Source organism: Alosa alosa, chromosome 1, assembly GCF_017589495.1.
Source record: "Alosa alosa isolate M-15738 ecotype Scorff River chromosome 1, AALO_Geno_1.1, whole genome shotgun sequence".
In the NCBI taxonomy this organism is placed as follows: Eukaryota; Metazoa; Chordata; class Actinopteri; order Clupeiformes; family Clupeidae; genus Alosa; species Alosa alosa.
Window position 1 is genome coordinate 35,349,129 of NC_063189.1, and position 130,159 is coordinate 35,479,287.

Here is a 130,159-nt window from a genome sequence, read left to right on the forward strand (position 1 = left end):
ACAGAAATCAGCTTTGACCATAATAAAGTAGAAATAGTTTAGGTCCCTCCAGAGAACAAAATACCTTTTGCAAAGTGACCTTTAAGGTCAAATTAGGTTTCTTTTTGCTGCATAATAGCTTATACCTCTAAATCGTGTCATGTTTGGTATTAAATTAAATAAATTATGGAACTGCCATGTAGCTTAATACATACAGGAATACAATCATTCAATAGTAATTAATTTTAATATGAATTATAGCAAGTTTGATGTACCATAGTTCACTAACTTGCGGGTTAGCTAGCACGTTATCTTTAATTTCCCTTGAATCAGTCGCTGAATTTCAGACAGCAATGTTGTGAGGTACTTCCGTACTGGGTCTCTGCATTTATGGTCTCTGCATTTATCCCATCCGTGAATTAGTGAACACACAGTGAGATGAAGCACATAACGAGCACACATGAGGTGAAGTGCACACTAACCCGGAGATGTGAGTTGACTTACTACAGTGGCGCTCGGGAGCAGTGAAGGTGCCTTGCTCAAGGGCACTTCAACCGTGGTTGTGGGCATGGGAGAGCAGTACTCTTCAACCACTCCCCCCCACACACACACACACACACACACACACACATTTCTCCTACTCGAACCGGCAGCCCGAAGCCCTAATCAGTAGGCCACGGCTGCCCAAGTATACTTACATATACCAGTACGGGGAGCATGCCTATGTTCCCACAGCCCTACACTGTAACAAGATTCTGTGATTTTCACAGCATCACTGCTGTTTTTGAGAAAAATGTGTACTGTATTTGTGAATACAGTATGTTGCTGTAGTTTCGCTATGAATTATGGTCAAACTACAGTAATAAAAATGTGCTGCGAATCATAACACAGTAATAAATCTGACTCCTCCCTCACTTGTCAGCTTTTTGAACATTTTGAAAAAACATGGCGGAAAATCAGTTGGAGTTTTCTGTTTTCTTTTTGCACATAAATACAAAGTTAAGCTCCAGGATAGCAAGGTGACATTGATATTATGTTGATTTCCCATCCAAATCATCATTTTGAAAAGATATTGAAAAGTCATGGATTTATGGTTTACTGGGAAATTTTGGCGTGGTGATTGAAGCGTGCACCCGCGGCGGCGTTTGAACTGTCGGCTGGGAGATCATTTTTGAGCAACAGTTCAGTCAGTCAGACCAACGGTGTTCAGCACTCTGTCAAGTTCGCAGCTCCACCTTAATGGTAAGCAAGCATTTATTTATGTAACGTTAATGTTTCATTGTGAAATTGTACTACATTAAATTCGGGCATGTGTACAGTCTATGTACGTTGTACTGTCTAACTTACAAACTCATCCATGCTTGTTGGATCAACTCTTTGCTAAGTAAGTAACGTTAGGCTAGCTATCATAGTTGCTGTTGCTGTGAAGGTGGCATTAACGTTAATGTTTTATGTTACGTTAACGTTTTGGCAGTCTCATTTATATTAGGCCTACCTTAGTTCTCAGTAAGTTATAGTTTATTATATTCATATAATTTATATAAAACATTAAGCTAGTAGTACTAGGCCTAGTATGTTACTGTCACAATGTTAGGCTGAAGATGATGTGCTGCTGGTTAACGTTAACGTGGAGGTTTAGCTGCTACCAGCTAACTTATGTAACGTTCACTCATCGTAATCAGTACATATATCTAGGCTATGTGTTGCTGCAAGCAAACATCATCAATGAGCTCACCCAGCTGGCTAACGCTAGCAGCTAAATATACCTTCTTGAAACTGAGTTATGCTAACACCATCTTCAGCCTGGCATTTTGACAGTAAACTCAAAAAACATACAGTATATATATACATGATTATTCTAAAGTTTCACTTGTAAGTAGCCTTCAGTTTCAGTTGAAAATTGTTATCTAACACTGTTTATCTTTTTTTCTTCTATTTCTGCTAGTTGCTGCTTCACTCTGCTACTGGTGGTGGATCAGGCTGACTGCAACCGTTGGTCTAACGTTAGGATGCAGCACCGCGAGAATTTCTAAACGGAAAAAAGTGAATAAATGTACTTGCTTTTCAAACTGATAACAAGTTGTCAATGGTTATTTATGCAAGTTTGTGTAGCCTAAACCATACCTAGGCCTAGTCAAATTTATCCTGGCTGTAGATAAAGCAGGATATGAATTTCCCAAAATTACTGTATATAATATTACAGCACTGGTATTACTACTGTACTAAGTTACAGTATGATCCATAAGTACTGTGATTAAAAATACGGTAGACAATTCAATACTGTATACATTACAGCACTGGTAGTACTACTGTAGTTTGCATTTACAGTATCAGGCATAGGTACTGTGATTTCATATACAGTAGGTGTACTGTAGAGTGAAATACAGCAACTTGCTGGTTATTTGCTGCCAGCAAGTTGCTGTAAATTTTACGTTAAACTTTTTACAGTGTATGTCCCCTAACCCTAACCCACACCTCAGGCCTAACCCTAACCCTAGAAATGTGGGAACATAGGGCTGACCCCACCGATACAAGGAATTTGTGCTCTGCATTTTACCCATTCGGGGTAGTGTACAACACACCCACACAAACAGTGTACTGTACACCCATTCAAACACACACACACACACCCTAGTGAGCATACTAGGAGTATACATACCCGGAGCAGTGGGCAGCCCTTAATCCGGCACCCGGGGAGCAGGGCTCAAGGGCACCTCATCCGGATGTGGGTACCTCACATGGATGTGGGAGAGCGCTGTTAAGTCACTGCCCCCACTCACATTTTTCCTACCAGTCGGGGATCGAACTGGCCACCCTTTAGTCACAAGTCCGATTCCCTAACCAGTAAGCCATGGATGCCCAAAGTAATTGACATTAATGCTATGGCTGCAAAATTAGACAAATGTTATGATTTGTTGGCTGTTCATGCATTGTTTGGTTGTGACAGTGTGTCATATCCATATGGCAAAGGGAAAACCTTAGCAATCAATTTGATGCTCAAGAGGAATCTTGATTTGAAGAATTGTACATATGTACTGTAGAAGCTGATGAGCATGAAGGCAGGAATGGATTTCCTTTCTTGCCTCTACTATGGAAAGACTGTTGAAAGCCTCAGTAACTTGATACATGCTATTCACCAAGAAAAGAGACCCTACTAAAATAAAGAGTCTTCCTCCAACAAGAGAATATGCAGCGGAACACATCAAGCGTGCACGGCTGCAAGTCCTTCTGTGGAGAGCTGCTGACAAAAAAAACACCTCCAGTGTGAAAATAGAGGATGGAATTCCTGTGCCTGTTCATGGCAACACTGACATTGCACCAAAAACAGGTCTACAGCTTGTTGTGTGCCAGCATGCTCCAGGGCCTCTTGCAGCTGTCAGTCAGATGGACTACCATGCACCACCTACTGCCATTGCAAAGGTGGTGAACAGTGTGCAAATAAAAATTCGAAGATGGCTACACTTTCAGTGGAGGATACTGATGACAGCGAGGGAGAAATTTCTGATTGAATGAATGTTTTTTGGAGGAGACATTGGATGTTTGTGATGTGCACAAGGCCAGCCTGACAACATGTTCTGTATATAGTTGCTTTCAGAATCTGTGAGAAAGTTCTACTTTGTTCCTTATAACTTTGTCTATTTGATTAATTGTTGAGGGTTGATACAATTCATATGTCTCTTGTGGTTGTTGCTCAGCCTACCATTTCAGCGGTGTGACCTTACCAGGCGTTACAGTTATTATGTTCTCTGGAGGGACTTGAAATCATTTTATTGACATCATTGATTTCTGTTTGAGAAGAGCTTTCATTTGATACCATACATGATGGGTTTATACAGTAATGCATCTAGTTATTTTTTTATGGTCAAAAAAAGGAGGCGTGGCAAATTATGTCATTTGAAAAAAATGCTCAAGGGTGCCGGAGCGGCACCCGTCAGATTCTGAGTCTACACCCCCTAAACTATCAATTTATGCAAAAAAATTGCATTAGTACCTTATGTCACACCTATCCTGGGGTTCTACCTGACTATGGGGAAAAAACGTGATAATGATGGCCATGTATGGGGACAGGGGCAGTACTTGTTTAAGTTTGTTGTGCACACAAGAAAGTCTCTAGTGCCCCTATGTGAGAATGACAACATTTTTGGTGCACAAGAGAAATTATCGGGAGAAATTATGACAAAGATTTGGTGCACATGTCCCTTTGACTAGATAGTCTATGGCAGTTTGCCTTTAGCTAGCATCAGCAAATTAGCAGTCATTCAAACCACTTTGAAAGTTTTGAAAATCACTAGTAGGGAAATTCAGAGAGGATTACAAGCACATTGGAGTAGTCCATAATGGCCTTAGAGAAAACAATTAATATAAAAAGATTAATGGTCACATATGGATAAATAAAAATAGTATTCAAATGTATTGTGTGCCTACTATAAGAGGTTCCTTACTGTAGCCTACTCAACTGAAGTTTGTTCTCATATGATTTGGCAGCTGATTTCACAGCACTTTCTGGCTGAAAACCACAAGGGAAAACCACGTGAAAACCAGTCTTGTTCTCAGACATGTTTGTCACGCAACCTCTTGTTGTTTAGAGAAAGTAACATGACTATGCCATTATAGTGTCATACTAATTTACAATTTAGATGTGGGCTAATGATGCAATTACAGCGTATAATTACAGTTTTCATTACAGCATCTTCTCCATTTCTGTTCATCTTATGATAATGAATTCATGCATCTTTACAATAGGCCTTACCTCTTAATGATAGAAATTATTATTATTGGACTGCATCATAAAGGAGTATAACACTGGCACAAATTTAGGAAAACCAGATTGTAGCCAGACAAAGAAAAAAAAACCCAGACAACGGAAGAAGGAAGTGGTGAAAGAGCTTTTGCGCTTTTGAAGCAGAAGTGGTTCATTTTAAACAAATGAGCTTTACATACAGTACAGCAGCAAGGTGTGGTAGAACCTCCAAGGTAACATACCCAATATGCTTTTAACAGCCACACAGTTTCTTACTGTGGTGGTGTTGCATTACTTAAGCTATAGGATTTAAATGTTATGGTTATTGTTATGGTATAGCAGATGCTTTTGTCTAGTCTTGTCCAGTTCTGTAAGTGACTTACAGAATATGCACATTACAATAGTTACAATTTTAGTAATTAACAGTAAAAAGTTTTTAAAAAAAGTTGTTAACACATTTTGAGAAAATTATACCAAAAAAGATAAGTACATTGCAAATGCATTTTTGAGTCTTATATGTCTACATTTTACATTGTGTCAGTGCTCTCACAATACAGTATCTTTAAGATTGTCATTAATTTGTTTAGTGTTTCATTGTAAGTTAATGTTTATTCTGACACTCACATGCACACACCTACCCACACGACAGAGAAAGGGAAGGAGGTGGTTGAGGTTAAGCAGTATGCCTGCATGACTCATCCGTGTGCCATCTTGTGCATGTTTACGCGCACAAAGCGTGTGGGAAGATAATGAGACTAAATCAGTGATCGAAGAGATTCACATGCATTCCTGTAATTATCTAACAACCGGGTCTGTTTAGAACCACTGCTGTGTCAATCTGTGATTGTTGAAAACCCGGAGCAACTGCAGGTAAGTTAAGTTTATTAGAATTAAGTCATCGTGTATAATGTTGACATGTAAAATTCTGGAAACTGACTTGTATTTATTATATATTATATTGTACAAAGATATTCGTATCTCACCATTGCATATACTAAAGTTTGTGTTGTATTAGATGTGGATGGTATTTACTGTGAATTTGCCATGTCATCTGATTGATGTGATTAATGTCAGTTTATGTCAATTCAGTTACATGTTGTTGAGTGGTCAATTGACTGCCTTACATTTTTGTGCATTTGTGCCATGAATTTTCACACTTGTCTTTAATTGATTTAACTAATAAAAACTGTAAGTAGGCTAATTCATTCCAAATAATGACATTGAAAAACACTTTACCCATGGCCTCAATATCAGAGTTTTTATTATTTGTATCATTATTTTATTATTACTATTACTATTGTTATTATTATTATAAATGCTATAAGTTTCAGAGTATAAACAGTTTAATTCAAAACCCTGAAACAGAAAAACACATTGTTTGGGAAGACATTTAATTTATATGATTGTATTCATATTTGAAGAACTAATATTTATCAATATTTTTATTTTACTTAGTGTGCAGTGGTAAAGACAAGTCCATAATGACGGACAACTCAACGGACTGCTCAATGGACCGTGTCGAAGAGCTGATGCACTCTGTGCAGTTGGTCATATATGTGCCCACCTTTGTGTTTGGGATGGTCCTGAACACCCTTGCACTGGTAGTCTTCTGTGTTGTTCTTCGAAAATGGAATGAATCCACCATTTACATGACCAACTTGGCACTGATGGACCTGCTTCTGCTCCTCCTGTTGCCGTTCAAAATGCATGCCATAAATAACAAATGGGACGCCAATAGGAAGCTGTTCTGTTCCTTTTTGGAGAGCATGTATTTTGTGGGGATGTATGGGAGCATCTATACCATCACCTGCATTGCTCTGGATCGCTACGTTGCCATTCAGCACCCATTCCGTTCCAAGGAGTTTCGGTCACCAAGGGCTGCCATCATTATCTGTGTAGTCATCTGGTGTCTTGCGCTGGGGGCCACATCACCTGTCTACAGCTTCCATAACAACTCGGACGAACCCTTTCGCTGTTTCCATGGCTTTTCCGATGCAGGCTGGAAGCCTGCTCTCATAGGCTGTGTGGAAGTGTTTGGCTTTCTGCTCCCAGCAGCTGTGGTGGTGGTGTGCTCTATAAAGAGCATCCATACACTCAAGCAGTCACAAAGACAGAGCGTTAAGGGTCATTCCGGCGAGCGGATCATGTATAGCAGCCTGTGTGCCTTTCTGGTGCCCTTCACCCCATATCACCTGGGAGTCTTCCTGCAGTTTCTTGTGCGCCAAAGAATGATCACAGCCTGCCAGTCAAAGACAAACATTGCGCTGTTTGTGCAGGTTGCCATGTGCTTGGCCAATGTGACCTGCTGCCTGGACGCCCTCTGCTATTACTTCATTGTCAAGGAAGTTCGCTCTTCCAGGGACACCATCAGGCGATCTATAAGCCATAGGAGGACTATAAGCACATCAGAAGTGTAGTGTGATATTGTGAATTTACTATCAAAGCACCTTTTGTATTCTTTTTTCCTCTGTTTTAAAAGACCACATAGCTACATCAAGAGAGATAAGACTAAAAGGGGAAAAGAAAATCTGTGTCTGAAGAGGTTGACCAGTGATTATGGTGTAATTTAAACATATTTGTTGTATTCATCACATATTTAAATTAACACATCTTAATAGTTAAGTGTTTAAACTGTCACAAGAGGGTCATTATGACTAACATTAAGCATTATTCATTGTTATTTGTATTTCAATATGCAGTATTTCAGAAATGTACAAGACAAATGTCAAATGCATTACTAGTCAGCTTGTTCACATATTCATAAATTAGTTTATATTTTTTAAAGCTAGAATTCACCGTGGGTTTACCATTTCATTTATGTATCTATATAATTTTTACAACCCTCATAAATGTTCCTTTTTTGTCTGAAGAACTCTTATCTTTTCAGTTTTCTTAAACATCAAATCTCTTCTGCCATCTCAGACTGACATCTTCAGTAATGGTCGTCTTAAATAATAACAAAATAATAGGTTAACTTAAATAAATGGTCGTCTTAAATAAAACAAAATAATAGGTTAACTTTTTATTTTAAAATGTTAGTTGAAGAACTCCATTGTACACAGAAAAAACATTTGTGATTTGAGACAAAAGAATGACAAATGTGTGATTGTTTTGAAAAATTGACTAAATGGTGTGGTGTCTTTAAAAATATATAGTTTTATATAAAACTATAGTTTTGAGAACATTACTTTTAATTTATAAAAATGTGCTCAACAAATAGAAACAACAGGGAAGTTATGGTAGAAGGGCTTTCCCAGATAGCCTTATGCATGAGTTACATGTCTGTCAGTGAGTGTGTGCTACCCCATCAAGCTAAAAGGCACTGAAAACCACATGCACAGTTTTGAAGCGTGTTCGAAACCAGAGGTGTGCAGGTATCAAAACCTCTTCTTGCTTTTTGAGTTATATTTCTCATAGTTGAACTGGGTTGTTTCCTGACTCTCTGCTACTGCAGCTGGCAAGATCAGGTCTCTGTACGTTTCTGAATCAGAATCATATGTAAGCAATGGGCAACACATTTATGGTGCCATACAATTATCAGTGCCCCTGTAAAGCTAAGAAGAATTACAAAAAATAATGTTTGTTGAATTATCTGATCAAAGCATACTATGAAGTGCGCACATCCAAAAGTGTTTCAGCAGGTGCCAAATCAAAAAGGGCATACAAGTGAAAAAGTGAAAAAGACTTGCACACTGCCTTTGAACGACTCATTCAGATGCCTGAAGAAGATCGTAAGATCGAAACGTTGTGTCTTTTTTCTATTAAAAGTTGAGTCGTTCAAAGGCAGTGTGCAAGTCTTTTTCACTTTTTCTCTTCTGTTGAATTATCTGAGTCTCACTGAAAAAAACTAAGAAAGAAAACAAAATGACTCACAAAATGAATCAAAAAATATTTATTTTTAACGAAAACACTTGCCAACTCTGCATTTAATACAACCTTTATACATCATCTCTTTGCCAAGAGGACAACACGTCTAGGTTGAAGTATACAGTACAGTGCAGGGAATTTGAGACATTCCTCTAGGGCCCGTACTCACAAAGTATTTTATACACCACCAAGAATACTTGCACTAGTTAAATCACACTAAAAGTTTAAGAGTTTAACTGGAAAGCCAGCCTGAGCGAGCACCACACAAAATTTGACGTCGGGAAGTTCGACTCGAACCAGAGCTGTTCAGACCAATCAAATTGTCTGGGCGGGGTTTGTACGACGTGTGTGTGTGTGTGTGTGTGTGTGTTGCGTGGTTGTGTGTGTGCCTAATTTGACTCGGGACTTGAGGCACTAATGACTCAGACTTGGACTCGGACTCGAGCATTGACTGCATTTTGACTCATAATACCGATTCAGAAATATATCCCAGGACCAAATGGGGGTATGAATCTAATTCTTCTTGTTCTTCTCTACTGAAGTGAGCTCATGGGTGAAATGTAAATTGGGTTGAGAGTTCTGTGCAATGGCATAGCATCAGCTTGAAGATTGCTGTGAGGTGACTGTGAGTTTGTAGCTATGACTGGCGGGTCTTGTTTTCTTTGTTTAACATTTTTTTTTTCTTGTTAGACTCAACTTGGACTTGACTCGTAATCAGTAGGGACTTGACTCGGACTTGACACAGATTTTTTAAAAATGACTTGGACTTGACTCTGACTCGAACACTAGGGACTCGAGACTGGACTCTGACTCAATGTTCAGTGACTCGACTACAACACTGGTATGTGTGGGTACCAGTGTGCATATGTTTTTACAAGTTTGTATGCACTGCCATTGTGCTTGTGTCTGTGTGTGTCTGTGTGCTGTGTGTGTGTGTGTGTGTGTGTGTGTGTGTGTGTGTGTGTGTGTGTGTGTGTGTGTGTGTGTGTGTGTGTGTGTATTGTTCCACAGTGACTGACCGTCCTCACTCACGGTCAAAGAAGCTTGACGGAGTAAGGGACAGTGCTCCTCTGCGCTCCGGACAGAGCTCCCATAAGCCCACTCAGCAATCCACATCTAACATCTAGCTACAGCAGACGTAAGGAACAGGAAAGACTACAACACTGACACCATCCAGCTAATCACAGATCAGACACATTTACAGATATATATATAGCGGTACTGTACATTTGCAATAGGAACGATCATCTTAACAATCAAGTATACTTTATACAGATCTTTGTTGTAGATTACTGATATACTACTGATCACTAGCTGATTTAGATGTTTTGAGTAAAATATTGTATGGGTTGAATTCACTAGTATTCTATCAAATGTTTTAATCCTACATTTATATCAGTGTAGATGCTCCATACTGATTCAGCTGTCCCCTGTCTGAGCTTGCCATCTTATTTCTCCCCTGTTTGAGTAGACCAGTTGTTTTTCTGGCTCATTTTCAAATGATATATGCATTAACCAGATCATTTGAAGGTGTCAGAAAGTTAGGTTCTCAGTGCTCCCCCGACATGCTGGCTACATGGTTTGAGGACATCAGAGTCTGTAAACTTGAGGAAATGTAAAGACCAATCTATGGCAAAACAAATTTAATCCTTAATCAGTTGCACTGCAGTTAGTCCCACTAGACTATGGACAGAGCATCGGCACAGCAGCTGTGTGACTGCGCCCTCCTGTGGGAGAATGTATTTAACTTCACCCAGGGCAACGTGTACAGGGTTTTAATCTCTGATTGCCCATACTTCATTCATCCGTTTTCATTCACATAATCAATTAAACACCAATGTGCATGTCAACTTAACATGTAAACTTAAAGGAATAGTCTATTCTATTTTTGACCAATTGCTCTTCATAGTTCTGATCTATGTATCTATGTAGCTCTAATAATTGTGGTTGTATAGAGTAGGCTACTGGCTCAGACTTCTTCTTGTGCAGGTTGCCATGTGCCCTCCACTACTAGCCTACTTCACAGCCAAGGAAGTTCGCTTTTCCAAGGAAACCATCAGAGTGTCTAGTGACTAGCCTGAAAGCATGCATGCCTGTGAGTGTACGTAAAAACGTTCTCCCATGACATTACTTGATTTTGATGACTTGACATAGGTTTCCTCTATTCAGTATGACTGATGACTGATGCATTTGATTGGCTGTTGAGTTTAGACATCAACACCCAGGATTAAGGACTGCTTTATTGTGTGTTCCATTTGTGTATGCTGACGGCTTGTGACAACCTGTAACTTGTGAACTTCCTTGTCAGAACTTGCCGTGAACTGGGGGTCCTTTGATTTGCACGAGATCGCTTCCCGTGTAATTTCGGTTTAATAACTTCCGGTTCCGTAACTTACTCCTAAAACAAGCACGATGGACAAATGGATCTCATTCTGTTTCCATTGAAGAAATCAAAAATAGTCTAAAAGGAGGTGAGCTTATGGATGCAAAAAGGCTGACTAAAGGAAAAGAGAAAGTTGAAAGTTTGTCGATTTTGCTATACTTTAAGGTGGAAATGCCTACTAAAGTTCAAATGGGATATATGAGTTATCCAGTGAGGGAAAACATCCCACCCCCATTAAGATGCTTTAAATGTCAAAGGTTTGGACATGTAGCAGCACAATGCAGAGGTAAGATCAGATGTGCTAAATGTGGAGGGGAACATGAATATGGTAACTGTGGGGAAATAACTGAATTAAAATGCTGTAATTGTGGAGGCCAGCATAGTGCAGCTTATGGGGGATGTGAAAAGCAAAAAGAGGCAAGAGAAATTCAAAAACATAAGGTTACACATCAAGTATCATATGCAGAAGCACTTAAGAAAGTGAATGATAATGATAGAATCAATCAGAGGCCTGCCCATACACCAGAACAGAGCAGAAGAAGGGACTCTGCTGAAACTTCAGACAGAGGTAGAGAGAATAACAACTCAGCAGGAAACCATACACACTGCTATCTCAGAAATTAATGAATATAAGGCTAAAATATCAGAAGATACAATGTTGGTAAACAAGAACAATTTTGTTGCATTCATTTGTTCAATAGTCAATGTCACTATACAGCATGCTAAGAAAGGTGATAGAATAAAACCAGTAGTGGAAGCAGCTAATAATTAGGCTACTTGGGGATCATAACAAAGGCTGATAAAGTACTTGAAATGTTAAATATTAATCATGATGGAATACATACTAGTTAAATGGATTATGTTTTTTTCTATTCTTCAGTGGAATGCACGAAGTTTAATTGCAAATGGACAGGAATTCCAAAGTTATGTAAATGTTTTACCAATTAAACCTGATATTATATGCATCCAAGAAACATGGTTAAAGCCACAACTAGACTTTGTTTTAAAAGGATACAATAGTATAAGATATGATAGAGAGATAGATAGAGGAGGGGGGTGTTTTGCACATTTGTTAAAGAAGGAATATCATACAGCCCAATAAAGGTATCTGAAGGATACGAATGTATTGTAACTGAAATAGTTAAGAGGATAGAGGTAATTTGATAATTATCAACTATTATAATCCATGTAAAGAACTATCAAATGACTTAATAAAGTATAGAGTATTTATAAGGAAAAAGGTCATAGAAAAATATGGTGTGGGGATTTCAATGCCCATAATACATTATGGGGAAGCAAAACAACAGATGCAAATGGAGAAATTATAGAAGAAATGATCAATGATAGAATGCTGGTGTGTTTAAACAATGGCACTGGTACACGTATAAATATATATAAAAATGAGACATCATGTATAGACTTAACTTTAGTGGATAGGAAAATGGCTAATAGATGTGAATGGGAAGTGGATCAAAATACAAGTATTGTGTCAGACACCAAACAGGACGAGGACCACAAAAGCGTCACGTTCAAAAGTTTATTTAAGGGTTGGAGGTTATGGGGGTATCAGGAGTTCCGGGGGGGTACGGGAGTTCCAAGAGTCTGCGTGTGTGTGTTCCCCCAGTAGCCGAACAGCGATGGCAGGAGCTGGATGATCCGGGAAGTCCTGGGGAACACACACACACACACACACACACACACACACACACACACACACACACACACACAGCAATTGAAACGAAGCAGCAGTACAGTCAAGGACTAGGCGGTATTCGTAGAAGAGGGACGGAAGGCAGGTCAAGATTACCGGGGCTGGAGAACACAGAAGTAGTCGAGCGGGTCCGGGATCACAGGCAAAGAGTCAGAGGCGTTTTCCAAAACAGGCAGGTAACTGGTGCTGGTTGCAGACGATCTGACAAGTGTGGACTGAAAAGCAAGGCTTTAAATACAGGGCATGATGAGTGGTGAATGCAGTGCAGCTGGTAGGTAACGAGGGTGAGGCAGAGCAGAGCAGAGCAGGAACAGGTGGAGGTCATCAGACTTCAATCAGCGTGTGTTACCAGGCAGAGAGAGAGCTCATGACATATTGGTAGTGATCACTTTCCAATTCTATGCAAGATAGAAACAAATGTATATAACAAAATTATATAAACCACAAATGGTGCTTTCAGAAAGCCAACTGGGTTAAGTATGTGGAATGTTGTAATGATCAAATAAATAATTCATCTTTAGACCTGGAAGAGTCGATAGATAGAATGAATGATTCTGTAAGTAACATTATTTTAAGTGCAGCAAGTCAGATTACTCCAATTAGTAAAAGCTAAAACAAAAGAAGAAATTCACCATGGTGGAATGATGAATGTACAGATGCAGAAGGAGATCTAAATAAAGCATTTAAGAAACTACGTAACACTTTAACAATGGATAATCTTAGATTATCAAAGGAAAAAAGCTCTAACAAGGAAGGTAATTAAAGAAACCAAGAAAGAAGCATGGAGACAATTTTGTTCAACAATTGGAAGAGAAACAACTTTGGATAAGATGTGGATGATGGTGAAGAAAATGACAGGTAAGTATAAACCATCGCAAATGCCAGTGTTAAATGATGGAAGAAATAAAGCTATTTCAGGAGCTGATAAAGCAAATATGTTGGGGGAAAAGTTTGCTGACATTCATAAAGGAAATCACCTAGATGAAATGTTCAAAAAGAGAAAAGAGGAAATTTTGAAGGAAAATAAAAATATATTAAATGCTAAACAAGAGTCAAATCATATACTAGATGCAGAATTTACTATGTCAGAACTTAAAATGGCCTTAAATATTACTGGATACTCCTCACCAGGACCTGATAATTTATGTTACGCTATGTTTAGGAAACTACCTGATGGATTATTGGTTAAGGTATTAGAATTGTTCAATAACATGGAATAAGGGCAAATTACCAAAGATATGGAAAAAGGCAATATTCTTCCTTTCCCTAAGCCAGGAAAAGAGCCAAGCAATCCAGGGAACTACAAGCCTATAGCATTGACGTCACATTTAGGAAAGTTGATGGAGAAACTGATAGTGGCAAGATTAAATTATTTTCTGGAAAAGAAAAGTATTCTTAAAGATTATCAAACTGGATTTAGAAAGGGTAGATCTACGGCAGATGCTTTGGTGAAGCTGTGTAATGAAGTGGAGAAAACACTGATTATGAAGGAGGTAATGGTGGCCGTGTTTTTAGACATAGAAAAGGCATATGATACTATGTGGAGAGAAGGGCTATTGATCAAACTGGATAGAATGGGAATTGGAGGGAAGATGTATAATTTCATACTGGACTTCCTTTCCCAACGTACTTTTAGAGTCAAAGTAGGCTCAGAAAATTCAGATGAATTTACAGTGGAGAATGGAATTCCTCAAGGAAGTGTCCCAGTCCCATCTTATTTAATTTAATGATTAATGATATATTTATCAAACTAGGAAAAAGAAGTGATGGATTACTGTATGCAGATGATGAGGTAATATGGAAAAGAGGCAGAAATATTCCATATATAACAACAATTATGCAAAAGAAAATTCAAATATTAGAGCAATGGGGAGTGAATTGGGGATTCAAATTTTCTATTGAAAAATCAAATGTTATGTACTTTACAAGAAAGAAAATGGCTGAGGACCACCATTTATTTATGTATAATCAAATTTTGAAAAGAGTTGTGAAATTTAAATACTTAGGAGTTTGGATGGATGAAATTCACAGGATTCAGTTTAGAGCATTAAGAATGGCCTTAGGTGCTATTAAAACAACTCCAACAAGTGCTATTCTGGTAGAGACAGAGGAAGCTCCACTTACTTTAAGATACACTAAGCTGGCCTTAACATATAGGGTACGACTGATGGGGGATAGTAATAATCCAGCAGCATCAGTACTGAATGATTGTTGGGAGTATCAAACGAAGGCTAAAGGGTTTGGATGGAACATAAATAAATTAGCAGAGCAGTATGACATTAAAGATTTAGAATATAGTCCTGCACTAGCTCTGAGTGAAATCCCTGGATGCTACCAATTCCAGAAGTTAATACAGAAATACTGAAAGAAAAGAGGGAATACCCTGATGATCAGAGTTTTGCAAATTATAGTGAAAGATATCTATCCTCTTCATTTTATGGTTTTATAACAATTTTCACTGATGGATCAAAAGACCAAAATGGTCATTGTGGAATAGGAATTTACATTCCTGAATTTAAAAAAGGACTGAAGTACAGATTGAATAATTACCTCTCAGTATACACAATAGAAATAACTGGCATAATAACAGCTCTAAGGTGGATAGAGGAGATAAAATCATCAACATCTCTAATATGCTCTGATTCAATGGCTGTACTGCAGAGCTTTGAAAGTGGTGATTCAGTCAGAGAAGACCTATTGATGGAAGTTAGAAATATATTGTTAAATATTAGAAGCCTAGGATTAATGGTTCAGTTTTGTTGGGTTCCAGCACATATTGGAATTAGAGGAAATGAAAAAGCAGATGGATTAGCCAAAAAGGCACTAAAAATAAAGAAATAGAAATGAATGTGCCAATAGGGAAAGGAGAAGCAAAAACTAAAATTAAATCTGAAATAATGAAGAGATGGTAACAGGAATGGGACACTGAACCTAAGGCTAGACACTATTACAACAATCAGAAAAACATTGGAGGAAAAAGAATGAATATGCAAAATAGAAAAGAAGAAATAGTGTACACAAGATTAAGAATGGGACACACAGGACTAAATGCAACACTAAAACTGATTGGAAAAGGTGATGGATTATGCATAGAGTGCCAAACACTGGAAGATGTGGGGCATGTTTTGTTTATATGTGGAAGATACAGAGAACAGAGACAAACATGGCAAGAATTGGATGAGAACATAGAGGATATTCTTGGGGAACAAAGAATGCTAGTAGATAGAATTAGAGCCTTATTTGTTTTCCTGAAAAACGCTGAGTTAATGAAAAGAATTTAATTTTTGGTTTTGTTTTGATTGGTTGTTTATTTGTTGGTTTCTGTTTTGTTATTATTTATTATCTCTAGATTTATTTTTACACCTTTCTGATTGAATGGCCAAAACATCCAATAGCATCACTCTACACACTCCTGTACAGTAGGTGGCGGTATACATCAATTAAACGATGTAATCTGCCATTAAAGGAAAGAAGAAGAAGAATAAATGGATCTCATGAGTATACACCAATCCGCCGCGAACTTTATGGGCGCTGCCATCTTGCCTGCCGCCATTACTGCGTGCCTGCGGAGTGTGACGATGTGACACTTGCTCAGTGCCTTCTAATGGCTTTTCAATGAAAGCATCCTGTCAGAGAATATCAAATAGGAGATCCTGCTCATGAAAAAATGTCAGGTGAAAGGGAACATTGGGTAGATGATGTCAGGCAGTGGCCAAAACTTACCAATGAAGGTAATTTATTGACAACATAATGTATTAAGACGTGTATTAATTATTGACAACAATAAGCCGAATGCTATCATTAGTAGCTGTGTTGCTAATATGTTCACAAGCTTCAGAAGTTGCAAATAACTATTAGCCACGACCACTTGTAGCAGTAAAATACATGTTCTTACAGGTATTCAGGATTATTTTATTAATCGTATGTATTTCATCCACTTTTAACGCACATCTTGGTCCTCCACTCCACAAGGAACTCTGTGTAATCCATAAGCCTGTAAACATGGGCACTCAATGTGCAACAAAGGTTTGTGAATTTCACAAACGGTTTAATTCTAGGTCTGTATCCTACTGTTGTTAAAACAGCCAACCACACAACACGCTTTTCCCGGCATCACTGGACAGCATACGTACTAAATAAAAATTAAGAAAAAGAAGAAGATTTCGCATCTACAGCTAACGTCTGCTACAGCCGCCTACAGGACCAACACATTACTTCGCTACTTCCTTAGCAGCAAGGCAACGCAGTAATGGCGGCGCTGCTTTACTTCCGTGTTTCGCCGGATTTGTGTATTTACAGAGCCCGTCATTCTCTGACAAATAAAAAAATTATATCCCGAGAAAAGTAGATTTTGAGGGGTACAGCTCCATAGACCTCCATTCATTCTGGACTCGCCCGCGAGCGCCCCTAGATGCAGTACCACACCGGAAGAGTTCCGAGAGTGAAGGTTCTCCCAGAGAATGTCTAATAAGGGGAGAACTGCCACTCTCGGAAAACTTCCGGTTTCTGAACTGGTTGCAGTTCCTTCTGTGGTTCCACATGAGGGTGCTCGTCCACGAGTGCAAAATGCATGGAGGTCTATGGAGATGTATAACCTGACCCTAGCCAGATGAATGTCGTTCCGCTTAGCTCCGCCCAGCTTCACTCACATCCATCTGGGACCTCTTCCATTGAGAGTGATTTCTCCAACCAACTTTATGGGCGGGAGTTTCATAGATGTGACACAGCGTAGAAGCGACTGTGAGTCTGTTATAAGCGTCACGGGTTGGCTTCGATGTGAGTGGTTGAAGTAGCACGTCAATAGATGACGGACAAGTGGCTTATTCAATCATATGCAAGCATTTTTTGATTAGGCCCAGCCTTCTGAAGCAACACTTCAATGGATCGGTTCCAGATGGATGAGTGGAGCTAGGCGGAGCGAAATTCATCTGGCTATTGCCAGGTTAGGAGATGTACCCCTCAAAATCCACTTTTCTCGGGATATAATTTTTATCATTTTTACAAGTAATTTGAGTATTGTATTCGAAAGGGGAGGCAAAGAAAATACACTTGTGTCAATGACGTCATTCATTAGCACAGGGCTAGTGTGTTATGTGCAACAACGACCCAACCTGTAAGAAATCAAAAGGACATAAGTACTCGTTCATTCAACTTTTGACCTATAACCCATGTTGAAGTTATACAAACTACAATCAAATCTGAGATTTGTCAACGACAATCAGGTGAAAGAGACAAATTTAGCCGTCTAGCTCCATTGACTCCCATTCATTCTGCACTCATGGCGATCGCCCCCAGTGGAACTCTGGTGGAACTGCATCCAAAATTCGGTACAATGGGACTTAATACGGAGTGGCAAGGCTCTCCGTAGACGGGCTCTGTATACAGTCATTATTTTGAGTTTGTGTCAGCTAAACATGACAACATTAAGGTAGCCTACATTGTACATTCTGTGCTGACAAAGTGTCGCAAAGTTTTGGGAGTCTCCCACATATGTTACTGTTTGTAACAGTGACTTTAGCATTGCTCACGGCGGGTTAAATGATTGCAAAACACTTGTTGAGGTGAGTTTAACAAGTGTAATTTCATTTGCATATTACTCAGGCCTATACTAGATGGCTTGTTGCCAAGGCTACATACATGAAAAGGCCAAACTACCAAAATCTACATATTTTACTATCACAATTTCTATCAATAGGCCTTCCTTATTTGGTGTAGCCTAGGCTACTGACTAGACATCAAACAAACATCTGAATTTCAGTATCTAAGTAGGTTAGGCTGGGATGTCTGCTATAGGCCTACATTGTTGACATTACTGTTAAAATGCATTTCCAGTACAGAGTTTAGGCTATTGGCAAAACCGGTTATCATTTTTATGTTGAGGCGGTGGGGGTGTTGTCGACAGAAAGTAACTAATAAAGTAACTTGTAATCTAACTTAGTTACTTTTAAAATCAAGTAATCAGTAAAGTAACTAAGTTACTTTTTAAAGGAGTAATCAGTAATCAGATTACTTTTTCAAGGTCACTGTGTCAACACTGCTAATATGCTGAGAAAATAAATTCAAAAGTGCTTCGGGAAAAAGTTTTTTTTCACATACAAGGCATTTCAGGCCACAGATATAAACTAGGGGGACACAATGAAAATAAATTAACACTCCCCTCAATGTCAACACTATTTCTTTGCATTGATGTGCGACTTTAGAGTTGAGAAACTCCGGTGATATGCAAATTCCTTGCTGCAGACATTGTAGAGGACTTTATTTTAATCAACACTTTATTTTTATCATAACACCATCAGGCCGTTTTTCTAAAAGTAAATGTTCCAATCAATGATCTAGGCAGCACATTTTCTTCCCTCTCCTTCATTTTACAGTCTAATGGTTACAAACTAGAACGGCTCGGGGTCAAAGGTCATACGGAATCGATTAATCTGCGCTATTTTTTTAATCAGTTATTTTTTCTCAAATTAATTAATCGAAATTAATCAGTTATTTTGACAGCCCTATTTTTAACTTTTAATGTTCTAAGGGGATGATGAAACAGAAAAGAATGCTTTCAACTTGTCTATAGGGTGACATTAAATTGGCGGCGCAAACAAAAAAATTGGGTTACAACCCATGTTGACCCTTTTAGCGCCGTCAGTTGACTTTTCTATTCATTTTTTCCAACTTCAGACATGTCTGGGGGGATCGTAAAAGAGAAAAGTTGTATCTAACACTTACATTGGTCACAATGTGGCAATACTTCAGAAAAAGGAAAAAAGGAAAAAAGAAAAAAAGGTTTACATTTTACGCTGCCCTTTCAAAAGGGTAAAGAAATTAGTATTTGTATGGACAAATTGCTACTTAGGGTTCCAAGTTGTAGTTGCGTTGACATGCCTCTTGATTGTGTAAGAGATAATACCTCTATTTCCTCCAAGGGCAGCAAAACATTAAGCAGAAGAGAACAGAGAAGCATGGAGAACACGTCTGATCACACTTGCAGTACTTCTCACTTTAGGTATCCACTCTTCACAGCAATATACAGTCTGGTGTTGCTTGTGGGTCTGCCACTGAATGCTTTCTCCCTGTGGAAACTTGTGCGTCGAATAGGGCTTAAGTCAGTGCCAGTTATTTACATGGCGAACTTGGCACTGTCTGATCTGCTCTTCACACTCTCTCTGCCATTGCGAATCCTCTACTTCTCCACGGGTGTGTGGAAGTTGAGCAACATCAGCTGCATGATTCCTGGGACCCTGTTCTCAGTCAACCTCTATTCCAGTTCTTTGTTCATCACCTTGATCAGTGTGGATCGTATGCTGGCTGTGGTGTACCCACTACGCTCGCGCTCCGTGCACACTCACTTTGTCTCCTGGGTGGCGAGCGTGGCAGTGTGGATAGGCATCGCCGGTCTGTCTGTTCCAGTGGCCTTAAACCATGGGGTCAACAACGATACAGACTGCAGGGTCAGCCGCTGCTTTGAGCACTTCTCTCCTGCTGAGTGGGGAAAAGGTTTTTACATCCTTTGCATTATTTCTACGTTGGGGATTTTTATCCCTTTCGGAATTATCTTCGGTTGCACCATTGCCATCATCCAAAAGCTGCGAGACAGAGCTCAGTCCACCTCAAAGGGCATATCGGAGACCAATCTGGACAGGAGCAAGATGGTGAGGCTGTTCCTGACAAATTTGCTCATCTATGCTGTATGCTTCATCCCATTCCATGTTGCCTTTATTCTCTATGGGTTGTACAAGCTGAAGAAGTTGGAATACAACTATTTTGATGTCCAGACTGTAACCATGTGCTTGGCCAGCACCAACAGCTGCTTGGACCCACTAATCTATTACTTCAGCTCCATTAACATTCAGAGAAACAAGGAAACAAGATCGCTGAGAACAGTCCTACCAGAGCACTGAGTTGACCTGACCTGAAGAGACTTTGATGATGTAAGATAAGTATTATGTTCTAATGACAAACCAATTTACCAGATCTCAATGCATCCATGTGTGGTACACATGATGCCACAGTACACATACAGCACAATGTTCTTTTTGCTTTTGTCTTATCATTGCATTGATGTGCGACTTTAGAGTTGACTTGTTAGTTCAACTGGGAACTAACTATCTACAGTAGTTCCTCAGAGAAACACTTCAGCCACACCCATGTAAGTACAGCAGAATTAAAACAGAAAAGCATAATTTTGTACATACAAGTCCGCAAACCTTGCTTATTGTGTATTACTCCATTACAAAATTGTAGCCTTCATTCCACCTGTGTTTTTCTAATGCATTTCATTAAACATTTTTCACTGAATTTCAGTTATGGTGTGATGTGTGAACTTTTTAATGCATGAAAAAGGAACATGCCATAAATATCAAGCATCAGACATCCTCAATTAAAACACTGACCAAAAGTGAAACATCCCTTTAAGCAGTTTATTTCTAAGTAGTAGGAATTTTACAAGCAGATGGAACAGAAGATAGAGGAAGAACAGAGACAAGGTCACTAATAAAAATCGGATGATACATTCCCTTTAGTCTGTAACACAATCAGCCCTAACTACAGTGTCTGATCATGAAGAGAATACTAGCTTTGCCAGAGAAACATTCTGCCATGCAATTCAGATGAAACAGAGTGGAAAATTAATATGACTGCTATGCAACAGCAGACATCAATTGTAGATTGATTAAAAAGAGGTATACTTGACATGAAAAAAGCTACCACAGCCTGTACATAGGGTTTCCGCTCTACAACATGTCTGATGAAAGCACAGATGAATATATAATGATCATGTACTGCACATTATCTACAGTATTCAAAATAATTTACTGACAAGTTTGAAGAAATGCTTGACTGGAACGCGCATTAGCACATATAAAAAAAAAAAGAGTGGGAGAAATTTTTACTTAACAAGCTACCATTATGCAACACTGATCTTGATACATGAAATATGTAGATATGTATTAAAGATATGAAAATTGAGATATATTGCTTCTATACACTGCAAAATAATACAGAACTTGACACTAGGCAAACAAGTAAATTCTAAAATATGAGGTATGTTTTGGCTTCATGACAATATCTTCATATTTTGGATTTCCTAATAATCAGAAGTTTACATGTGCCTCCAGAAAATCTAAACCTGTTGGAACAGACAACATAATACAAAACAAACAAACCTTAAAACAAAGTCAGTGCATAGTACACGCGGCATATTCATACCAGGCATCCCAATACCGTATAGACATTGCACATCAAGAGGGTAAAAGAATGAAAGAAAAAGGAAAAAATAAAATTACAACACACATAAAAATCAGACAGTCTTCCCTAAATGTTAAGGAATATTGGATAAATCCACTAACCAACTTGGGACATATTACAGTGGGTTCAAAGGATTTTGCAGATCACAATTATAGGTAAACAATGTTATGTTTACAAAAAAAAAAAAAAAAGGTCATGAAAATCACAATCTAAGATTACATTACATTCTTACTCAAGACAGAATAAAAAAAAAAAAACACAAATACATTACACAACATTTAGTGTACCATGCAGGTTAAAGTGCAATCAAGCTGAATGGAGAGAAGATCCAGTGGACAGTGTGGGACTTCACTGGCTGTGATGCGGGTGTGGGAGAGGACAGAGGAGCGAATTTACGCTCGGTCGCAGATGACTGTCTCCACCACAAATGTGTTTGCAAAATGGCGAATATTGTGACAGTTTCTGGTCTCACGTCGGTCAATGCCTGTACAAGATAGAGATCAGCTGTTGTCACTTCTCTTGCAACATACAACATTTCTACACATTATACACTACTCACAAAAAGTTAGGGATATCTGGCTTTTGGGTGAAATTTAATGTTTCAGTACAGAAAGTACTGTACTGTTTAATGTTTCAGTACGAAAGCAGAATATCCCTGACTTTTTGTGAGTAGTGTACTTCATTGACACTGCTGGGCAGGTGAGGAGTTCCTGTTTTCTTTCTTATTTTACTTCATTTTAATATCTACACATCGGTTGACTAACATTTTTTTTTTCTTTCTACGCCTGAAAATGATAAGCACGCTTATCTACCCCATGTCTGCCAGTTCTAACTTTACTTTGTGGTTTGTTTATATGGGCTTCATTTCCTGTTTCTCATGCCTCGTGCCTCATAAGTAGTAGAAAAACTTCTAAACCTGAGACATCAACTGCTGTGAAAAAGCAGTGAGAAGAGTTATACTGACAGCAGATCTATGCCGCCCTGCACTCTGCTGCAAGCAAACGGCTGCCCCCTCACACACACACACAAGCGCACAAACCAACGCACACAAGTAGACGTAGCAGTTCCGGCTGTGCCCACACATCACGTTAATAAGGAAGTCCGCAGTGTACACTCAGTGAGTCACCCACTCACACACTCGCCAGTCACTAACGTATTCGCTGGGAGAATCGCCATGCCAGGACTGTTGCGTGAGCAGGCTGCTGGTTGGCGGCCAGGCTGTCTGTACCTACGCATGCCTCGGGGGCGGGATTCCTCATTAGATCATCATCAGTGAGAGGATTAACCATTTCCTGTGTCCATCACCCGTCCCTACACTGATGCCATCCTCTCAAGGGCAGAAATCTTTTTTTTCCCAGAAATCTTTTGAAATCACATCACCCACAAAAAAAAGAGGAGAACACAAAGCTGACATGACACGACAGAAGTGAGAGAGGGAGGTGAGTACTCACGCCTCCGAGTGCTGCGCCTCCTCAGTCTGTAGGTTTCTTTGCCGTAGCAGAGTCTGTGGATGAACGGCCCCAGCTGCCGCAGGCTGCGCACACGGCCAGTCACCATCATCTCCTCTTGGACTATGTAGGTCTGGGGCAGGTATGTACCCTTCTGTGAAACACAGAACAAGGGTGTCAGCACCTGGGAAGCTTGATCCAGTAACTCAACCCTGTCCAACTCAGTCGTATCTCATGTCATGGCCCAAGGTGAAGTACAGTTAACAAACATTTTATCCAAACTAACTTGACGCAGTCATGGCATGCATTTTTAAGAAAGTAAAGTGACAAATGGCCTAAATGTTGTTGGTTCTTTGTTCTACAAGGCATTCACATAGAGGGCATCGGTGTGAGGAAGTGCAACAAAAGCCATATAGAAATCCCCTTACCTTGACATTTACAAGTAGCTCCCACAGATTTCTTGGAGGCATGACAATAGTGGTGTTTAACTCAATGACGTAGCACTTGTCCAATGCAATGTCATAATAAGCAGTCAGACCCTACAATTATTGAAATGGAGAACACGATAAACAATTTTGCAACACAGAAGGACCACAACTACAAAACCCAGCTAAGCTGTAGCAACAAAACTTAAACCAGCTTACAAAATAAAAAAGTAAGGTGTTTTAACTATCAAATGTATTGGGGGTGACAAAAATACATACTTTCTAACTTTCTTGAAAATTTAATTTGTATTACAAACTTAACATAACTTACCCTGGGTGAATCCAGACAAACCTGTAAGCAAATTTGAATTTGCTTTGCGAACAGGTATGTCTGGGTTCACCCATGCTAAACATCATTCCTTAGTTTGCAGGAATCATCATACCCGATGAAAGTCATGGATGATATCAGCGGGGTCACTTCCACCAAAGTCAGGCATGGGGACACTGATTTGCTCATAGTTGTCTTGTAGGTAGATGCCAACGTTCTCTTCCAGCTCCTGACGGCCATGTATTGGAGCATGCACACCCGTGTCCTCATACAGCATATGGCAGTTGAAGAGCACATCTTCTGGCATCTGAGAGAACGTCTTTGGAAAAAAGGAGGCATACAGCATACAATTAAAATTAGACACCTTAAGGACTCACGTCTCATCATCATAATCATCATAAGTCAAAAACTGAGGCTCACCTGAGAAATAAAGTAGTAGCGGTAAACATAAATTGATGCCAGCACCAGTCCAGACATGAAGACCACAAGGCCAAAGGTAAGACAACACAGACCATTTACTGGGGACTTCTTGGATTGAAGGGGAAGCACCAACTCTTCCTGTTAATATAATAATAAAAAAAACACATTATTATTAATCAATTATAACAGCTTTCTCCATTATGATGACCACCTCTTTCAAGTTGGTCTATCATGGTCGCTTCCGGTTCTCGGCTAGTAATTGCCACTATCCTACACAGCCGACAAACTTGGGCACCGTCCCTCCGGGTTGGATTGAATGTGTGACGCCAGCATCTCAAGACGTCAGCATGAGCGTGAGCAATAGCTGCCCACCACAGTCTCTCGCTAAATCTGTCACCGGCACTCATCCTACGCGGGTTACACCGAGGATAAAAACGGCGAATAAAACAGATTTCCTATAGCGCCACTAGATTTGACTGGATGATATTTTTAGTAGCCTACTGTAGTGCATTCACACTCCATATTTGTACTGAGGCATCAATCGCGTCAGCATTCCATGGCAAATGGCAGGATGCATTGTGAATCCATGAACAAATAAATATATTTGTTTAACGGAAATAATTATTTTAACTCTCTGAGACCCACGTAGGCTAATCCTGCCAAGTACCCCCAATGTGCAGTAATGGCTATCGATCACCATTTATTCATAAAAGGCTACAAAATATCACCTTCACGGTCATAATTAAAACAACATGTGTGACATGAAATTACCTAACGAGTGTGGGGGTACTTTTGCCCATGTACAATCGCCTCTGGTTAACACAAGGATTTCTGTCCAAAACCCTAGTGTTAATAGGCCTAGGCTACATCTTTCACGTTGTCGGTATTACTAGCAGAATACATAAAAGAAATTCAGCAGTGTTCCTGGCATAGACAGTAAGGGGTTCCTGCACGCTGCAAGTGCAGTTAAAGACGAAAAAAAATATAATATAATATAATATAATATAAATATATAAATATATATATATATATATATATATATATATATATATATATATATATATATATATATATATATCTCAACATTAGTGTGGCATTGTAAGCCCCCGCCCCAAACCGATCTGCAGTGACATTGCAAACCAATCTGACACAATTAAATTCCACAGCAAAAAGCCACACTAACATTTGACACTTAGTAGGCGAACCACACGTTACATCTGACAAATGCATGTTACACTACTTTCCGTTGCAACAAAGATACTGTGGGCGCGTGTGTAAAATAACCTTGGAGAATGATAGATAGATACCCTGCTACCTGCGATAATTAACTGTTTTGAAAGGACGCATTGCTGGCTAATCTTTTTTTTTTTTTTTTTTTTTTTTTAAAGGTTCAGCTGATGGTTATAAAACGTCAAGAATGTATTCACTTTACCTGAACATTTTATTACAATGTAGACATAACACAAACGAAACGCCTTTTATCTGGCAACGCTCACATGCTAACTAAATGCTTTCACAACAAAGGGATGAGTACCAGCATTAGCAAGGCAAAGGAAACGGGTTACTTACATGTGGATAAGGCATATGAACCTCTTCCTTATCTGCATCGCTCTCCTTGTCAGGCTTCTGTGCCGTCACAGGTTGAAAAGCTATCTTCACCATAATTACTCTTCAATACTTCGATTCTCTGAATAACCTCAAATGTGATGCTGAGGAGAGCACCTTCACCAACTAAAATGAATGCGATGAAGCTGGTGAGCTCAGACGATTTAAAAAGAGTGCGTAAACTTCCGGGAGAATATCAAAACAAAAGTCACCTCGAATAGCAAGTCCTCTGTGACGTCAAAGTTCTTCTTTTTTTTTTTTTTTGCTCCTTGCTTATTACTCTTGCTTTCTCACGTTAGACCAATGCAATTTATGCCATATTCGCCAACTGAAATATAACTAACTAAAGATAACTAACAGAAGTTTATCACTAAATTGTAGCCTACCCAGAGGTTTAACACGTAGGCTACAAAGTATAAACTGTCTGCTGTCTTCAAGCATTTATCTGAAAAATAAGTAGGCTAGACTATCACCACATTTGAGACAGATGAGAAATATCGTTTGTTAATAAGTAAGGCAGGCTGATCATTCTCATTAGTTTCACGAGCTGAAAAGTTAATTATTACAGAACCTTTAATTTGAAAATGGACAGATATGGTAGTAACATCCGAGTCTTATTTTGGTGCTATCGACTGGCGCGTTCGGATGGCGTCCAGATGGCGTTATCTACGCCATCCGGAAATGATAGGTCTATTAATGGATCTGGGCTATTCTTTATGTTATGAAATAGGCTACACCTTGTTGTACGCACAAAGATAGACAGATAGGGAGGGGGGGCTCAATTGAATTTTATATGGCTACATATTAATATTTGTCATTAATATAGCATGGCTACATTATAATTATGGTTACTTTATATGCACAATCCATAGCCTTGAAATTCATTGAGTGGCAGAATAGAATCGTAGGCTTTTCCTCCAGGATTGTCATGACAATAATATGCCTATATGCTATATGCCTATTCATGCTTTGTTGATTAAAATAACCAAGTTACATTTACCTTGAATTATCTAGCATGAGTTTACGCGCTCAATTCAGGTGCACCACAGTCTTCTTGAAAATAAGCTCTCTTCATTGCCAGCATTCACTACGGTTTCAGTAGTCTAGGTGTTTATTCACCTATTTATTGGAAGTCTATATCTACTCCAGATGTTTTTCTCGGTCTGACCATAAACACGGCAATAATTAACCATTTTCCTTCCTCCAATGTATGGCGACGTCCAGATCTGATGACACGCCGTGCAAAACCCCCTATGTACATGGATAGATAGATAGATAGATACTTTATTGATCCCTAAGGGGAAATTCAAGGTCTCAGTAGCATACAGACATCACACACAACATGCACTTACAGCATAAAAAGTAATATATGTGTGTTTTCAAACAGCATCAGAGGCACATGTCCGCCATATCCATTCATTTATTTCACTAACGTAAAACACATACAACACCGGATGTACGTGAAAGTAATTGTGGTGAATAATTACTTAATATTAACTTAGACTGGCAAACTTCAGGAACACTCAGGAATCAGGTTTATTCTGTTACAAGCAGAGAGGGCCTCTGCTGGATCAACCTCTCTCTCTCTCTTCTTCAGTACTCCATCTAGTTATAATTCTACTTCTTCTTACAATGCAAGTTAATCACTTTTGTATGGGTTAAACAAAGGAAGAATTTGGCGGCAAAACAATCCCACTTGGTTGGTTCTCCAGATGGCATCAGACACACCTACTCACACCTACTTCACACCTATCTGACGAACATGAGGAGAGATATCTTATATATCGGAAATATAACTTATAGAATGTTCCAAACATTCTCACAATCAAATCATTACAATCCTTGTACTGAGACTATTACAATGATACCAAACATGAATATATTTACATTTCATGACGCATGGATACATTATAGCAAGGTAACATCCTTTGTCTTGTGGATCTGATAGCCCTTGGAACCAGTACCTTAGCATTTCATTGGGGGAGGGGAGGGTGTCTTTTGTTTAATGCCAAGAGGGGCCACATGGCTAACTAAACCCTAAAATAATTGCCATCATACGTCATTCGACAGTCCGAAAGCCGGCTGTCGGGAAACTGTCAGACATAACATGCCCCCCCCCCTTTCCCCAGGGAAAGACCCAAACCACATCCCTGAGAAGTAGTTACCAACATTTAAAACTCCCACTGGAACAAGCAGGAATAGAAACACTGTAAAGAAAACACCAGACTAAAACGGCTGCAACGGTGCAACCTGCAAACACTGTAAAACATGAAAGCATCACTCTTAAAAGCATTACTCTACATAGCCCGGTCTGACCCTGGCAGGGTTGTCAGGGCCGGTGGGACCTGCATTAGAGTTCTGTCTGTCCTCCAGGTCCGCTGCGGTAGGTGGCGGCACCCTCCGGAGGCCACCTACCGCCTCGTATCGTCGGACAGGCGGAAAGTAGCAGGGCCCAGCTGCTCAGTCACTTGCATGGGTTCGGACCAGAATGACCTGAGCTTATGGCCCCGGATGGGTCTCCGGACCCTGACCCAGTCCAGGGTGGTGAACGGTCAAAGCGCTGCTTCATTCTGTGCTGCTGTGCTGTGACTGTCGCGCAGTTGGCTGGATGATTGCCGCTGCACACCCTGTTGTGCGCTTGATGGAGGGCAAGCAGGGGCTCGAAGGCGATTCAACGGCAATGACAGCTCCCGTCCCAGCATGAGGCGCGCTGGAGAACTCTCTGTAGTGGAATGTTGAGTAGCTCGATAGTGCAGGAGGGTTCGCCGGAGTGCTGCTAAGAATTGGAAGCCTTCTGCCAGGTGAGCTCTGATACAATTTTTCAGTGTCTGGTTCAGGCGTTTCACCCCCCCATTCGTCTGTGGGTTGTAGAAGGCAGTGCAATGAGAAAGCGTTGGTGATGCGGGACGCCATGGAGCTCACCACAAATGTCCATCTGGCTACTGCAGTGGCTGGAGGGGTGGGGCCGGTGGAGGGCCCATCTTGCCACTCACCAGGCCGCCAAACAGTCCTTGACCATGGCTTCGATGTCCCCGTCTATTCCTGGCCACCAGACCACCTCTCAGCACCGCTGCTTCACCCTGACGACGCCCAGGTGGCCTTCATGAGCCATGGCCAGTGCCGGAGCCCTTAAGGCAAGGGGTACAACTGTGCGGTGGCCCCGGGCCACACAGTGATCGTTCCAGCAGATCGATTTTTTTTTTTTCAAACGGCGACCAAATTGTGAATTTCCAGAGCACACTTGGCAATCGACTCCTACGGACTTTCCCCTAAAGCTGGCAGCAAAGAGAGCAACATTTCCGGAAAGGTACTGGCTTGATGAAATTCATTCTGGACTCTCTATCCAACCACATAAAGACCTCGGGATACTTCGGTTTGGCTTTAGGGACCCTCTACTCACTACCACGTAAGTGCAATGTTGTTTGGAACTGTAGAAGAGGTACAAAAATAGAGTTTTGTAGCGGCGAAATAATATGCCCTTCTCACTTCCACGCTAACGAGCTTTGACTAAAAACGGTAACATCAAACTTGCTCAAAACCCATCCGAATGACATGATTTGGATGTCAACTCAACGTATGTACTCCCAATCATCCGTAAATCGATCTAAAGTGCATTTTACTTCTGCTCTGCTGAATTGAGGGCCAGGGCCTCTCTCTCCCCTCCACTGAGTACTTCTGCTGAATTAAGGGCCCGTCTGCTCTATGCTGTCACGGAGCTGAGACAGCACAGCCCCAACTGCAAAGTTTGAGGCATCGCAGGTGAGAAGAATTGGGCTGGACGGGACAAAGTGGGCGAGCACAGGTGGTGAGATAAGTTGAGACTTCAGCTGTGTGATGGCGTCCGCACAGGCCGGGGTCCATGTCCATGGGGCGTCCTTCTTGAGGAGTAGACGGAGCGGAGCAGTAGTGGCAGAATACTGGGGTAGGAAGCGCAGATAATAAGCCGTCATGCCCAGAAAGGATGCGAGGTGGGCAGGACTGAATGGCATGGGCAGCCATTGGATGGCCTCCACATTGGAGTGTAGAGGGCAAAGTCCTTCTGGGGTCAGGTGAAACCCCACAAACTCCACCTCAGATGCAGAGAAGATGCATTTCTCCCCATTCAGTGTGAGGTTATGAGAGGCCAGAGTGTCCAGTACCTGTGTCAGGCGTTGGTCGTGGATAGCAGGTGTTGGTCCATGCACCACTATGTCGTCGAGAAAAATGACCACTCCAGGGATACCAGCAAAGATAGTAGACATTATCTTTTGAAAACAGCTAGGGGCGGAGCAAAGGCCAAAAGGCATCCTGGTATAGCGGAAGACACCTGCATGCGTGACAAATGCAGTGAGGTTACGACGATCTGGGTGCAGGGGAACCTGCAGGTACTGTAGCCCTGGCGGAGATCAAGCTTGGAAAATGTCTTGGAGCCATAAAACTGTGAGGTCAGTTCTTCTGCAGTGGGCAGCAGGTATTTATCTGGTACCACAGCCTTGTTCACCGCCCTCAGGTCCACACACACTCGCAAGCCACCTGTTTTATTTTTGGCAATCACCAGATTCGAGATCCATGGTGAGGCGTCGACTGGTTCGATGATGCCTGCTTCCAACAACTTTGTCAGCTCTTGCCAGGGGAATGCGCCAAAGGGGCTGTATGACCGGGTGCGTGTTCGTGTGCAGGAGAGGTTGTTGCGTGAAGGCTGAGAGGCAGCCCAGGCCTGAAAAGAGCTGCGGCCATCGCTGTTCCCATGCTGAGCTGACCTGCAGGATCGGCGCCCCGCCGCTGTCCAGGAATGTGAAACCCAGGCTGGTGATGAGGTCCAGCCCCATGAGGTTAGCACTGTGCTGTGCCACCTGGAAGGTGAAGGTCGGGACGCATTTGCTCCCATGACGCACTGCACAGTTCAGGGAGCCAACTAGGGAGATCTTTGCACTTTCCACGGCTTATTGGACGTGTTTTAATGCAGGAAAACACCTTTTGGTCCATTTTCACTGGAATTACACTTTAACCTGTTCAATGTATTAGGCCTATCAGTAATTTCATTGATAATGTTTAAAATGATTTGCCAGTTTTATGCAAGTGTCTGATTTGTCGGATTTAGTGAGGATGTTATTTTCTTCATTATACTCCAGTGCCAATAACTCTGGCAGGGATTTTCAAATGATTGTGACCCAGGAGAGACCATTCTGGTCAAGGAAACAACAGGAGGACCAATGGTGAATAAATGATAGTGACTCCAACATTGAAGTTTTTAATGCATGGCCAGGCTCAAATCATATCTAGAAGATATATATAGGAACTCACTGGTCACCATAAAATGCACCTTTGCACTTAATGAACACCATTAACCTGCGGTGTCTCCCAAGGATCAATCCTGAGGCCTCTGTTACTTAACCTCTATATGTTTCCACTTGGTGAAATAGACCAATCATACAGACAAATCAGATCTCCTATCAAAGTCATGCCGATGACACCCAAATCTACTATTGCCCTTTTTCCCAATGACCACAGTCCTCTTGGGTCTTTCTGCCAAAACACTGACTGGACAAAAAGAGGACAGATTAAAGATTACATAACGTCACAAAATTACTTTTTTTTTTAAATTATATACACCTTACTTTAATGCCCAACTTCCTGGCATTCAATAATATACAAAAAAAGGAATTAGAGCAGAGGAGAGGTGTGTGTTGCTTTTTTACCACGCACAGTTTCGGCTTTACCAGCTATAACCATCTGATACGTGATTAAGAGCCCTCTTGAACAGGTTGAACAGTTATAACCACTCATTGCTGCATGTGGGCAATAATTTAACAGTAATAATGTTTATGTTAACCATGTGGGACTGTGCAAAGGGTCGCCATTATCAGTAAGACTGTATGGGTCTGTTCAAAACGGGCAACACTGCTGCCTTTTAAAATATCTAACTGGGGAGTGAGGCAGCAAGTGCGGTTCGAAACCGAAAAAACAAATTTTAAGATATCTTAGATTTCCCGAATAACGGTCATTTTTGGAGGCAGCATCGATGCACACATCATGCTCCCTCCTACCCATAATCCTTTGCGGCAACGTCTGTGAAAAGTAAACAAAGATGGCGGATGACATCGGTAATGGCTGCTGAAATATGATTTGTGTGGCATTATTTTGCTTAGATTTGTAGATTTGAGATGAGAAATAAACAATTTACTATCTGATTATACCATTGTTGTAACCATTAACGTCTGGTCTGATATATCACTAGCTTACGTAAGCTAATTGAGTTTAACGTCCGGCTTTTGCTAACGTCATACCGTAGTGTTAACCAAAGATTCTAGAGTGCTACGCTCATTTTTATGCATTTGAGATGCATAAAAGATGCATTTAATCTAAAGTCATATCTAGTGAGACAGCTCTCTATGTAGGGAGGGAGGGAGGTAGCAGGCAGCCGTCTTCGGTTTCGAACAGACCCTATGTGTGTATGTGTGTAGCCATCGGTCAACATGTTTTATGGAACTGCGGGACGGAGCTCAGAACCGATTTCTCAATGGGGACAATAAAATACATAAAATAAAATACACATTTAAAATCAAATCAACTACGTGTTCTAGAACTCACAAAGGTTATATTATCACCTAGTTATCCAAGCCCAACCAAGATGAAGAAAATAAAACATGCATTACAACATTGAAGGAAATGAAGGTGGCCACAAAGCACAATCATAAAGACATAATGACCCAATCTCCCCCCAGCTGCTGGTCCATGTTTGCGCTGAATGTGGTTCTTGAGGCTGACGTTGTGGTTGAAGCACTGCCCACAGTCCTGGCACTTGAAGGGTCTCTCCCCTGTGTGGAGGCGCATGTGGGACTTGAGATGGCCTGGTTGGTTGAAGGAACAGTTGCATAGCTTACAGCTGTAGGGCTTCACTCCCGTATGGACCAACTCATGTCTCTTGAGGTGATGGGGATCGGGGAAGCCCTTGTCACACACTTTGCAGAAAAACCTGCCATGTTCCCAGTGGGTCTTCCTGTGAGCGTTTCGACTGGAGCGATCTGCAAACCGTTTGGGGCACTCGGAGCAGCGGTACTTCAGGCTCTCCCCCTTGTAGGTCTCCTCGTGCTCCCGCTTGTCTTTTTGGAACCTGAACTTCTCGTAGCAGTATTGGCAGGAAAGCCCAAGGTCCTTAGTGTGCAGGTGACCGTGTCTACAGAGGCCTGCCTCATTGATGCAGCGCTTTCTACAAGTCAGACACGAGAGCAGCTTGACTTTGTGATCACAGACGTGCGCAGTCTGGCCATCGTGCCTGATAAGGAATTTGCCACAGTCGGGACAAAACTCACGTTTACCACCATGTAACTGTTCCATATGGATCTGTAGGCTGTACGGATCATTGAAGTAGACGGCATATTTTGGAGGATTCCGTCTCTCCTCATTGGCTGCACTAGTTTCCTGGTGGCAGCTTTTAGAGAACTCTACTTCAGATGTAGTGTTACGTTCCTGATCTCTTATGCTGGTGTCTTCTGGGCTTTCATTTCTGGTGCCTCCATGGTCACTGCTGCCCACAGAACCCTGTTCTCTAATGCTAGAGACTCCGTGGCTGTTGTTGCTGCTACTGCGGCTTAACTCAGCACCATCTTTGCTGGTTTTATGCAGCTCATCAAAGTTTATGACCCCTTGATTGCTAATGCTATTTGAATCTTCAAGACGATCATTGGAAGCAGTTTGTTTGTTACTGCTGTTGGCGTCTGGGCTGCATGCGTGTTCAGCTGCTTGGCTAACATCACAAGAGCTCTCTTGGTCTGCAGCAGTAGGGGCCTCTGGGCTGATGGTGTGTTGGGTTTGTTGGCCGTCTGTGCAGTCCAGCTCCTGGTCACCGACCTTGTAGCCACACTTAACACAGCAGTAGAGCTGCAGGTGTTTCTGCTTGAAACAGCGGGCACTTGCCTCCTCTCCACAGTCACAGCACCACGCAACCTGGAGAATATGCTCCTCCCCTTCATCAACACCTTCAGACTCCTCGCTGCTCGTCTCCATGAACTCTTCAGAACTTAGACCCCACTCTTCATCACGGTCCTTCCTTTTCCTCTTTGGCCTCTGTTTCTCCTCCTCATCATCATCATTATCCTCTTCCTCCTCCACCACCTCCACCTCCTCCACGTCTTCGGGTGATGGTTCTGACTCTTGAGGTGCCTATATGAAACAGTGTTATTATTTTTAATTAATTTGATTCAGAACTAAATGTGGATGTCCCAGCACCAAAATGGCTATACCATTATGAATATACCAATAGATTTACAAAAGTAAAATTGATTTACCATTAACAAAATTTCCAACATGAACGTCCCGTTTTTTAAAAAGCTTTGAGCCATAGCCAAGTTTTAATAGCATCATAGTCAAACACACAATAAAAACCCTGAGCCAGGCCAGGCCCTTACTTCATGAGAGGCTGTTGGGTCAGGGGGCTGGTGGTCTGGAGGATGGCTCGCCCAGTTCCTGGTGTTGCTACAGCTCCAGCACTGCTGCACCACATGGAAGACGAGTCCCTTGCGTTGAGTAGTGACACTGCAGGCATCACTGTAGCACCCTAAGCACTTCTGGAACAGCTCTAGCAGGCAAGCAACCTTTACAACGACATCCTCCATTAGGCCATTCCTTTAACAACACAACGGAGACACAACACAAATGAAATTGTGTAAGCAAAGAAAAATTCCACAAAGTCTTGGTCCTGCAAACTAAAAATACTCGTGGTTTCAAATACATGCAAGTCATAAGAAGAATAGCAGACGTAATGAGTCCTACACATAACGTAGTAAATTAATGCTGCAGAATAATACATTATTTTCCATCTTCCATAATTAAGTGTGCACTAATACACTGCGGTCTCAATGGCTTATCCCTGTGTTCAAATTATTTTATTGAAATGTGACATTATTTGAATGCATGTAAAGCTTACAATAAGATAAATGCATTTACCTGTCTAGCACGGTGGAGGACTTGCTCTGGGGCTCTGTAGGGTATAATAATCTAGCTTTAGTACAAATGGCTACCGGACCATTATGTGCAAATCTGATATATTTCCAATGGTGGGATTTCATATGTGAACCACACAAAAAACAACAACCACTCTGTGTGCTTTTCATTGAACTACAGCAGCAGGTCACCCTGATCTTCAGCAATAACACTCAAACATTGTTCAATTTATTCTACATGGATTTACCTCACAAATCTAAGCTCTCATCTTTGCCCTATAGCACAGAAAACAAAAATCTAATTTTATGTATGAGTCATTGATGTCGCACATTTAACCCCAAATCAGAAAAAATTGGCACACCCTAGCATATGCCTGTTTTAAACAGAATTTTTTAAACAGAATTTTGGGTCATGAAACGGAATATGCTCCCAGAAGGAAGAGTGTTGTAGGCCTGCACATGCTCAATTCGCATAGAATTAGGATAAAATGAACCAATTTCCTCTCACACACTTTCCTAATCATGGCGAAACAACGTGCACACTTTGGAAAGACGAGGAGACAAACTTATGTCTTGCAATCATGCAAATCTCATGGAGTTCATTGACGGGAAAAAATGTCGTAATAGTGATGTTTTTAAAAAGATTTGTGAAAAACGAGGCTGGCTATCGACGTACACCTGAACAAGTGAAATACAGGTAGAAGACCCTGAAGACGTTGTATTACAGTACGTGGGAGATTTACGTCATGACGTTGGGCGCCTATTTGTAGGCTGTGCCGCTGACTTATTCGGAGTAATGTTGATTGTTATGTAAAAAGGAATATTCTCAAAATGACATTCTATGTATATGTTTTGAGCAACATATACAGTCATCCAGACAATATTTTTTTCCAGGGAAGACCTTGAATATTTCAGGAAAAAACTATGGGCAAATTAATTCTGCATATATTTAAACAGTATTTCTCCATAGAGGAAGAGTCCATGTGCTAAGACCGGTCAAATTAGGTGCATCATGGAATGAAAGACATGACTAAGAACACCCAATACTGTTGAGCAACTGAAATCGTATATTGGGCAGTAATGGGACAACATTTTATTCTCAACACTCTAGCAACTGGTCACCTCAGTTCAACTTAAAAAAAAAAAAAAAAAAAAATGTTGCATCAAATTCAAAATGAACATATCCATGAAAAAGTCCAGATTTTCATTTTCAACATTTGATATGTTGTCTATGTCCTTTTTGCTGCTAAATATGGGTGTACGGTATGGGTTTAAACTTATTGGGTTTGATATTATCACATTCTGTTTTTATTTGCATTTTACACAACGCCCCAACTTTTTCTGATTTGGAGTTGTATTATGGATACATTCTTTACCCCACCTCTTAATTTCTTTGCGTGTTTTCCAGTGTTTTTAGCGCATTTCTTTTTTCTCTTTGGCCTCCGTTTCACCTCCTCCATATCATTCTTCCTTTTCTTCTTTGGCTTCTGTTTCTCCTCCTTGCCTTCAGATGAGGGCTCTGACGCTTGAGGTGTCTATATGAAACAGTGTTTTAAATCAATTTAATTAATTTGCCTTGTGTAGGATGATTCAGAATAAAATGTGGATGTACCTGGATGTACTAAAATGGGCACAGGTACATCCACAGGGCCCTAGTTTGAGAAGGGAATCTCCCGATCCATCACGGTCACTTCCACAGGAAATACACGAGGCTTTGGTTCTCAGTTACTGATGGTTTTTAGTTTATTCTTTAATAAGCCTTAAAGCTACATTGTGTAAGAATTTCTCCTGTCTAGCGGTGAAATTGTAGATAATAACCAATTGAATATTACTTTCAAGCCCCTCCCATTTAAGTGTGATTTAACGCCTATGGTAGCCATTTCATGCTTTTCACCAAGCCGAGAAATCTAGACGCACCCTAGCGGCAGCAAATGTAATTTGCAGCCAGGGTAGTCTAGCAACTCTCTGTTGGCTTGTGAGCTGGAAAATGAAACTTCTATCAGGCCAATCACATCGTGTATAGAGTCGGCGACGGACATGTGAATTCCCTGCTACTTGAAAACAAAGAAGATGGATGCTGCTGCTAGCGAACAGCGGTCTTTGAATTATGTCGAGTTAAGCTTTTTTTTAATTGGCAAAGTTTGATCAACTAGCCAACTAGCTCTGCTGGTGGGAAAATGCATGGGACTCATGAGTTGTAGCGCTATCCTATTACGTGCAAAGGAAATTTGAACTGTTTATCCCGTCCCTTGGATTGAGCACTGCCAATGGTAAGTTCCCAGACCCTACATCTTGATGTGCGTCTGGCTCGTCAGGCTATGTTTCACCTAGACTCTAGTTAGGCTACTGAAAATTTTATTTTACCTATGAGGCGTCCGCAGCGCACCTTCTAAAAAATAGCCAACAAGTCACCTGCAGATCACACTCTCCATTGTGAAGTTTTTCATAGATATTTTATTGTAGACCAGAACCATTTAAAGAATGTATGTATCCATACATCTCTAACATTAACTTAATATTGGTGATACCTTACAAGCTGGGTTAAATTGTAGCCTTTGGCTCCGAATCCTTTTCCCATTCAATCTCTATACAACAACGGAAGCGGAGCGCATACACGCGCTGAAAATCTTGTGCCATGCAATAGGACTCGTACATTTCATAATGGGGGCAGCCATGGCCTACTGGTTAGCGCTTCGGACTTGTAACCGGAGGGTTGCCGGTTTGAACCCCGACCAGTAGGCACTTTGAGCAAGGCACCTAACCCCTCACTGCTCCCCGAGTGCCGCTGTTGTTGCAGGCAGCTCATTGCGCCGGGATTAATGTGTGCTTCACCTCACTGTGTGCGGAGTGTGTTTCACTAATTCACGGATTGGGATAAATGCAGAGACCAAATTTCCCTCACGGGATCAAAAGAGTATATATACTTATACTTACAGTGTTTCCCATACATTGACTTATTTGTGGCGGCCCACCACAATATCAACACTGACCACCACACAATGATTTTCCAGGTTGTGCTAATTTGTTAAAAACTGTTGCATTCAAGTTAATTCTGCAAACCTACCACCACAAATATAATTCAATTCTGTGGGATCAATTCTTCACTGACTTATATACTTATACTATAATGTACAGAGAGTCTGGCCACTTTCCATTGCCAAGCATTAACTTCTTTGAAGGCGAGTGCTCTGTCAGTTTAAAACTATTGAATCTGCCCAGAGCCACTCTGGATCTGCCATAACCAATCGCTAACGTTTGGTTGTGACGTATTCTGGCTCAAACTAGCGCACAACCTCGACGTCATCGTTTTCAGCCACTCCCTCTGTTCGCTGATTGGACCTGCAGATTTTTGCAGGAGAAAATTGAGTGGAAGTACGTAGGAGGGCGGAGCCAGGTTAATAGGACTGCATTACCTGGAGAAAAATAACAAAACCATTTTTGTCAGATCATTGAGAGGTTTCAGATGTGCAATAACTATAAAAAGGCGTAGTGGCAGCTGTTTTGCTAGGATGTGGAATATTCCGCTGGTTGGTGCACACGCAAGTGTTGCGATTGAATGTCTGTCCATTCACACGGATTTCACTGGAGTAGATCTTGCACACAACTTCGGTAGCCTATGTCTCTTAGCTTTCCACTTTCATCAGGCAATATGTAGCCTATAATATGCTGTGTAACTGTAGGGCTATGTAATTTTATGTAGACATAATTAGTGTTGACATGAAATTGTAAAGACGAGTTGTTTGATGATATGAAAATGGCTGTTCCATGTGAAGTTTGTCATACTCAGGAAATGCTGTAATTTGTTAACACAGGTACTATCTGCCGTGTTCAGGCTTTGTATAAAAATATTGTTTCTATCTTTGGATGAAAACCATATCATATGAAGTAATATAGAAAACTGGATTATATTGAAGGCCAATTCCATGGAAAATTACGTTTTTTGTAACATCCATAACGGCAATAAAATGTGATGGTATGGTATGATGTGAATGATTACATGAAATTTGAGCATTTGCTATTTTTGGCTGAAGAATGTACATGAGAAAAAAATGCACAAAAAATGAATGTTATCATTCACATCATACAAATGCCAAGGCATTTCATTGGCGTTATAGATGTGACAAAAAGTCTATTTTCCGTGGAATTGCCCTGAACTATACAGTATATCTTAATGCATTCCGTCAAATCAAATATCCTATATGGCTTTAATAGAAAAAATGATTTGACGCATCGTGATGCATCTTGATTAGGGTGGCAACGCCAACCTCACGATTCGGTTTGTATCACGAGTTTTGACCCACGGTTCGATACAAACCTCGATTTTTCTTTTTTTGGAGGGGGGCTAAACATTTTATTAAATAACATTTCAATAGCCTAGGACACCAGATGAATACAATATAATATATAATATAATATATCTGTATTATTTTATATGCTGAGAGAATACTGAATGTCTGATATTTATGACAGCACACATTATGCAGATTAGCCTATAGCCTAGGCCTACTATTTCTATTACAACTCTACCTCTTTAATTCAGCTGTCTGGTTGAAGCCTGGAAATATTGTAAACAAAGTAGCATAGTTGGCTAGCTTGTCATAGTCTAGTGATTGGACTGTTCCGTTTCCCCGTGTGTGTTTAAGTTTCAAGGTAATACTTGTGCTCCTTGGGACAGGCCCTTTTGGGAAACATTGGTATTGAGATTATGGGAAATTTGCATCCAAAAGCTGAATGTAATTCAGTCGCACACTCTCAAATTTTGGTGGCAAAATGCGACCATTTGGTAGCAGTCTGGAGCCTTGCCTCTTGTCGCTGATCGACTTAGGACCGTGGTGGCCGGTGGAAATGTTAATGTATTGTCAATTGCAAGACTAGTAGCTCAGTGAAATGAGAATGAACAGAAGTTTTTGTGCAGGCGGGTTCTTTCCAAACTGAACTAAATGTAATGCATGCTTAGCTGACCTACCTGAGTAGTAAGACCATTACATAATGCAGAACATCTGGTCTGCAGCAGCACATTCAAAATGCTGCAGCACATCAGCCAAAGATGACACATACTAGCCTACCCTGTAAGTTACCCTTCAGTGAATTCCTAGATCAGCCAGAATTAATAGGACACTGAATCGGCACCTTGCCACCTTAATTCAATGATCCAGATCTACGTCCCCTCTCCACTGCGGTCCACAGTTTTATAGACAAGCAACTCCATTACCCTTAAAAAAGTTTGTATTTGCACAGCCACACACAAGCAGTGAGTGCCCAAACGGAAGATAATATTAGGCTTACCTCCACTCTGTCTGCAGCAGGTCTCTTCGCTCTTGGAACGGCATCTTTCTTTAGACGCAGGCGCTTTTGAGATGTGTCTTTGAAGTCATCTTCTTCAAAATGCTCGCTGCAAACGCGGTAATCTTTATCGCGAAGTATTGGTATGGGGGTTTGCGCATCAAGTTGAAGTACAAATAGCCACAACTTCAGTACGTTATGGTCAAAAAAAGGAAGACGGTGAAAGCTTAGGCACTTGTATTTCCTCATTCTATTGCCACAATTCGGAAAGACACAGACACGAACCATTCTTCCTTTTTCCAGTAGAGCTACACATAGACCTACTGCCGTTACACCAAGCGTGTTATTTCCTATGGTTATTTCCCTGACAACAGCTCCAATCTTCCTTCTGAAGTAGACGCTTTCCTCTCATATGTTTCCTCTTCCTGCAACATTCACGTGATTTCTAAACGAGACGAGATTTCTACGGAGCATCCAAAAGGACATTGTGGGAGTTTATTCATGGGTTTCTAATCTGCGCGCAACGTTTATTTAAATCTGACAGATTACCTGTACAGCTCATGAAAAAAAATAATCTGAAAGTATTACAATAAAGAGGTTATAATACAGAAATGTTGAAAATAGATTCAATAATCGTGTGGTATAATAATTGTGGGGTGTATCAGGGACGAGCAAGAGGAGGAGTACAGGAGCCTGGTGGAGGACTTTGTGCAATGGTGCAAACTCAACCACCTTCAACTCAACACTCCAAAGACCAAGGAGATGGTGGTGGTGGTACTTGATGCTTAATACCTTATACTTAATATTTGACCAATGGCTGTAACCCTATTACCTCAACCTATTCTTGCACTGATATAGTTTTTTTTAAATATATATTACCTTGTCTACATTATTCTCTTATATGTCCATATTTATTTTATGCTGGTCTCTAGATGTTATTCTTGCACTGTTGCACTTACTTATTTGCACCATCATCATGACACTCACTCTCATAGAGCAACTTACAATGCACACTGAATTACAGGCTCAGTCCCTGCCCTGTCATGCTTAATCATCCTTAAGCACACTATGTTGATTTTTGATTTAGTTTATATAGTATATTTAGTATTTAGTATCATGTTTATCTTCTACTGTCTCTATTGTACAGTAGAGTTTTTTTTATATGTATATTACTCTTTCTGCTGTAAGTGCATGTTGTGTGTGATGTCTGTATGCAACTGAGACCTTGAATTTCCCCTTGGGGATCAATAAAGTATCTATCTATCTATCTAATTTGAAATAGTTCATGTTTGCATTAATTAAGGGGAGTTATATGAGCAGCCCCTCCTCCAGGGCCCTGACGAACTCATGTGTGCAGGGTAAAATATGTAAGGGATACTGTATAGAACGCCGGTCATTATCGGAAAATAAGCCCCCTTCAGGACAAAACAAGGTCCTGTTCGCCCTGTCGGTGTGTTGGGTCCTCCTCACATGGAAGATCTAACGTTCCGTTTCAGTGACCAAAGTAGAACTGTTGAGAGAAACTAGAGGAGCGTTCAAATTCGCCAGAGACAGGAAAGAAAGTGCGCATTTAGGGCTTGTCAGTTATGGTAGTTTATAAGCCAGGAGTCTCCTATGAGGCCCCCGCAGCGCACCATCCAAAAGCCAACAATTTGTCTGCAGATCACACTCTAAAAGCATCCTCCATTGTGAAGTTTTTAATATTTAATTGTAGACCAGAACCATTTTAAGAATGTATGTAGCCATACATCTGTAACATTAACTTGATATTGCTGACACCTTACAAATATTGGCTGGGTTAAATGATAGCCTTTGGCTCCAAATCCCTAAACAAGAACGGAAGCGGAGCGCATACACTGCTCGCACGCAGTAAAATAAAGTAAAAGGGAAAAAAGCTTGCTCGTCTTGTTTGCCTCTGCACTCAATTGGATAGACCTAACCAATCAGAGCAATGAAATAGCTTACCTGTAGGAAGAACACATAAACTGTCCTTGGAGAGAAGATAGAGATGTTGACGGAGTACAAATATCTCGGTCTTATCATTGACCATAAATTATCCTAGGATCAGTGTGCTGGTCAACAACGCTTATTTTGTTTTACAAGTATTCTCTCCTAATGTATTGTATGCTGGTATGGACATTCAAAAATCACTCATAGGAACAAATTGGGGAAGATTGTTAAAATCTGTGGAAAATGCAATGGTAAGCAACATACCTGTACCAACTATATCTCACCAGATTGGCACAGAAAGCAGACAAGGTTTGCATGGATACAACCCATCCACTTTCAGTGGAGTTCAAGCCACTCCCTTCTGGTCATAGATATAGGCTACCCTAATGTCAGAACCAACCAAGCAAAAAACTCATTCATTCCCATGGCAATAACCCAATTTCATAAGATGTGGGGACTGGATGAATTTATGTGAAGTACTGTGCAGTAGTTTTATTTGTTTATGACATTAGGCCTTTTAGGGAAGTGCAATATGCTCCTTTTTACTGTATTCTATTTATTAACCAAATAACTTTCAGTGTCCCGCCGGCAGGACGGTTACCCCCCTCCCCCACCATTCTAAATCAATTGTATGCACCATATTGCTATGTAGCATAGTAATGTTATACACCATTTCAAAGCTTTGGCTCTTGGGAATCCAAAAATGACAACTTTATTCATGTACAATCTGTATAGTGCTTTACATTCTCAGATTAATTTTATTATGTCTCAATTAAATTTGATCCAAAATGCCCCCCTCCCCCTCCTCCGCTTTTGGTGATACCCTGACTTCTGGCTGCAGTGTAGCTGCAGCACAATAAGTAGATGCCTCATATTGGGTACTGAAATATTCACAAGAATCCATAGAAATTGAATCTTCATGTTGTATTATCCAATATTAGTTGTACAGATGTATAGTCTATCTTATACACACTCATTGAACCAACAAAGTAAATGCAAAAATAGAGACTTTTTTGTAATTATTCCATATTTTGTGTAGTCAGTCTATATCAGAACACCTGTCATACAATCTAAATAGTCCACAAGAAACCTCAAAGTGTTACCTTTCATTTGAGACCAGGATTATGCTTCTACACTAAGGGGTTCATGTGCAGTAAGCATTTGATTGTCAGTATGCATTTTGGATAACAAAAAGTCCTATGGGGAGTATCCATAGGCATTTTACAAAACGCATGGGCATACCTTGGCAAATAATAGTCTAAAGCACTCATATTTTCATTCTATATTGATCAACTTTTTGCACACAGCTTCACAAGACCTGGTGCTAGGGGCTCAGTTGTGTTTCTAAGGGATATCAAGTGACCTAGAGGGCTGAAATGTGGTCAGTTCAGAGATGCTTGTAATCCGGCAGAAAGAAAAAACTATATTCTAGCCTCTGTAGCTCTTTGTCAGTACATCACAGTTGTCTTGACTGCTTCCTACAAAAGCTACAGGTTCTCAGCTTTCTATAGAGGTTCAGCACTTGATGGTTGACCCCAAAAGAGGTGGGAACAATGCCCTTGTAAATAGGCACAGTGCAATTTCAGGCAAAAACTTGACATTTTTACTGATAACTATGTAGTTTTAATGTGTGTATGTTATGTGTTAGATAAATAGTGCTGTAGATGTCTGGTTCAATGTTTGTGTTGTTGACTATGTGACAATATGCCTGTACTGTACAACAAATTGCCTCTCGGGGACATTAATGTTTGCTAAATCTAAGTAAGCAACATTGTTTTCTTGTCTTTTAAAAAAGTTACTGTGCTGTCAATATCTTGTACACCACCCGATAGCGAAATCTAAGACAACGAAATACGTAGCAGGGTAAGCTATTTGGAAAAACAGATATTTCCTTTCCTTCATTTTAAAAAATAATTCTGTTCACACCGATGCTACAAACCTGTTATAAAATTTTTTTTATGCATGCCTAATTTAGGTGTATCGTAAAGTACAATCACAATAAAGGCATTCAATTCAATGTCTTGAGGTAATTTGGTCAGGGAGCATAATCAATTGATAAGAGTAATCTAAAAACTAAACAAAAAAAATTGTGCAAAAGTTATTTTTGAAAACAAGCCTTGTGGCATGTGTGGGACATTATTTTGTACACGGCACAGTTGGTTTGATGTGAGTAGGTCAATCGGTCAGGGTGCATTATAGATTTTTTTTTAAAAAAAATGCTAGAAAATCATTAAAAAAAGAAAAGTTGTTTGAACGTCAGCAGCTGAATCTTGAATATGTGTGCCTGTTTACGGTTTCCGATGGCCATAACTGGCAGCAGAGTGAGGTAGGGAGTCTTAATGTCTTTGACGGCCCAAAGCTTCATTCTAGATATACAGTGTTGGAAGTAATGCATTAAAAAAGTAATGTAATTACAGTAATGCATTGCTTTTTGCGGTAATGCAGTAATGTAAGGCATTACCAATACAATTTCAGTAATATTTTACTCGGTACAATTCTCAGTAACTGAAGTTACTTTGCTTTTTAATCCAAAATTGAGAAATGCTCAATTGGCACCAGAGAAGATTATCCAAGAATTAAAAAAGTCATCTATGCTGGTCCTGGAATTTGATTGCCTTGTTTAGATGACTGTAGCAAGGGAATTTGAGTTATCTCTGCCTTTTATGCAACAGATCTAACATGGTTAGGCTATACTTCTCATTTCAAGCAGTGAGAATAACTAAAATGTTGCTTTTACAGACAAAGATCGTAGCCATTATTCTCAAACTATTTGCATTAAGTCTACACCACTGTAAGTGAAAGGAAAGGCAACCAGCAATGATGAGAACCATTTAAAGTCAAGTTTACTATATTAAGTTGTGAGTGACCTTTGGCCTTTGGGGCCTACATTGTCCCATGATCCATAACTGCAACCATTATATTGTTCTTTTGTTAGCCTTAAGCCTACTCAGTCATTATGCCATACCACTATCGCTAATTGATTTGTTAGTTTTAAAAAATTTGCCAGTTTTATGCAAGTAATCGATTTATCAGATTCAATGATAATGTTATTCATTTTCTTTTTTTATAACTCTGTTATAAATATATAGTCTAGTGCAAATAAATCTATGGCAGGAATTTTCAACTGATTGTGACCCAGGAACCACCATTATGACCAAGAAACTGAAGACCAATGCTGAATAAAATATAGTGACTTCAACATTGACCAGTGGCCACTGACCACCAAGAATGCCTCCGAGCCGCGGACCACTGGTATAAAAGCCCTGCTCTATGGTATGACGTGGTCACCAGTTTCTTTAGGGGCACTTCAAGGCACTAAATCCTAATCTAGATTTAGACTAAGACCAACTTAAATCTAGATTCTAGAAGATACTCTGGTTGCCATTGGAAACTGCACCTCTGGACCAACACCAAAACTCGGTGTAACCCAATGATCAATCCTGGGGGCTCTGTTTTTTTATCCTAAATATGCTCCCAATTGGTCAAATCATATAGAAAAAATCAGATCTAATATCATAGTTATTTCAATGAAACAGTAACAATGTTTTTATTATCCATCTGGAATTTTGCAATGGGTCAACATCATCACAGAGTGATATGAGTGTATATGTGTGGCCATCGATGATGTTTAACTGTGGGAGTGCATAGATGTATTGGTGAGATGTTGCCGTCTTTATGTATGTTTTGAAGAACTGCAGGACAGAGCTCAGAACTAGTTTTCCAACAGAGACAAATACATAAAATCAAAATCCCCTTATTTTATCAAATCATATAGTGCTGTTTTAGAACTCACAAATGTTCTATTATCACCTAGTTATCCAAACCAACCAAGATGGGGAAAAAACATTACAACCTTACTGAAATGACAAAGAACACAAAGGGCAATCATGAAGACATAATGACCAAATTCTGACCATTTTATTTTTACCTATAGAATCCTGTAGCACCTATTCTTTTTGGTCATCAGACCCAGTTCCTATGGTCTATTTGTCCCCAATCTCCTCCCTCCCCCACCTCAGCTGCTGGTCCATGTTTGCGCTGGATGTGGTTCTTGAGGCTGATGTTGTGGTTGAAGCACTGCCCACAGTCCTGGCACTTGAAAGGTCTCTCCCCTGTGTGGAGGCGCATGTGGGACTTGAGATGGCCTGGTTGGTTGAAGGAACAGTTGCATAGCTTACAGCTGTAGGGCTTCACTCCCGTATGGACCAACTCATGTCTCTTGAGGTGATGGGGATCGGGGAAGCCCTTGTCACACACTTTGCAGAAGAACCTGCCATGTTTCCAGTGGGTCTTCCTGTGAGCGTTTCGACTGGAGCGATCTGCAAACCGTTTGGGGCACTCGGAGCAGCGGTACTTCAGGCTCTCCCCCTTGTGGGTCTCCTCGTGCTCCCGCTTGTCTTTCTGGAACCTGAACTTCTTGTAGCAGCATTGACAGGGAAGCACATAGTCTTCAGTGTGCACACGACTGTGTTTACGGAGGCCTACCTCATTGACGCAACGCTTGCCACAAGTCAGACACGAGAATAGCTTCACTTTGTAATCACAGACATGCGAAGTCCGGCCGTCGTGCCTGTCGATGAACTTTCCACAGTCTGGACAGAGCTCACGTTTATGACCATGAGAGTATTCCACATGGGTCTGCAGGCTGTACAGATCACTGAAGTAGACGGCATATTTTGGAGGGTGTCGTCTCTCCTCATTTGCTGCACTAGTTTCCTGGTGGCAGCGGTTAGACGACTTGACTTGAGACGCAGTGTTACCGCCCTGATTTCTACTGCTGGTGTCTTCTGGGCTTTCATTTCTGGTGCCTCCGTGGTCGCTGCTGCTCACAGAACCCTGTTTTGTATCGCTACAGACTCTGTGGCAGCTGCTGCTGCTGTTTAACCCTTGGTTGCCATTTCTGGTTTTATGCAGCTCATCACAGTTTATGACCCCTTGATTGCTAATGCTATTTGAATCTTCAAGACGATCACTGGAAGCAGTTTGTTTGTTACTGCTGTTGGCGTCTGGGCTGCATGCGCGTTCAGCTGCTTGGCTAACATCACAAGAGCTCTCTTGGTCTGCAGCAGTAGGGGCCTCTGGGCTGATGGTGTGTTGGCTGTCTGTGCAGTCCAGCTCCTGGTCACCGACCTTGTAGCCACACTTAACACAGCAGTAGAGCTGCAGGTGTTTCTGCTTGAAGCAGCGGGCACTGGCCTCCTCTCCACAGTCACAGCACCACGCAACCTGGAGAATATGCTCCTCCCCTTCATCAACACCTTCAGAATCCTCGCTGCTCGTCTCCATGAACTCTTCTGAACTCGGATCCCACTCTTCATCACTGTCCTTCCTTTTCCTCTTTGACTTCCGTTTCTCCTTCTCATCTTCCTCCTCTTCATCCTCCTCCTCCACATCTTCCTCTTCATCCTCCTCCTCCTCCACGTCTTCGGGTAAGGGCTCTGACTCTTGAGGTGTCTATATGAAACAGTTCATTTTAATTAGTAATTTGATTCAGAATAACATGCGGATGCACCATTACCATAGTAAACGGCTATGCTATCATGGATATACCAGAGTGAAACTGATTTACCATGACCAATGAGAGGTGAAGGGTCTATCCCATGATCAGTCCCTTATTCAGACAATATGGTAACTTATCCCACTGCTTGGTTGAATTTCCCATTGTCCTAAGTAATTTAGAACAACCAATAAACGTATGTTATTTGCACACCTATGAAGTAGATCCAATAGATACATTTTTTTGGCCGTATCACACTTGTATATTAATTCGCCGAACTCGTTGTGAAGTTTAAATGACCCATCACGTTGCATCGGAGCTGTAAAATACAGACGTTCAGAACATAGCAACTTTGTAGCATATGACAAAGGTGGCTTTTAGCTAGATCGATGGCAGCAGGCTAAGTAAAATAGCGATGTTTCAAAGCTAAAGTTAATCAGAATCCTGGGATATGCCTGCTTGACAACAGCACAGATAGAACTAACGACTGGCCTTGGCCGTAGCAACCATCCATTTAAAACTAACTACTAGTTCTAGCGATTAAAACATTTAAAATTACAACTGGAAATGAACACAATGCAAGTAGCAACAGTGGAATAAGTGGGATAATGGACTCCACGGTGGTCTGTTAACAGAAATTAATGCACTTACGAGGTTTAAACGGCCCTCCGCTGTGCATCGGGCCATATTGCAACCTTGACCGTGTTGTCCAATATCCCTTACTTATCTCCTGCACGACTGAAAGTTGCATGTCAGTGTTTCCCATACGTTGACTAATCTCCGGCGGGCGGCCACACAATTAAATAATGTTTTATGTTGTACTATTTAAATTAGATTGCTATTAAATCCGGTTAAAGCTGCAGTTGGCAAGACTTTTTTGATCATATTCACTGAAACCGACACTATGCTCTGACAGAACAGCATAAATCAGCAGTTTAAAAAAAACAACAAAAAAAAACACCTTCTTCTACCTCCACCAAGAGTCTGTCATTTGTTTTGGAATAATCCACAGCTCCCGGTTCTTCTGGTCCAATCAGAGCAGGGCTGTGTGAGATCTGACTGTCAATCACAGTCTGGTGCAGTCTGGTGCGCACTGACAAGCACAAACTCCATGAGAGGGTGCTCAATGGTAGTGGGGCATGAGAGTTGTAAACATTCAACATTTTGGCTAAGTCCCCTCAATCGGTCAGACTGCAGCTTTAAGAGGTAATGGAGCCAGTCATACAGTGTTGTGTTCCTCCATCAAAATGACTGAAGCTCCACAGAATGCTACGCCAACTATAAAGTATGGTAACTTAATAGCCGTAGACCCTCCCATAGGTGGTATACTTTTGGAACATTCACCTATGCCCTTGATTTATTCCTCAACAAAGCTGAGTCATAGCCAAACATACAAAAACATGAGCCAGGTGTAGTGTTAATTTTGTCACCTGTTTTTTATTTTATTTAATCTTGTGCTAAATGTCCTTGTTAGTTTTAAGTCATATTTAGTCATTCACATATCAACATGTTAGTCAAGTTTTAGTCAATTAAAAGTCTCATAATTTTAGTCTAGTTTTAGTTAAGAAAGAACAAGGCATCTTAGTTAAATTTGATCAATCTCAAATACTGGTTAAATGTCATAATTACCTGACAAAACACACTTGTTGAATGATTTCATTGCAACTTAGCTAAAAGAGTCATGTTGCTGATTTTGGAGACCCATTCCCAAGTGATGATTATTCAGGAACGGCTTATTGTACAGAGGTATGCATTATATCCTCGTATTCATTAAGGTCTGCTGATCATTTTGAAATATGGTTTGTCATGTGTTGAGTAAAGCAGTGTTTTTCAACCTTTGTTGTGCCACGGCACACTTTTGACACTTAAAATGTCCCACAGCACACTAACATCCTGTGTGAAGAAAAAATAAACATACCATAGCCTAAAATTTCAAATAATACACAGATATGGCCTTATTATGGCTTGACCTGCTCACTAAAACAAGCGCCCTCTTTCATTTGTAGGTGACTATATCTAACTTAATTGTTGAACTGGATATGTGATTATTCTGTGAATTCTGGGTATGGGGCCCCCGTTGTACAACAAATAGTGCAATCATACAATCAATGAGAGCATGTGGTTATAAATTCTTTGATACCACAGTTGCTTTTCTGGACCAGTGAGTGACATTTGGGTAATTTTCTGCAGCACACCTGATGATGTCTCACGGCACACTAGTGTGCCCCGGCACAGTGGTTGAAAAACACTGGTGTAAAGAGTTTGTGAGATATTTCACTGAGAGTAATGGGTGTGCAGAGCCATGTGCGGAATATAACATTTCATTAAAGTTCAACGTTAGGCTAATTGTCTTATGAACCATTTATCACACCGTTTATCCACTAATATTGTTGGAAAGCTTAGGTTCTGCTCCTTCATGCGATGCGTGTATGACATCTGTATGACTCATACTGTGACGTGGACAGTGTGTGAATTTGGCCACTGGTCTCACTTATGGCAGTTTTGTTATCAAAGACCCATCTTTAGCAACATTTCGTCTTAGTCGTGGAAGAAAAGGTTGTTGACAAACATATTTGGTCTCGTCTCATCTAACGAAATGAACATTAGCCAGACCCTTACTTCTTGAGAGACTGTTGGGTCAGGTGGCTGGTGGTCTGGAGGATGGCTCGCCCAGTTCCTGGTCTTGCCACAGCTCCAGCACTGCTGCACCACGTGGAACTCAAGTCCCTTGCGTTCTGTAGTGATACTGCAGGCATCACTGTAGCACCCTAAGCACTTCTGGAACAGCTCTAGCAGGCAAACAATCTTCACAACGACATCCTCCATTAGGCCGTTCCTTCAACAACACAACAAAGACAAGTGAAGCAGTGAGTAGGTAAATAAAAGTTCGAACAAAATCTTGCCCTGCACACCATCAAATATTTTCCATTTCAAATACATGGATGTCACAGGAAGAGTCGCTGACATAATGGTGCATCTTGAATTGTACACATAACATAGTAAATTAATCTGCTGTAGAGTAATATATTTTACAATCATAATAATATATTACAATCATTTTAAATCCAGAATTTATTTCCACAGAAACACTGGGGTCTCATTAGCTTATCCCTGTGGTGGATTTTCTAAAATTGAAATCAATCATTTATTTTAATGTAGCATTATGTCAATGCACGTAAAGCTTATAAGAAGAAATGCATTTACCTGCCTTGTACAGTGGTGGACTCTCTCTGGGTATCTGTAGGGTATAATAATCTAACTTTAATATAAATGCCAAGTAGACCATTTATATATGCACGTCTAATCTTTATTCAATGGTAGGATTTTATAAACATATTGCTTTCAGCAATAATACTCAAACATCATATCTTCTATATTCTACATGGGTTTAACATGTACCATCAAGCTCTCATAGTGCACCGTAAATCAGAAGGATAAAGCGGAAGACAGTAGTCGAGATTTACATGAAAATGAAGACTATCAGAGAGGTGAGGAAGCAAGAGTGCGTCAAAACCGATTGCCAATGCCAACTGAGGACCAGTGTCTATTGTAAAGAGCTCTACTTTGTCAGCAGCTGTAACCGTATGAAAATTTACCATGACGAAATTTACCATGACTAATATAACGACCAAAATGATCATGCTTATCTTATCTATCATCGCAGTAGTCCTGCATGTACAACAGCAACCGAATAGCATAGTACCTTGTCAAAAAAGTGCTGTGCCTCCTTTAAGAGCAAAAGGCTCCCTTTTTTAATCTGTGCATGTTAGTGCAGAGGGAGAGAGGCCCTGGGCAAAGGACAATTTGGAGGCGTAGTAGTGGCACGAGAGCAGTGTCTTAATTGTAGCGTCAGAAAGTAAAGCACTGCGGCATATGCTGTGGGGCGGCTCACTGGTAGATTTTGTACGGGATCAAAATATCAATAATTAAAAAAAACAAAAACACAAAATCCGACGAGGCCCCCTAGTGGCCGAGGCAATTACCTGACTTTGCCCAATGACTAGCACTGCCTATGCCTCAACTCTCAACCTGACTGCAACCAATACACGGCATCGACCTAGAGTTCATTGTGCACGCTACAATACTCTGTAGTTCAAATGGTGTATTAAACTGTGAGGATTTATTTAAATAACAAAATTATTTTATGTGTTTCTAACTATATTTTTTTGTAGGGGAGAGCAATTTTAGCATATTTAGGCAAACATGTCTAAATAGTTGGGAGTTCCTTTTAAGCATGTTGGTCTAGAAACCTTTAGAAAATGTTCTTTAATTTAGACTGCAAATCATTTCGCAACCCCTCCCGTATCTTTGGTGATCCCCAGTTTAAGAACGACTGCCATAGCACACAAATCAAGTCACATTTTAAGCAGCTCACCACACTTTCACCAATATTTTTTTCACCACCTTCTGCTCGGTCATAAGGCTACGTAGTTAGGTAGGCTATGGACTATTTATGTTGGCAGGCACATATTAGGGACCATTTCTACACCCCCCCTCAGGCCTGGAATTTCATAATTTTAGGGTAAAGGCGACTTGGCCTTCAGTTAGGCATATTTGGCAGGGGGCACGAAGGCCACACTCAGGGAACCGAGGCCAAAGTTAACAATAGCCTACAGTAGGCCTACATAAAAATGATCAAAGTTGAATTTAGCCTATTCACAGCAGTAGACCTAGCCTGGGTGCCATTCCGAACGTAGTCCCGCCCACAACATTTGAGGTCGGGAAGTTCGGTCTGGCATTGCTACATTGTGGAACAAGTATGCTTGCCCTAGATCAGGCGGACCAATCAAATCGGGCTTTACGATGATGGGACAGGTGAGCAACAGCGCCTGGTCTATCACGTCATCTGAGCATGCTTAGATTAGGCTTATGTTTGAAACAAAAACGCTGTGTCTAGAAGGATACACGGCTTTTAAGACCCCATATGGAAAATACATATTATTATGACCGCCGCGCAGCGAAGTCAGATTTTTTTTCTTTTTTCTTTCTTTTCGCATGCCCAAATTTCCGTCAAGGATTTCCGGGACACTGAAAGACCGGGGTACACAAAACTTGGTGGGCATGTAACTCCACATGGATAGCATGGAACCGTCGTTTTTCGTTTTGATCTGTAGCCCCCCCGATGGACTGGACCCCCCGAAAGGAGGGTAGGGCAGACACAGTTCTCTGAATATCTTGAGAACTGTAGGGCCTAGGATGACCATTTTTTTCCGTATGTTTGCCTCCAGGGGTCATGTTAACCCATTTCATGTGCACAAACAGATACACACATTCACAGTAATCATACGTATGACATATACTCACACAGTAGACATATGTACGCTTGTATGCACAGGCACATACGCAGGCACACACACAAGCGCACACACACACACACACAACATAAACATGTACATGCACACAATTCAAGAATTTCTCAGTATTATGAACAGGCAAGATGGAGGTGGGGTTGTATAAAATGAATTTTACATGTGAAATCTATGAACTAATCATGTTTTGGTACTTGTTGTCTAGCAGATACCAGTGAGAATTGAGTGTGGATAATGCAATTTAGTGAGACAGTTAGAATCATATAGGCCTTTCAGCGATTTATTTTTTGTGGAAAAAATGCTGGACTGAAGCGGGTTGTCATATTTTGTACCGCTCTGCGGTACATCTAGTTTAATGAGGTTTTATCACTGAAAACTATTATTTCTGAAAACTTTGGCCAAAGTTGAGATGTGGGAAAACTCGTGGTTTCATTTTCATCAAGGGAAAACAGCACTGTTGCATTGCGACATGTTCCCTCGTTTACAAAGGCTATCAGTTTTTTCCTAATAGCCTACCCTACCACGTATCTCTTAGATTTCGCTAATGAGTGTTGTAGGCTAGGTAGTTACTGATGGCACTAACTTTTACAAAAGACCAAACAATTTTAAGGCATTTGTGGAGAAGGATGGTTCGTGTGTTTTCTTCCTACACCTCACGGTAAGCTATTTCGTTGCTCTGGTTGGTTAGGTCTAGCCGATTGAGTGCATAGGCATTCCCCCCCGTATCGGCTGTATGTAACATTTTGTATTTGGCCTGTTATGAAATCATGTACCGGTATTAAACAATTTAAGCACATTGTAAACTTAAAGCCCAAAGTTGGAGACATGTAGAAATGTGCTGCAAAACCGGATTACTCTGGAACAGCCAATTGTACAGGGGAATGATTTACAACTTTGTGTTTGGTAAGGTCAGCTGTTTATTCTGACATATGGTTTGTCATGTGTTGAGTGAAGAGTTCCTGAGATATTCCACTGAGATGAATGGGTGGCTGACATAGTTTAAAAGCTGAGAAAAAGGCTCTTTCATGTGATGATCGCACGCAAAGCCTTGCCAAACACTAGATCACATGTATCCCGTCATAACATTAACGCTATGGGCCAGGGTAGTGTTCAGGGTAGGATAGAATTCCTCCTTGCATTAATGTGAAAGAATACGATAAATTAATGTTAACGTTAACACATTATCAAGGAAAATATTACTTCACTCCAAAAAGGAAGATTTTTCAGCTGTAACACATTGCTCAGTCAATACAAGTTGGTGTCTTACCACATCGTTGTAGCGTGGGCCCTGAAGGGAGAACATGTCGTAAATCTGTCGTAGGCTCTTCAGCAGTGGAGGTTTCCTGAGGGGAAGCATTCCGTCCTTCTGGTAGGTTCTGTCGGACATCACTCACCTCACCCTAATTGATAAACGACACAACATAAATGAAAAATATATGTACTGATATATGTATACACAACACAAACACAAAGGCATTAGCCTAGCCATGCCCACCTAGAATCTCCTTTCAGAGAGATAATAGTCTGGCACACGCCAATAAACGTTTCCCTCAGACACCAGGGCTGATGGGCCATGGTAAATGGTAGTAGCAACTTCTGCAAACATAATGAAATTATATTTGAAGAATATGTAAATTTATATACAGCAAAGGTCAGCCTACATATGTTGTTTCCTGACTACCAATGTGGCTTATTAGAAGTTTATAAAGGTTAAATGAAGTTACAGTAGATGTTAGAAATCCCTAATGTTCACGCAATGTCTATGTAACTGCCAAAGTTTGTCTGTCATTTATGATATTTGTTTAGTTGTGTTATTATTTGTAATGTTGTTACTGTGCATGTTATTTTGGTTTATTTTCTTTTTGATTTGTCTCATGTTATTGTTAATAATATCAATTAGTGACGTTGTGTTGCACACAGACATCTGTATGTGTGGCACAGCTCACCTAGAGAGCCAACCGAAAGGTAACCTGTGAGACTTGTGGTCACTCTGACATACCCGCGAAGTTTAAGGTATTTTGAAGTTACAAGGACATTTTAAGGCTTTTTTGTATGACCTCATTCCCTCATGGTTGTGTGCAGCCAGCGAGGTATGTTTGCGCTTTTATGTCGTATGTATGTGATTCAGATGATGTTTGTATGCGTGCTATGAGTAAATGTTTATTTTGTTCTTTTACTGTTATTTAAAGAGTTTGATGGTGAAAAAAGAAAACAAATAAACCATCAGTAACTGAGAACCAAGGCCTTGTGTATTTCCTGAGGGAGTGATGGTCTATGCCCATTACTTTGCTAGAGTTGGATTCATTTCCTAAAGTGTTAATCATGAGAAGCCAGATTCTCTTCATGAAACGAAGCACACTGGTGAGTGGCATTACCAGGCTATGAAAGCAATACATTTTTAATGCAATTTATTACCAGAACAAACGGCACAATGAGTTTCAGTGAGCTGGTATCCCCAACTAATAGGAGCCTCAGTGTTCCCCAATGGATTGGATTCGATTTGTGGCGGTAGTTGACTTGGACAGCGGTGGGAGGGGGTGCTTTAAGATTGCCTTGGTAGTAGGGATGGGTCCACGATCTATCGATCCACGATCGATAGTTGCTCATTAAGAATTTCATCAATCACGTTAATTTGTTGTCGTTTAAACTAATGCAGGTTGCGTTACATAGTGTGTCTTGAAGCAATTAAATGAATCACTGTGTGGCAGCAATTACACCTGGGGACAATATTTGACGCTATAGGCTACTCAATTACCTGCGAGTTTCCGCTTTGATTTATGAAGAGTTCACGGTGAAGTGTGGCGTGGGACCATTTTATCGTTTAAAAAACGATAACGTTAGTTCAATGCAAACACTGATGTAATTATTGCCTACCACTATCAGCAATAGAAGACACCGTTTTTATTTAACTCAATGAAATAAGAGCTCTTAATATTTTATATTGTTGGTTGGTTAATACCTTGTTGTCAATGAAAAGTCGTTGTCCTACACCATGGGTCTCCAACACGTCTCTCTCAAGCTCAGTCACTTGCCGTCCCCTACTGAGCTTGCAGGCTGAAGCAGTAGGCCTAAGCTACTACTACATTTAAACACAATTGTTGCCGCGACTGGAGGCATTTCAGCCTACGAATTTAATAAAGTAAATCGTGCAATTCAAACTCAATTTAGGCTACGCTACGCAATAAGGTTTCCATTACAGCACAGCACACGTTTTGAATGAATTAAAGTGGCTGTCTTGTCTCGGAAAAAAACAGCGGGTGAAAATGTTGACTCGTTCAACTACATGAAATGTAATAGTGAGCCAACAAATACCTCCCAGATTTCAGTGCTCATCAGTCCCAACATTGAGCAATATAATCAAATAGTGTTGTCACGATAACAAAATTATGACTTCGATACGATACCAGCCATAAATATCACGATGCTCGATACTGAAACGATACTACGGTGAAATCCTAAGATATCTGGAAAAGAAAGGACTCATACCTCCTCCAAGTGTATTGGGTCATTTGTGTTGAATTCAGTGCACTTTTGCAGTGTGCAGGTCAATTCTGGGTTCTAAAATTCTAAACTTCCTACATAATAATTATTTTTTTTATAGTCAGTAAAAGAGTAGGCCTACTTTGTGTGAAGTCCTTTATTGTTTGTTATAGTTCATTTACATTGTGTTTTGGCAATAAAGTAGCTTTAAATCACCAAAATAGGCTAGATCAAGGTCAGTGTTGAAATTACTGCATGCAAATCACTGAATGCTATGCAGAGGGGCCTAATCTCTAGGCCATCTGATGTACAGTATAGGCTACCCTAGGCCTTCCCGTGTTCATGGGATTTCTTTGACAGTTGCAAAGGGAAAAATGTGAGGATAGTCTTCTTTGCGCCCAGTCGTCAGATAGGCCTACACCATTACCTGTTGCAATCTGTGTGCATTCCTACATTACATCTATTTCTTTGATAACATGATTTGCTACCACGTAACAATAAGCCGCTATTGTTATCAGGACTCACTTTGGTGGTAATATGCTGTGGGCTTTAATTAGCGCATTTCGGGTAGTCTATCCAACATCTGGGCAATAATTATTGAACAAATTGCAGTCTACATGCCATGACAAATATTACCAGTAGTACTGACCGAACATGAAATAGATTGTTTACAAGTTATGGTAATGATATTCTGACGTGAACATTGCGCTTTCATCACGTTAGCACCCTATGATTAGGCTACAGCTCGTTATGTCTCGTCAAAATTCATTGATGAAGGAAGGTTCGCCTTATCCCAAAATACCATACTCGTTTCACTTAGGCTAGACTAAAGCAGAAGAGAAGAACTTGGCACTAACCATGTAGTCGTGTTTTCTATAGCATATTCGTTAACCTGTCGTTCTTTGAACTCTTTAAAAATACTGGGATATGTCTGCGAGGTGTTTAGCCATGCGTAGCCTAGGCTAATGCTTCTATATGACTTTGAAACATATTTTACAAACGGGCCTCTGTGTACCTGATGGCTTGCCTTCACTATTCCCGATGTATCCCATATAGCTCCAGATTTCACTTCACCTTTTGTTTTATCCACAAGGCAGAGTACTGTCGGCAAAGAACTATGTTGACGTTAGCTGCGCACTCACTCAGAGATGCCTGCTTGACACGCCCACTTGCCTAGATGCGTGCAAGGAGCAATGAGAGCAGCAGTTCACAGAGACGCAGAACGTTATTATTTTACTAAAGTATCGATTCTAAAAACTTCGGAAATCGTATCCTTTTTTTGCGTGAAGGCATCGTGATGCCTTTTTAGTATTGATACACCGTGCAACACTATAATCAAACTGTCCAAAAGTAAATTAAATCCCAAACCAAACGGAAAATCTTCTGCTTTTGATAGCGGTATGCGCTCCAAACGAAACGCATTGTTAAATAGCTTTGTTAAATAGCCCAATTAATTGTTATAGGCTAATCTTACCCTCTTTCTCGACTCCGTGCCTTGGATAGTTTTGTTACATTTTGACAAAACCTGTCAGATCTAAGCATTATTACGTTTATGATTCTTTTTTATAATTTATTATTTTGGAACAAACCAAAATAATAATAATAATAGGGTCTGTTTAATCTGAACGCCGGCTCGCATTCCGCTGCTTTAGAGCAGCGCAGCGCTTAATATCTTCAATTTAAGCCTAACATAACGTCCAGTTTAACTTCCACAAGTTATTCTTCTTGTGATAAAGATCTCAAGGAAAAACACACTGTATTTTCATTCCATTTTTAAATTGATAAAAAGTTAAATACATAATGAATTTTAATATAGGCCTAGACAATATTAATGATTAATCGATAGTCGATCGTTAATTCTCCCGACGATCGACTAAGAAAATTTAATCGAATGCCCATCCCTACTTGGTAGTGTATAGGTCTAATTGAGTCACTTTAAGACGTTCGTGTAACAGTTGTAACAGTTAAAAGGCTGCTGATCAATTCATAACATTTTCTACGTAGTTAAAATAAAGTTTGTACTTCTCCTTGGGACAAGCACTTTTGAGTCTTGGAAAACACTCAGTGTCAGAGTAAAATGAGCCCTGCATGAGTAACGCAATTGACAAGCAACTCTAAGTAAGCATGCTAAACTCGACAACAGTATTCTAACATTAGCTTTGAGTGCTTGATTGCATAACTTAACTTAGTACATTGAGGAGACTAAACTATGTTGTGATAAGACATTAGCAGAGTTAACTTAATGCAGCAGTTTTGAACAAATTTGCACAACATGGTCACGATGCCAAGCGGATTTAATAGATAATAGTCTTCTATGCAATGCTTCTATGTGGCAACAACAATCCTTCAACAACCGTGAATGTTTTGTTAAATGCACATGCAGAGGAGGGGCAGCGGGCTCGTTACGAGAGAGAGAGCGGGGCGGGGCAGGGAAAGGCTGCGTGCGTGGTTGTTTGCTTCTTGTTACCGTAAAGTAACACTCGTACGTCTGGGAGAAAGCGTTCAGTTCCAGATGGCTCTGGCTGTTCACCTCTGGGTTTTCAGGTTTTTCCATTTCTGTGTCCTCTCCAAACTTTGGGAGATTGATAACCCACAGCCACTGTTTGGACCGCTCCAAATCTTTAATCAGTAAATGATGGAAACTTACTGCTCGTCCTTTCCTTGTTGTGAGTGTACATCACGGTACCCGGTACCAGTGTATAGAACAAATCAACATCTGGATGTCTCAAAATTTTCTTCAGCTGAACAAAGAAATACTGAAGTAATCATATTTGGTAAAAAGGAGGAAAGGGTTGCCACTCTCTTGACACAAAAGGGTTGAAGGCAAGGATACTGTTAAAAATCTTGATGTATTAATTGACAGTGACCTAAATTTCAACAGCCACATGAAAGCAATAACTAAATCAGCTTTTTACCACCTCAAAAATATTGCCAAACTTAGAGGGCTGATGCCAAAACATGACAGAAAAAAACTCATTCATGCATTTATCTCCAGTAATGGACTGTTCAGAGGCCTTCCTAAAAAGACTATTACAGCTTCAGGTGATACAAAATGCAGCAGCTAGGATTCTAACAAAAACTAAAAGAACTGACCACATTACTCCAATTCTTAAGTCCCAGCACTGGCTCCCAGGAAGTCACAGAATTGACTTTAAAGCACTATAGCTTGTTTATAAATCAATAAAGGGAGCAGGACCTAAATAACTATCAGACATGCTTCAGCAGTACACACCTTTTCGGCCTCTCATCACCCAGGTGAAAAACCTGTTAGTAAAACTAGAGACTTTCTAATGAGGAGACACAGCACTCAAAATCCTCCATAGAAATGCATGGGCTTGGTTTGTAACGCCAATCATGTGCTGTGTTGTGAAGACATCGTACCAATCATGTGTTGTGATCTCGCAGCTGGAGCAAGATTGGTGTCGTGAAGCCTTGCGCACGCGTATTTCTGCCGAAATGGATGCCCGATGAGTGCCCAAAAAGCGTTGCAATATGGTCGCCGAGTGGAGGGACTTGCCTAAAAGGACTTTGGTAAAACCTACTGTTAGAACTAAACATGGTGAAGCAGTATTTAGCTGCTATGCGGCTCAGCTATGGAACCAACTTTCGGGTGACATCAAAAAGGCCCCAACTGTAGCCCGTTTTAAATCTAGACTTAAAGGACAAGTTCGGTATTTTACACTTAAAGCTCTGTTTTCAGATCGTTTCTGATTAAATATGGCCTGGTGGGTCATCTACTTCCACCTGCACATGAACGGTTAGACCAGAGAGGGTTAAAGCGGCGCTAGTAATCAAGGATCTTTGGTTAGACCGAGAGGCCGTTTACACGACACAGCCGGGTGGATTCTCTCTTACCGCTTTCACACCTTTAACGACTCCGGCAAGAAAAAACTTTGCGTGTACACACAGAGGTGTGACCGGCTAAATGTGCTGTAGTGCATATGTCAGACCAGTCGATGGCGCCGCTGTGCAGAAGCTTCACAATAATTTTGTGTGAATCGCGTAGAAGAAAACATTGTTGAAACAGTTTGTTAAGCCAGAGAATGTCTAATAAGTGCTCTGGTTAAGCAGTCGCATGAAATAAGGAGACTACAGAATATTCGGTTTTCAATTCAACTGTTAAACTAATAAAGTTCATTTTCAAGGTATGTGACTGCTATGTGAAATTTCAAATTCTTAGCCTACGCATCGCATTAGGTCTGAGCACCACTGGAGAAAACACTAACATGCAGTAAGCTAATGTTTAACTAAGTTAAGCTAACGTGTGCTTCTAACTTAGCCACTAAAGGCTGATAGGGGAAAGAAAAACATTTTAATATGATAAATAAATGGTTTGGTTTGTTTTGACAAGCAACATGTCAGGTCGAGTGCCGTGGCTGAGTTGAGAGGTGGGGCTATGTCGTCAAAGTTGCCGGCTTAACCGTCTACACGGGCGAAAAGTTAGCCGGCGGTTTCAAAAGTTCCCACTTCGGAAGCCGGTTTCAAAAGCTATCGGTTTCAGTCTCCTAAACTGCCGGCGTCGTGTACATGCAAGTCGTAACCGTTAAAGGGACACCAGGCAAGCCTGATGCTTTTTCTCTACGAAACTCCCCCTCGCTCGGTCTGAAGCTCTTTTCCTTTTCTTTGTGTCTTCCATCAAGGGTTTTCGCTGCTTCTTCGCCGGCTCTGCCATTATACACACGTTTGCAACAATCTCTAGTGTTTCGTTAGCCTGCCTCTGTGCTGTAAACTGATCATGCTTCGGGTCGGGTAGGATACACCCGAACTTGCAAGTGGGATATTCTTTCTACAGGCAGTAGGGGCGGCCGAGAGAGCCTTCATTCGCCCCGTAATGAGTCATTTAACATATAGCCTACAGATTTACGAAGATGATTAATTAACACGAAAACGTTGCCTGGTGTCCCTTTAACAAAACCTCACCGGTTTCACAAAAACCGGCGTTGTGTGCACGGCCCCTGAGAATTCTCGTCGCTACCTCAAAATTCTACTAGCCTGGCTAGCGCCACCACTTCTCAATGAGACGTGGTCTGGGAACCAAACGTTCATTTTCTCATATTTGAAAAAAAAAAAAACCCAGCTCCGTTTATTGGGTGCCACGGATGTCTATCAAATGCGTCTGTGCATAGCTCATCATCGTCTTGCTTTCCCCCCTGTTCTGTGATTGGTTCCCCATCTCAGGCGAAAATTTGCTCCATGGTCTCCAGGCTGCCTTAGCAGCGTGAATCAAATAGCGCGCAAGGCAGCATGGGAACACCCAGGCTAAAATTCTACTGGAGCTCCAAGCAGATTTATGCGGGCAGCCTTAAGACTGTTTATAGCTCTTCGAGTCACGGTAAAATGTAATTTTTGGTACATAGCTAATTTAGATACACTTATGGTGTGGGTGCTTGCGTTTATTTAGGAACCCGCTGTCTTGGTTTGTATAGAAATGAATAGTAAGTGATGCATACACGTAAGACGACGGAAACACGGGGCGATCCGATACGTTACAAAATGGCAAGCTTACCCCAAGTTCTTCCAACTCTGTCGTCCCAGGACTTAATGTGGGAACCGCTGTATTTCTCAGGCGAAAGAGCTTTTTGGGTGACTTCTTTCGACCTTCAGCGAAGTCCTCATTAGTAAAATGCAGACCGCAGACACGGTGATCAGCTTTCTGCAGATCCTCAACAGGTGTGCTCACATCCAACCCCAGAAATTCCAGCCACAACTTTAGCCTTTCTGGATCGTTGAAAGGAAGTCTGTGGCAACTTGTTTGGCCACGAATTTTCCCGCAATTTGGAACTGCACAAAATCGCCCCATTATAAGCTGTCTGTTGCAAAAGCCTTACAAAACGCTTTCAATTAAGTCAGCGATCTTCTGCTTCTTTGTATTCAATGAAATGCCCTCTCCAGATCTTGCAGTTGCCTTTCCACGGTCTGCACGAGCTGAAACCCGCCCTCATGACGTCAGTTTAAAGACGTGATAGGGCCGTTTGGGATTTTGACGATTTTGACATGTTTCTCATGCTGCTTCCTTGTGTTGGAATATACGAAAAATTAACAGAAATGGAAGGGATACCTTTTTATATGTGATTTCTGCAACAATGGTAGGCTAGCATATTGAAAACGTTTGGATATTCTGTTATTTTATGCTGTTGGTTAAATAGATACACACATATAAGGAAACACTTAGATACACATAGGGAAAACACTTGATATTGAATTTATGCGCTACACATACGCATGATGCACACAGCAGTTTTGCAATCAATCCAAAGTGGCCCCACTCTGTTCATTGACATTCATTTGCTACTCTACCTACCTACTCTAACTACCTGGAAAGATCTAACACTTCAAACTGAGGAATTGTTAGCAAACACAATGTTCAGTGCTGCACGCGATTGATAAATGGTAACATGGTTCACACAAGTTACAGTCTAATAACCAAATAAATCCATACCTCAGAAAGTTGTGTCGCTTTCGGGATGGCACTTTTCTTCAGACGCATTCGTTGTCGAGGGTTAGAGCCTCTAATAATGAAGTCGTCTGGATCAAAATGTGCACTACATACCCGGTAATCCTTCTGTTTTAGTATATGGATAGGGGTCTCTACATCGACTTGCAAAACAACAAGCCACTGCTTCCAAGTTGACTCGTGTAGAGGTAGCCTGTGAAAACTTTCCGGAACATAGGTTCTCATCTCCTTGCCGCAACCTGGAAAAGCACAAGCGCGAACCATTATATCTTCTCTTCCTTTTCTCTTATACTTCGTAATGCCATCTGAAGCAGGGGGTCAGGATTTGAAGGGTTAGCTTCATTTGGCCGCCGACATTTTTGAAAACATGGTAGACGGGCTCTGGCGTTACATGGTTGCAACTTCCGGGCACCGGCAATTGGCGAGTTCGACTTGCGGCAGATCTGACTTGATGTGATGCATGCTGGGTTGAACACAATGCATACTGGGATGGACGCAATGCTTGCTGGTTAGAAATTCTGTCCGACTTCTGTCAGCCGGGGAGGGACTTACCACCGTAACACCATGTCACATGGCCTTAAAATATCGCCGGAGTCTTCGCCTGCAGACAGATCTTGCAGTTGCCTTCCACGAGCTGAAACACGCCCTCATGACGTCAGTTCAAAGACGTGATAGGGCCATTTGGGAGGAATGTCCTCATGACGATTATGACGGGAGGCTCATGCTGCTTCCTTTTGTTGGAATATGCGAAAATAAACAGAAATCGAAGGGATACCTTCTTATACGTGATTTCTGCAACAATGGTAGGCTAGCCTACTGAAAACGTTTGGATATTCTGTTATTTTCTGCTGTTGGCTAAAGAGATACACACATATAGGGGAAACACTTGATATTGAATTTATGTGCTACAATGCAGGCCTGTTAACTGTATGACAACAGTGGTTTATTTAAACTACATCATAAGAATTTATTTCGTCAGTCATCGTGCTCATTTTAATGAGTAGGAATGAAAGTTCTGCTGTGTTTATTGCAAACAAAATTCCGCGATATCTCCCGCGAGTCACGTCAGGCAGACTGTTGCCTGCCTGTCCGGGATGAGCTGCCCTCTGTTGTAGCCAAGGGGGCAGGCGAATTCCCGGAAGTAGAAGAATCGACGTAGGCTGGAGGGACCACCTCTCTGCTAACTCCCATAGAAGTCCATTCATTCTAGGATTTTTTTTAAATACCATAACTTCATATAACATATATCCTGTGCCGATATTGTAGCTTCTGTGTAATCTACATAAACACTACAAAGGCAAAACAGACTCCATTACCTCGTCTGTAACGTTGGTTACCCGTAAGAAGAATAGTTAGCTTGTTCGGTTGGAGGGAAGCTAGCTTTGACGTAATCTCTCTTTCGCGCCGTAGGGAGATAACCATATTGTTTGGATAAGAAGCTCAGTCCACCTTACTGTCTATGACGGTAACTCATAAGCAAAACCCATAGATATATCTATGAGCAAAACCTAGCATACACGACCGTATGTTAAGGTAAAGCATTACACAGAGGCAACCTAATAATAAAAAAGTAAACCTATTTTTTTTTTAAAAACGGCACTAATCATTTCAGAGGTTTTCGATGGATTGACCGTAGGTCGGAAAAGTGGAAAGAAGATTAGCTTCAAGGCTATAACTTTTTGTTTTGTTTTTAGCATGACTGTTTTTGAAGATGATCATGTATGGTAGCTTCAACATTAACACGACTTGGTGAGAATGATATTAATAATAATACATAAATAAATGTTTAACTTTGATGACTTTGAAGGCGAAGGAAGTGTGAGAAGAATTTCTGTGTATCTATCATATGAGTTACAAGATTCAGTTCGATGGCTAACGCCAATGGGTTAAGTGTGAGTCTGCGCAGTACTGGGGGGACCAACTGAAAAATCGTTCTATTTGACTCAGTGCCCTCCCATTGAAAACGACGGAGTCTGTTCGTCCATTTCTTTTACTGTCTATGGTTGTAGCTCCTCCCGGCTAGCCTCTGAAGATCACGTTTACGTAGAAAGCCAGACCAAGTCAGACTCAGCCGAAGTCGAACACGCCTACTGATGACCATAGAGTGGTGAAGTCCCGCCCCTTCTACTTCCGGGCCATGGGACCTATCTTTCAAAAAATTATGAACGGGAGTTAATGGAGAGATAACTATTATTTTTTGGTCCAGTTTGAATTGTGCCACAAATTTCACATATGATGTGTGTGAATTTAAAAGATAATTTTCACGTCAAGAAAGTACTGTTGTTCGATAGACTTCAAAAGTTATGTTGGTTTTGTGCGAATCCACTCAGTGGACTACATCTCTCGTCTCGAACGATGTACGTCACCAACGTAATGAAACGATAAGAGCTGTTTTGCTATTTAACGGTGTCATCTTGCTGCCTGCTATGTCACTTAACAGTATGTAATGTACAGTCTATGGACGAATACAACTTACCTGATGTGTTTAATCCTCTGACTCATGGTATTTTCTTCGGCAAGGAAAGCCCAATTACGACCTGTTGCTGGTATGCTTGTACGATCTAGTGTGGCTGTGAATGAGCTAACGCCACTAAGCGCTGACTGATGGGTTTGTAGTCGTTGAATTCACGATCTTTCACAATGTTGTAATTCAATAGTTACGAAACAAACTGCAAATGTCTTTACATGAAAAATTATCTTTAAAATTGACAAACATCATATGGGTAATTCAAGGCACAAGTCAACCGGGACCAGAAAATAATTTACTTTTCGCCATAGACTGCCGTTCAAATTTTTTTGATAGATAGGTCCCATGGAGGCAAACGGAAGGGGCGGGACTTCACCACTGAATTATAATATACATAGACGCCGCATCGACCGCTACTCCAGAGAATGCTCTGGCTACTCCCTACCAGGCTACCTACTAGCGCTGACGAGACGTGGGGCCGCCATCTTGGATCGGTCATCCACTCCACTCAGTGTAATCTCTTTGGCTGGTGCAATGAGCTGTCAGCGCATTAAATTAATCATACCTCACTGAATACCGAACAGATTTTCACACGTTTTTTTTTTGCTGCAAAGGTCATGCATGTAGCTATGATACAGGCCACATTGTTCGAAAATACAAAATACAACCAATAGTACGGTAATGTTAAATCTTACTTGTGAAAAGTAAATCCCCCGTAGCCTAGAAATCTAGACGCACCCTAGCGGCGGCAAATTAATTTGCTCAGCCTGTACGTCTAGTACCAAATCATAGGGATTTCTATTGGCTGACGCCGTGGACGTCATCCAGTCACAGCGCTCTATTTTGTTAGAGTCTTAAGGCGGGCTTAACAGGATAACGACAGTCCTGCGACAGTGAACAACAAGGAAGGTGGCTATGGCGAACGAAGAGCGGTTGTTTGAATCGGCGTTAGCGTCAACTTTGGAGGAGTTGGACTAGTGCTATTCTTTGAAAGTTGAGCAACACAATGCACTTAAGTCATTCCTTTCAAGAAGGATGTATTTGCCGTTTTGCCGACCCGGATAATGGATATGGTCGTAGCGCTGGCCTATTGCATGCCTAGGCAGTTTGAAAGACAATTCTCTGCCCGCCCCTTGGATTAAGCGAGGTGAATGGTTCGATTCCAGACTATACATTTCAATGATATAGGATGGCCCGCCAGGCTAAATCCCCCGTGTATGGTCCGCCGATTTGAGCAGGAACATGCTGCACAGTGCTGTCATCTTGTGTTTTCTGCTGCAACGCAACGAGGAGTATGACCGGTCCAAGATGGCGGCCGCATTTCTTGTTTTCAGCAGCCGGCGTCTATGTATATTATGTCTATGCTGATGACAGCTCATGCACGAGTTTAGTGTTGGGGTGGGCACGAGCGTCCTCACGCGTCCATGTTGGTTTGCATTTCTGGATGACGACAAATAAAACAACTACTACTTGGATTAAGCTACTGATGCTTGACCTAATAACTACATGGTTTAGGCTGTATTATACCGGACTTTATGGTAAATAAAAGAAAAATGTAAATGTTGTCATATTAGGCTATTGTGTGGGTTGACAAGGTAACTGACTATACATTTTAGTAGATGCATAGCAATGACCTATATCCAATTATTAGCCTACTCATTGCGTTGTGTATGAAAACTATTTTTAAACGCACAGGCTGTAGGCCTATATATATAGTCCATGACGCAACGTCTGGATCATGTAGCCTAACCTATGTCTCCCTAAGTGATTTAAAACGAAACAAATGTGACTTATTTAGTTTGCTTTCTTGCAACATTGACATCGGCTATGCATTGGATTTAAGTGGCCAGGCTGCAAGTCGAGGCAAAAGCCAAATATCCAACAACAGTTGCAGACCCTTTGCCTGCTCGAACCACAATACCCAAGGGATGTGCGCTTATCAGTAAGTTTATCTTGCGTTGGCTTCATTTCGTCTGCCTGCAAATGTACTAGGTTTAACAAGCTGCTAATTCACACTGGGTGCAGCAAAAATCCCAGCATTTCTTGTTCTCCAAGATTATCGTCCATTTCTTGCCATCTTTGTCTGCTTATAGCTACATGTAAATAAAACATGATCCACATCTTTCTGTGTTTGGCATTCTGTGCATAAACCATTACTACTTCTTACCAGTTTAAGTGTCGCATTCAAACCTGTACACTATTCTTTCCTATTATTTTGCATATTCATTCTTGTTCCTTCAATATTTAATAGTGCATAGCCTTAGGTTCAGCTTCCCATTATTGTTGCCATCTGTTTATATCAAATTTAAAAGTTTAGCTTTCGCTTCTCCTTTCCCTATTGGAACATTAATTTCTATTTATTAATTTTTAGTGCCTTTTTTGTCTAATCCATCTGCCTTTTTGTTACCCCTAATTCCAATATGTGCTGGAACCCAACAGAACTGAACCATTAATCCTAGGATTCTAATACCTTATATATTTCTAACTTCCATCAGTAGATCTCCTCTGACTGAATCACCACTTTCAAAGCTCTGCAGTACAGCCATTACATCTGAGTATATTAGAGATTGTAATGGTTTTATCTCTTAGTGATATTATTATGCCAGTCATTTCGATTGTATATACTAAGAGGAGATTATTTGATCTATATCTCAGGTCTTTTTTAAATTCAGGAATGTTGATTCCTACACCACAATGACCATTTCGATTTAGGGGCCTGAGTTGGACTACATAATGTGAACACAGGTTACACATACACAACAGGCTACTGAAATAAGCCTAAATGTCACACAACACACATTGTTGCTTCTGGCTCTTCGTTGCGTAGGGTTTCTTCTAGGGCTGCACAATTTGATGATGGAGAAAAATATATCATTTCGATTTTCTTGACAGACATTGTGACAGCGATTTCATTTCCGATATAGTTTTTTGAAGTCAAGTTTAATTCAATATTAAAGTTGTCATTTTAAATTGGGCCACTTCCGATTGGTGATCATGTCATGTGCACAAGAAGAACAGCACTTCTGATTGGTGAGTATGCCTAGTGCATGAGAAGAACAGCACTTCTATTGGGTTTGACTGTTTGTCAAACATTGATTGAGCGTGACATGAATATATAAATTATATATTGTGTAGCCATAGTTTGTAAATTAACCCCAAGGTCTACATCTTACATTTGGGAAGGTTTCTCCAGTTGAGTGGTTTATTGATGCTTTTACACATTAATGTAAAATTCTAAAGTGATTAGTATTTTCTATTCCTTAGATTTATGGCCAACTTCCTGGCAAACAATGAGATATACAAAAAAAGGAATTCATTACGATCATTAAGACATAATGACTAAATTTTGACCATTTGCGTTTCCCTGTTGAATCCTGTAGCACCTATTCTTTTTGGTCATCAGACCCAGTTCCTTTGGTCCGGTCCAGTCATCCCCCCACACACCTAATCCCCCTCAGCTACTGGTCCATGTTTGCGCTGGATGTGGTTCTTGAGGCTGACGTTGTGGTTGAAGCACTGCCCACAGTCCTGGCACTTGAAGGGTCTCTCCCCTGTGTGGAGGCGCATGTGGGACTTGAGATGGCCTGGTTGGTTGAAGGAACAGTTGCATAGCTTACAGCTGTAGGGCTTCACTCCCGTATGGACCAACTCATGTCTCTTGAGGTGATGGGGATCGGGGAAGCCCTTGTTACAAACATTACAGAAAAACCTACCATGTTTCCAGTGGGTCTTCCTGTGAGCGTTTCGACTGGAGCGATTTGCAAACCGTTTGGGGCACTCGGAGCAGCGGTACTTCAAGCTCTCCCCCTTGTGGGTCTCCTCGTGCTCCTGCTTGTCTTTCTGGAACCTGAACTTCTTGTAGCAGCATTGACAGGGAAGCACATAGTCTTCGGTGTGCATATAACTGTGTCTACGGAGGCCTACCTCATTGACGCAGCGCTTGCCACAAGTCAGACACGAGAACAGCCTCACTTTGTGATCACAGACGTGCGAAGTTCGGCCGTCGTGCCTGTCGATAAACTTTCCACAGTCTGGACAGAGCTCACGTTTAGAGCCATGAGAGTATTCCACATGGGTCTGCAGGCTGTACAGATCACTGAAGTAGACGGCATATTTTGGAGGGTGTCGTCTCTCCTCATTTGCTGCACTAGTTTCCTGGTGGCAGCTGTTAGACGACTCGACTTCAGACGCAGTGTTACCGCCCTGATTTCTACTGCTGGTGTCTTCTGGGCTTTCATTTCTGGTACCTCTGTGGTCGCTGCTGCTCACAGAACCCTGTTTTGGATCGCTACAGACTCTGTGGCTGCTGCTGCTGATTAACCCTTTGCTAATTGACCCTTGGTTGCCATTTCTGGTTTTATGCAGCTCATCACAGTTTATGACCCCTTGATTGCTAATGCTATTTGAATCTTCAAGACGATCACTGGAAGCAGTTTGGTTGTTACTGCTGTTGGCGTCTGGGCTGCATGCGTGGTCAGCTGCTTGGCTAATATCACAAGAGCTCTCTTGGTCTGCAGCAGTAGGGGCCTCTGGGCTGATGGTGTGTTGGGTTTGTTGGTCGTCTGTGCAGTCCAGCTCCTGGTCACCGACCTTGTAGCCACACTTAACACAGCAGTAGAGCTGCAGGTGTTTCTGCTTGAAGCAGCGGGCACTGGCCTCCTCTCCACAGTCACAGCACCACGCAACCTGGAGAATATGCTCCTCCCCTTCATCAACACCTTCAGAATCCTCGCTGCTCGTCTCCATGAACTCTTCAGAACTTGGATCCCACTCTTCATCACTGTCCTTCCTTTTCCTCTTTGACTTCCGTTTCTCCTTCTCATCTTCCTCCTCTTCATCCTCCTCCTCCACATCTTCCTCTTCATCCTCCTCCTCCTCCACGTCTTCGGGTAAGGGCTCTGACTCTTGAGGTGTCTATATGAAACAGTGTTTACAGTTAATTTTAATTAGTAATTTGATTCAGAATAAAATGCGGATGCACCATTACCATAGTAAATGGCTATGCTATCATGGATATACCAGAGTGAAACTGATTTACCATGACTAATGAGAGGTGAAGGGTCTGTCCCATGATCAGTCCCTTATTCAGACAATACAGTAACTTATCCCACTGCTTGGTTGAATTTCCCCATTGTCCTACGTAATTTAGAACGACCATTAAACGTATGTTATTTGCACACCTATGAAGTATGTTTTTTTTTTGTCTGTATCACACTTGTATATTATTTCGCGGAACTCGTTTAAGTGAAGTTTAAATGAACGGTCACGTTGCATCGGAGCTGTAAAATACAGACGTTCAGAACATAGCAACATTGTAGCATATGATGAAGCTTTGAGCTAGATCGATGGCAGCAGGCTAAGTTTCAAAGCTAAAGTTAATCAGAATCCTGGGATATGCCCGCTTGACAACGGGAGAGATAGAACTAAGGACTGGCCTTGGCTGTAGCAACTATCCATTTAGAACTAGTAACGACAGTTTGTCCTGCAAGTTAAGAAATTAGATGAAATGTGTCGGGAAAAAGTAGTGCTACAAACAAGACAGTTCTAGCGATTAAAACATTTAAATTATAACCGGAAATGAACACAACGCAAGTAGCAACAGTGGAATAAGAGGGATAATGGACTCCACGGTGGTCTGTTAACAGAAATTAATGCACTTACGAGGTTTAAACGACCCAACACTACGCATCGGGCCGTATTACAACCTCAACCGTGCATTAATTTCTGTTAACAGACCACCGTGTCGTCAATTATCCCTTACTTATCTCCTTCACGACTGAAAGTTGCATGTCAGTGTTTCCCATACGTTGACTAATCTGTACTGTTAATTTTATCACCTGTTTTTTTTATCTTATTTAATCTTGTGCCAAATGTCAGTTTTCAGTCATATTTAGTCATTCACATATCAACATGTTAGTCAAGTTTTAGTCAATTAAAAGTCTCATCATTTTAGTCTAGTTTTACTGAAAAAAGACCAAGGTATCTTAGTTAAATTTTATTCATCTCAAATACTGGTTGAATGTCATAATTACCTGACAAAACACACTTGTTGAATTATTTCAATGCAACTTAGCTAAAAGTGTCATGTTGCTGATTTTAGAGACACATTCCCAAGTGATGATAATTCAGGAACGGCTTATTGTAGATGTATGCATTATATCCTCGTATTCATTAAGGTCTGCTGATAATTTTGAAATATGGCTTGCCATGTGTTGAGTAAAGCGCTTGTGAGATATTTCACTGAGAGTAATGGGTGTGCAGAGCCATGTGCAGAATATAAATATTAAATTTCATTAAAGTTCAACATTAGCCTACTATAATTGTCTTAAGAACCATTTATCACACCGTTTACCCACTAATATCGTTGGAAAGCTTAGGTTCTGCTCTTTCACGCAATGCGTGTCTGACATCTGTATGACACATACTGTGACGCGAACGGTGTGTGAATTTGGCCACTGGTCTCACTTATGGCAGTTTTGTTATCAAAGACCCATCTTTAGCAACATTTCGTCTTAGTCGTGGAAGAAAAGGTTGTTGACAAACATATTTGGTCTCGTCTCATTACGAAATGAACATTAGCCAGACCCTTACTTCTTGAGAGACTGTTGGGTCAGGTGGCTGGTGGTCTGGAGGATGGCTCGCCCAGTTCCTGGTCTTGCCACAGCTCCAGCACTGCTGCACCACATGGAAGGCAAGTCCCTTGCGTTCTGTAGTGATACTGCAGGCATCACTGCAGCACCCTAAGCACTTCTCAAACAGCTCTATCAGGCAAGCAAGCTTCACAACAACATCCGCAATTAGGCTGTTCCTTCAACAACACAACAAACACAAGTGAAGCAGTGAGTAGGCAAATAAAAGTTTGACAAAAGCTTGCCCTGCACACTATCAAATATTTTCCATATTTGGATGTCACAGGAAGAGTCGCCGACATAATGGTGCATCTTGAATTGTACACATAACATAGTAAATTAATCTGTTGTAGAGTAATATATTTTACAATCATAATGATATATTACAATCATTTAAATCCAGAATCTATTTCCACAGAAACACTGTGGTCTCATTAGCTTATCCCTGTGGTGGATTTTTTAAAATAGAAATCAATCATTTATTTTAATGTAGCATTATGTCAATGCACGTAAAGCTTAATAAGAAGAATAAGAAATGCATTTACCTGCCTTGTACAGTGGTGGACTCTCTCTGGGTATCTGTAGGGTATAATAATCTAACTTTAATACAAATGCCAACTAGACCATTTATATATGCACGTCTGATCTTTATTCAATGGTAGGATTTTATAAACATATTGCTTTCAGCAATAATGCTCAAACATCATATCTTCTATATCCTAAATGGGTTTAACATGTACCATCAAGCTCTCATAGTGCACCGTAAATCAGAAGGATAAAGCGGAAGACAGTACTTGAGATTTACATGAAAATGAAGACCATCAGAGAGGTGAGGAAGCAAGAGTGCGTCAAAACCGATTGCCAATGTCAACCGAGAACCAGTGTCTATTATAAAGAGCTCTACTTTGTCAGCAGCTGTAACCGTATGAAAATTTACCATGACGAATATAACGACCAAAATGATCATGCTTATCTTATCTATTATCGCAGTAGTCCTGCATGTACAACAGCAACCGAATAGCATAGTGCCTTGTCAAAAAAGTGCTGTGCCTCTTTTAAGAGCAAAAGGCTCCCTTTTTTAATCGGTGCATGTTAGTGCAGAGGGAGAGAGGCCCTGGGCAAAGGACAATTTGGAGGCGTAGTAGTGGCACGAGAGCAGTGTCTTAATTGTAGCGTCAGAAAGTAAAGCACTGCGGCATATGCTGTGGGGCGGCTCACTGGTAGATTTTGTAGGTAACTTCAAATAAGCGCAATTTACCCGGGTGCTAAATTCCATCCCTGGTATGCATGCATGTGTTTGTGTATGTACGGGATCAAAATAACAATAATTAAAAAATTTAAAAAAAAACACAAAATACAAAATCCGACGAGGCCCCCTAGTGGCCGAGGCCCTAGGCAATTGCCTGACTGCCCAATGACTAGCACTGCCTATGCCTCTAAACCTGACTGCAACCAATACACGGCATCGACCCAGAGTTCATTGCGGACGCTACAATACTCTGTAGTTCAAATGGTGTATTAAATTATGAGGATTTATTGAAATAACAAAATTATTTTATGTGTTTCTAACTTTTTTTTTTGTAGGGGAGGGCGATTGTAGCATGTCTAAATAGTTGGGAGTTCCTTTTAAGCATGTTGGTCTAGAAACCTTTAGAAAATGTTCTTTAATTTAGACTGCAAATCATTTCGCAACCCCTCCCGTATAGGCTCTTTGGTGATCCCCAGTTTAAGAACGACTGCCATAGCACACAAAACAAGTCACATTTTTTGCAGCTCACTGCACTTTCACCAACATTTTTTTCACCACTACCTTCTGCTCTGTCATAAGGCTACGTAGTTAGGTAGGCTATGGACTATTTATGTTGGCAGGCACATATTAGGGAACATTTCTACACCCCACCTCAGGCCTGGAATTTTATAATTTTAGGGTAAAGGCGACTTGGCCTTCAGTTAGGCATATTTGGCAGGGGGCACGAAGGCCACACTCAGGGAACCGAGGCCAAAGTTAACAATAGCCTACAGTAGGCCTACATAAAAATGATCAAAGTTGAATTTAGCCTATTCACAGCAGTAGACCTGTATAACAGAAACATGAAATATTAGCCTACACAGAACTGTAAATCATCTGATTGTAATATTTACATATGTCTAGGCTGTATGTAACATTTATTTTGTATTTAGCCTGTTATAAAATCATGTACCGGTATTAAACAATTTAAGCACATTGTAAACTTAAAAGCCCAAAGTTGGAGACATGCATGTAGAAATGTGCTGTAATTTCAAAACCGGATTACTCTGGAACAGCCAATTGTACAGGGGAATGATTTACACCTTTGTGTTTGGTAAGGTCAGTTGTTTATTCTGACATATGGTTTGTCATGTGTTGAGTGAAGAGTTCCTGAGATATTCCACCGAGATGAATGGGTTGGGAAATGGGCACAGAACTGTATGCACAATAATATGATTAAATTAAAGTAACTTTTCTTGTGAACCGTTTATCACTGCAACTAGCGGCTGACAGTTTAAAAGCTGAGAAAAAGCTCTTTCATGTGATGGGATACATGTGATATAGTGTTAGGCAAGGCTTTGCGAGCTATCTCGTCATAACATTAACGCTATGGGCCAGGGTAGTGTTTATAGAATTCCTCCTTGCATTAATGTGAGAGAATCCGATAAATTAACGCTAACGTTAACACATTATCAAGGAAAACATTACTTCACTCCAACAACATAAGGGAATGGATCCATGACAGCTGACAGTAGGCTATTGCTTTCCAAAGCTGCATATTATCTAAATTTCTTGCCTCGTCTTCTGGCTGCTGAATGTTTTAAATTAACTAGATGTACCGCATAGCGGTACAAAATATGACCACCGCTCAGTCCTGTACATCCGTTCCGCGAACATAAATCACACTAATCAATTTGTATCCATCTTCTACTCCATCCCCCACTCTTGAAACTTTTGTGTATGCTTGTTTGGCATGCCTGTGTATGTGTGTGCGGGCCACACAGCAAGTAGCCTACTGGCGCTGCGAAGGTGAATAGATTTGTAGTAGAGGCCTGCACTCCCGTGGTAGACCCGCGGGTCCCGACGCAAAAGACTGCGGCGTGGGACAACTTTTGAAAGCTCTTTGCGGGAGCGGGATGAGAGAGGTGCGTTTGCGGGTGTGGGACAAACCGATGATTCACTGCTCTCCCGCAAATTAAATGTGTGTGTAAAATTAAATATAGAAATGATTAAAGTAGTGTTCATAACTATAGTTCAGCTGGATGTTCTGTTAGGCGGCATTAAAAAACGGGGTTTAAGCATAACTGACGGATAGCAGGCCTATAGCCTATATTGTCGTTTACGTGGGTTCAGTTTGTTCCTGCTGCTCATTGTCAAAACTCAAAAATCGAAAGCATGACAGAGGAAGAGGGCACCAGACTAGGCCTATACTTCAGTTGGTAGCCTACATTCAGAACCAAGAAACTGACATCTGGAGTCTTTTTCAGGTGTGTGTGCTCCTTTCGTGAGACAGAAAGAAAAACTGAAAAGGCTATCCCTCCTGCATGCGGGCTTTAGCGGGCGGGAGCGGGACATCATGTTACAGATGCGGGCGGGAGCAGGACTAAAAATTACACATTAATGCGGGAGCGGGACAGAATATTGCGGGAGCGGACGGGACCTCTAATTTGTAGCACTAGCCAAAAAATTCGTAGCATTGTTATAAAACCTTTAAAATCTCTAAACAATCACAAGTAGGGCAGTTCATCACAGTTCATCCATTGCAACTGGACTGATGAAAGGTCATGTACACCTGTAGGCTACATTGTATTTGGGGAAAGCAGAAGGTATCAGTTTTACATTTATTTATTTATTTATTTATTTTACAAAAAACAAAACAATCCCTGTCATTTCCATGCAGTTTTCAACAGCTATCAAGAAGAGAGGTCATGCCATGGATTTTTGTGAATGTTTCTTCTTCTACATTTGCAAGATTTTAGTCATCGTTAGTTCATATGATATTCAACTCCATTGTCAATGCACAAATTAAATACCAATAGTCTAAAACGAAATGCAGTTTTACATCTAACCAGTGGTACAAACAACTGACATGTCCAAAAGAGCCTTCATGAAATGAGTCACTAGACTGTTCATTCATTATTGTTCGTGGGAAAAATACTGATTTCCACATTGCAACTACTGAATCCATGGTCAGGGACCACCAGCAATGTCCTAGGACCACTGGTTGAAAACATCTGGCTTACAGTATCAAGCAGACTTAAGCTGCCACCTCTTGGCAAAAAGTTGTAATACATTTCACCCAGCTGAAAGTGCGAATGAAGTGGCCACTTCCACTGTACAGTAGCCTATATGTAGCTGAAGGTCTGTGGCTAAAGCAGCCACAATTGTTTGGATACTTTACACACACACATGCTTTTCAATCGCATAGACTACAACTAGCAAGCTGGAATCAAAGCACACCGATTCACCTCACACCCTAAACACGGACTTCAAACAAACAAACAAGCGTCTCAGTCTCACGCATAGCCATAGGCAAAACTGTATCAGACCGGTGTAACGTTGGTATTAAATCACCCATCGCTAAGAATGATTTTTGTAGCGCGTGCAACATATATGTGTAGGTAAAGCCCTGCCCTGGATACATCTTTCAACGTGCGCTCTAAAACATTTGGTTTATGTAGTTTATCACGGGTGCGTTAATAAATCTACATTGCGGCGAGTTGACACAAATTATTCACTTTGACGAATTTATGTAGTTTCAGTCCTAGTTACTTTACTTTTAACCATGCTCTTCCTTACTTGAATCACCTTTGAAAATAGAGGATTGAAGTAGGGCTGGGATAAACGATTATTTTTTAAACGATTAATCTAGCGATTATTTTGTCAGTCCGATTCGATTATCTTTCCATTAATTCACTAATAGCAACTTATACATGTTTATTTACATATCTGAATGAAAAAACATGAATTCTTTAACATTGCAATATGTTTATTGCTCTTAAGATTCCAAAATAAAAGACTATACAAGTGCAAAGCAATGCATTCTTAGTCAGAGGTAGCATTCAATAAAGTTCAGTAGTGTATGTCTAATTGAGTGCCTGTCATTTTAAGACGTTCGCGTGGGAATCCTTGCTATTAACATTAACACAGTTAAAAGGCTGCTGATGTGTGGATGCAATTCATAACGTAGTTAGAAAAGTTGTAGAATACCAAGTCACTCATCTTCTTTGTAGTTAAAATGCCTTTATTTTAATGGGCACAACATAATTAATACACTTCGACGCGTTTCGGCATGAAGCCTTCATCAGGAAGTGAGCAGTCTCTTGTGTGGCATACTGAAATAAAAGACATCAATTCCATGAGTGTTCTCAGGTGTGTGGGTGGGACCAATTAGCTAATGGCAAACCCCTCATTTAACAAAGGTAAACCCACAGAAAAACAAACAGGTATGATGGTGGTCAGCAGGGGGCGTCATTCCACAGTCGCTACAGCAGTGGTCTCCAACACGGTGCCCACGGGACGCCTATGAGGGGCCCCCAGCGCACCTTCTAAAAATAGCCAACAGGTCGCCTGCAGATCACGCTCTAAAAACACGCTCCATTGTGAAGTTTTCAATAGATATTTAAGTCTAGACCAGAACCATTTTAAGAATGTATGTAGCCATACATCTGTAACATTACATTGATATTGGTGATCCTTACAAATTGTAGCTGCGTTAAATTTTAGCCTTTGGCTCCAAATCCATTTCCCATTCAATCTTTAAACAACAACGGAAGCGGTGCGCATACACGCTGCTCTCACGCATAGACAGTAAAGGGGGGAAAAACTTGCTCGTCTGGTGTAGCCAATGGAAGCATATCTTTGCAAAAGTTCTGTGGCCATTCTATGTTCGTCAAATACGGTTCTTGCATGATTGTTCAAGGACTGAAAAACAATTGCTTTAGCTCACAGGCCTTTTCTCCTCCTCCGTGAGGCTACCGTCGTGATAATAGCGCTTGAAAATTTTGTGGCATGCATGACTGAGCAGGACCGTGCATTACCTTTTTTGTCAGATCATGGAGAGATTTCAGGTGTGCAATAACTTTAAAAGGAGTTTTCGTATGTTAGGGTGGTGTGGGCCATTACTATTGAAATGTTAAAACCGAATGAATTGTCCACTGAAATCAGAACTTAAACAACCCCTGAATTCATAATGGTGGGTGGGTATAATGGGTACAAATTGTAACCCAAATTATGAATTGCACACTGAGACTCTATCTTGTAACCTTTGTTTGGTTCTGCCGATGTAAAAAACATTACAGAGGGGACATTCCAGTTTATAAATCACAAATGTTGTTTTACAATTAATAAAATGCTGTATCTCATGTGTTCTTTGACTATGTATATATTCAAATGTTTTACCTTGAACTACAGTAGGGCAGTGATTACAATGACCACATTTGAAGCTACCTTGTGGTTTCTTTGACAGCCAAGTGTTTTTAGAGGGTGGTGGTAGATAGCTGTGGACAAGTTTGTCATTTAAGGTAGGAGCTCTTTTAAAACTGAAAACAGGAGGCTCTTGAAAAACATTTCTCAGAGAAGCATCACATTGTAATAAATTCCATGTTTTCCTGATTATGTTTTTAAATGGAATTAAATGTAAAATAGATTTATTCAAAGAGGTTACAAAAAGAAAACCATCTAGAGTGCTAAGCACAGAGCTGAGAACCTAGACCGACAATCCCTGTTAAGAAGTGGGAAGTCCAGACAAAGTTCTGGGAGAATTTTCTTTTCCACAAGGTTTAGCACTGAAGCAAATCACATTAAAAACATAATAAACATAATTTAGCAATTTACCCCACTGTGTTCTATGCAGTGCTTCTATGTGGCAACAACAATCCTTTAACAATCGTGAATATTTTGTTAAATGCACATGCAGAGGGAGCAGCAGGCTCTGCTACATTTAGAGAGAGCGGGCGGGCAGGAAAGGATGTGAGTAAAAAAGTGCAGCTCAATGAAATTATTTTATCTTATCTTTAACTTAAATAGTAGGCCTACAACATAGAACATCAATGTGTGGTGGCCAGTTTTGATTTCGTGGTGCCCAGCCACAGATTAGTCAACGTATGGAAAACACTGAAGGTGTAAAACTAAAAATATTTAGCAGCACACGTTATGCTTGACGAATCGACGCTCATATTTTGCGTCGACATCCCAGCCCTAGATTGAAGTAGCCTAGTGGGTGTTTGGGAATGAACGTTAACTGAGAGGCTTTTTGAAACTTTGAGCAGAAATGTCTCAGCCCGGTGTTGACGATGCATCATAGCCAGGTTATCGTTCAGGTATATTTTCCATTAGACATCCATCACGTTAGCGAACGCGTTGTGGCTAACTCACTTAGCTCCTGTTAGTAGCCTAGCTACTAAGCTATGGTCAGAAGAGAGATGACAGTCGAAAGATACAATTAGTGTTGTTATCAATTTGCTTGGTAGCCTATAACCGCATTTATGGTTTTCTACAAATACATCAATAATCAAATTGGCCTCCATCACTAGGGATGTCCCGATCCAGCTTTTTGCACTTCCGATCCGATACTGTAGCTTTTAGCATCGGCCGATACCGATACCGGCCGATCCAAGCATGTATTAAAGATTAAAGATATTTACTTATTTTGTTGTTATACTCATGTTGAAAAGGGTTTTACTCTTTAACAACTAGCCAACTTAATTAGGTTAGTTTGAATAATCCACAGTGGTTGGTAATAAGAAGCTGACCTGTTTATTCTTAACAGGGTTAAATAAACACAAAATAGTAAATAGTCAATTAACCACACAAACTGAGTTGGCATCAGTGCTCTGCTCAAGAGTGTAAACCAAGGCTTAAAAAAGCCATCAGTGTAAACAATATAAAATTATATATAAAAGCAACACACACAAAACCTGAGTAGAAAATAGACAAATTAGCACACACACACTGAATTGGCTATAACAACCCAAATAACTGTCACGCCTTCTACAGTATTGCCATCTCCTCCACACTTTACTGCTCCATCTCCATACTCCCTTCAATTTCTACTGTTTGCCCTGGCTGTAGTCTGAGCATGATGGGGAGATTCTTCTTCTATTTACAAAGGTGATCATTTCAACATACTCAGGTGTCAGCCTGCTCCTGTGCTCATCAATGGTAAGTGAGACTGCGCTAAAAAGCCTCTCACTGTTGCGTTTTAAAAGCGAAACTGATGCCACAACTGGTCTGGGTTTGCTGAAGTAACCTAAGCTACAGGCTGCATTTATTACAGAAAATCAAGCAACATAGCACGTAGGCCTATCTACACTATTTAGAGACAGGAGCTTTAGTTTACTGCAACAACAGCTGTCACTAATTCACATCGTCGTAGGCTGCGCCAATGCACAGACTAAATGGTAAAAAAAGTTATGATAGCCTACTGGAAGCTTCTACCCTTTTGGATGTGTAGAGTTGTAGGCCTAGGTGCACTTAGTTGTTAGCGATTGACCAGGTTGCTTTTTGAAATGAAATGCGCTTGTTAGGCTAGCCGATTGTAAAAATAGGGAAATTAAAGTGCGTGCTGTGCCTATGCATTACACAAACAATCTTAAATTGCGGAGATAACATTCGTTAGACAGGCAAAGCTGTCAGCAGCAACATGCATAAGAGCCTTAGTAAGAGGGTCTCGCGGACACTCGCGGTCGCGGTTAACATTAGGCTATATTAATTCAACTGTGACATGAAATGTTTGCTCTAACTTTAAATTCTTAGTGGGACATGCACAGACAAGTGGGATGCTGGACAGGTCGCTAGGTGTGCTGAAAAACGCGGACCGAATTTGGCGGGAAAAGCTGAAAAAAACTGGAATGGATTACCTACATCGGTGCGCTGGAAAACACGGACCGGAGTTTTGAAAACAAACTGGATCAGGAGTCCGGATCGGGATTTTCCCGTGCAGTCCGATCCCCCATTTTTTGCTAATATCGGCAGCCGATCCGATCCAAATATCGGATCGGGACATCCCTATCCATCACTCAACCAATGCTAACGGTATCATTATTTTTACCTATGTCCTAAGCTGGTAACTTGTATAAGATTAACGTAGCCTACCTGCAATTAAAACCAAGCATGTCCAATAAACATTCTCAGATTAATTTCGGCTTCAAGAAGAAATGGGAATTACATTTCATGTGGAAATCCTCCTACCCTTATTAGACGTTCTCTGCGGTAACCCACTTTAGATTTAACTTCCAACAAAATTACGTCTCACTGCAACGATACGCCATCTGGTGGATAAACGACTATGTAACGCCAATACAGGAAATGCAGCCAAATGATGATGAATATTTGGTTTTCCTTTAATCCTACTGAATTTGTAATTATGTGTCTGCCATTCTTATTGCCGATACCGATAGTGTGTGTGTGCCTGTGTATATGTGTGCACCACCATCTACAGGCCAATGAGTGTACAGTCACCAAATGTATACATAACTTAATTTTTTTAGACCCCCCCATGGATGAAATTCTACGAAACTTGGCATACCCCTAGAGAATGTCAGGTTAATCATACACATAAAATTTGGTGCAGTTATGAACATTTTAACGGAAGAGAGGGGAGATTAAAGCAGAATGATATTGCATTTAAATTTTTTTACAGGGGGGGTGCAAAATCACAAATGAGTGATTATGGCCTAGGTTGATGTGGGCCCTTGAGACCCCTTGAGCATTACTGCTGTGAATGCTAAGATTATTTAGACAGGCCATTGTCTACAAATTAAAATAGCTGCATCAGTCAGACATTAAGCAGAATATGGAAAAAAAGGGGGAAGTCATGCAAAGCACCAAAACTAGTGGCCTGTGAACATCCGAATTTTAAATTTCGTGGTCAACGCAAGGGACAACGACGGCCATGGCCGCCATAAAATTCCAGCCCTGCCCCACCTCTTGATTTCTCCCTGGGTTTTCCGGTGTTTTTTGCAGGGAGTGAAAGGAAGTCCATAACCTCGCCAAGGGAGTCGTCTGAGAAAACAGAGGCAAACTGTGTGTCATAACTAAGGAAGATTTTTCAGCTGTAACACATTGCTTGGTGTCTTACCACATTGTTGTAGCGTGGGCTCTGAAGGGAGAACATGTCTTAAATCTGTCGTAGGCTCTTCAGCAGTAGAGGTTTCCTGAGGGGAAGCATTCTGTGCTTCTGGTAGGTTCTGTCGGACATCACTCACCTTACCCTAATTGATAAACGACACAACATAAATGAAAAATGTATGTACTGATGTATGTATGTAAAACACAAAGGCATTAGCCTGGCCATGCCTACCTAGAATCTCCTTTCTGAGAGATAAGTCTGGCACACGACAATATACTAACGTTTCCCTCCGACACCAGGGCTGATGGGCCATAAATGGTAGTAGCAACTTCTGCAAACATAATGAAATTACATTTGAAGAATATGTAAATTTATATACTGCAAAGGTCTGCCTACATATGTCGTTTCCTGACTACCAATGTGGCTTATTATCAGTTTATAAAGCTTAGGCGAAGTTATATGTTAGAAATCCCTTATGAATGTGATTGAAATCATTGGTCTAGCCAAACCAAAGTTCACGCAATGTCTATGCAACTGCCAAAGTTTGTTTGTCATTGATGATATTTGTTTAGTTGTGTTATTATTTGTAATGTTGTTATTGTGCATGTTATTTTGGTTTATTTTCTTTTTGATTTGTCTCAGGTTATTGTTAATTAGTGACATTGTGTTGCACACAGACATCTCACCTGGAGAGCCAACCGAAAGGTAACTTGTGAGACTTGCGGTCACACCGGCATACCTTAAACTTTGTGGGTATCTTGAAGTTACAAGGACATTTAGTATATACTCTTTTGATCCGAGAATTTGGTCTCTGCATTTATCCCAATCCTTGAATTAGTGAAACACACACAGCACACAGTGAGGTGAAGCACACACTAATCCCGGCGCAGTGAGCTGCCTGCATCAACAGCGGCGCTCGGGGAGCAGTGAGGGGTTAGGTACCTTGCTCAAGGGCACTTCAGCCGTGCCTACTGGTCGGGGTTCGAACCGGCAACCCTCCGGTTACAGGTCCGATGTGCTAATCAGTAGGCCACGTTGAAGGCTTTTTCGTATGACCTCATTCCCTCATGGTTATGTGCAGCCAGCGAGGTATGTTTGCGCTTTTTATGTCGTATGTGATTCAGAAGATGTTTGTATGCATGCTATGAGTGAATGTTTATTGTGTTCTTTTACTGTTATTCAAAGAGTTTGATGGTGGATAATAAAGAAAACAAATAAACCATCAGTAACTGAGAACCAAGGCCTTGTGTATTTCCTGAGGGAGTGATAGTCTATGCCCATTACTTTGCTAGAGTTGGAGACATTTCCTAAATTCTTAATCATGAGAAGCCAGATTCTCTTAACGAGAAGAAGCACAGTGGTGAGTGGCATTACCAGGCTATGAAGGCAATACATTTAGAATGCAATTTATTACCAGAACAAACGCCACAATGAGTTTCACAGTGTGTGTGGGTACTGGAGTAGGAGCCTCCTATTAGTTGGGGAGACCAGCTACCATTTGTAACAATGGAACATTTACATTCTTTGAAATGGGAGGTATGACTGCCTTGCTTTTCTCATTGAGGTTGCAAAGAAATACCAGTGGAAACATTTGCAGATCTACAATAAGCCTACTTTATTTACGTTCACATTTTTGAGAGAGAGAGAGAGAGAGAGAATGTGAGTGTGCGTGTGTGTGTGTATGTGAGAGAGTGAGTGAGTAGGTGTGGTTGTTGGCTTCTTGTTACCGACAAGCAACACTCGCACGTCTAGGAGAATGGGTTTAGTTTAGTGCTGCCACTAACGACTAATTTTCTAACGACTAATCTTTCGACTAATTTTTCGATTAGTCGACTAATCTAAACGACTATATATATATATATATTTTTTTTAAATCAAGTGTTTGTTATTTCGTTGTGTCCATTTTATTTTGAACTCAACTGAAGGGGAAACATAAAATATAGATAACTCTACTTTTGTTAGAAGCTTATTAAGTGAACTGTTCAAAAACATTATGTGTTAAAAAAATTTTTTTTAAAAAAATCACCCATTTAAAATGCTACCATCAGATCTAATTTCAGACCTTTGATATACTTTATTTGTATGCCAGTGTTGCAATGGACATAGACAATGTTCAATGTTTGTCAAACATCTTTGACCTGAGGGCCGATCATAGCACCTACATGAACCCACCCCCCATCAAATTATCATTATATCACATCACAATTATTATTGTTATGCTATGTTGTTGACCTGAGGGCCGATCATGGCACCTACATGAACCCACCCCCCATCAAATTATCATTATATCACATCACAATTATTATTGTTATGCTATGTTGTTATACATGCACTTCAAAGCAGCCAATGTTTAAAGTGCAAAAAGTTTGTGAAAACAGAGGACTGCTTTACCAATGTAAAATATAATTACAATAGTTTCATTGCTTTTGCATGGTTACATGATAAATACTTCTCAAAACAACAGCAATTATATGGGTGCCATTGTTTTGGGATGTTTCCCTCATGCAAGCATCATACACTGGTAGGCAAATGGAAAGAATATTGACATGATATTTAATTATGCCACAATAGCTTTTGGCCATGTTATTCAAATTTGACTATACAATACAATGCTAGATAGTGTATTAGTCTGTGCTCTGTTTTTATGGAAGTTGCATAAATCCACATTGTTCTATTAAATGTTGTTTCATAATTAAATAGCCTTCCAATAGGTGAATCGGAGCTTTGCTATCAACGTTATCGAGTGGTTTCAGTTTCGCTCGCGCACACGCATGCATTGAATGAACGCTCATACCACCATTTAATTGTATGCCTCTATGTTTGATGACACTGATTGCAGAAACGTTTGTTTTCTTTTTCTGTCGGTCCGCGGTTCCTTGATCAATTGCGCAGCAAATTATCAGACGAAGCCCCGGGAATAATTTCACTCCACCAGCAGTGTCCACGTCGCGGCCAGAGCTCGTCCGCGGCCCAAAGTTTGAGAAACGATGGTCTAGCCAACTTTGAAAGGCGACAGGAGTTGAGGACTTAAACAAGTAGGCTACAGGCACTTTGTGCGTCTTACCACATAGGATACCTCACTTTATCTGTTGGCTTGAACGCAAAAAAATATCCTATGCATCGTGACTTATTGAACATGGGAAATAACGCGCACCTTGATTGTTGGTATCACGGGCAGCGCATATTCATTTTAAAGTTTTTTTTTTGTATGAATGAATAAATGACACGCCGTTGCGTTGTCAACGTGAACCACTCTCTTCACTTCATTTATTGCAATTTCCACAATACTAGGCCTATATTAGTCAGAGTGTGGACTAGCGTACTAGCTTAAGGTCCCCCGCTTAACTGCCTAATAATGAATCGCGCTGAAAGCAGGCAGGCACGCAGCTTTGCTACATGCGTTTCCACTTGCGACCTTAGCAGGGTTTAAAACATGACTGCCAAAGTCTAAGTAGCCTGTTTAACATCCAAAGACAGTCGTCCTTTTCAAGAGTTAATAACATTACAGTGAGCCATTTGAGACGGGAGACCAAAAATAAATAGGTGGTCAATAGTAAAACGACTCTTCGACTAAAAAAATGCCGTTGACTAATTTTCATGGTCGATTAGGTCGATTAAGTCGACTAATCGCGGCAACACTAGTTTAGTTCTAGATGCCCTGGCTGTTCACCTGGGAAGGTGAATATTGAAATATTAACAGAATCACATTGTCCTTCAGAGTGGTTCTCTTCATTCCCAGGACATTGAGTTCGAAGCCTTACTTTTTGAAATGGAGGAAAGACTTAGGGTTGCCACTCTCCTTGACACAAAAGGGTTGAAGGCAAAGGATACTGTTGAAAATCTTGGTGTATTAATTGGCAGTGATCTAAATGTCAACAGCCACATGAAAGCGATAACTAAATCAGCTTTTTACCACCTAAAAAATATTGCCAAACTTAGAGGGCTGATGTCAAAACATGACTTAGAAAAACTCATTCATGCATTTATCTCCAGCAGGGTTGATTACGGCAATGGACTGTCCACAGTCTTCCTAAAAGGACTATTAAACAGCTTCAGGTGATACAAAATGCAGCAGCTAGGATTCTAACAAAAACTAAAAGAACTGACCACATTACTTCAATTCTTAAGTCCCTGTACTTGCTTCCAGTAAGTCACAGAATTGACTTTAAAGCACTATTGCTTGTTTATAAATCAGTAAACGGAGCAGGACCTAAACCTATTAGACATGCTTCAGCAGTACACACCTTCTCGTCCTCTCAGGTCCCCAGGTGAAAAACCTGTTAGTAAAACATACTGTTAGAACTAAACATGGTGAAGCAGCATTTAGCTGCTATGCGGCTCAGCTCTGGAACCAACTTTCAGATGACATCAAAAAGGCCCCAACTGTAACCAGTTTTAAATCTAGACTTAAGACCAAACAGTTCTCAGAGGCTTTCTGCTAACTGCGCTGAGTTACAAATTCTGAATCTGCCTTTATATAAATCTACCTTGTCTTTTATTACTTTTTTTACTACTTTTGCCTTTGTTTTTTGCTTATTAATTATTCTTTATTTTTAAATTATTTTACCTTGTGTGTTTTATGATCTTTACCTTTTGAACTATTCTTTGACTATATTTCCCTTCTATGCTTTTATTTGTTATTATTGTTTGGTTTTGTTTATGAAAAGCACATTAAATGACCCGTGTATGAAATGCGCTATATAAATAAACTTGACCACAAGGCAATTTAACATAATTTCGAGAGAATAAAACATGAGTATCAGAATGAATTTGCCAACTTCTTTGATTTTTTTTTTTTGTATGGTGGTTAAGGTGCATTACCACCACCTACTTGCTAAGAGTGTGGAACTAGATTTTGTTTCAACTTTCGTGGAGTAAACATGTAAGTGTCCTTTCTGCCTAAATTCCACAGCTCTCAAGTTGTCTTTGTGTGAATCGATTTTGAACTGAGAAAATATAAGTGTTAAAATTGTGCCAGTTATCCCCTACAGGAAATGGTGTTTCTTCAAGGATTAGTTCCAAGTAGTCAATCCGACTGAACTATCAGCTCGAGATGTTTTCAGTGACCCCGACACATTAGAACCAAAAGCGAGAAAAACATGCGGAAGATGGTAGGTTTACTTAGTAAACAGCCAACGCATATACAACTCATGTTTGATGTCCTGCTTTACTGCAGACAACTGTGTGTGTTATCAGCAATCGAGCGAGACGCTTACCTTAGCGCTACTAGTTCCAGATGTTGCACGCTGTTCGCAGTCATTTGGAAAGGTAAACACCGACGGAATTGCGGTATCCAAAAGAGCGACTCTCTTCATTCCCAGGACATTTAACTCGAAGTGTTCCTTTTTGAAATGTAGACTGCAAACCATCTTGTTTTTTAGGTCTTTCATGGCTGTGTGTTGTAAATATATCGGGTGGTTCATTGCCCATAGCCACTGTTTGCAGCGCTCCACATCTCTCGGTAGACGATGAAAACTTACTTTTTGTCCTTTCCTTGTTCTGACTGAACATCGCGGTACCATGCAGTGGCTCACCATTTCGAAAGAAAAGTACAAACGAGGAGTAATTCACTATACTAGGTCTAATGAGTTCGCCAACTAGCCTAGCTCTTAACTAGATTTTGTGTGATATGAGAGGGGATAAGTCTTCTTCTTCTTTTTTTTCTTTGGCGGTTGGCAAACAGTTTTTAGGTGCATTACCGCCACCTTCTGGATAGGAGTGTGGGTCTGAATACTACATCCCTCTAAATTCTATGGAATAAACCTGTTGTTTTCAAATATTGAAAAACACATCTAAAACATTGTTCCCCAGAATTTCTTTGCAGTATATCTGTTATGTCCAGACTTATTTTTTCTTGTGCTAGCTGCTCTATAAGTGTCTGTCGTTCCTGTTGGAATTTAGGACACTGTACTATGACATGTTCTACGGTTTCTTGAATGCCACACTCACAGTAACCATCAGCATGCTTTCTCATTAGAACTAGTGTGCTGTTCAACCCTGTATGCCCATACCTCATTCTTGACACAATATCCTCCTCCTGTTTGTTTCTGCTGGTACTCCTACTCCATCATACATTCTTTTGAATTGAATAGGCCTACAGATGCCTGCCTGTAACTTCATTATCCCATAAATATTGCCATATTTCCTTATTCTTAGCTTTAATCATGTTTTTAATTTCAGCTTTGCTATATTGTACCTGAATACCTATACTGTCTTGTTTTGTTGCCTGTTTAGCATACTTGTCTGCCACTTCATTCCCCACTACTCCTACATGGGCTGGAACCCACCCCAGAAGGATGCCGACTCCTGAATTGGTTAACCTATTTACCAAATGCACTCTCACATATATAATATCCTGCCTGGCTTCAGAATGTACATTCCTTATACTTAATAAAGCTGAACTTGAGTCAGACCATATTGCTACACTTTTAGATCTATACTCCTCCACCCATAATAACGCCAACCATATTGCAATCAATTCAGCTGTATATACAGCAAGATCATCACGAACTCTCTTAGCCTTTACCAACTTTAATTCAGGAATAGCCTATGCAACTCCTACTCTCTTGTTTATTTTTGATGCATCTGTGTACACATGAATATTATTTCCATACTTTTCTCTGACATAATATTGATAATTGTGCATTTGAAATGTAACTCCACTCTCCCTTTCCTCCAATAATGCTAAATCTATTGCTACTTCTTTAAACATCCATGGAGGAACACTTGAATATGCTACTGTTGGACTTACACTTAGTGTTGTAATATCCATTTCTCTTGCAACATTTCCTATTGTCCAACCAAAACATGAGCTTTGTTTTTTTTTCCCTTCTCTTGGCAGGGCATTAGAACCCTCTGACAAGGATGGTCATCTTTGTGGCCCTTCAGGTTTGCCCAGTAAACAAGGGCCAACTGCTCTCTTCTTAGCTTAAGAGGCATCTCTCCCATCTCTACCTGGATAGCAACCACAGGAGTAGTTTTATATGCCCCACTACATAATCTCAAAGCTTGATATTGTATTGCATCCAGTTTACTTAACTGAGTTGCAGAAGCAGACCCATATATAAAACATCCATAATCCAACACTGACCTCATTAATCCTATATAAATAGTTTTCATAGCTGGTCTGCTTGCACCCCACTCTACTCCCCTCAAACAACGCATAACATTTAAGACCTTCTTACACTTTTCCACTACTTTTTGGACATGAATTGCCCATGTAAGCGTCTTGTCATACCATAGACCTAAATACCTAAAGAAGTCTACTCTTTCTAATTCTGATCGATATATCCTAAGTTTTAAATCTGGACTTATTTTCTTTCTTGTAAAAAAACATGGTCTTTGATTTATCCACTGAGAATCTAAATCCCCATTCAAATGCCCATCTTTCAATATTACTAATTGCTTGTTGCATTTTATTAACAACATATTCAACATTTCTACTCTTCTTCCACATTGCACCATCATCTGCAAACAGAGCTACATCGACTGAGCCTCCAACATATTTAAACACATCATTAATCATTATTGAAAAAAACAAAGGACTAATGATGCTCCCTTGAGGAGTGCCATTCACTACTTCATAATAACTACTTAATACTTCATTAATCTTAACTATTTTCCTTTCTGTTAAGAAATCCTTACACCAGCTAAAAACTCTTCCTTTTATTCCCATTAGTTTTAACTTGATAAGCAGTTCCTTCTTCCACAGCATATCATAAGCCTTTTCAATATCAAAGAACACCACTAATACTGTCTCTTAATTTGTCTGAGCTCTCCTTACGTCATACTCCAAACACACCATAGGATCCATTGTTCCTCTTCCTCTTCTAAACCCACTCTGATAATTTTTGATCAGACCTCTAGTCTCCAGGTAGTATACCATTCTATCATTGACCATCCTTTCCATAGTTTTCCCCATCTGAGAGGTCAAAGCAATCGGTCTATAGCTTTCTGGAACTGTTGGATCTTTCCCTGGCTTCCTTATAGGTATAATTATAGACTCCATCCAACTTCTTGGAATAGTGCCTTCTATCCATACCTTATTGTACAAATTTAGCAACATCTCTTTCCCTTTATCACTTAACTGTTCTAGCATGACATAACAGATACTATCCCTTCCTGGAGTTGACTTACCCAGCTTCCTTAAGGCATTATTAAGTTCAGCTATTGTAAATAATCTATTTAACGCACTACCATCTTCACCATCACCTTCCTGACTGATACTCCCATATCTTGCAATAGTATCCTCCCTTCCTCTTCTTTTCCTCTTGACTTAAATTTTAAGAACTATGTACTTTTACTAGTGTCTTTGCTATTAGCTCCGCTTTAGCTTCACTACTAGTCACACTATTTTGGCCATCCTTCATTACTGGGTAACCAAACTCTTTCCCACAGCCTCTCATTCTCTTTATAGTTCCCCATACTTTCTCCACTGGTGTTGACCTTCCAATTGAGTCACAAAACCTTTTCCAATACTGGTTTTGCTCCTAATTGTTTGCCTCACTATTGCCTGTAGTCTCTTATATTCAACTAGATTTTGAAAAATTATGTGTCTTCTTCAACTCTTTAAAAGCTCTATTTCTTTTCCAGATACCTCACCACATTCTTTTTGACCACCATGGCACAATTTTACACAACTTTGTGGGTTTAGACTTTGGAATAGCCTCTATTGCTACCTGAATTATAGTGCTACTTATCTCTGTATTTAACTCCTCAACTTTTTGATCATCTCTGACCCACATCAAAGAACACTCACTGATTTCTCTAAACTTCTCCCAGTCAGCCTCTTCCAACCTCTATCTCCCCTCCCTCACTATCTTTTCCACAGTCAATTCCATTTCTGTTTGAATTAGTATAGGATAATGATCACTTCCCATTGTACTTTCTCTCATTACCTCCCACCTACACTTCCTAGCTATTGCTACTGTAGCTAGTGTAATGTCTACTGTAGACTCCGTCCCCCTTGCTATATCTATCCTTGTACCAGTTCCATCATTTAAACACACTAGCTCTTTCTCTTCCATAAATTCCTCAACAATGCTCCCATTACTGTCATCCTTTACTCCCCATAATATGCCATGTGCATTAAAATCTCCACACCAAATAACTTTCCCATTTAACTCACCCCAAATGTCTTCCAAGTGCCCAATTTCCAGTTGCTTACATGGATTATAAAAGTTCACTTCCCTCACTTGTCCATACCTCCACTGCAATAAACTCCCACTCATTTCCCTTCCTTAACTCTCTATATTGTAAACCTTGTCTTAGAAAAATAGCACACCCTCCACCATTTCCCTCTAATCTATCCCTTCTTAAACTTATATACCCCTTTATCATAAAGTCTAAAATAGACTTAAGCCAAATCTCCTGGATGCATACAATATCTGTCTTATCATTTAAGTCTTCAATAAAACCTTTAAGTTCTTGGCCATTTGCAATAAGACTCCTAGCATTCCATTGCAAAATGAACATGGTGGATCTAGAGCTCCATGCAATGTTCCCTCACTTACCTCACTTTGAACAAGACCTGCTTGAATTTTTTCAAAAGACAAATCTTTCATATTCAAAAACTTACATGCTGCTTTCATTATTATCTTTATTTTTTCAGTTTTTGTTTGTTCAGAACAATTGATCACATATGCTACAAACAGAACCAACTTTTCTGTATTGATTTCTACCACATCCTTTTCCCTTTCCTGCATGTAACTCACTACAAGGCTTTCTTTCTTCTGCTCGTTGACCACTTTGGTTGCCTCTGCATACGTAAGATTTCGATCTGCACGTATCTGTTGCACTTCTACTGCCTTTTTCCTTACTGGGCACCCCCCATAAGCTGCTGTGTGATCCCCACCACAATTACAGCACTTCCTCTCAGCACTATCTCCACACTTTCCATACTCATGATCTCCACCACACTTTCCACATCTTTGCTTTCCTTTTACACACTCTTGCAATATGTCCATATCTCTGACACTTGTAGCATCTTACGGTGGAGGAATATACCCTCACACTAAAACTCATAAACCCTATCATCACTTTAGATGGCCGCACCCCTTCCTGAAATTCCAGGAGTACTGAGGTACTGTCAACTTTCTCACCATTCTTCGTCATTTTAAGACGATTAATCTCAACTACTGTTCCTCCCTTAATAATCTTTTTGAGTTCCTCTAACTTCTCACCTAAAGGGATTCCTGATATTACCCCCCTCGCTCTCCGGTGTTCGCCAAACATTCTCACTTCACTCACTTCCTTTTTACAGATTGTTTGTACTCGCATAGCCTTATCTCGTTGTCCTATGTCCTTACACTTAATCAACAACCTGCCATCGCGTAGCACTTTTGCCAATTCTACTTCACCCACTGATTTTTTTACTCCACTCGTTAAGGCAGAGAGACTTGCGTCCTGTATATCACTACCCTCTTTAAATTTAATCACAACCTTATACCCGTCCTCTTCTGTCACGTTCCTTCTTACAACTCTTGTATCGTTTTACTCCACTTCAAGTGCCCTCTTAGCTGTTCTCCCTTTGCCTCCTCCACCATGTCCCTGACTCTGAGTATACACTCCATGACTCGCTCCCACTCATCCTTTCATCCTCTCTACCACCCTCCTCCATCCTATCAATCTAAATTCAGACTCAGTCACAACTCAGTTTATGCACAACAACCAATTTAATTAAATATCGCATTAAACAAACCGCCTTGTCTTCTTCGGAGCAAAACTCCAAACACGGAAGTCCAAACGCATGCGCCGTCCCCAGATCAAGTCCTCAGGGGGATAAGTCAAACGGGCTCTGGTCATTTAAAGACGAGTAACCGTCGCAGAAAGTGCGTCATAACAAAGGGACACCAGTGAAAACATCATCATTCACACCACTTTAATTGTGAATTGTTCGTTCAAGCCAGGGATGTCAAACTCAGGCCCGCGGGCCATTATTCAATCTGTATTAGAAGTGGCCCGCCTCGTAGTTTATACAGCGCATCCATATCTGAGCTGGCCCGACAGTATTCTCTTCAGCGCATCCGCGTTAGAGCTGGCCTAGCACGCTATTCTATTCAGCGCATGAGCGCAGCCCATCAAGTTGCTACATACTGTACATATTCACCCCTTGCAAGTGACGTCACGTTTTGTTCGCGCCACAGCAAAATAGCCTAGTGGACGGCAAGAACACAAATCAAATCAATGGGTTGTAATGGGACATATCGCACAGCTAGGAGATTATAGTGAGATTTAACCGTAGTAATGCCCTTCCACGACTGTTGGCTTATTGTTTGGAATACAACAACATCCCATGTTCTTGCATAGATATATTTTGGTTTGTTTTCTTTGTGTTTCGGGAGTATTTCAACCAGAATTGCATGCTTATCTCCTCAGTGTATGAAGCACAGCAGCGGTTGCTATAGCAACCATAGACTCTGAACAGGACGGCAGATAGCACTTAGGCAAAGTCTTTGGCAAGATCTGAATGTAAACAGATAATATTGTTCAAGTTTTTTTTTTTTTTTCCTATTTCTTTCAATTCTTTAACTTAAGACATGTAAGAAGTAAGTTTATTCGCTGGGCAACGTACAAACTGACGAGTTACATTAGCCCTAGCACTATGAGCTACGATAAACGTTAGCTAGAATAGCTAGCTTCTAAGTGTGGCAGCTAGTTATTATTTCATGTTCTGATATGACATTCTTAACGTTTTGACTATGTTACAACTGATAAAAGCAAGACAAATAAAGTAACCAAAATCGCTTTGCAATATTTTTGTCCAGAAATACTTATACGTGTTCATTTACCATAATGTTAATTACAGTAGCCTAACGTAACGTTATCTCCCCTTGCTGTTACCACCAGTTTTAATAACTTTACATTTGCGATCATGACCCATTTCATCTAACACCACTGGCATCGTCTTTGACTATCAGACCCCAAACAGCAATACATTGAACTACAAAGATGTTATAGTAATGGAGTTCAGTTTATCATAATCTTTATGACATAATGTAATTTGCCGTCCGTCTCCCATCTTTTTGCCGTCCAGCATGGAGCCGTCACGTGACTTAAGTCACGTGTCTGCAAGGGGTGAATAGTGTATCATACACCGATAACACTTCAAATCCCAAAATGCGTTGCATCGTTAATGCCGCCTTTTCTGTTCATAAACAAAACACGTATCCATGCAACCAGACAAACTATCAACGAAAATGGCGAAGCGAAAGATTGATAGTCGGAGCTTTCAAGATAGGTGGGAAAACGATTATATGTTCATATTATTCAAGGACAAATCCGTTTGCTTGGTATGTGGATTCACCGTAGCGGTCACTAAAGAGTACAACATAAAACGACACTACGAAACTAAACATGAAGATAAATACAAAGATCTGGATGCGAAGCTTAAGCTACAGAAGGCAAGGCAGACAAGCCAAGTCACAAAGTGTTGCTGCTGTAAAAGCGAGTTTTACTGTTGCACAGGATATCGCGCAAACAGCACGGCCATTCTCAGAGGGAGTTTGTTAACTGTTAATAGTTACAATTACAATTTTGATAATTGTTAAATGTTATTTACAATTTTTATAGTTCACCTGCAAAAAATAGGCCAATATATTTTTTCTATTCAGATATTCAATATATTTTTTCTATTTATGTATCTGATACATAAATAGATGCATAATGCATATCTGATTATATTCAGAAATGCCTGCATTCTATTTTTTCTTGTGTGTAGGCCTATACAGTTTTAATTAAATAAAAACATCGGTTATTCAATAAATGTTGAGCTTGGCCCGCAACATACTCCCAGTTCTTAATTTTGGCCCCCTGTGAATTTGAGTTTGACACCCCTGGTTCAAGCTAACTAAAAACAGTGTAACACTTACAGCCATGGGTGATGATCCACTTTGTCCTGTCTGTGCTCTGATTGTTGGGATGGCCGTATTCTTTAGACGGCGTACTATGGTACGGGTAACTCTGTCCATGTTTTCCAAATAATCATCTGGTGCAAAATGCTCTGAGCAAACACGCCATTTACGTATTGATTCTATCGGTGTTGTGAGATCTATATTCAGAGCAGCCAGCCATTTAATTTTTCGTTCGTTGTCTTTCGTTGGAATTCTATGAAACATGATAGTAGAGTACACCTTCGACTTACTATCACAGCCCTTTACAACGCACAGAACCATGTCTAATCACACACAGGTAAATTCAGTCTCTAACCAATTCTGCTGCAGCTCAAACTTGTTGCTTGCAACCAAAGATCTTTGATTAGGCTACTAGCCGATCCGTTTTAACCCTCTCTGTTGCAAGTCTCTGCTACTCGCGTCAGAACCATACGGAGCCCGCGAAGGGTCAGGGTGGGGATTTATTTAGCAATAGTTGTTTCCACGCAATAGGCCTACATTTCATTAACCTACAAGAACATAGAGTTGGCTAGCTCGCGTAGCCTACTTCATAGAAAATACGTTGAAGTTGTCTTTGTGTTGGATCTGCGACATTACATAGCGCACCGCACCGTGGTAAAGTTGGTTTTATATTGGACGTTGGATATTCGACACATTCGAAAAATCTATTTAGCACTGACTACGATGGTCGAGTTTGTGTCAAACCAACTTTAATGTGTTTAAAAAAAGGTCTGCCTATATTACACAAAGCTTCTTTTGTCCAAAAACCCATGTTTTGATTTTATGAAATTTTTATGCTGATAAAAGATTTCAATCTATTATGCGGCTTCACCTTTTGACTTACCCATACTAAAACACATCTCCTGAACTCGGCTTACTGCCCTTTCTAGGACACAAAGCTTCTTTTTTCCTAAAACCTGCTCTTTGATTTTATACAATTTTTAATGTTAAATGTTTCAAATCTATTATGCGGCTTGCCTTTTTGACCTACCCATGTCAAAACACATCTGGTGAACTTGGATTACTGCTCTATATAGTACACAAAGCTTATTTTTCCCCAAAACCCATTCTTTGATTTTATAAATATTTTTTAATGTAAAAAAATGCTTTAAATGCTTAAAATCTATAAAACACATCTGTTGCACTCAGCTAACTGCCCTACATAGTACACAAAGCTTCTATTTTTCAAAAACTCATTCTTTGATTTTATATTAATATTTTACTATTCAAAAATGCCATGAATCTATTATGCGACTTCCACTTTCGACCTACCCATGTTGAAACACATCTGTTACACTCAGCTAACTGCCCTTCATAGTACACAAAGCTTATTTTTCCAAAAACTCCCTCTTTGATTTTATATAAATGATTTACTATAAAAAAATGTTATAAATGTATTATGTGCCTTCCCCTTTTGACCCACCCATCTCAAAACACATCTGCTGCACTCATCTAACTGCCCTACATAGTACACAAAGCTTCTTTTTTCCAAAAACTCCTTCTTTGATTTTATAAACATTTTTTACTGTCAACAAACGCTATAAATGTATTATGCGGCTTAACCTTTTGACCGACCCATGTCAAAACACATCTATTGCACTCATAGAACTGCCCTACACAGTACACAAAGCTTTTTTTTCTTCCAAAAACTCCCTCTGATTTTATATTAATTTTTTACTATTCAAAAATGCTATACATCTATTATGCAGCTTGACCTTTTGACCTACCCATGTCAAAACACATCTATTGCACTCAGGTAACTGCCCTACACAGTACACAAAGCTTATTTTTTCCAAAAACTCCCTCTTTGATTTTATATACATTTTTTTTCAGTAAAAAATCAAAGAGGGAGTTTTTAAAAAAATAAGCTTTGTGTAATATGTAGTTACCTGAGTGCAATAGATGTGTTTTGACATGGGTAGGTCAAAAGGTCAAGCCCAAGATAATAGATTTATAGCATTTTGAATAGGAAAATATTAATATAAAATCAAAGAGTGAGTTTTGGAAGAAAGAAGCTTTGTGTACTATGAAGGGAAGTTAGCTGAGTAATAACAGATGTGTTTTGACATGGTAGGTCAAAAGGTCAAGACGCATAATAGATTTATAGCATTTTGAATAGTAAAATATTAATATAAAATCAAAGAGTGAGTTTTTTTGGAAGAAAGAAGCTTTATGTACCATGAAGGGAAGTTAGCTGAGTACAACAGGGATGTGTTTTGACATGGGTAGGTGAAAAGGTCAAGCCGCGATAATAGATTTAAAAGCATTTTTTTTTTTACATTAAAAATATTTATAAAACCAAAGAATGGTATTTTGGGAAAAAGAAGCTTTGTAAACTATATAGAGCAGTAATCAGAGTTCACCAGATGAGTTTTGACATGGGTAGGTCAAAAGGGCAAGCCGCATAATAGATTTAAAACATTTAACATTAAAAATTGCATAAAATCAAAGAGTAGGTTTTAGGGAAAAAGGAGCTTTGTGTCCTAGAAAGGGCAGTAAGCCGAGTTCAGGAGATGTGTTTTAGTATGGTTAAGTCAAAAGGTGAAGCCGCATAATAGATTAAAATCTTTATCAGCATAAAAAAAAAATCATAAAATCAAAACATGGGTTTTGGACAAAAGAAGCTTTGTGTAATATAGGCAGGCCTTGTTTAAACACATTAAAGTTGGTTTGACACAAACTCGACCATCGTAGTCAGTGCTAAATAGATTTTTCGAATGTGTCGAATCTCCAACGTCCAATATAAAACCAACTTTACCACGGTGCGCACCGCAGTGGTGCAGCAGTAGGCCATGTATGGAAGCATGCCAACGTCTATAAAAATTATTAATGGACTAGCCCGCAGTTATTTAATTTCACCGGTAACAATAAGAGCGATTTTTTCAGTCTGGTTGTTCATGTTAGTCAGGTTGAACTCAACATGAGCTTTATAATAAAGACAATTTGAACACTCCTCTTCTATCGTACACCTGACACGACACAGATCCACATAAGGAAGAGTAACAGGTGCACTTTGTTCTGCCTGCTTTGAAAATGGATGGGACGGCCATATCCTTCAGACGTAGTACCGTCTTTCTGGGCGCATATTACATCTTTTCAACATAGTCGTCCGGTGCAAAATGCTCTTCACAAACACGATACTGGTTAATTTTGTCAGGCGATGTTGTAGTAGAGATATTTAGAGCAGCCAGCCACCAATTGATTTCTCCGTTCCACATTTGTTGGAATTCTGATGATTGGCACGTCTCCACAACACACAACATAATTGGCTCAATGTATTCACAACACACCAAATGATTGGCTCAATGTATGCACATGTCAACGTTTTGCCGCAGAAGGGGTGTGATATGCGTAGACAACTGCCATATTGGTGTTACAAACTAACCCCATGCATTTCTATGGAGGATTTTTTGAGTGCTGTGTCTCCTCATTAGAAAGGCTCAGTACAGGCTTCATACAAAAAAACAGTATAACACTATGAAACACAACCCAGCTAGCACAGTTACGTTGCCAGTACTTTGCTGCAATGTAATTGAATGACCAAAAATACATTGCCACAACGTCACATTCAACGTTGCCACAACATACAAAGTGAAAGGTGACAATTTGTAATCGTAATGTCACTCCCCTACGTTGCCAATCCATAACCGCAACATCAGGCTACGTTGTAGCCAAGTGGAATTGAAAGGTGCCGTTTCGTAACCGTAATGTAGCCTAAGTTACCGATGCCGCCAGTCCTTAACAGCAACGTCAGGCAACATTGCGGCAACGTCGCAAGTGAAAGGTTTCATTTCATAACCGCAACGTAACTCTCCAATGTTGCCAATCCGTAACCACAACATCAGATTACGTTGTAGCAACTTGGAATTAGAATGTGCCGTTTCGGAACTGTTTACGGACGTTGCCAGTCCTTAACTAGCCTGGAAAATCCAGACCCTGGTAATCTAGAAAGATTAAGGGTCTGGCCACGAACAATGTAATGGCCAAACTCGAGGAGCGGCACCAAGCATTCATTTGAAAATCTCACTGCACGCAATTGGATAACACTAGACCAATGTTTACTCTGAATGATTCCGGACTTCGACGCAATTTGATAACACTACGACCAATGTTGCGCTGTCGTCATCAGTTTAGCTCGCCTCTGGACAGCCTATATCAAATACACTGAGTTCCCCGGGATGCAAGGGGTAAAAGTAATGTGCATCATTGCTCATTGCCAGAGTGTCTCGCAGAGACAAGTCCATTGTGCTTAGTCCTTAACAGCAATGTCAGGCAACATTGCGGCAACGTCGCAAGTGTAAGGTTCTCTACGTAGCCGCAACGTAACTCTCCAACGTTGCCAATCCATAACCGCAACAATAACAATATTATAGTATTTGCCTTACATGACAACTACCCATTTTACAGCACTTGTACATAGGTCAATTAATACCTGTAGGCAGGGTGAATGCTTTGGTTTGGGTGATATTACTGTTACCGTGAGAGACAGACTGCCTATGTAATATATCTGATCAAGTTATCATGGTTATCCATTTTGCTATGAGCTTATCTTTAGTATTGAGCTGATTTTCAACCATCCATACATGACAGTTTACATCCTCCAACAAAATACACATTTGATCTGTCAGCTGGACTTTTATACTGGGTTAGAGCTAGTATTTTTATGTCCACGGTGTCTTTTTAAAAAATAAACTATTAAATAATTTTCAATGGGCATATCCCGTAATTGTATTGTTCAGAACATCGGTAAGAGTTTAGCTTCCAACCGTTCCAACCATATTGTTTCAAAAACAAAACTAATAATAATAATAATAATAATAATAATAATAATACCCTATAAACGAGGCAACTGACTTTCAATGCATGCTGGGAAGCAAACCTCAACATGAAATAAGAGACACCTTAGGCTACTAACATTATTCCCCCCTCATTATGAAATACTTTTTACAGTTTCTCTCAATTGCTAAAACACTAAAACCTATTGGGTGAAGAAGGTTCTCAGTTGTCTGAACTCATTTAGCAAATTATGACCGCCGCTAGCGAAGCGGTCACATTATGATTGTCAAAGCCCCCACACACTGTGTGTCATCATAATCATAATATATATTAACCTGAGAAATTTCAGATTATTCATTTTAAGCAAAGAACATTTCTGATACACTTTTTGGCCAGATGGTGGCGCTATATTAGGCATGTGAATTACACATGTGAATATAATCACAATAATGATATCCAATATTTTATTAAGTTTGAGATCAATCACTTAAGGCATTGTCCATTTCTGGCACATTTCCTACTTGGCCAGGTGGTGGCGCTGTGCCAGGCAGGCCCATTGGGTGTCTGGATATCAACATAATCATAATATCCATTAACCTGAGAAGTTTCAACCCATTCATTCAATGCACTGTGACTTTATGACACATTTCCTTTTTATATGGTGAATTATTAAAATCTTGACATATTACAACATATCAAAAATCCCTTCACAATTTAACATCAGCAACATCTTGGCATAATGTTTTAATTCAAATTTTACATGAATCTGACAAACCGTCTAGGAGGAGTATGTTAAAATTGATCATGTGACATCAGTTCAATTGCCATTCTTTCTGTTGCCAGGTGGTGGCGCTATGCCAAATATGCATTATGGGCATGTGAATATCATCACTACCATGGTATTCAAAGACCTGTGAAATTTAAAACATTTCAAGCCATGCATGGTGAATTAAGACACATTTATTGTTTATGTGGAACGGTATTAAAATTCATAGTTTAGCCATTTCGTCAAATTACAACATATCAAAAAAAGCTTCACAATTTAGAATCAGAAGCATATTGGAATCATGTATACCGACTTTCACATGAATCGGATCAATCGTCTAGGAGGAGTATGTTAAAATTGATCATGTCCACAACCATGGAGGTATTATATATAACTGGAGAGAGTGACTATGTCCCGCCCTCCATACAAATAAATGGTGGAGGCTAGGCTAGTAAATCTGGCCAATTCATAGTCAACGCCGTCTTGAACACTGGGGTTCGGATCCAGCGCCAGTCGGCTCTGACCATGCGCCAAGTTACAAAGCTGGAAATGACGCATGGACCAACGTCGATTTTTATTGGATATTCTGTAAAAAGAGAGTCGTCCTCCAGTAAGAGGGTGGCGATAATGCACATAAAGTTCTTGCCTCATAACAAGAAGAAGAAAAGTGGCTCGGGAACGCGCATGAAGTCCAAGTGGAGTCGCCCTGAAGCGCAACTTAATTTCATTGGATAACACAGCGGTCTGCCTGTTGTCCTGCTGCAAATATGCATTCGAACATGACGTGAAATATCCGTAGTCAAACTATAAATAAACTGTTCGGTTTTTAGTGCCAGGTGTAGCGCATTTTTACATGATTAGTTTGTTTTTTATTGTATTGTTTGTCATCTCATAGCGGGTGCTCTAAACGTATTCGTTGGCCCATGACCAAATCAAGCCAATAATAGCCAGTAGCCACAATAATGACTGGAGCCAGAGCCCTCAATAGCCACCCTGTTTTGAAAATAATATTGAAGATATTCAATATTATTGAAGATAGTATTGAAGATAACGCACAGAACGGTCAGCCTGAGCGACAATTCGCCCCCAACTCATCTAAAATGTGGTGTCTTTAGAGTTGTACACCGCAGATGGTAAAGTAACGGTTAAAGAGAATGTTGTCTCTGCGGACTCAGCAAAAAACAGTTTACTTACGCATCCACGACATCCAATCTTCAAGCTCACCTGTGGAGTTACCATCCAAATGAGGCAGCGGTGTCAGAGGCACAGTAGACGGCCAGAGCATCGCCAGGCGTCCAACATCGACATGATTGCATACTTTCCGTAAAATCCTAAATTATGTCCAGGGTCTGCTATTTACTTAGGCTGCAAAGCACATGCACTATTTATTTGAGGTAGGCTTATTCGAGGCAGACCATTATTTCTTACATTGCGTTATTGTGAGACATGCGTTTTGTTTGGAGCGGCATACCAGGCTATCAAACGCAGACGATTTTCGGTTTTGGTATGGGATTTAATTTACTTTTGACTTTTATTATATAGTTAAATGTTGAGACTGATGGGCATTTAAATCTAGAGGGTATTTGATGATCACTGTAAAGTTTAAATGTAGTTGAAAAAAGTGTTGGAATTTCCAGCTGTTTATTATGCAGACAAGGCCTTTGCTTCATTCATTGAACGCGGCGCTGTGCTCTAATGGAAACCTTATTGCATAGCTAAGTAGCCTAAATTGATTTTTTTTTTTTTTTTTTTTAATTATGCATGGTTTACTTTTTATTAAATTAAGTAGGCTGGAATGCCTCGCGGCAATAATTGTGTTTAAATGTAGTAGCCTAGTGCTTCAGCCTCTGGCAAGCTCCAAAGGGGGCGGCTATAGGTTGAGAGCTGTTGGAGACCCATGGTGCAACGAGACAAAGTCTTTATGCCGCTGTTGTGTAATTTATTGTCTTTAATCATGTTTAGGCTATGTTTGTTCGGGACAAACAACAACGAAAAGAAGATCAATAGAATTTTCTTTATTTGTCGTTATGATGGATAAACAACCATAATATGCACGCCTTCTTATAGGCTCCTCAAAAAATACGCACTGAATAACGTTTGGTTGTAGCCGCCCGGATAGGTACCGCCCACCAACATGTACGGCGCATGAGAGCTCGTGCCCAACACGGATTTTCGTGCATGGAGCTGGTTCCAAATGCTCCATGCAGCGCTATATGTGAAAATGTCATATGCTAACATGCCGAAGCTAATCTGCACGCTCTTGACCCCCTGTCCACAACGCACAAAATCTCAATTACCTCACTTCCTGTGGGCGTGGCTAATGGCATGTTAATACAAAAGTTGATTGTTTTTGGGAGTTACATACACCCACCAAATTTGGTGTGTGTATCTAAAACTATATGCCAACCACAAGTCACAGTGACATAAGGGGGCGCTATGGAGTTTCTGGGCCAAGCCCAGTGCCAAGGCTTTTCCCCTGTGTATTCATGGTACCTCTTGACGTGTGTGCCAAATTTCATGCGTTTTCACTGATGGGAAGCACCTCTTTTAGCATCACAATTCATCACATTTTAGTCCGCACAAAATCCCAAATACCTCACTTCCTGTTGGGCGTGGCTAATGCATTGTACATACGAAAGTTGTTCATCTTGGGGAGACACACACCTACCAAATTTGATGTGTCTAGCTGAAAGTATGTGCCAACCACTGCATCAATCACCTAAGGGGGTGCTACTGAGTCCCTGGGCCACGCCCGGGCCAAGCTCTTGTACCTAACTGCTTTGCGTGACACCTGATGTGTGTGCCAAATTTCAAAGACTTTTCACCCATGTTGACCACCTCAAAAAAGGAAAACGCTCTGAGACAAAGTTAAAATACTCGTAATAATAATAATAATAATAATAATAATAATAATCCTTACAAAAACAATAGGGCCTTGCGCCCTTCGGTGCTCGGGCCCTAAAAATCCATCTATCCAAAAATAACCTTTGTTTTTGGTAGCTGTTGAAAACGGCATGGAACTGACAGAGATGTTTTTGTTTGTTTATTAATAAATAAATAAATAAATAAATAAATAAATAAATAAATAAATATATAGCATTATGCTGATACCTTTTGCTTTTCCCAAATACAATGTAGCCTACAGGTGTAAGTGACCTTTCATCAATCCAGTTGCAATGGATGAACTGTGATGAACTGCCCTACTTGTGATTGTTTAGAGATTTTAAAGGTTTTATAACAATGCTACAACTTCTTTGGCTATTCTACAATCTATTCACCTTTTCAGCGCCAGTAGGCTACTTTCTGTGCAGCCGCACACACAACACACACACACAGGCATGCCAAACAAGCATACACAAAAGTTTCAATAGTGGGGTATGGAGTAAAAGATGGAGACAAATTGATTAGTGTGATTTATTTTCGCGGAAAGGATGTACAGGACTGAGCGGCGGTCATATTTTGTACCGCTATGCGGTACATCTAGTTGTTCAGTCTGTTGTCAATACCTAAACCCATTTCACATGGGAAAACATAATTTGCAGATCTCACTTACACTTTTTGCTAAAACACAATTTCTGAAACCTTGCTCCATTCTTAAAACATTAAACACAAAAGCCCATTTTCAAGCACTATTTACAAGACCTCTGACTCCTTGTAAAATCAAACTTTCTCCTCAAAAAATATTAACCAGTGCTCAAAACCAAACACTGCTCTCAGATCATAAACAAAGTGGGCAATATATATATTAGGGCTGTAACGGTACACAGAAGTCATGGTTCGGTTCATACCTCGGTTCGGACATCACGGTTCGGTACGAATTCGGTACAATGGAGGGAAAAGCAAAACAAAAATGCACAAAGCATTTTTTTTTGTACATGTCTCAGGCTGTACCACCTAGTGTCATACAGTCTTTTCCCTGAGCTATCTGCAACAGCCTGAAGTGTGTAAGATGTAGGCTAAACGGTACAATAAGTACCCAGACTCCATCTGTAACTTGTAAACAAAATAAGACAATCAGCTATAAAACTGAAAATAGGCCTACAGCATCTCTTATTTCTGAAAGTGCAAATTACATAGAAAAATTATTTTTAAAAAATCCACTTAAGCAAGACCTTCAACATCTGTGTTTAGTTGTATATGGAAGGGTCTACAATTTGCCTCAATATTTTTTTTATTGTGTGTAAAGTAATAATCTAGCCTACTAACTGAAAATCACACCATTTTGCCTTTTTAAAAAAAAACGAAATTGCTCCTTTCATTTCATAAACAGACTACAACTAGAAGTCACGTGACTTTGCCCTTTGACGTTAACTCACCGTAGCATGGTTTGTTTATTAGCCTGGTTAGCGTTGTTATTTTACGGTCTATGCACTTAACACTACCAGCTCCTCATGTGAGAAGTTACAAGTTACCCCAACATAAAGGTAATTACCACGCGATTTACATAGCTTTCTGTCATTACGAAATCATTTAATTTAAGCCATAGGTTTTGGCCCTATTTGTATGTGTATTTAAAGTCTGCTGAAGCGCAGGGGAAGTTGTTTTTTTCCCCTCGTTTCAGTGATTGGTAGCCTACAACATCTGGGTGATGAAAAAAAACATAGGCGCCAATCAGCCAATAAAGGCGAGGCTACAGATTAGCGTTAGACTAAAGAACTCCCTTAACTCTCGCTACTTAACAGTAATTTCACGACATTAATTAATCCGCACACGAGTTTTATGTATTTTTTTTTTTGTCAATTCATGCACCGAACCGTGACGCCCGTACCGTTTCGGTTCAATACGAATACATGAACCGTTACACCCCTAATATATATACATTATATACACTATCAAGAAGTCAGTAAACAATACACCAAAAAGTAAAAAAGAAAAAAAAAAAAACACACACATTGTTCAAAGCATTTATTTTTGCATGGTTCTAGCTCCTCCTTGTACCCCTATTTTTACAGTACTGTACCCTGTGTCTCTGTTATACTGTTATTCTTGTTCTTTGTTAATATAAATCTGCAACCAGTCAAAATCTATTGAGCATTCAGAACTGTCAGTCCACTCAACAAATGGAAAGCACAATGTGCAAGGCCATACACTTTGCTTACAGTATTGTACAGTAATTGATTGAAAATTGATTTCACTTGTTTCAAATGATGTGACACAACCAATATAAGCCAGTTCAGAGAGCAAACAGGTTGTTGAAGGTGGGAATGAGATAGATGATTTGTGTCCCTATTATTGTATACTGCAGTACAGTGCATTGTAGACTGTATATTGTACAATAAACAAATTGTAGGGCCCTGAACATCATGCTTTCCATTTGTTTACAGTACTGACTACTCAATAGATTTTGACTGGTTGCAGATTTATATCAACAAGAATTACAGTATCACAGAGACAAAAGACAAGTTTGTCAGATGGGTACAGGTACTGTAAAAATAGGGGTACAAGGAGGAGGAAGAACAAAAACATTGCAAAGAGCAAAGCAAAGTAGTAATTTCTGATCAATGTTTAGCTACTATGATAGAACATGTTTGACAATGACGGAAAAATATGAAATTTGTTTTGAGATTAAAAATGTACTTATCCCTCGGTCGACGAGGCTGATGTGTCGTCAGTCTGCATCACAGACAACAAAGTGCGTCAGCTAATGTCTAAACCCGTGCTGTATACTTCTGGGTCTCAACGATAAACTGGAAGAAATGCCCCACACCGGAAGGACCGAATGGACAATTGTCAGAAAGGCAAGCTACATTGTTGTATTGCATTTCCTAGTCAGAGCCAATTTGTATAATTCGCATATAGCTAGACTACAGTGTTTTCGAAAACTGTGCCACCGTCTCATTACTAGTTGCTGACGCAGTGTATGTTAATATGTAATCCTCAGGCAATGCCGACTTGTGGCTTATCGTGTAATTCTGGAGTGGGCCCTCAAGGGCCAACCACTTGGATGAGGACAGTGTTTCCGCTAGACTTTTTTTAACAGAGGCGGCAAACCCCCCCTGCGGGGTTCAGACTCAAGATAGAGAACTTATTCTGACTTTACATTACATTTAGCAGACAAAGACCAAAGTGACTTACATATGTCAGTTATATTACAAGGGATCACACTGTCCCCGGAGCAACTTGGGGTTAAGGTGCCTTGCTCAAGCCGGGAATTGAACCGACAACTTTCAGGCTACTGCACGCTAGCCCAGCTCCTTAACCACTACACTACCACCGACTTAGGGCCCGTCCACACGGAGACGCTTTTTGGGTTAAACGCAGAGGTTTTGCTTCGTCTTGGCTGAGCGTCGAAACGAACTGCCCGAAACCACACTTTTTTGAAACCTGGTCCCAGAGTGGAAAAATCTGAAACCGTAGCCCTTTTGAATTCGTTTGGACAGCGAAACCGCACATCCAACTTGCGTATCGATGAGGTCATCGCCACACCTCAGCTGCCCAGGACTTGACACTTATAGTATTGCCTAACAATACTAGTTTTCATACATGACATTACCTACGATTACACTCCGTAGGATAAATATCACAACTGATGCTGCGCAGCGCTGATAGCTTATGACTTGGTGGACTGAACACTGTTTTTCCCGGTGTTTTTTTATGCATTCTAGCTACTGTCAGTGACACAAGAGAACTTAAGTTATTAGGGAAGTGCGGTGTAAGTTTACATTAATTTGTGCGTAGTGCCGGTGTCATTAATTTATTTTACATGTCTTACAACATAAATAAATGCATTCATAGTGAAGTCAGATATGAGCATACAAAGATGCTTAGAACTCATGTTAAGCCTATAGATGCGCACTAAATGCGAATGCGCAATTTGATGCAAGCAAAAGTATCGACTGTTACCAACAAAGGTATTATAGCAATATTATAAATGTGGCGACAGAATAGCCTAGAACTTGGGTACGCGCCTAGCCTTTGCACTTGCGGTGATAACCAAAACTAATGTGAATCGCGGACTATCCTACAACCAAAGAAAGTAAAGGAGATTATTTTTACCTGCATTAGCCAAATAAAGGACGGGACTGCACCCTCCACAAACCGTAAAAATTAAGTTTATTAGTGTTACAGTTGACAGTTCACTATAAGTCCACACAAACAATTCTGGTTTCCTTGCACTAGCCATTTCGTCGTAGCCTATTCTGTCTGTTTGTATAGCCTACAGCGCAAGCTTTGGTCAATTTCTGTAAAGAAACAGTGCCACCTATAGGCCTGGGATATGAAGTAACGTGTAGAGTCGTGTTGAGATGGATCCGTTTGGACGCAAATATTCTTGATAAGGTTCCAGAGAAGACGGAGGGAAAAAAGATAGGTTTGGTACGTGTGGACTAGGCCTTATCCCCACTTACCTTTGCATTCAGCTTCTGTTAAAAATGTTTACATAAAAAGCCATTTTTCATACTTCTTTTCACTTTTATTTATAAAGTACACACCACAGTCTGTTATGCATAAACATAAACAAAGGAATCCTTAATATTCTAGTGATTGAATCACAACAAGACAAAACAATATACAAACTTACAGATAGTGACAGCCTCTCCCTGATCACAGGGAAAGCAAGGTAACTGCCAGATAAAGACTTCCTTGGGGATTTGGTGGATTGCTGAAGCCGTTGCTGTGGGCTGGTGAGGACCAAGGACATGCCGGAGGTAGAAGGCCGGTCTTTTGCAGGAGCTTTGAAAACAAGGGGTTCTACACCACCAACAGCCTGTAACAAGTTGCAGAACACATCTCATCAATATTACTGACACAAGCACTGTTGTAATGATTGCTCAGACTGTGCCATTTCAAGGTGGTTGAAAGGGTGGTCCCCCTTGAAGATGGATCCTGTCTCGACTTTGACTCGTTTTGAATCGCCTTTGACTGTTTCAGAGTGGCTGGCTATGGGCATGCACAAACACGTCCTAACAACAATCCTTAACGTTCGTTTTCAAAACTGTGCAACTCACTGAGTGGTTAGTTTAGCATTCCCCCCACCCCCCAAAACAACAAAATGTTCTAATATATAATGCCCCTGACTGCAATTATCGAACCTCTGTAGCTACCCAGGAAAGTGTTTGGAGGCTATTTCCTAGTCCTAGGTCAAACTAGTCATACAAATAACATATCAGATAACATTGTATGTTGTTTAGCTTACCCAAAGGTCTTCTTCGTCTAGCATTGGTCCACTAAGCGTCGGTACAGCTGTCCTTATCAGATAGAGTTTAGTTGGAGACTTTCTTCCAGAACGTGTAGATTGAACATAGTCCTCGTGCCGAAAGTGCATGGCACAAACACGATGGTCAGCTTCTCGAAGAACATCTACAGGGGTGTTTGTGTCAAACCCGAGGAATGAAAGCCACAACTTTAGTAGTTCAGGGTTGTGGAAAGGAAGCCGATGACAACTCCTTTGTGGAGAGATTTTACCGCAGTTTCTGACCGCACAAAGTCTTCCCATATTCGATGGAGCAGTGACCAGTGAGTGCAATGCTGATGCCTTGAGCTTGAAGTTGAACCAGTTGAACTGTTTCTTCTTCTTCTTCTTCTTTTTTATATGGTGGTCGGCAACCAGCTTTTTGGTGCATTACCGCCACCATCTGGACTGGAGTGTGGATCAAATGGTCATCCTACACTTTCCTAAATTCTTTTAAATAACCCAGTTACCTTCAAAAAAAGAAAAAAAAGGAAAAACAAATTTCACCTGATTCTCTTTGCAGTATATCATTCAAATTTAATGTCATCTGATTTCACCAAGTTGTGAGATAAATCTTTGTCTGGCTTTGATGGTACTCAGGACAAAACATAATTACATGCTCTATGGTCTCTTGACTATTACAATATTCACACATTCCATCAACATGCTTTTTCATGGTAACTAATGTTCTGTTTAATCATGTATGTCCTAGCCTCATTCTGGACACCACATCTTCTTCTTGCTTGCTTCTGCATGTATTCCTGCTCCTCCCCACCTTTTCTTGAATACTATGCAGGTGTCTTCCAGACTGTTCGTTATCCCATACAAATTGCCATTTTTCATTTATCTTTTAGCTTTGATTATACTTTTGACTTCAGCTTTGCTGTATTTAATATTCAACTCTATATCAGACTTCCCTGCTGCTTTCTTTGCACATTTATCTGCTAATTCATTACCTCCTACACCTATATGAGCTGGTACCCATTTAAATGTAGTAATACCAGACTTAAGCAGATTGTTGGCTAATTGCATTACTTCATATACTATGTCCTGTCTAGACTCAGAATGACAACGTTTAAGGCTTATTAAAGCTGAGCTAGAGTCTGACGCAATCACAGCTTGCTTAGGTCTATTGCTCTCTACCCACAATAAGGCCATCCATATTCCTATAATTTCTGCTGTGTATACAGCTAAATCATCATTGATTCTCTTTCCAGATTCAATGTTTAATTGAGGGATAACATAAGCAACTCCCATTTTCTTATCAGTCTGCTTAGATGCATCAGTACATAAAATGACTGCTTCTTTATATTTGCTCGCAATGTAACTCTGGACCCTGTAATGATCCACTTCAACATCCTTCTTTTCCTCTAATAAGCCCAAGTCTACTGGAACCTCTGACATCAGCCAAGGAGGAACAACAGGATATGCCACTGTAGGGCTTATTTCAAGAGCACTGATTCCCATATTTATTACCTTTTGTTTTATTGTCCAACCAAAACTTTTAATAAGGTAACTCTCTCTCTCTTGACACTGCCATAAGACTGATTGACTCATGTGTTTTCACTATGACCCCTTAGATTTGTCCAATACACAAGAGACAGCTGGTCTCTTCTAAGATAGAGAGGCATCTCTCCCATCTCTACCTGGACTGCTGCCACTGGCGTGGTCTTAATTGCCCCACAGCATAGCTTCAAACCTTGGTTCTGAATTACATCTAGTTTCTTAAGTGATGTTTTAGCAGCAGACCCATACACTACACACCCATAGTCAAATACAGATCTCATCAGCCCTGTATAAATGGCTTTTAAAGCAGGTCTACTTGCTCCCCATTCAACTCCACGCAGACACCTCATCACATTCAACACTTTCTTGCATTTCTCAATATTTTTTTGTATATGCATTGTCCAAGTTAATCGTTTGTCAAACCACATTCCTAAATATTTGAAGAATTCCACTCTTTCTAAATCTGCCCCAGATAATTTGATTTTAACATCTTCATTTATTTTCTTCCTAGAGAAGAATAAAGTCTTTGTTTTATCTATTGAGATCCTAAACCCCCATTGAAGGGCCCACTATTGGACTCTGTTCACTGCCTGTTGCATCTTACCCACCACAAAATCTATATTTCTTCCTTTTTTCCACATTGCTCCATCATCTGCAAACAATGCCACCCCAACTGAATTTTGTATGTCTTTAAAAATATCATCAATCATAATTGAAAATAATAGTGGACTAACAATACTTCCTTGTGGGACACCATTTTCCACACTGTATTGCTCACTTAATTCTCCATTTATTTTAATTTGAATTGTTCTATTAGACAAAAACCCTTTAATCCATTGGAACATCCGTCCCTTTATTCCCAATATTTTAACCTTTATCAGTATACCTTCTTTCCACAACATATCATATGCCTTCTCAATGTCAAAAAACACTGCCACTACATTTTCTTTGTTCTTGAGCCTTCCTTATTGTATCTTCAAGGCATACAATGGGATCCATGGTGCCTCTATCTTTCCTGAATCCACTTTGATAATGACTCATTAATCCTTTCGTTTCAACCCAATATGTAAGCCTGTCATTAATCATCCTTTCCATAGTTTTTCCCATCTGGGATGTTAATGCAATAGGTCTATAGTTAATTGCTATTTTAGGATCTTTCCCAGGTTTCCTAATAGGAATAATTATAGACTCCTTCCATGTTCTAGGAATACAGCCATCTATCCATACTTTATTATATATAGACTTAACAAAACTTCCTTCCCCTTATCACTTAAGTTCTCCAACATGGAATAGCAGATTTTATCCATCCCTGGAGATGACTTTTGAACTGTTTCTCTTTCCAGGGTCGTCTTTTCAAGCTCCTCCCAGCCTGACTGGTAGATCACGTGGACAGTCACGCGCAATCGATTATTTAATAAATAAATGTTAATTACGAATAATAATAAAAATGTTCTACCTAATGTGACTATATTTTCCATAGACTGTAAAAATCACGTTTTTCCCGCCGTATTATCCATAAACAATATAGTATATTCCGGTTTGACGTCACTTCCTGGACTCGTTTGTCTTGTCTCTAAAATATATATATTTTTTTTTATTAAGTCCTAGTTAACTAGAACTTCGCTCCTACTGTCCGAACCGTTTCCTGTAACATAGGCACGTAGTCTGACTTACCACCAAGTAGGCCTACTTTTCTTAACCGGTGAACTCCAGGTTGGATAAGCTAAGTTTACTGCCACTTATAGGACAACCAAATACCATACATAAGGGGTCACTTACAGTGTTGGGTGATGAGCCACTTTGTTGTGTTGGTGATTTGAATATTGTCGGTGTGGCCGCATCATGGAGGCGTAATCCTGTGTGGAGGTATAGTCCTCCTGTGTGAAATGCTTGGAGCAAACACGCCAGCCCTTCAGAATCCACCCCGGTGTTGTTGGATTCATGTTCAGAGCAGCCAACCAAGCTTTTTGCCGTTTGTACTGAGATGGAATTCTGTGAAACATGATGGCACTATAATGCTTCTGCTTGTTATCACAGCCCTTCACGATGCACGTTATAGCCATGACTGTTCACAAACTATCTTCCCACAACCTGATACTTCATCAACTCTGCTCAAACTACTAACTAGGCTACTGGTGCATGCGTGCAGGTCACATATTGACGGAAGTGAGAGGGAGGGAGACCACTAGGCGTGTTCGACTTGAGGCAGATCTGTGCAGATCATGGAGGTATTATATATAACTGGAGAGAGTGACTAAGTCCCGCCCTCCATACAAATGAATAGGCGTGTTCGACTTCAGGGAGATCTGTGCAGATCTGACTTGATGTGATGCATGCTGGGTTGAACACAATGCATACTGGGATGGACGCAATGCTTACTGGTTAGAAATTTTGTCCGACTTCTGTCAGCCGGGGAGGGACTTCGACTGAGTCTGACTTGGTCTGGCTTTCTACGTAAACGTGATCTTCAGAGGCTAACCGGGAGGAGCTACAACAGAGGGCAGCTCATCCCGGACAGACAGGCTACAGTCTGCCTGACGTGACTCGCGGGAGATATCGCGGAATGTTGTTTGCAATAAACACAGCAGAACTTTCATTCTTACTCATTAAAATGAGCATAATGACTGACGAAATAAATTCTTATGATGTAGTTTAAATAAACCACTGTTGTCATACAGTTAACAGGCCTGCATTGTAGCACATAAATTCAAAATCAAGTGTTTCCCCTATATGTGTGCCTATCTATTTAGCCAACAGCAGAAAATAACAGAATATCCAAACGTTTTCAGTAGGCTAGCCTACCATTGTTGCAGAAATCACGTATAAGAAGGTATCCCTTCGATTTCTGTTTATTTTCGCATATTCCAACATAAGGAAGCGGCATGAGACTACCGTCAAAATAGTCATGAGGACATTCCTCCCAAATGGCCCTACTGTATCACGTCTTTGAACTGACGTCATGAGGGCGTGTTTTAGCTCATGCAGCTCGTGGAAGGCAACTGCAAGATCTGTCTGCAGGCTAAGACTCCCGCGATATTTTAAGGTCATGTGACATGGTGTCACGGTGGTAAGTCCCTCCCCGGCTAACAGAAGTCGGACAGAATTTCTGACCAGCAAGCATTACGTCCATCCCAGTATGCATTGTGTTCAACCCAGCATACATCATGGGGAAATTTTGAGTAGTTTTTAATTAATAGTTTAAAAAGTATAAAAGTTACAAAGCTGAAAAATACAAAGCCCACATGTCCTAAGTAAGACCTACGCAACATAGTTTGAATGAAGTTTCTACGTTAAACGGTTGAAGCTGCATTAACTGCATTAGAAGAAGACGAATAATAAGAATAAGAATAAGAAGAAGCCTAGGAAGAACAGTACAGTGCATTTTCATGCACTGTAATAAGAAGACTTTTGGAATAACAATACAGTGCATTTTCATGCACTGTAATAAGAAGAAGCCTAGGAAGAACAGTACAGTGCATTTTCATGCACTGTAATAAGAAGAAGAAGCCTAGGAAGAACAGTACAGTGCATTTTCATGCACTGTAACTAGAAATGCAATTCCAAGGAATTACCAGTGCATGAAAATGCTTAAGTTGTGATGTAAAATATCATGTATAGTTAAAACTGATAATACAGAGATGGTTACTACGGTGATGCTAGTATAGACATGGTGGTTGCATAGCTTAATAAAAGTTGATAGTTTAAAAGTAGACTGTTTAAAAGCTGAATGTAGATAGTTTAAAAGTTGTTGATAGACAGTAGATAGTTTAAAAGTTGTTGATAGACAGCTAGTTTAATAGATAGTTTAATGATAGTTTAAAAGTAGACCGTTTAAAAGTTGAAGGTAAATAGTTTAAAAGTTGTTGACAGACTGGAAGTTTAATGAATGTTGATATTCAAATAGTTTAATGGCTGTGTATAGGTAGATATTTGTTGGAATGGCTCTAATGTTTGCTAGCAGTTATGCTAAGATTTTTAACTATGCTAACCATGCTACTTAGCTAATGATTTATAGCAGTGCTAGCAATGCTAACATGCTTACTAACCATGCTTACTTAGCTAACTTAACTAACGTTTTCTAGCAGTTTTGCTAAACATGCTAACTATCTTGCAATGCTAACATGCTAACTATGTTAACCATGTGACTTAGCTAACCTAGCTTATCATTTTTTAGTAGTTATGCTAACTATCTTAACTATCTTAACCATGTGGCTTAGCTAACCTAGCTAATCTTTTTTTTTAGCAGTTTTGTTAAAATGCTAACTAAAGATGCTAACATAACAACACGCTATCTTAACCATGTTACTTAGCTAATCATTTTAGCAGTTTTGCTAAAAATGCTAACTAGCATGCTAATAATGCTAACATGATAACTATCTTTAACCATGTTACTTAGCTAACTTAGCTAATCATTTTTTAGCAGTTTTGTTAAAAATGCTAACTAGCATGTTAACATCTTAACTATCTTAACCATGCTAACTAGCTACAGTGGGTAGGAGTCATAGTTGATGACAAGTAACAGTTACAATGGCTGAACAGTTGAAAAGTTCAGTAGTTTAAAGGGTTAAATTGTTTAACAGTGAAATATTGTAGTGAGGACTTTTATTTTGAAACAGTTTTTTGGCAGAGGAAGCAGTTGAACAGGACGTGTAGTCTTAATAAGGCCAGTTTGTATGCTTAAAGCCTGAGACTGGCAGTTGATCCAGGTGGCCTGAACACCTGCCATAGGATTCTAATTGCTTAACGGGCATTATTATGATGTCACAATCAGCAATGTTAAGTCTATGGGGATTTTTAAAAAGTTTTTCTTTAATAGTTTAAAAAGTATAAAAGTTTCAAAGTTGAAAAGACATAGCAGCTTGGTCCGTTTGAATACCTACGTTACAAAGTTTGAACGAAGTTTCTAAGTTAAACTGTTCAAGAGAAATTGCGTACGGAAAAAGTGGTAAGCGGAATAATAATAAGAAGTTGTTGTTGTTGTTGCCTTGGAAGAACAGTACAGTGCATTTTCATGCACTGTAATAACACACGCATCAAATATGTACATTTCACAAACGGACCACGTCGGTGCTTTGTTGGATTCCGAAATGTCACGGTTGCGGCCCGCAGGTGCTCGGGCCCGCCATTGCCGCTTGCGGCTATATTTTATGTATTATTATTAATATCATCCTAACAAGTGATATCAAGTCGTGTTAATGTTGAAACTAGGCAACCAGACATGATCATCTTCAAACACAATCATGGTAAAACAAAACAAAAAAGTTATAGCCTCCGTCTTTCCACTTTTCCGACCTACAGTCAGAGGTGGGCACAAATACATCAAAAACTATTTTGTTACAAACTACAAATACTGGCTCATAAAATGTAACAAAACTAGATGTACCGCAGAGCGGTACAAAATATGACCGCCGCCCAGTCCAGCACATTTTTTCACAATAAGTCATGCTTGTCAAATTGTGTTCATTTTGTGTGTGTGTGTGTGCGTGTGTTTGTAGGTGTGTTTGTATGTGTGGGGGCATGTGTGTGTGTGTGTATGTGTGCATGTTTGTGCGTGTCGTGTGTGTGCATGTATAGTGTGTGTGTGTATGTGTGTGTGTGTGTATATATGTGCGCATGTGTGTGTCTTTATGTATGTGTACATAAATAAAGCAAATCATGGAACCACCTACTCTTTGCGATAAGTGCCATGGGATCTTTAACAACCATGGTGAGTCAACCTCGATTTAACATTCATGCAAAGGAAAACATCTCCAGTACAGTGTCCCTGTCACTGCAATAGGACATTGGGATTGATATTTGTTTGGTGGCTTTTGGCCACAGGGAAGAGTGCCACCTACTGGCCAGCCACTAACACCGCTTCTAGCAGGATCCTATTCTTCCAAGGAGGTTTCTTATCCAAGTACTAACTAAGCCTGCTTAGCTTCAGTAATTCAGCAAAGGTGAAAGGCATATAGGATTCTAACTGTCTCACTGAATTGCATTATGCACACTCAATTCTCACTGGTATCTGCCAGACAACAAGTACCAAAACATTAGTTCATAGATTTCACATGTAAAAACATTTGATACAACCCCACCCCCATCTTGCCTGTTCATAATTCTGAGAAATTCTTGAATTGTGTGCCTGTACGTGTTTATGTTTGTGTGTGTGTGTGTGTGTGCATGTGCATGCATGAGTACTTTTGTCTTCTGTGTATGTATGTGTCATATGATTACTGTGAATGTATGTGTGTGTGTGAATATCTATTTATGCACATGTGTGCATATGGAATGGGTTAACATGACCCCTAGAGGCAAACATACGCATAAAACTGGTCATTCTAGGCCCTACGGTTCTCAAGATATTCACAGAAAACTCTGTTGGTGGACGGAATGTACACATAAATTAATTTATTGTATGGCCCCCCCATGAACGAAAGTCCACGAAACTTGGCATTAAGATCAACATACAAAAAAAGGTGGTCTTCCTAAACCCTACGGTTCTCGAGATATTCACAGAAAACTGTGTCTGCCCTACCCTCCTTTCGGGGGGTTCAGTCCAGCGGGGGGGCTACAGATCAAAACGAAAAACGATGGTTCCATGCTATCCCTGTAGGGCTACATGCCCACCAAGTTTCGTGTACCCCGGTCTTTCAGTGTCCCGGGAATCCTTGACGGAAATTTGGCCATGCGAAAAAAAAAAAGAAAAAAAAATCTGACTAAACCTTCAAACCGGTCATAATAAAATACAAAATACTGATGTGAAAATCAGTAAAATATAAGTAATTAGTCATTTGAAAATACACAAATACACACACAACAATCATGGTATAGGCTACCGACTTTTAAAAGAAACTACAAGGCATATATTATTGAAAACATATCCCCAAGAGACCAGACATACTATTTTCTGATTGGCTGGCAGAGGGCGGGTAATTCAGTATATTGGGCGTCCTATGAAGTAGATCTGGTAAAATAAATTAATCAGCGTCCCATATCAATATAAATGACTGATGGTTGAACTGACAACAAGCAGGCTTTGCAAAAGTGGAATCAACTGTAACAAAGCAAACTACTGGTGGAAAAACAGACACCAAGAAGTTTACTTTAACACCAAATTAGCACTCTGGAAAAAAAAACCTTGATCCAAGAAACACACTGAGACGAAAGTAGCCGTTGAACTGTCAATAGGCCTACTACAAAGTGACACAGCCTGAATAACACCAATGCAACACTGAGCAGTAGAGTGAATGTATATTCTGCAGAATATTTAACCCAATTTAAGATCTGCGTAAAATTTGAGGCTGGAGTAGCTGATGTCTTGGCAAATCAATCAAGCCAAGACATCAGCTACTCCAGCCTCAAATTTTACTTTGCTTACTTTGCTTAATTTTCTTGTTAACCAAATATACCCATGAAGTTATGGTCACAACCCCAATAACTGTCCGCAACTACCATATTCTTCAGCTGGCAAACAGCTATCAGCAAAACAAACATAAAAACCTGAGATATAAGCAAAATAAAGAGTTGACAGACTGCTGGTTAGTAAAAACCCTGAGTTTTGTCAAATAAATAGCTGATGGACAAAGTGAGGTTAGTAAAAGCTGAGTTATGAAGAATAAATAGCTGATGGACAGACACAATGTTTCTCTGATCGCAAGCAGTTAACTGAACTGCATTTCCCTTTTTGTGCTAGAAATGCATGCCTATTGCCTACATACACTGTACTGTACATGACAACATAGGGGACAAACAGAATGACATCCTGTAAGTTGTCCCAATATACAGAATTATTTACAGGTGCAAAAAACATCTCCTCACTATCCGTTAGCTGCCTGTCTTCTGAACACATTGTGAAAAAACGCGGTCTCTGTAAACAGCCCAGGCTCCACAAACGGCAACAAAAACAAACTGGTGCAGCTTGCACCACAAAACATAACAAACAGTGTTCCAGCCAATAACGGGCGAGATGCACGTTTAGGAGAATTTCAATTAGAGCTGAATATTGGGAATTGTCTAATGGATATCACCGGACACCTTCCCTATTCTTATTGAGTAACCCCCAACGCAACAAGAAACAGCAAAGAAAAAAAACGTATTGCTTATTGGCATGGTTATAGGTAGTATATTTAACTGAATTATGAAATTTTGGCTTAGCCTATTTGAGAATAAAATCACAGATTTTTCACAAGTATTTAAGTATTTGAAATACTGTAAATACAACCCTTCAACGTATTTTGTTACAAACTACATCTGATTTTTTCCAATCCTGCAAAATACAAATGACAAAATACGCTAAAGTAATTAAATATGTATTTAAAATATATATAATTAAAATAATGCCCATGACTGCCTACAGTCAATCCATCGAAAACCTCTGAAATGATTAACGTTAGTGCCGGTTTTTTATTAGGTTTACTTGCCTCTATGTAATGCTTTACCTTAACATACAATGGTATTGTAGGCTACATAGCTTTGTTCATGAGTTTCCGTGCTGGCAGGACTTAGCTTCGTATCCAAACAATACGGTTATCTCCCTGCTGTGCGACAGGCATAATAGCGTCATATTACGTCAAACATAGCTTCCCTACAACCGGACTCGCTAACTATACTTCTTACGGGAACCTCAACGTTACATCCGAGGTAGTTGAGCCTGTTTTGCCTTCTATTGTTTATGTAGATAATACAGAAGCTACAATGTCGCCACAGGATATATGTTATATGAAGTTATGGGATTTCAAAAAAATCCTAAATGAATGGGCGTTCTATGGGGTTAGCAGAGAGTTGATAAACACTGCTCCATGGATGCTTCTACTTCCGGGAGACTTCGGTAAAGTTAGACAGAAGTTGGCACATTCGCAAGATTCGCGTTTTGCGACAATGGAGGAGGAAATGATAAGAGATCAGCTCGCTGAACATGCAATCCACCCTAAGACACAGGAGAAATTGGTTATGTCGCCAGACGATCTGACACTAAGCGAGGCTTTAAAGCTAGCGCTGCAGATTGAAACAGCCACTGAGCTATCCACAAAACTATCTTCCCGCGCAGCCCGTCTTAACTCAACAGGTTGAGGAGCCTGAGCGCCCGCCTAGCCCAGCATCGTCTGAGGGAGACGCAGGGATACACTACGCGGACCGCACACGTGGCCAGCAGCGCCGCGGCTTTGGCGATTGTGGCTCTTCCTCACACTCCACCAAAGCCCACGAGTGCCCCGCCAGAGGACAGGTGTGTCAACGCTGTGGGAGAAGCAACCATTTTGCCAGGGTTTGCCGCTCTGCACCAGCCACAGTGGGACCGCGGGCTGGTCCACAACACGGGAAAGATACCACTACAAGCCCCACTCCCATACATTCGGTCAGCTCTGCCCGTGTACCGTTCAAGACGTACACTGTGGAGTTGGGTGGAGTCTGTGTACCGCTGCTATTGGATACTGGGGCGGCCGTATCACTTCTCAATTGGCCCACAGTCAAGCATTTCCTGCCCCACATAACTTTACAGATGCCATGCAAAGATCTCCCTAGTTGGCTCTCTGAACTGTGCAGTGCGTCATGGTAGCAAATGCGTCCCGACCTTCACCTTCCAGGTGGCGCAGCATGGTGCTAACTTCATGGGGCTGGACCTCATCACCAGCCTGGGTTTCACATTCCTGGACAGCGGTGGGGCGCCAGTCCTGCAGGTCAGCTCAGCATGGGAACAGCGATGGCCGCAGCTCTTTTCATGCCTAGGCTGCCTCTCAGCCTTCACGCATCCCCCCTCCTGCACACGGACACGCACCCAGTCATACAGCCCCTTCGGCGCATTCCCCTGGCATTGCGCAACGATGTCAAAGCAGAGCTGACAAAGTTGTTAGAAGCAGGCATCATCGAACCAGTCGACGCCTCACCATGGATCTCAAATCTGTGTGGACCTCAAATCTGTGTGGACCTGAGGGCGGTAAACAAGGCTGTGGTACCAGATAAATACCCGCTGACCTCACAGTTTTATGGCTCCAAGACATTTTCTAAGCTAGATTTCCGCCAGGTCTACCTGCAGGTTCCCCTGCACCCAGATCGTCGTAACCTCACTGCATTTGTCACGCATGCAGGTGTCTTCCGCTACACCAGGATTCCTTTTGGCCTTTGCTGGACACTAGGGGCGGAGCAAAAAGGACGCCCCATGGACATGGACCCCGGCCTGTGCTCGCCCACTTTGACCCGTCCAGCCCAACTCTTCTCACTTGCGATGCCTCAAACTTTGCAGTTGGGGCTGTGCTGTCTCAGCTCCATGACGGCATAGAGCGGCCGGTTGCATTTGCCTCATGGGCCCTCAATTCAGCAGATCAGAAGTACTCAGTGGGGGAGAGAGAGGCCCTGGCCTGCGTCTGGGTTCATCCACTCTCCGTACAGACCACCAAGCGCTCACAGCTCTGCTTGCTACATCCGGATCAGGACACAGGCCCCTGCGCATCCATCGCTGGTATGAGAGACTTCACCAGTATAACTTTACACTGCAGTATACGCCAGGCCAAGAGAACGTGGTGGCAGACCTACCGTCACGCTCTACACCCTCTCCAGTTACTTCTCCCTCAGCCACAGACTTCAATATGGACACCACAGACTCTGACCTTATACAGCTCCTCCACTCTCCACTGGAGGCAACGGTGTCACTGCAGGAGCTTCGGCAGGCCTCTGAGGAGGACTCAGTGCTGGCACAGCTCCGCTCCTTCATCCACTCGGGGTGGCCTCCAGTCTCCAGCCTCCCTACCAGCCTGACACCTTTTCACGCTTCAAGGATGAGCTTTTCTGCTGGAACAATCACTGTGTGGCCCCGGGGCCACCGCACAGTTGTACCCCTTGCCTTACGGGCTCCGGTGCTCGCCATGGCTCATGAAGGCCACCTGGTCGTCGTCAGGGTGAAGCAGTGGTGCCGAGAGGTGGTCTGGTGGCCAGGAATAGACGGGGACATCAAAGCCATGGTCAAGGACTGTACGGTGGCCTGGTGAGTGGCAAGACGGGCCCTCCACCGGCCCCGCCCGTCCAGCCCCTGCAGTGGCCAGCAGGGCCCTGGGAGCATATTCAGATGGACATGGACTCATCGTGGCCTACGACCTCTACTCCAAATGGCCTGAGGCTGTCTTGGTAGGTTCAGTCACCACACACACGGTTATTGACTTTTTGGAGACAAGTTCTGTTTACCCGCTGGGGCATGCCATCAGCAGTGACCACAGACAACGGCCCTCAATTCACTTCCACTGAGTTCACCTCTTTTCTCAATGAGCGGGGTATCAGACACATACGCACTGCCTTCTACAACCCACAGGCGAATGGGGTGGTGGAACGCCTGAACCAGACACTGAAAAATGGTATCAGAGCTCACCTGGCAGAAGGCTTCCAATTCTCAGCAGCACTCCAGCAAACCCTCCTGCACTATCGAGCTACTCAACATTCCACTACAGAGAGTTCTCCAGCGCGCCTCATGCTGGGACGGGAGCTGTCATTGCCGTTGGTTTGCCTTCGATCCCCTGCTTGCCCTCCATCAAGCACACAACAGGGTGTGCAGCGGCAGTCATCCGGCCAACTGCGCAGAGTCACAGCACAGCAGCACAGAATGAAGCAGCGCTTTGACCGTTCCCACAGGGTCAAAACCCTGGCGTTCACCACCCTGGACTGGGTCAGGGTCCGGAGACCCATCCGGGGCCATAAGCTCAGGTCATTCTGGTCTGAACCCATGCAAGTGACTGAGCAGCTGGGCCCTGCTACTTTCCGCCTGTCCGACGGAACGAGGTGGCATGCCCGCCTCCGGAGGGTGCCGCCACCTATCGCAGCAGACCTGGAGGACAAACAGAACTCTAATGCAGGTCCCACCGGTCCTGATGACCCTGCCAGGCGACCGACTCACGCCTGGGTCAAACCGGGCTATCTCGGGGACTATGTGGAGTAATAAGAGTGATAATTTCATGTTTGACAGTCACATGTTTTACAATGTTTACAGGTTCCACCGTTCCAGCCGCTTTAGTCTGGTGTTCTCTTTACAACATTTATATTCCTCCTTGTTCCAGTGGGACAGTTTAAAATGTTTGTAACTACTTTTTAGGGATGTGGTTTGGGTCTTTCCCTGGGGAAAGGGGGAATGTGTTATGTCTGTCTGACAGTTTCGAATGACATCCGTTTTGCTTTTTACGACTGAAATAAATGAATGGTTATGGCGACATGTGCCGATGCTGTTGCATCTGTTTTCAAACTATTTTTGTATCTGTCTTTTCCTTGCAAATTCTAAATGAATGGATATATCCTTACATGTGCCTTTTTCATCAATAAAAAGAAAATGCAGTCCATCCAATGCAAAACCACTAATAGAAACCCACAGATCAATAAGTCCAATTCCCAGACCTCAAGCAAGCAAGACCGCTTTATAGTATGCACTGGCCTGGAACAGCTTTTTTAGACTAGGCACAAGACCTAATGACAAGTCTCTCAGTAAAATAGTACTTTACCACCTAGCCTACAGGTACACACATGCTGTGTTGCCCACGTTAAACTTTTAGCCGAAGTCTGTGAGCATTTTATAAGGGATGTCATGGGAAAATGGTGCCTGCACGAATAAATGTGATGGTATACAGACTACGCACAGCCATCTATGCATATGCTATGGTAGGTTTGCGCATTGGTATGCACATAAAAGATACCGTAGTTTGTTGTGTCTGTGAGAGTGTGTATGTTCAGTAAAGCTCTGTGCTTTATTCAGCATGATAATCCAGTTCTTATGCTAACATTTTGACCAGCAATGTATCTCTCTTGCCTACCTCGCTGCTTTAATCATTTCTGTTTTCAAAATAAAAATGTATGTCCATGGCCTTGAAGTCTTAGTGATTTAGCTAACTAATCCTTGTAAGCTGGTTGACGACAACTGTTGTGTTGTGTGCACTCATTCTCTCTCCTGCGCAAACATTATCTCCTGCATGCCTACTTGTGTGTAGTTGTACTGCATAAAATTAAGCAAACAAATTTGTTTTACAGACATGGCCTAATGTCATGCAGTTCATATAGGCTACAGTGCAGGGAAGAGTCTGGAAATTATGATTTTCCAACTTGGAGTGACACACAGGGGAATTCTCTCGCTCCTTATAGGCTACAGGGCGTATGTCCGTACACCTGAAGGAACCACAAACGCGATTGGGCTTTCTGTTCCTGTTTATGTAAATTTTACATAGCACAATAAGGATACACTGCATGGTAGGCTATAAGCAAAACATATTTTTTTAATTGATTGCTGCATATGAGGGCGTTACGTTTTTAACAGTAATAATGTTTATGTTAGCCATGTGGGACTGTGCAAAGGGTCAACATTATCAGCAATAGTGTGTGTATATGTGCCATTAGTGATATCTGTATACTTAACTGTGGGTGTGCTGTAGGCGAGAGGTTTCTGTCTTTATGTATGTTTTATGCATGTTTTGTGGAATTGCAGGACTGAACTAAGAACAAATGTCCCAACAGGGACAATAAAATAATTTACATCAAGTACTGTTCAAACACTCACAAAGGTTCTACTTTCACCTAGTTATCCGAACCCAACCAAGATGAAGAAAAAAAAAAAAAACATGTATTACAATTTTACGGAAATGAAGGTGCCCACAAGGCACAATTATAAAGACATAACGACCAAATTCTTACAATTTGCTTTTCCCTGTTGCCTTAGGGCACCTATTCTTTTTGGTCATCACACCCAGTTCCCCTGGTCCAGTCATCCCCAATCTTCTCCCTCTCCCCCCTCAGCTCCTGATCCATGTTTGCGCTGGATGTGGTTCTTGAGGCTGACATTGTGGTTGAAGCACTGCCCACAGTCATGGCACTTGAAGGGTTTCTCCCCTGTGTGGAGGCGCATGTGGGACTTAAGGTGTCCTCGTTGGTTGAAGGACATATCACAGAGCTCACAGCTGAAGGGCTTCAGTCCTGTATGTACCACCTCGTGCCTTTGAAGTTTAAAGAGCTCAGGGAAGCCTTTGTTACAAACTTTGCAGAAGAACCTGCCATGTTTCCAGTGAGTCTTCCTATGACCACTACGACTGGAGCGATCTGCAAACCGTTTGGGGCACTCGGAGCAGCGGTACTTCAGGCTCTCCCCCTTGTGGGTCTCCTCGTGCTCCCGCTTGTCTTTCTGGAACCTGAACTTCTTGTAGCAGCATTGACAGGGAAGCACATAGTCTTCAGTGTGCAGCTGACTGTGCAGACGGAGGCCTGCCTCATTGATGCAGCGCTTTCCACAAGTCAGACACGAGAACGGCTTCACTTTGTGATCACAGATGTGCGCAGTCTGGCCATCCCGCCTGATGAGGAATTTGCCACAGTCTGGACAAAGCTCACGTTTACCACCATGTAACTGTTCCATATGGGTCTGTAGGCTGTACGGATCATTGAAGTAGACGGCATATTTTGGAGGGTTCCGTCTCTCCTCATTTGCTGCACTAGTTTCCTGGTGGCAGCTGTTAGACGACTCGACTTGAGACGCAATGTTAATGTCCTGATTTCTACTGCTGGTGTCTTCTGGGCTTTCATTTCTGGTGCCTCCGTGGTCACTGCTGCCCACAGAACCCTGTTCTCTAATGCTACAGCTGCTGCCCACAGAACCCTGTTCTCTAATGCTACAGCTGCTGCCTAACTCATTAACTCCATTGCTGGTTGCCTCCTGGATGCTACTGGTGATGGCATGCTGGCTGGCAGAAGAGATGACCTCTTCACTACTAATGCTATTGGAATCTTCAAGACGATCACTGGAAGCAGTTTGTTTGTTACTGCGGTTGGCGTCTGGGCTGCATGCGTGTTCAGCTGCTTGGCTAACATCACAAGAGCTCTCTTGGTCTGCAGCAGTAGGGGCCTCTGGGCTGATGGTGCGTTGGGTTTGTTGGCCGTCTGTGCAGTCCAGCTCCTGGTCACCGCCCCTGTAGCCGCACTTAACGCAGCAGTAGCGCTGCAGGTGTTTCTGCTTGAAGCAGCGGGCACTGGCCTCCTCTCCACAGTCACAGCACCACGCAACCTGGAGAATATGCTCCTCCCCTTCATCAACACCTTCAGAATCCTCATCTGACGCCTCTAAGACCTCTCTCAAATTCGGAGTCCACTCTTCATCACTGTCCCTTCTTTTCCTCTTTCTTTTTGGTTGTTTTTCTTCCTCTTCCTCCTCTTCATCATCCTCCTCCTCCTCTTCATCCTCCGCCACCTCCTCCCCGGTAATCTCCTCCTCCATGCATGTGTCCTTGAACGCCCACCCCACTGGCTCCTCTGCCATCTACAGGAGACAAAGCATTTGAAATTCATTGACTTTCGTTAAAGGTGCGATTTGTAGGATTGTTACCGAACGTTCTGTAGGCCAAAATCAAAACACTGGTGAACGTTCTCAAGACTACCAGACGCGAGCCTCTTCTGGGTTGCCAGATGTAATGAAGACTTAGATAACGTTAGTTGACCTGCAGCTGCTTTAACGTTTCTCCAACCATGACCCAGCTACACATTACGGAAACAGTGGAAACAAAAAATACCTCTCTAACCAACGTAACATATGTAGCTGAAGTTAGCGATGCAGATGAAGTTTAGCCTAGGCTACCTGTTGTTGAGAAATATGGCCAGCTCTGCGTCAGACTTGATATTCTTCGTTTCACGAAGACGTCACCATCTCAGGAAGCTCCTCCGATGTCCACTTAATTTGTTTCTTGTTTTAATTTTGTAAATTTGCCTGCCTCTTGTAGGCGTTCATGGCTACAACTGACAGCTGTTGACAGTTGGCCTTTGCTAATTTGGCAACCCAAATAGGAGGACGCGCTAGCCCATTATTAATACGCTATTCTAGAATGAATCGTTCAAAACATAAACGAGAATTCCAAGAGATTCCGCCCCGTAACTCATTTTTTTTCATTGGTTTTACAGGGTTTTACAGGTTAGAGTAATGTTGTCAAATAAGCCATTACTTCAATTCATCGTGTTTCCTTACTCTCTGACAACATATGGTGATCATTTTTGGAATGGTTACAGTTTATTTTCCATTATTTCCTACATACTGGTCCTTTAAGGATGAATCAAAGTGAAATGGAGAGTTAGAGAAGGCTTCTAAAGCTTCCCACCAAAGACAAATCTTTAAGTAGGTAGTTGTAGAAGGCAGTGCAAAAGTAAACAGTATACTTTTTTGCATGAATAGATTGTTATGTGGTGTGATTTATCATATGGCGTGAGACCATATTATTTGGTGTGACATCAAGAAATGATGAAAATAAAAAGGCTTTTTGTGTCTAAATCATACAGATGTCAGTGGAACAGATGGGGAATTGGATCAGCAAAAGTGACAACCATTTTCTTTCTATTTTATCAATGTATGTCAAAATGAATATGAATTTTACTGAAAAATTGAGGTGAAATGCCTTACTCTGTGTACCTAAGAAAAATACTTAAAAATGTAATGTAATAAATCTGCACAAGTAATGAATGAATGAAGTAATGATAGAAGATTATGATACATTGACTCAAATGAAAATATACACAAATATAATTTTACACACAATGACTTTCATGTCACACCATATGACAATTTTAGTCACTAACACAATAAATGAATGAATACATTTAAATTCCAATACTAAATCTAAAAGACCATACATATTTTTGGGAATGGGGAAGTCAGTACAACAGGACTAAGTGATTTACATGCCTAATATCAGAATTTTCTTTTCAAAAACTTTTTTCCGCCTAAAATGTCAACCACCCATTAGCTCTGAGGTTGGTAACTGGAGAAGGGGATGGAGGGTTGGGTAGAGTCTGAAAAGTGGAGAATAATTTCCGAGTCTCAGTGACATTCTAGGTCTCATCAAAATACTTTCTTAGCAGAAGTGCCACTGGATGAGAAAGTAGAACCACTCGAAGCTTGAAAGATTGGTTGATGATGTTGACCAGAAAGTCTGGACTGGACTTACCTCTAAAGTGTCAGGGTCTGTGAGCTGCTGGTCAGGGGGTGTGTGGTCTGGGGCTGGCTGGTCTGGAGGATGGCTCGCCCAGTTCCTGGTGTTGCCACAGCCCCAGCACTGCTGTACCACGTGGAAGAGGAGTCCCTTGCGTTCCATAGCAACACTGCAGGCATCACTGCTGCATTTGAGGCACTTCTGGAACAGCTGTAGTAGGCTAGTAACGTTCACGACGACATCCGCCATCAGGCCCTTCCTTCAACAAGAAAAGCAGTGAGTGAGTGATGAAATTGCTGGTTCTGAACACTAGTATGAATTGCTGGTTCTGCACACTAGTATGAATGGCTGAGAGCTGATACCCATCTACAGATAGCCCATTGAGACAAACACAACAAATATCGGAATCAAGTTTTAATTAGTAAGGGACTGTTCGTTATTTATTTAAGGGGCTACCGGAGGAATTTTGGGAGCGTTAGTCAAAAAAGACGTGACCCTCCCTCACCAGCAAGAATTTTTTCTATGACCCTCCAAAGTGATTGAGAAAAAACGTATGAGGCCCCCCCCCCCCCAATTTATTGATGCCTTCTGTACAGGGTTAATTTGGGAGCTTGCATGCTACCACTCCTTCCTTGAAATGCCTTGAAAAGGTTGTCGTTTGCACAATTTCACAAATAATCACTGGGATAGCCTACCTGTCAAATTTTTCCGGGTTTATCACATATTGTAACTTTTTTCCCCGCTGTCGAGGAGCTGCAGGGCCGTCGCAAGGGGGTGCAAGGCCCTGTGCGAACTTGACTGGTGCGAGGCCCTTTTCACTTACGTGCATAAAATCATAGCCTACTTTACACGTAGCCTACTGTCGGTGCATTTTAATAGTAGGCTAATAGGCTACACCAGCTTGTCTTTAAGAGGGGAAATTGTATAGCCTATAACATTAGCTGAGTCACATATTTGGCCATAAGCCGTTTATCATAGGGTAGGCTACATCATGAAACCAAATAGTGTAACAAAGGCGAACACTGTGCTGAACGCTATTTGTCAATGAGCAGAAACACACACTACATTCAAACTATTGATAAGATGTGCACTATGGTCTGTAGGCTAACATTGGACAAATAAATGACATTGACTCGCCATATCCTGACTCAGAAAAAAAAAATCTTGTTTACCTTGCCGCAAACTCAGCAATAAAATCATAGGCAGCTTGCAGGTTAGCCTAACGTCTTTTTCAATTCATAGAAGAGCGAGCCCACTAGTCTCTCCTGTGACATGGAGGTGCGCAAATAGTTTTTAATAGCCTATTCAACTTCGAAAAGCTTCGTTCACCCGATGCCAGTCACTGATCACAATGTCAAAGATCGGGAAGGTTTGTTCAATCTTTTTAAGTGTTAAATGCAGTAGCCTATCTGTCCGCTTTGGAATTATCTCGAGCCTATTATGAGGTCCAGTCCGTTATGTCCTGGGATTCGGACGTGCCGGGTGGTTATGAGGAGCAATATGAGAGAGAAATTTGATGATCATTGTTTTGGGACGTTAAGCCTCGTAAGCTTTAGGCCAGTGGTCCCCAAACTTTTTCTTCCGAGGGCCAGCTCACTATGCCTGGCTCCAAGAGAGGGCCAGAGACTCGGAGTAGTTCTATATCAGTAACCATAAATAGCTTAGTGCTGTGAACAGCAGTCAACCTTAGTTGAATATTCTATTACATTTAGTCATAGGCTATTGCAATTTAATACCATTGTTAGCTGTGTTTATATTGTCATCATGCCATATTAGTGTAAAATTAAATAATACTAATAAAAAAAACGTTTGCATTCCCAAAAGTAGTTTTAAGTTTTATTAAAAAATGTATGAACTCTGAATTCTGTGTCTTTGCATACACAGCTCAAGTTGTGAATATCCTACAAATAATTTAAAGTTCTGAAACTGTGAGAATTTTATGAAATGCTGAAGTTGTCTGAAATGACCACCATTCTAACTTTCAGTCACCTGATGAGAACTTTGTGAACTCTTTGTATGAACATTTGAACGAGTGAATAAAAAATAGAAATAATTATCCCAGAAAGTCCCAGAAATATGACTTGATTAGAAGTTAGTTAGTTATTAACAATTAATTGATAATTTTTAAAAATACTTTGAGCACTGATGCAGTCAGCATAGGCCTCTTACATTGTTTGCAGGTAGGCCTACATTTCATTCCGTTTTCGATGGCAAACGCAAAACAGCGCCAAAACAACCACCAGTGGACAAAAAGAGTATTACATGTGTACTGTTAAGACTCGCCATAGAGAATGAATGGGGGAAATTGCATTACATTTGGCTGACGCTTTTTAGCCAAAGCTACTAACAACATAGTAAACAGTTTAAGTTTTAGAGCAGTTCTCAACAATTTTAGGACAATTTAAAAACATTATGCGGAGGTTTTAGTTTGACGATGTTGTACTCCCGTGCGGGCCGGATGATATATACTACGGACATGTTTTGGGGGGCCACCCAAAATGAGGTGGCGGGCCGTATCCGGCCCGCGGGCCGTAGTTTGGGGACCACTGCTTTAGGCTAATAGGCGTTAATGAAGAATAAACGCTTATGTCATCTTTGGCCAGGTGCAAGGGCTGTTTTCATGAATACAAAAGTTGGGTGACCCTCCCCTCAAAAAAGAATAAAAGACATGACCCTCCCCTATTTTCCTACGGTGGTCCATTCCATAAATACCGAACGGTCCCTAAGTATGCAGGTATTGCACACACAAAAAATGTCCACCTTAGATTAAAAAGAACAGTTTTTCAACAACAAATTCTCTATTGCAATACATTAACTTTTCAATCAGATATACAATCCAGACACTCTGAAGACTTCTGCACACAGTTTAGAAATCAATACTTTAATTTAATGCAGTGGTTCTCAATGCATGTGGTATTCACAGAAGAAATCCACTAA

At 40.8% G+C, this 130,159-nt stretch overlaps 7 protein-coding genes across 9 annotated transcripts; 2 read left to right on the forward strand and 5 right to left on the reverse strand.

Moving 5' to 3' along the window:
- Positions 1-5,510: 5,510 nt before the first annotated feature.
- LOC125305145 (G-protein coupled receptor 55) lies at positions 5,511-7,429 on the forward strand. The gene is made up of 2 exons (XM_048259764.1): positions 5,511-5,590; positions 6,176-7,429. The coding sequence occupies exon 2, from the start codon at positions 6,202-6,204 to the stop codon at positions 7,135-7,137; it is 936 nt and encodes a 311-aa protein (XP_048115721.1). The 5' UTR covers positions 5,511-5,590; positions 6,176-6,201; the 3' UTR covers positions 7,138-7,429.
- Positions 7,430-19,553: 12,124 nt separating this feature from the next.
- lpar5a (lysophosphatidic acid receptor 5a) lies at positions 19,554-20,734 on the forward strand. The gene has a single exon (XM_048251385.1). The coding sequence runs from the start codon at positions 19,554-19,556 to the stop codon at positions 20,571-20,573; it is 1,020 nt and encodes a 339-aa protein (XP_048107342.1). The 3' UTR covers positions 20,574-20,734.
- Positions 20,735-21,078: 344 nt separating this feature from the next.
- itm2cb (integral membrane protein 2Cb) lies at positions 21,079-26,321 on the reverse strand. Its single transcript, XM_048256206.1, has 6 exons — positions 26,109-26,321; positions 24,540-24,677; positions 24,235-24,438; positions 23,795-23,905; positions 23,370-23,520; positions 21,079-22,402 (listed from the first exon to the last, which is right to left on the reverse strand). Exons 1-6 carry the CDS (start codon positions 26,199-26,201, stop codon positions 22,311-22,313), a joined length of 789 nt encoding a protein of 262 aa, XP_048112163.1. The 5' UTR covers positions 26,202-26,321; the 3' UTR covers positions 21,079-22,310.
- A 4,063-nt stretch (positions 26,322-30,384) lies between these two features.
- LOC125299969 (zinc finger protein 543-like) lies at positions 30,385-40,800 on the reverse strand. Its single transcript, XM_048251463.1, has 7 exons — positions 40,352-40,800; positions 36,447-36,600; positions 35,070-35,103; positions 34,532-34,748; positions 32,834-34,286; positions 30,884-31,017; positions 30,385-30,822 (listed from the first exon to the last, which is right to left on the reverse strand). Exons 1-7 carry the CDS (start codon positions 40,634-40,636, stop codon positions 30,385-30,387), a joined length of 2,715 nt encoding a protein of 904 aa, XP_048107420.1. The 5' UTR covers positions 40,637-40,800.
- A 5,016-nt stretch (positions 40,801-45,816) lies between these two features.
- LOC125302896 (zinc finger protein 431-like) lies at positions 45,817-63,542 on the reverse strand. Of its 2 annotated transcripts, XM_048256241.1 has the most exons (6): positions 63,024-63,081; positions 62,091-62,597; positions 54,372-54,504; positions 51,000-51,033; positions 50,415-50,631; positions 45,817-47,752 (listed from the first exon to the last, which is right to left on the reverse strand). In XM_048256241.1, the coding sequence occupies exons 2-6, from the start codon at positions 62,382-62,384 to the stop codon at positions 46,262-46,264; spliced, it is 2,169 nt and encodes a 722-aa protein (XP_048112198.1). In that variant the 5' UTR covers positions 62,385-62,597; positions 63,024-63,081; the 3' UTR covers positions 45,817-46,261. The 2 variants fall into 2 exon arrangements, with proteins under 2 accessions (XP_048112198.1, XP_048112205.1); XM_048256248.1 differs by lacking the exon at positions 62,091-62,597 and having other exon boundaries at positions 63,024-63,542.
- LOC125302884 (zinc finger protein 84-like) lies at positions 63,150-109,140 on the reverse strand. 2 transcript variants are annotated; one of them, XM_048256220.1, is made up of 8 exons: positions 108,780-109,140; positions 108,165-108,350; positions 82,223-82,355; positions 82,069-82,146; positions 72,680-72,713; positions 72,097-72,313; positions 68,950-70,419; positions 63,150-63,277 (listed from the first exon to the last, which is right to left on the reverse strand). In XM_048256220.1, the coding sequence occupies exons 1-7, from the start codon at positions 109,077-109,079 to the stop codon at positions 68,950-68,952; spliced, it is 2,418 nt and encodes an 805-aa protein (XP_048112177.1). In that variant the 5' UTR covers positions 109,080-109,140; the 3' UTR covers positions 63,150-63,277. The 2 variants fall into 2 exon arrangements, with proteins under 2 accessions (XP_048112177.1, XP_048112186.1); XM_048256229.1 differs by lacking the exons at positions 63,150-63,277; positions 108,165-108,350; positions 108,780-109,140 and adding an exon at positions 87,430-87,881.
- Positions 109,141-123,518: 14,378 nt separating this feature from the next.
- LOC125303621 (zinc finger protein 554-like) lies at positions 123,519-127,659 on the reverse strand. The gene is made up of 2 exons (XM_048257471.1): positions 127,238-127,659; positions 123,519-125,565 (listed from the first exon to the last, which is right to left on the reverse strand). The coding sequence occupies exons 1-2, from the start codon at positions 127,469-127,471 to the stop codon at positions 124,024-124,026; spliced, it is 1,776 nt and encodes a 591-aa protein (XP_048113428.1). The 5' UTR covers positions 127,472-127,659; the 3' UTR covers positions 123,519-124,023.
- Between the last annotated feature and the right edge of the window lie 2,500 nt (positions 127,660-130,159).

Coding starts and splice junctions, on each gene's coding strand:
- LOC125303621 (XM_048257471.1), bottom strand. CDS start 127,471: ATGGCGGATGTCGTCGTGAACGTTACTAGCCTACTACAGCTGTTCCAG. Junction 125,566..127,237: donor CAGACCCTGACACTTTAGAG/GTAAGTCCAGTC, acceptor TGTCTCCTGTAG/ATGGCAGAGGAGCCAGTGGG.
- LOC125302884 (XM_048256220.1), bottom strand. CDS start 109,079: ATGGGAAGACTTTGTGCGGTCAGAAACTGCGGTAAAATCTCTCCACAA. Junction 82,356..108,164: donor GGGAGAGGCTGTCACTATCT/GTAAGTTTGTAT, acceptor TTTATCAATTAG/GGTAAGGTGAGTGATGTCCG. Junction 70,420..72,096: donor ACCCAACAGTCTCTCAAGAA/GTAAGGGTCTGG, acceptor TGTTTCATATAG/ACACCTCAAGAGTCAGAGCC.
- itm2cb (XM_048256206.1), bottom strand. CDS start 26,201: ATGGTGAAGATAGCTTTTCAACCTGTGACGGCACAGAAGCCTGACAAG. Junction 24,678..26,108: donor TTCATATGCCTTATCCACAT/GTAAGTAACCCG, acceptor TTATATTAACAG/GAAGAGTTGGTGCTTCCCCT. Junction 23,521..23,794: donor AGCTACTTGTAAATGTCAAG/GTAAGGGGATTT, acceptor TGTGTTTCACAG/AAGGGTACATACCTGCCCCA.
- LOC125299969 (XM_048251463.1), bottom strand. CDS start 40,636: ATGGTTCGTGTCTGTGTCTTTCCGAATTGTGGCAATAGAATGAGGAAA. Junction 36,601..40,351: donor CTGCTGCAGACAGAGTGGAG/GTAAGCCTAATA, acceptor TGTTTCATATAG/ACACCTCAAGCGTCAGAGCC. Junction 34,749..35,069: donor TCCTCCACCGTGCTAGACAG/GTAAATGCATTT, acceptor GTGTTGTTAAAG/GAATGGCCTAATGGAGGATG.
- lpar5a (XM_048251385.1), top strand. CDS start 19,554: ATGCCTCTTGATTGTGTAAGAGATAATACCTCTATTTCCTCCAAGGGC.
- LOC125302896 (XM_048256241.1), bottom strand. CDS start 62,384: ATGGGGCGATTTTGTGCAGTTCCAAATTGCGGGAAAATTCGTGGCCAA. Junction 54,505..62,090: donor CAGAGTTGGAAGAACTTGGG/GTAAGCTTGCCA, acceptor TTTATCAATTAG/GGTGAGGTGAGTGATGTCCG. Junction 50,632..50,999: donor TCCACCACTGTACAAGGCAG/GTAAATGCATTT, acceptor GTGTTGTTGAAG/GAACGGCCTAATGGAGGATG.
- LOC125305145 (XM_048259764.1), top strand. CDS start 6,202: ATGACGGACAACTCAACGGACTGCTCAATGGACCGTGTCGAAGAGCTG.